The sequence below is a fragment of the Triticum aestivum genome, chromosome 4A (genome assembly GCF_018294505.1).
Source record: "Triticum aestivum cultivar Chinese Spring chromosome 4A, IWGSC CS RefSeq v2.1, whole genome shotgun sequence".
Lineage (NCBI taxonomy): Eukaryota > Viridiplantae > Streptophyta > Magnoliopsida > Poales > Poaceae > Triticum > Triticum aestivum.
In genome coordinates this window covers 553279840-553424018 of record NC_057803.1, presented here as the reverse complement: position 1 = coordinate 553424018, position 144179 = coordinate 553279840, and positions in this window count along the sequence as shown.

Genomic DNA, 144179 nt, shown 5'->3' with positions numbered 1-144179 from the left:
GGTAACTACGTATTTCCCTCAGACCTAATAGTGTTGGAATCTCAAGGATTGGATGTGATATTAGGCATGGATTGGTTGCCAAAGTAGGAAGGGAATATTGAATGTGCCAGTAAGTCAATTTTGCTTACCACCCCAGAAGGGAGAAGGATCAAGTATTTATTCCGACATGTGCCAAAGAGGACTCAAGTAAATTGTTTAACCGGAGTTGTGTACAGGAGGAAGTACCAGTAGTGAAGGATTTCCCCGAAGTATTTCCAGAAGAGTTGCCAGGCATGCCACCGGATAGAGATATTGAGTTTTTGATTGAGCTTTTGCCAGGCACAGGGCCAATATCAAAGAGACCATATAGGATGCCTGCAAAGCATTTGGTGGAAATTAAGAAGCAAATTAAGGAGTTACTGGATAAAGGATATATTCGCCCAAGTTCTTCACCTTGGGGATCGCCAGTACTTCTAGTAGAAAAGAAGGATGGATCATTAAGGATGGTTGTCGATTATCGAGGATTGAATGAAGTAACCATCAAGAACAAGTACCCAATACCGATGATCAATGATCTGTTTGATCGATTGCAAGGAGCTAAGGTATTTTACAAGATCGATCTGCGATCAGGATACCACCAGTTGAAGATTCGGTAACAGGATATATCCAAGACGGCTTTTACCACCAGGTATGGGCTGTACGAGTATACCGTTATGTCATTTGGTCTGACTAACGCACCTGCATATTTTATGAACATGATGAACAAAGTGTTTATGGAGTTCTTGGATAAGTTCGTCATAGTGTTCATTGATGATATCCTGGTTTACTCAAAGAATGAAGAGGAGCATAAGGAACATTTGCGTTTGGTTCTTGGAAGCTCAGAGAACATCAATTATATGCCAAGTTTAGCAAATGTGAGTTTGGGTTGAAGGAAGTTGGATTTCTAGGACACGTTATATCCGGAGAAGGTATAGCAGTAGATCCACTAAAGTTGATACTGTGACTAAGTGGGAAGCACGAACCACAGTTGGAGAGATCCGGAGTTTTCTTGGACTTGCAGGATACTATCGGAGGTTTATTGAGAATTTCTCAAAGATTGCGAAGCCTATGACGGAGTTGTTGAAGAAGGATACCAAGTTCATATGGACGGAGGAATGTGAGGCTAGTTTTCAGGAGTTGAAGAAACGTTTGGTTACCTCACTAGTGTTGATTTTGCCAGACCAGACCAAGGATTATGAGGTGTATTGCGACACTTCACGTCGAGGACTTGGAGCAGTGCTTATGCAAGAAGGGAGAGTTGTTTCATATGCCTCATGACATCTTAAGCCTCATGAGTTGAATTATGCCACACATGATTTGGAGTTAGCAGTCGTAGTGCATGCACTGAAGACTTGGAGACATTTTCTGATTAGAAACCATTGCGAAGTGTATATGGATCATAAGAGTTTGAAGTACATTTTCACACAGAAGGAGTTGAATCTCAGACAAAGGAGATGGTTGGAGCTCATCAAGGATTATGATATGAGATTGCATTATCACCCTGGAAAGGCTAACGTAGTAGCTGATGCGTTGAGCCGTAAGAGCCACGTCAACACCTTAATGACGGGAGATTTACCAAGGGAGTTAGCCGAAAATCTTCGAGAGCTATGTTTGGAAATAGTCCCGAAGGGCTATGTAGCAGCATTGGAGATTCAGTCTACGTTGATGGATAAAATCAGAGAAGCCCAAAAGACTGACAAGGAGATTGCTTCTATTAAGGAGAAAATTAGCAAAGGAAAAGCTAAGGGATTTCGTGAGGATGAGCACGATACCATATGGTTTGAAGATCGTGTTTATGTGCCAAATGATTCGGAGATCAGGAAGCTAATTCTGCAAGAGGCCCATGATTCACCATACTCGATTCACCTAGGAAATACCAAGATGTATTTGGATTTGAAGGATATTTTCTGGTGGACCAGAATGAAGAAGGATATTGCGGAGTATGTAGCAGTTTGTGATGTATGTCAGAGAGTGAAGGCAGAGCATTAGAAGCCAGCAGGATTGCTACAACCATTGTCGATACCCGAATGGAAGTGGGATAAGCTAGGCATGGATTTTATTACAGGATTGCCCAGAACACGTTCAGGCTATGACTTGATATGGGTTGTAGTCGATTGTTTGACAAAGGTAGCTCATTTCATTCCAGTGAAGACTACATATACCAGTCCAAAGTTGGCAAAGATATACATGACCAGAATCGTATGTCTGCATGGAGTTCCAAGGAGCATTGTATCAGATAGAGGAACCTAGTTTACCTCAAAGTTCTGGAATCAGTTGCATGAGACTTTGGGAACCAGACTAGAGTTTAGCACAGCTTTCCACCCGCAGACAGATGGACAGACTGAGAGAGTCAATCAGATTTTGGAGGATATGCTAAGAGCTTGTGCGCTAGATTATGGATCTAGTTGGGACGAGAATTTCCCGTATGCAGAGTTCTCTTACAACAACAACTATCAATCCAGTTTGAAGATGGCCCCTTTCGAAACCTTGTACGGAAGGAGGTGCAGGACCCCATTGTCCTGGGATGAAGTTGGAGATCGCCAGTTGTTTGGACTGGATCTAATAAAGGAGTCTGAATAGAAAGTGAAATTAATCCACGATAGGATGAAGGTAGCTCAATCCAGGCAGAAGAGTTATGCAGATTCTAAACACAAGGAGACAGTTTACGAAGTCGGAGACCGAGTTTATCTTCGAGTATCTCCACTTCAAGGAGTTAAGCGCTTTGGAGTTAAGGGAAAACTAGCGCCACGTTTTGTAGGCCCATACAAAGGTTTGGAGCGTATGGGAGAAGTAGCCTACAAGTTGGAATTACCCGAAGGACTGTCAGGAGCTCACGACGTGTTTCATGTATCCCAGTTGAAGAAGTGCCACGCAGAGATGGCTGACATACCGCTGAGAGACATGGTACCACTCGAAGCAATTCAGTTGGACAGTGATTTGACCTATGAGGAGAAACCAGTTAAGATTCTAGAGTATGCCAGTCGAGTCACCCGCAGCATGGTTATCAAGTTTTGCATGGTTCAGTGGAGCCACCATACGGAGGATGAAGCCACGTGGGAGCGAGAGAATGATTTGCTAAAGGACCACCGGCGAGGGCGAGATTCATCTTAAGGGGGGTAGGTTTGTAACATCCCAAATTTTCAATTTGGAATGTTATACACTAGATCATCATTGCATATCATATTTATTGCATTTTGGTTGATCCTAGAAATTTTCGCAACTCAAGGACCCTTGGAGAGAGTTGGGGATTTCGTTATTTTCATGTTTGAGTTGTCTCAAATTGTGAGAATAGGATCATTTGATTTTATTTATTTTATCTTCAATTATTTCTAATATAAAAAATATGAGAGAGGGAATAAAATGACTTTCCCAAAATAAAGAAATATTGAGGATTTAATAAAAAAATCAAACAAGATTTTATTTGGTTTTATTTGCTATTTTATTTGAATTTAGGAAAAATGCGCGTTTTTCAAAATTGCATTTAGGCCCCAAATAAATGTTCATCCTGTGCGGCTTGATTTTAGAAGCCGGGGAAAATTTATTTCAGGATTTTTGGAGTCCGTTTAGTAGTCTTTTTGTTTTTTTCTGAGCGTAACTATTTATATAAAAAAACGCAACCGACCTACGGGCCGTGTCCGACCCGGACACGAGGCCCGTCTAGCTTTATAAGCCGGGGGAAGGCCCAGCCGAAACCCCACCCCGAAACCCTAGCCGCCCCAAGTCCCCGCGCCGCCCCGCCGTGCCGCCACCCGCCGCCCCGCTGCCCCGCCGCTGCCGCCGTTCGCCGGAGCCACGCCGCCGCCACCGCCGCCGTTGCCTCGGTTTTCACGAAGAAAACCGATCAGTTTTTTAAAAAAAAAACTTAGATCTGTTTTTTTGTTAGATCGGTTTTTCCGATTTATTTAATTAGCGAGCGTTCGTCCGTTCGTTCGTTTTAACGAACGTTCGTCGTTTTTCTTTTCTCGGATTAAATCCGCAATTTTTCTGATCGCCATTTCTGATTCGATTTTCGTTTTAGTCTAACTTTTCGCTCGTTTATCGGAATGAGGCGATTCAAGTGCCTGGAGTTTTGTCTCGAAACCCTCTTTCCAATTAACCAACTCAAACAAGTTTTTGCCACTGTAAAAATTGCCTTAGATCCAGAATAGTAAATGAAGCCTGTTTCTTTTGCCATTTGTCTTTCGTTGCTTCGTTCGATTTGATTTTTTTTGCCAACCGGAGTTCTTAAGTTGAACCTTCTGGTTAGATCTCTTATTTGAGTTTTACCTGTGCATTAGTTGAGTACTTATTGTATGATTGTTTTTTGCGATAGAGTACCCGGAGTGCGCCGCTTGTTACTTCGAATCGCTAGGTTTCCCGGATCATCAGCAAGGCAAGTAATACTTTGATCATACCTCCTACTACCTAGTTTTATTGCATTAGATCAATCCTTACACATTGCATGATTAGGATCTAATTAAATTGTGGGTTTGGGAAGTAGTTGAGGTAGTACCTATTACCTGTTTATTATCAAACCTTTGGGAGTTACTTCTATGTTGCTTATTATGCCATGCTATGCTAGTAGACGTGGATTGGGTGAGTGTATCCATGACAGATATGAGATTATTAATTAATGGCTTATTTAAGGTGGGAACTTAAACACACATCTGGGTAGATTGAGGTACCTAGGTATTCCAGGATTGCCTGTTTTTCTTTATGGACCGCCACCCAGGCTCAAAGGGATCATGAGATTATTCATGCTAGAAACTTCCGTGTGCAGCCACAAGCTATTATTGGCTCTAGCATGGTTGACTAAGTCGTGCGAACTCTTACGGTGGTAGACTAGCAGATGTAGGGGATGTAGGTGGTACGGTCTACCCATCGTAAGGTGCTAGCGCTTCTGAAAGACTATGCCTCGGTCATCTGTTTCTCAAACACTGTGTAGTGCGGGAAACCAAATGGAGGCGATCCAGTCTTGTGGGGAAAAGTGCGCAAACCTCTACAGAGTGTATAAACTAATCATGGTTAGCCATGTCCCCGGTTATGGACATCTTGAGTATCTAGTACCTGGATTATCATGTGAATCTCAACATGTTACTATAAAATTTAATTTTGATGGGTTTGTTTAATGATGATGTTTAATTGGGATTGAGAATGCTGTCAACCATTCTCAATGTTTAACAACCACCATGATAGTTAAATGAATTTATTCCTTTGCAGTAGGGAAAAATTAGCTTTTCGCAAAAACTGTAACCATAGAGCTTTCCACCAGCCAAATATGCATGTAGAATAGCTGTTTCTTTCCATTACTCTCTATGTGTTACATTGCCAGCATATTCCATGTGCTGACCCGTTCTCGGGCTGCAACGTTAATGTTGCAGACTTTTCAGATGACGATTAAGGAGTTTTAGGTCGTGGTTCTATACTCAGTGATGCCGTTGGAGTTGATGGACTCACTTATCTTCCAAGCCTTCCGCTGTTATCGTTATTAGATGGCCTTAAGCCATATTTATTGTAATAAGTTCTCTTTTGGAGACACTCGATGTAATAAGTGTGTGATTGTTACTCTGTTATAAATCCTTCAAGTACTATGTGGTGTCAGCATTACTGATCCAGGGATGACACCGGAGCACAGAGATTGGACCGTTTGAGGTCTGGTCGCTACATAAAACCCTAGAATAGTGTCCCGACATGACGCAACGTGCGTATTGTGTCTGAATTCGTGCACACCTTGCCCGGGGGGCCACATTGGCCATGCCCACGTGCTCCCAAAAAGTTGGGGTCATCTCATGCATGCCTCCACATGAACCATGTACAAGCCGGACCGGGTCTGCCGGAGGGCAAGTTTGAAAGAGGTTTTCCTTGCCGCTCCCACCAAATGATCCCAAACTTTTTGCACACCCTACCATGACTATGGCATGCATGTGGGAGGAGAATTCATACACCACGGCCTCATTTTTGTTGAAATCCCATTAATATCCATGTGTATTACATGCAAGTGAGCATGTGTAAAATTTATTAGATGATTTGAAGGTCAAAACATTAACTTGTCATATATGCAAAAAAAAGTGTATTGAATGCAAGTGAGAATGTGTATAATTTAGTGTGTGATTTGAAAATCAAAACACATGGCAATATGCCAAAAAATGTGCCCACCTACCAGAGCAGGAGAATTCATACACCCCGGCCTGCATATGACTAGGAATCCAGCTGTTCATGGGCTAGGATGCAGTCCCGTGGTGCAGAATCTCTACTGCTAGTAGGCCCCACGGGGCAGAGGAGACGAGAGTTAGGCAATGTACTGCCTGCATATGATAGGAGCTTGGGAGGGGAGTCGCAGCCGGGTATATAAACTGGTGTGGTGCTCTCTCGCTTGGCGAGGTGGGACTAAACTCCCACCAGCCCATGGTTGTGCGCTGCGTTGTGCCCTGCGCGGCTCTGCCTTGGGCCGAATTCGGGCGGGCTGGCCCAGGGCAGCCTTACCCGTGCGCTGATTTGTTTTATATTTTCTTTGTTTTTCACTTCTTAACTCCAAAATTTCTTTTCTTATTTATATTTCTAATATTTAAAATCAAATCTATTTTTCTATATTATTTCTAACAGTGTATACTAAAATTAAAAAATATGCCAAATTCTGTTGTGTTTTATTCCATTTGTTCATTCTCTTTTTTATATTGATAATATTTATGAAATATAAACTAAAATGGTGTGTTTTATTTCAATTCTTCATTCTAATATTTCGTATCTTTATTATATTTGAAATATTTTTAGTTTGTAAAATAAAATGTTCTGTTTTATTTCACTTCTTCATTCTAATATTTTTTCTCTTCTTTATATTTGAAATATTTACAAAATGTAAGATAATATGTTACCTTCTATTTCACTTATTCATTCTAATAGATCTTACCTTTTTACATTTGAATTATTTTTTAAATGTAACATAATATGTTGTCCTTGCTAATTATAAATTTTATTTTCTGTTTGATACTTGAAATATTATTAAATCAAATCTAGTTGGGACAATCGCATGCATGCCTCCACATGCACCATGTACTAGAAGCAGGTTTATCTTCTCGGTCTCACCAATTGAGACCAAACTGTATGTACACCCTACAATGACCATGGCAAGCATGCATGGCGAGTATCGTTCATTTCCGACACTCGATGCATTCTCTAGGGTTTTTCTGGTGACAAAACCCTACAAGACTGCCCCCATGTGACGCAATGTGCGTTTTGTGTCCGAATTTTTGCACACCTTGCCTGGGGGACCACATTGGCCCTGCCCACATGGTCCCAAAAGTTGGGGTCATCTTATGCATGCCTCCACATGCACCATGTCCAAGGAGGACGGGTCTGCCGAAGGGCAGGTCTGAAAGTGGGTTTCCTTGACGGTCCCACCAAATGATCCAAAACTTTATGCATACCCTAGGATGACCATGGCATGCATGCATGACAAGTATCATTCATTTCCGACACTCGATGCATTTTCTAGGGTTTTTCCGGCAACAAAACCTACAACACTGCCCCCACGTGATGCAACGTGCGTTTTGTGTCCGAATTTGTGCACACCTTGCCCGGGGGACCACATTGGCGATGCCCACGTGGTCCCAAAAGTTGGGGTCATCTCATGCATGCTTCCACATACACCATGTACAAGCAGGACCATTCAGGTCTGCCGGAGGGCAGGTCTGAAAGAGGTTTTCCTTCCCGGTCCCACCAAATGATCCCAAACTTTATGCACACCCTAGGATGACCATGGCATGCATGCATGACAAGTATCGTTCATTTCCGACACTCGATGCATTTTCTAGGGTTTTTCCGGCAACAAAACCCTACAACACGGCCCCCATGTGACGCAACGTGCGTTTTGTGTCCGAATTTGTGCACACCTTGCCTGGGGGACCACATTGGCCATGCCCACATGGTCCCAAAAGTTGGGGTCATCTCATGCATGCCTCCACATGCACCGTGTACAAGCAGGACCATTCGGGTCTGTCGGAGGGCAGGTCTGAAAGTGGTTTTCCTTGCCAGTTCCACCAATTAGGAAGTCATAAATAGGACAACATTTAATCATACATATTTGAAATGAAATTGAAAACAATGAGAAGAAGTGATATGGAATTATGAAACATGAACAAAAAAAGAGGAATAAGAAGGAGAAAACATAAAATAATAGGAAAACCAAATTAAAAGGGGAAAGAGAAACAATACATTTGAATGTATAATATTGTAGAAATGATATAGATACTATAAATATTGCTGAACATATACAAGTACACAATAACTAATAGGTGTCACAAAGAGTTTTTTTGAGGGAAGAACCAATGATATTTATTTTGAGGGAAGAAACAATGTAGGTAGGTGGGCCGGCCCAGACCGCAAATAACTGTCGGATCCATATTGTGGGGGCCCACAACGTTGCGCTTTCCATACACATCGATCACACGCACGTCGATCATGGGAGTAGTTGCCGTTCTGTTACACAATTCTGGGATCGTGCTAATCCATATGTTCCTAATCTCTATGATTGAGGAGCACGTTCAGCCTCGCTTCAACGGAGGAAAATATAGATCGCGAGATTGGCCACAAGGAACTTACGACGACCTAGGAGTCGACCTCGTATATAATCTCCTCCTCCTCGCACATGTCGTCGACTAGATCACCTCCTGCTGGCGAGTCGTCGATAGCTCCGTCCGCCACATCCCACACTCCACAAAAACCCAAAGAAGATCAAGGTCGTCCGCATGTGCAGGCCGACCTTGACGATCTACGTCGACAATGCATCGTCGACTTCTTTCATCTTCGTCGATCGATCAAGTAAATTGTCCTCCTTACCTCGCGCCTTCATAGCAAGCTAGTTCCTCCGTCTCGTTGCTTTCATGGACTTAGGTTTACCACATATTCTCAACTAGTATCAACTCGACTAGATGCGTTCTAACCAGATGGCGTAGATGAAATAAATCTTTGGTTCTTTCATAGCATGGTAGAATAAGATGTTGTTTCTCAAGAAGCATGATGCAATAGATTTTTTGTCACATGATCCAATTATATTTTTGTCACACGATCCAATTATATTGTTGTGCACACAGAACATTAAAGAGTTATAAGCATTAGATGTTGATGAACCTCAAATAGGTACCATTGGTATAGACTCTAGTTATTTACAGCTGATCAATTTGTCACCCTGTTAATAAGACAACCAGACGAATTAGTAAGAGTTAACCATATTAAATTTATCGATTATATAATTTATCTCATACTCAAAGAACTTGATCAGATGCAAGTAAATTCAATTACCAATTGTAGTTATTTTTTAATTGCCTCATGTCAGCACACACTTGGCTGCATGTTGCAGTATACATGGTGCTAGTTTTATATTTGCATTAGTGTTAGCTACTGCCAGAAAGTTTTATATTTTTGCATGTCTATTGTTATTTTTGCATTAGTGTTCGCTAATGTCACAAAGTTATATATTTTTTTTCAACAGGATGGACGAGCTGAATGGAGAAATAGTATGCGCCGTTGAAAAATGGTGCAAGCTTGTTGCAGCTCTATCGAGCGGTCAACACGCTAGAGTGGCTGATACAACATTGCGCAACATGCTGCAGATACCATCTATTAAGATGCGTACCCTACTGATTAGGTATATGATTGAGAATTTTCAGGACAGCACGGCCAGATTCATTATACAAGAGCAGGTTGGGGAGCTGACTCTCGGTGCGGTCGATGTTGAGTGCATCTTTAACCTCGAGAACCAAGGACTGTCCGCTTTGGACATTCTGACTAAAGAAGGCGAGGACATCAAGGAGTGGGTGCTGCCACAATATCGTCATCGCTTGAATCGAGTGGGAGTTGATCTTCCAGATGAAAAAGTGATGTTTCTCCGGAGTCATTACCACCAAGCTGCTAGAGCTTCGTGATGAACTATAATATATCAGGGACATATATGATGATCCTTGAGATATTTGCGATGTTTGACACCGCAAAAGTAGAAATCAAGAAGGAGCATCAATTGTTGATGGTTGGTGAAACCACTAGTTTCAAGAAGGGCAAGGGCAAGAAGGGATACTTCATGAAACGGTAAATCAGCTGCTGTTCTAGTGAAGAAACCCAAGGTTGAACCCAAACCCGAGACTAAGTGCTTCTGTAATAAGGGGAACAATCACTGGAGCAGAATTACCCTAGATACTTGGTAGATGAGAAGGCTGGCAAGGTCGATAGAAGTATGTTGGATATACATTGTGTACTTTATTAGTACTCCTAGTAGTACCAGGGTATTAGATACCGGTTCGGTTACTAAGTGTTAGTAACTCGAAATAAAAGCTACGGAATAAACTGAGACTAGCTAAAGGTGAGATGACGATATGTGTTGGAAGTATTTCCAAGGATGATCAAATATCGTACGCTCCCTCCATCGAGATTGGTGTTTACGTTGAGCATAGACACGATTGGATTATGTCTATCGCAATACGGTTATTCATTTAAGGAGAATAATGGTTACTCTGTTTATTTGAATAATACCTTCAATGGTCTTACACCTAAAATGAATGGTTTATTGAATCTCGATCATAGTGATACACATGTTCATGCCAAAAGATAGTAATGATAGTGCCACCTACTTGTGGCACTGCCATGTAAGTCATATCGGTATAAAACGCATGAAGAAGCTCCATGTTGATGGATCTTTGGGCTCACTCGTTTTTGAAAAGTTTGAGACATGCGAACCATGTCTGTTGGTGAACATGCATGAAGAAACTCCATGCAAATGGACCGTTTGGACTCACTTGATTTTGAATCACTTGAGACATGCAAATCATACCACATGGGCAAGATGACTGAAAGCCTCGTTTTCAGTAAAATGGAACTAGAAAGCAACTTGTTGGAAGTAATACATTTTGATGTGTGTAGTCCAATGAGTGCTGAGGCATGTAGTGGATATCGTTATGTTCTTACTTCACAGATGATTTGAGTAGATGTTGAGTATATTTACTTGATGAATCACGAGTCTGAATTATTGAAAGGTTCAAGTAATTTCAGGGTGAAGTTGAAAGATCGTCGTGACAAGAGGATAAAATATCTATGATATGATCATAGAGATGAATATCTGAATTACGAGTTTGGCACAGAATTAAGACATTGTGGAAATTGTTTCACAACTAATAGAGCCTGGAACACCATAGTGTGATGGTGTGTCCGAACATCATAACTGCACCCTATTGGATATGATGCATGCTATGATGTCTCTTATCGAATTACCATGATAGTTCATGGGTTAGGCATTAGAGACAACCGCATTCACTTTAAATAGGGCACCACATAATTCAGATGAGATGACACCGTATGAACTATGGTTTAGAGAAACCTAAGCTGTCATTTCTTAAAAGTTTGGGGCTGCGATGCTTATGTGAAAAAAGTTTCAGGCTGATAAGCTCGAACCCAAAGCGGATAAATGCATCTTCATAGGACACCCAAAACAGTTGGGTATACCTCCTGTCTCAGATCCGAAAGCAATTGTTTCTAGAATCGGGTCCTTTCTCGAGGAAAAGTTTCTCTCGAAAGAATTGAGTGGGAGGATGGTGGAGACTTGATAAGGTTGTTGAACCGTCTCTTCAACTAGTGTGTGGCAGGGCACAGGAAGTTGTTCCTGTGGCACCTACACCAATTGAAGTGGAAGCTTATGATAGTGATCATGAATCTTCAGATCAAGTCACTACCAAACCTCGTGGGATGACAAGGATGCGTACTACTTCAGAGTGGTACGTAATCCTGTCTTGGAAGTCATGTTGCTAAACAACAATAAACCTACGAGCCATGGAGAAGCGATGGTGGGCCCGGATTCCGATAAATGGCTTGAGGCCATAAAATCTGAGAGAGGATCCATGTATGAAAACAAAGTGTAGACTTTGGCAGAATGGCTCGATGGTCGTAAGGCTATTGAGTACAGATGGATTTTAAAAGGAGGACGGACAATGATGGTAAGTATCACCATTAAGAAAGCTTGACTTGTCGTTAAGATGTTTTCCGACAAGTTCAAGGAGTTGACTACGATGAGACTTTCTCACTCGTAGCGATGCTAAGAGTCTGTTGGAATTATATTAGCAATTACTGCATTATTTATGAAATCTTGCAGATAGGATGTCAAAACATTGTTTCCTCGACGATTTTCTTGAGGAAAGGTTGTATGTGATACAACCGGAAGGTTTTGTCAATCCTGAAAGATGCTAATAAGTATGCAAAGCTCCAGCAATCCTTCTAAGGACTGGAGTAAGCATCTCGGAGTTGGAATGTATGCTTTGATGAGATGATCAAAGATTTTGGGTGTATAGAAAGTTTATGAGAAACTTGTATTTCCAAAGAAGTGAGTGGGAGCACTATAGAATTTCCGATGAGTATGTGTTGTTAACATGTTGTTGATCGGAAATGATGTAGAATTTCTAGAAAGCATGCAGAGTTATTTGAAAAGTGTTTTTCAATGGAAAGCCTGGATTAAGCTACTTGAATGTTGAGCATCAAGATCTATAAGGATAGATCAAAACGCTTAATGGTACTTTCAAATGAGCACATACCTTGACATGATCTTGAAGGTGTTCAAGATGGATCAGTCAAAGAAGGAGTTCTTGCCTGAGTTGTAAGGTATGAAGTTAAGACTTAAAGCTCGACCACGGTAGAAGAAAGAGAAAGGACGAATGTCGTCCCCTGTGCTTTTGTCATAGGCACTATACGGTATGCCATGCTGAGTACCGCACCTGATGTGTGCCTTGCCACATATCTGGCAAGAGGGTACAAAGGTAATCTAGGAGTAGATCACCAGATAGCAGTCTAAATTATCCTTAGAGGAATAAGGATATGTTTCTCGGTTATGGAGGTGATAAAGAGTTCGACGTAAAGAGTTACGTGGATGCAAGCTTAACACCTATCCAGATAGCTCTGAGTAGAGACACCGGATACGTATAATGGAGCAACAATTTAGAATAGCTCCAAGTGGAACAGTTATTTGAAATGGCTCCAAATATAGCGTAGTAGCTGCATCTACAAGATGGCATAGAGATTTGCGAAGTACATACGGATCTGAAAGATTCAGACCCGTTGACTATAACATCTCTCACAAGCATAACATGATCAAACCCAGAACTCACCGAGTGTTAATCACATGGTAATGTGAACTAGATTATTGACTCTAGTAAACTCTTTGGGTGTTAGTCACATGGGGATGTGACCTTGAGTGTTAATCACATATCGATGTGAACTGGATTATTAACTCTAGTGCAAGTGGGAGACTGTTGGAAATATGCCCTAGAGGCAATACTAAATTAGTTATTATTATATTTCCTTGTTCATGATAATCGTTTATTATCCATGCTAGAATTGTATTGATAGGAAACTCAGATACATGTGTGGATACATAGACAACACCATGTCCCTAGTAAGCCTCTAGTTGACTAGCTCGTTGATCAATAGATGGTTACGGTTTCCTGACCATGGACATTGGATGCCATTGATAACGGGATCACATCATTAGGAGAATGATGTGATGGACAAAGACCCAATCCTAAGCCTAGCACAAGATCATGTAGTTCGTATGCTAAAGCTTTTCTAATGTCAAGTATCATTTCCTTAGACCATGAGATTGTGCAACTCCCGGATACTGTAGGAGTGCTTTGGGTGTGCCAAACGTCACAACGTAACTGGGTGGCTATAAAGGTACACTACAGGTATCTCCGAAAGTGTTTGTTGGGTTGGCATGAATCGAGACTGGGATTTGTCACTCCGTGTAAATGGAGAGGTATCTCTGGGCCCACTCGGTAGGACATCATCATAATGTGCACAATGTGATCAAGGAGTTGATCACGGGATGATGTGTTACAAAACGAGTAAAGAGACTTGCTGGTAACGAGATTGAACAAGGTATCGGGATACCGACGATCGAATCTCGGGCAAGTATCATACCGCTAGACAAAGGGAATTGTATACGGGATTGATTAAGTCCTTGACATCGTGGTTCATCCGATGAGATAATCGTGGAACATGTGGGAGCCAACATGGGTATCCAGATCCCTCTGATGGTTATTGACCAGAGAGTCATCTCGGTCATGTCTACATGTCTCCCGAACCCGTAGGGTCTACACACTTAAGGTTCGGTGACGCTAGGGTTATAGAGATATTAGTATGCGGTAACCCGAAAGTTGTTCGGAGTCCCAGATGAGATCCCGGATGTCACGAGGAGTTCCGGAATGGTCCGGAGGTAAAGAATTATATATAGGAAGTGCTATTTCGGCTATCGGGACAAGTTTCGGGGTTACCGGTATTGTACCAGGACCACCGGAAGGGTCCCGGGGGTCCACCGGGTGGGGCCACCTGCCCCGGGGGCCACATGGGCTGTAGGGGGTGCGCCTTGGCCTACATGGGCCAAGGGCACCAGCCCCTAGAGGCCCATGCGCCAAAGGGACAAGAGGAGGGGAGAGTCCTAAAGGGGGAAGGCACCTCCGAGGTGCCTTGGGGAGGATGGACTCCTCCCCCCTTGGCCGCACCCTTCCTTGGAGGAAGGGGCAAGGCTGCGCCCTCCCCCTCTCCCTTGGACCTATATATAGTGGGGGGAAGGGAGGGCAACCATACCTAAGCCCTGGCGCCTCCCTCTCCCTCCCATGACACATCTCCCTCCTCCCGCAGCGCTTGGCGAAGCCCTGTTGGAATCCCGCTACTTCCACCACCACGCCGTCGTGCTGCTGGATCTCCATCAACCTCTCCTCCCCCCTTGCTGGATCAAGAAGGAGGAGACGTCACTGCTCCGTACGTGTGCCGAACGCGGAGGTGCCGTCCGTTCGGCGCTAGGATCATCGGTGATTTGGATCATGATGAGTACGACTCCATCAACCCCGTTCTCTTGAACGCTTCCGCGCGCGATCTACAAGGGTATGTAGATCCACTCCTCCCTCGTTGCTAGATGACTCCATAGATAGATCTTGGTGACACGTAGGAAATTTTTGAATTTATGCTACGTTCCCCAACAGGAGAGCCTTTCATTGACATGACACAGCCTGATGAAGTGGTTCCCAACCATAAAACCGTACCTGAGGTATTGTCTATATATATATTTCTATCTATAATTTTCTCCTTTAATTTATTTACGTGCTGAAATGTTCACACGATTTTGTTTTCCAAACAGAAAACCCCACCGAAGATGAATGGACACAAGGAAGCTTCACCTATTAAGCGTAATGATGAATGTGGCGCTACACCCGAAAACCCTTGGGTCGTTGGTACTTCTACTCAAGCACCTTCATCGGACATAGACATTTGTCCATCTTTTGTCAGCAAGTTCATGGCTAAGGCGAATGGGAGAAAGGGTGCAACAATCAATAAGGATGAGGAAGTTATGTTCGGTAAGCGCAAGCGGACCGTTCCTAGGAAATTTGAATCCCCCTACGCACTTGACAAGCCCAGCAGGCGTAGCAACCGTGGTCAGAAACCCTCCGGTACTACTACTGCTAGTAGAGGTATGGTAACTAACTTTCTTAGTTTGTTATATACTACGAATGCATATGATTACCATTGTTGACGTTCATATTATTTCATGCAGCTCTGTTTTCTGAAAATCATGAGCCGGAGGTTGTGGCAGATGAGTTGACGCCAAAAATAATTGATGCAGCTATTTCATTTGTCGAGTTAGTTGCTAGCACCGAGAAGAATAAGGGGAAGAAAGTTTACTACAGTGAAGAGCGTCGCATATCTCTGACTTCCGAAAGGATTCGACCGGTACTAACTCACAGATGGCCGTCGGATGATGTAAGTACTACTTGCATGTGCTGTTATTAAAAATTATCTATGTCTCAACTTTCAACATGTAATGCCCTGATATTCTATGAAGGTTATTGATGCTTATATGGGACATTTGGAGCTGCGCGTTGGTCATGATCGTTACCTCTGTCCAGCGTGGAGGTCCTAATTCCTTGTAGATCGTGCTATCACACAAGATGATCCATTGCCGTCGAGCTGCAACATGGATAGTGCTCTGTCCAAAGCTGGAGCAGTTAATAGAGTCACGAAAGAGTATACCGTGCGTGATAAGGTACGTTATGTTTGTAATTCTTCACTACATGACATTTCATCAAGTATTTCGTTTGATCCATAATGATTTTTTGCACTGTAGACGTATATCGCGTTGAATATTGACAATGCCCACTGGATGACCGTGGTCATGCACTTGATCAAGAAAGAATTTCAAGTACTCGATTCGCTCTATCCTCTGGAACTGACAGAAAAGACTGTGAAAGCACTGGTATTATAACCAACATTTGTACCATTGGTCTTACATGTTGTTTATTATTCGTCTTTAACACTATCCTCTTTATAGGAATGGCTATAGCAAACGATATGCACCAAGCAAATCTTATTACACCAGGGAAATATCCAGACGTAAGTAAGTGGCCTATCAAGGAGTATGACATGCCCCAACAAGAGGATGGGTGAGTTAATAGGACATCATGCACATTCAAACAACAACACACATGTTCGTATTTCCCACCGCTAATGTTTGCATATGTACCAGGAACTCTTGTGGCCTTTTTGTCATAGAATGTCTAGAACATTGGGACAGGGACCGAATGTCCCGCGATTTTACACAGGTATGCTGTTATTTATGTTTGTAGACTAGTTAGTATGGTCGTGTAGCAACTTCGGTTCATGTAACCTTTATGTCATTTTTTGCAGGCCACCGTTGACGCAAGGAGAAGACGTTTCGTCGCCGAGTTGATTATGTCACCTTCGAACACGAGGAGTGTGTGAAGAAAAAAATTCATGAAATTGCAAGGAAAAGGCGCGCCTGAAGAATTCTTGCGGCATGCAAGATTCAAGTTTTAGTGGTTTGGATTTAGTCCGGTAGAAGGTTTCGACGGCATGATTATCTTAGGGTTTCTATCATTTTTATGTAATAAACAGGGCATCTCGAATATTGTGACACATACATGTGTATGTGTCTGTCAGACAATTCGCTCGTACCGGACAATTCGGTCATACAATTCGCTTGGAGAAGACAATTTGGTCGTACTAATAAAGTTTTGGCTACACTTATCAATTGTTCTTGCTTAATATTTTTCTCATTCTCCAATTTTTATAATTATATTTTTCACATTAATAGTATTCGCATTCTATTTTTCTGTTCAACTGCTCTCGTATGTTTCATATTAAATTTTCACATTCTTCACTTTTTTAAAAACTCTACCAAGCTTAGCCTTCTGCCTTAGCTATCTGCATGTCATCATCTAGTATAATCTCCTAGTAATTCCCCCTCATCACATGATTATGAAAAGTAGTCATGTTAGCTAAGTAAATATATCAAGCCAAAACATAATATTACACAGATGAAAATTAGTCATGTCAGCTCGTTGGCTCTATCGCGTGTTATTAGGCATCATGTTTTTCTATTTTGTTTTACAAACCTGTCTTTTTTTTATTGTATGTATAATTAACTTTTTCTGTACTCACCATGATGCCAGGCATGGCCCATCTAACCATGTGAGGGGCCCCACAGGCGGCCTATCGTGGTGGCAGTGCTACACCAGCCCATTTTGCCAAGTTCACATCGATCTTTCGCCTTTTCTCGTTTCCATTTCCAAATCCCTAGCCCTCTCTCTCCATTTGCACCTCCAAATCTCGACGGCGAAAGCATGACAGCAAGCTGGGCGTCGGGCGGCAGCGGCAGCGGCGAGAAGAGCAGTGGCGACCGCAAGTTAGGTCGAACCCTGGGTCCTAGAAGCAGGTGGGCGGATTCAGTGGCACAGGAGGCAGCGGCGGCAGATCCAGTGGAACAGGGGACGGTGGTTTCGTGGGCAGCGGCGGGCCGGGAGAACCCATGGCTAGGGTTTATTCAGTGCTACACTTTGGTGGCAAAAATGTAAGTTCTTTGCTGTTGTTCTTTATATCCCAACATTATCGCCCACAATTCATGACTTGTGGCCATGACAAGCTCCATCTACGTGGTCATCAGGAAACTCCTGGTGGCCGTGTCTGCATAGATGCAGACAATTTTGGTAGCGCATTCGTGGGATGTGTGTTCGAGGTTAGTCTACTGACCATGATCTTCAAACTAGTATTGCTATTGCGGTCAAGCTGCATAAAAGTTCAGTGTTTAACACTTGTAGTGACAAGTTCAGTTATAAATTGACTTGAATTGCTCATGATTTATTTAGGATGATATCACTATGAAGCTGAAATTAAAAGGAATCAGAAAGAAAAGAGGGCTATGGTTAAGATGCACAAGGAAATATTGCTCTATAGGGATAGGATTTTAGGATTTGGAGGTCTTCTGTATCTTGGCCTGCTTGCCATTATGATTGTTGTCATAGTTAGCAAGTAGATTGTTCATAAAGTTATTGACATCATTGTAATTGACATGATGAAACACTGGTGAATTATTTGCTATTCAGTTTATGGGCAAACTGTAACAGAGATTGCAGCATAAATAACATGGGGCCATCATGATTGATAGACAATGCACTTTTGGCATGTTCTATATTTGGCAGACAATGCACTTTTGGCATGTTCTATATTTGGTAAGTGATGCACATGGGCACATCACCTAGCAACACTACTGATTTGTGCAGCAGCCCAGTTCATTGTGTTGTTGCAACATAGGAGCAACATCTAGTAGCACCTATGAAAGTGCAACTATCCCTAGGTGGTTTTGGTAATTCCTAACAACATATAGCTCATTGAGCTAATGCTATTTCAAGATTAATATCTCAGGAAATCTCAATGATTGACATGGCATGGATGAGAAAAGTGGACCCCTCAAAATGCTAAGGACAAAGGATTGGCTCAAGCTCAAAGCTCAAGACTCTACATTTTCTATTTTAGTGATCCAAGATCACATTGAGTCTATAGGAAAAGCCAATACTATCAAGGAGGGATGAGGTGTTGCTTAATGAGGCTCTTGCTCAAAATGCTTAGTGATATGCTCCAAAACCCTCAACTACTTTCTCACATCCACATATGACCTAAAACAAAAGTCAAACTCGGCCCCACCGATTCTTTGTATCCGGCTCCACCGAGTTTCAAATGTCATAGCCACTGTCAGAAACCCAAGGCAAATCGGTCTCACTGGTAGGGATCTCAGCTCACCGAGATGGGATTGTAATCTCTCTGTTTCCCTTCGTAACGTTTCGGTCCCACCGAGATGGGCGATCGGTCCCGCCGAGATTGCAATGTAAACTCTCTGTTTTCCCATCGTAACGTTTCGGTCTCACCGAAATGAGCGATCGGTCCCACCAAGTTTACCTGACCAACTCTCTGGTTAGCTTATTACCAAAATCGGTCTCACCGAGTTTGTGTAATCGGTCTCAATGAGATTACGTTATGCCCTAACCCTAACCATATCGGTCCTACCGAGTTGCATGTCGGTCCCACCGAAAACCCTAACGGTCACTAGCTTTGCTGAATCGGTCCGACCGAGTTTAACAATTCGGTCCCACCGAGATTGGAAAGTTGTGTGTAATGGTTAGATTTTGTGTGGAGGCTATATATACCCCTCCACCACCTCTTCATTCATAGAGAGAGCCATTAGAACAAACCTACACTTCCAAGTTACTTTTTTTGAGAAAGAACCGCCTACACTTGTGTTGAGGCCAAGATATTCCATTCCTACCATATGAATCTTGATCTCTAGCCTTCCCAAGTTGCTTTCCACTCAAATCCTCTTTCCACCAAATTCATATCCTGTGAGAGAGAGAGTTGAGTGTTGGGGAGACTATCATTTGAAGCACAAGAGCAAGGAGTTCATAATCAACACACCATTTGTTACTTCTTGGAGAGTGGTGTCTCCTAGATTGGCTAGGTGTCACTTGGGATCCTCCGACAAGATTGTGGAGTTGAACCAAGGAGTTTGTAAGGGCAAGGAGATCGCCTAATTCGTGAAGATCTACCGCTAGTGAGGCAAGTCCTTTGTGCGCGACGACCATGGTGGGATAGACAAGGTTGCTTCTTCGTGGACCCTTCGTGGGTGGAGCCCTCCATGGACTCGTGCAACCGTTACCCTTCGTGGGTTGGAGTCTCCATCAACGTGGATGTACGATAGCACCACCTATCGGAACCACGACAAAAACATCCGTGTCTCCTATTGTGTTTGAATCCTCCAAACCCTTCCCTTTACATTCTTGCAAGTTGCATGCTTTACTTTCCGCTGCTCATATACTCTTTGCATGCTTGCTTGAATTGTGTTAAGATTGCTCGACTTGTCCAAAGTTGCTAAAATCTGCCAAGAACTAAAATTGGGAAAAGGATAAGTTTTTATTTGGTCAAGTAGTCTAATCACCCCCTCTAGACATACTTTCGATCCTACAAGTGGTATTAGAGCTTTGGTTTCCATTTGCCTTGATTTTCATAGCTTTTGGAAGTCATAGCCTTGGTTTCACAACCTAGGAGAGTATGGCGTCTAGCGAGGGAAATTACCACCATAGAGGTCCTTACTTTGTTGGTACTAATTTTGCTAGTTGGAAGCATAAGATGAAAATGCATATTCTTGGACATAACCCCACGGTGAGCTATCAAGTCGCAAGTTTTGGCCGACTTCGTCACAGAATGGACGGAGGCCGAACTCCCTAAAGAGTACGACACATATTCAAACTGGGTCATGCACTTCGACGGCTCCAAAATGTTGGCTGGTCTAGGGGCTGGCGTCGTTTTGACGTCCCCCACAGGAGACACAGTTCAATACATACTCCAGATAATGTACACAGACTCCAACAACGCAGCCAAATATGAGGCCCTTTTACATGATCTCCGGATGGCACTATCCATGGGCATTCAACGCCTAGAGGTGCGCGGGGACTCGAACCTCGCAATATCCCAAATAAATGGAGACTTTGATGCCAAGGATCCAAAAATGGCAGCTTATCGCAACACTGTCCTAAAAATGTCAGCTCGGTTCGAAGGGCTCGAATTTCACCATATAGCCCGAGAAAATAATCAGGCGGCAGATGTCCTGGCACTAATTGGCGCAAAACGCAATGTAGTCCCCCCCAAACATCTTCCTAGAAAGGCTGTTCAAGCCATCCGTAGTATGGGAAGGGGAACCCGGCAATAACAGCCCGGACCCAACCGCACTGCCCGACACCAAACACTCTAACATAATTGGAGGCTCTGCCAATGAAATAACATCTTCAGCCCACGTAATAATGGCTGTCATCGCCCCGTGGACAGAACCATTCCTCGCCTACCTTACTAGTCAGGAACTCCCCGAGGACCAAAATGAGGCACGCTGCATAGTGCGGCGATCTAAAGCCTATAAAGTCCATGAGGGTGAGCTTTATAAGAAAAGCACTACCGGAGTCCTTCAAAGGTGCATCTTCGAAGAGGAAGGGCGGAACCTCCTGGCTGAAATTCATGCCGGACTCGGCGGGCATCACGCTGCAGCTCGGTCCCTTGTAAGCAAGGCCTTCCATACAGGCTTTTATTGGCCGACGGCCCGGGCAGATGCCCAGGACTTAGTCCAACGATGCGTCGGTTGCCAGCTTTTTGCAAACCAAAGCCATATGCCACCCACCGCCCTCCAAACTATCCCCATCACTTGGCCCTTCGCGGTCTGGGGGCTTGACATGGTTGGACCCCTTAAAGGCGGAACCCACAAGAAAAAATACTTACTGGTCATGGTGGATAAGCTCACCAAATGGATAGAAGCCAAGCCTGCTAAGACGGCCGAATCCGGACAGGTGATAGACTTTATATCCGGGGTTGTACACCGTTATGGCGTCCCCCACAGCATCATCACTGACAACGGTACGAACTTTACGGCCGACGAGGTAAAACTCTGGTGCAAAAACATGGGCATCAAGCTCGATTATGCTTCCGTCTATCACCCACAAACTAACAGCCAGGTCGAACGTGCAAACGGTCTTATCATGAGCGGCATCAAACCCAGATTAGTGTGGTCCCTTAAGGAATCTAATACGCACTGGGTAGAGGAGCTCGACTCCATACTCTGCGGGCTGCGGACCATGCTGAATCGCACCACCGGATACACACCATTCTTCATGGTGTACGGCGCAGAGGCGGTTTTGCCCTGCAACTTAATTCATGACTCACCTCGAGTGCGCATGTACGAAGAAAGAGAAGCCGAGCTCGATCGGCAGGGCAGTTTGGACGCCTTGGAGGAAGAGCGTGACGTGGCAAAAGCCCGTTCCGCATTCTATCAACAGCAGGCTCGAAGATACCAAAGCAGAGAAGTACGGGCCAAAAATTACAACGTTGGCGAATTAGTTCTACGCCTACCGGACAAGAAAAAGGACAAACTCAAGCCCAAGTGGGAAGGTCCCTTCATAATCGACCAAGTCCTGACTGGTGGAGCATACCGCCTGCGAGATGCATCGGATAACCGACTCGAGCCCAACCCATGGAACGTAGCCCGTCTACGAAGATTCTATGCCTAGCGCCGGACTCTGTGTTCGTCTCCTTCCTCTGTCCATTTTTTATATACTTTCTATCTTACATTTCTCTCCTTCTCCTCTCTCTCTCTCTCTTATAGCCTTTAAAGGCTCATAAAGTGACGCGCTATCCGCGCTCATTAAACCTGGGGGCTCCTTTAAACAGAAGCTTATTTATACGGGCTTCATGCCCAACACATGTGTCACACTTTCGCATGTACCTTTTATTCGCCATTATATGCATCAATATGACTTAAGTTTTGGCCAAGCTGGGTTGCCTGGCTCCTGTGCTTACCCCTACGTTCCCGATTGTTCGGCTAGGTGGTAAAGGGAGCACCTCTGCGATTGTTACTGCCGGATCAGCCGGATGTGTACCTCAGACTGGGTGAAGCCGAAAGCTAGTGTTCTTAAGGGAATATTCGGTCGGTGAACTAAACATGATTTTTATATTTTATCTATACGCCCCCAGATGTTTTTCCTGCACCTCTTTTCGCAGAATGGACATGCACTTTAGGGCATGCCTCCCAGGGAAAGGAACCCCTAACGGAACTATTCTCCCTGGAAGATGTTTCTTACTAACCATGTAATATAACATAACTAGTTGGGCACTTATCTGTTCAAGCACTAATGACCCCTACACCTGGTCTCCATGCATACCCCGGTTCTTATATAACCGCGAGGGTATTCGGACACACTCCGGACCGTCAGGTCCCGAGGTTGAAGCGGAAAGGTCAGCCATGACAAATGATCTACAATCCGGCTAGAAGGCATTACACATGTCAATTAAAATTACATAGTCAATCTGACTGATTGTATTCCTCTTCAATACCATCTAACAGGCTGTCTAGTTTACAGTCCTGTTGGGAATACTTTGCGGCCAATTCTACTTGGTCGTATACTAAGCTCACAGGGATCTCCTTCCCATCGGGCCCCATGGTTCCGACCTCGGCCATGTGGTTTGGGTCAGCCTTCGTGTACCGCGTCTTCACCATGGCCCAGGCCTCCCTGGCGCCTTGACGGCAGGCCGACATCTTCCACAATCGGAAGCGCCACCGCACTCCCTTCAGCTTCTCTACAAGCTCTCCAAGGCCTTCGGGCATGGAGACGGATGGCCACAAGGCCTGGGCGACGCCTTGCATCACCTGCTGAACTCGCTCGTGCAGTTGTGAGAGCTCGGGAAGAAGGTCACCCATAGACCCGGGCATTTCCTCTGCAGGACGACCTGTTAGCATACCTACAGACATTACTCTGTTAGTCGACTTCCTCGCTGAACTCTTTTTTTCAAAGTTCATTTAAGCACTTACTAAATATGTCGCGTCGAAGCTGCTGATTCTCCTTAACGGAGTCCAATAGCTAGCCACGAACATCCTTCAGTTCAACGCCCAGCTTGGTGTTGGCATCTTGGAGATTGTTCTTCTCCTGCCTCACCTTTGTCAGCACGCTCTCACCAGCCTTCAGCTGGCGTAGGAGTTGTTGCTCTTCCGGATCTAATCCGGCGCCATCTGTAGTTTCATTTGTTAGATTTGCACACACGCCGCACTTCGCAAAATACTTATCTTTCAAAGCATATATTACTAGAGGGGGTCTCCTTGGGCTCCCCTGCCGTGGCTAGTGCGGCCTCAAGTTGGGCTTTGCACTCTTCCAGCTCCTAGGACAGTAGGGTATTCTTTTCTGTAAGAACCTACATAACAAATGATCCTTAAATCAGTTATTCTAACTGTTTCAAGTCTCGGGGGCTACTGGTATATATATAATTACCAAAATTTTCTTACCCGTATGTCTTTTACATATTGCTCCGTGGCTCTGACTAGACCATTTTGAGCGGCTAGGAGGTACGCATCTCCCGAATTGAAGGCATCCAATGCCTCTTGGGAGAAACAAGCGTCGCAAAGAACTGTCCGGCGACGCCTGTGGTTCATAGCACTCTCCACCTCGGAATTGGTGGCAGACAGCCTGTCCGCATCCTCTGTCGGAGGAGCGTCCAGTGTGTGCCTTGTGTTCGCCTCCGCTTCCGGACCAGGCTTTGGAGCCTGGCTGGTGGAGGCGCGATTGGCAACCTCTCTGGATATAGTCCGGCGAGGTCCCTTCGTCTTGAAGAAAGCAAGAGCGTTAGTATGACTTAAAGGAATAACACCTGGGAATAAGATGGCGCGCTATACCTTTGCGTCGGCGTCTCAGTCCGGACCGCACTTCTTTTCAGCCCGCGGGGCCTTGCCGCCCCTCGTTGGCTAGTCGCCGCAGGCTCGGCCTCCCGTCTCAAGGACCTCCCCTGCAAAACACGGTTGTCATACGGCAATCGAAAACATGCGAGGATAGATCCCTTTTCAAAGTGCTAGGACTTCGGTCTCAGTTACCTGTGAGGCTGGGAGTAGCCCTGGGTAATCGGCCGTAATGGCCACCAAGGAGTTGTCCTTTCTCAATTGATGAAACACACCATCAATCAGCTCCACAGATAAGTCTGGATCCTCTTGAGAGGCCAGGTCGAGGGACCGTCCCGGATCCTCGGGTTGTGGAGGAGGGCTGTTTATTTCTTTAACAACCTGGCGCAGTTCCTGCGTTAAAGTCGTTAGACTGAATATTTAACGATGGGAATATAAAACGGATGGGCAAGTAAAAGTGTCCACTTACCCAACTTGGGGGATTGTACATAGAAAATCCACCCTGTGGGTTGACGCGGAGAAATTCCTCCTCTTCTCCCTTGTACAAAGCGGACAAGGTCTTTATTAGAGCGGCAGCCGAATCCGGCCCCTTGCGGCCGTGGCGGGTGGCGTCGTCCTCCCCGTTGAAGTCCCACATGGGGCGGCCTCTATACTCAAGCGTCTGCACCCCTCGCATGATGCATGCGGCCATGACCCTGATCATGGTCAGTCCGGAATGAGCTAACAATCTTATCCGGCCCATTAGGTAAAGAACGTCCCTGTCACTTTCCCTCTGAGGGCTCCATGTACGCCAGCTTAGGCGCTTCTTTAGGGAAGCACTGTCGAACTCAGGGAGGCCGATCCAGACAGGATCCGGCAGCGGGACATCCTCTATATAAAACCATTCCGAAGGCCAGTCCTCGGACACCTTCTTTGGGGTTCCGGATAGATATCCGGTCCCGGCGATGCGCCACACTTCGGCTCCGCCCACTTGATATATTGACCCCTTCTTATAACGGGGCACGAGGCAGAATAGCCTTTTCCACAGCGCGAAATGAGCCTCACAGCCCAAAAACAGCTCGCAAAGGGCTATGAAGCCCGCGATATGCAATATGGAGGCAGGCGTGAGGTTGTGCAGCTGGAGGCCATAGAGCTCCAGGAGCCCCCGGAGAAACGGATGAATTGGAAATCCAAGCCCTCTTATTAAGTAAGGGACAAGGCATACCCGCTCTCCTTTGGAGGGATTGGGGGCGCTCTCCGCTTGCTCTCCGCCATTATAGGTGGCAAGTCCGGCTCGAACCGGGACCATATAGGCCGGGGGAGAAATCCCTTGGTCTGGAGCGTCACTAGCTCGCTGTGCAGGATGGAGCACCTCTTCCAATCTCTAGGCTGAGGGTTGGAAGGCCGAGAGGAGGAGCTGCGGTGGCCGGCCATGATAGAATGGACCTCTGTCAGATACGCTCTGATGAATACTCGCGAAGAGGAGAAGGTGTGGTTTGGATCTAAATCCTCGTCCCCTTAAATAGGCGGCTCATTCACGCGGATAGGGGTGTAAATATAAAAAACACCCTGACTTTTCATATTCGTTGGACACGTGGAAGACGGCCATTATTGGGCGTAGAAGCCAAGGAGCACTACATTTACAAGAAACTGGACACTATTCAACAGGTACACGGAATTTGGAGGAGAACCCGCCTTGCAATGCCGAAGACAATTTGCGCGCCGGACTCGTCGAGCCTGGTTCGGGGGCTACTGAGGGAGTCCTGGATTAGGGGGTGTCCGGATAGCCGGACTATACCTTCGGCCGGACTCCTGGACTATGAAGATACAAGATTGAAGACTTCGTCTCGTGTCCGGAAGGGACTTTCCTTGGCGTGGAAGGCAAGCTTGGCGATACGGATATGTAGATCTCCTACCATTGTAATCGACTCTATGTAACCCTAGCTCTCTCCCGTGTCTATATAAACTGGACGGTTTTAGTCCGTAGCAACAACAATCATACCATAGGCTAGCTTCTAGGGTTTAGCCTCCTTGATCTCGTGGTAGATCTACTCTTGTACTACCCATATCATCATTATTAATCAAGCAGGACGTAGGGTTTTACCTCCATCAAGAGGGCCCAAACCTGGGTAAAACATCGTGTCCCCTGCCCCCTGTTACCATCCAGCCTAGACGCACAGTTCGGGACCCCCTACCCGAGATCCGCCGGTTTTGACACCGACACCCGCCGTATGGGCTATTGTGTGTATTGGCTTGCAAGGTGAATTCTTTGATGGGATAGAACCGAACCGAGAAGCTACCGCGGAAGAGTTGAAGATGCTGCAATACAATGCTCAAGCTTGTGATATCCTCTTCAATGGATTGTGCCCCGAAGAATTGAACAAAATCAGCCATCTTGAGAATGCAAAGGAAATTTGGGATACTTTGATTGATATGCATGAAGGTACCGACTCCGTCAAGGAATCCATGTTGGATGTGCTTCAAAGTCAGCTTGACAAGTTCAAAATGAAGGATGGTGAACGTGTCGCTGAAATGTACTATAGGCTTGCTCTTATCACAAATGAGATCGCCGGCTTAGGAAGTGAAGAGATGACTGACAAATTCATCATCAAGAAGATCCTAAGAGCTTTGGACGGAAAATATAATACCGTATGTACATTGATTCAAATGATGCCCAATTACAAAGATCTCAAGCCAACGGAAGTCACTGAAAGAATTGTTGCTCATGAGATGTCACTCACGGATAAGGAGGAGCTCCATAACAAGTCAAGTGGTGCTTACAAAGCCTCATGTAAAGCTCCCCCATCATCAAGTGAGAAACAAACCTTCGATGAAGAATTGAGCCTAATGGTGAAGAACTTCAACAAGTTCTACAAGACTAGAAGCAAAGAGAGAAGTTCCAAGTCAAGGTCCTACATTGACAAAAGATCTTCTAGTCGAGAGCGAAATTGCTACAATTGTGGAGGACCCGGACACTATTCCAATGAGTGTACGACACCCTACAAGAGAAGAGAAGATTCTCCAAAAAGAAGAAGTAGAAGAGAAGAATCACCATCAAGAGAGAGAAGGAGTAGAGATGATCATTATGAATGAAGAACATCCCAGAGAAGCAAAGATTCGGAAAGGAAGAACAAGTCATCAAGGAGCTACATAAAACGAATACATCAAGCTCATGTTGGTGAATGGGTATCCGGCTCCGACTCAGACAATCACTCCGAGAGAAGCTATCACTCCTACTCCGAATATACACAAGATGAAGGTGTTGCCAGTCTAGCACTTGTGTCAACCAACTCCTACGACATATTTGATTGACCAAATGAAGGACTTGGAAGATGATTCATGGCTAAAGGCCCAAAGGTATCACACCCCGAGTATGTTGATTTCAATAGTGATGAAGATGACTTGTTAGGTGATGATGATTTACTTGTTGACAACTCTAGTGATGAATACTATGATGAAACGTCAATTAACCATGCTAATCAAGATAAAACGAATGACAATGATAAGGAGAAGATTGAGTTTCTAACTAAACAACTAAACATTCTTAAGTTAGCTCATGAAACTATCTTATGAGATCATCGAGAACTTTTAAGGACTCATGAGAAATTACGTTTTGAAAAGCTCAACCTTGAACAAGAGCATGAGTTCTTAAAGGCAATCAATGATGATATTCGCAAGAAAAGTTCTTGTTACATTGCTAAGAGTTTACTCTTATCCACTTACATGCCTCAAGTCAAGTCTAGTAACAAGAACAAGAAAGATTCTTCCTCTAGTAGTGACAATATTCATGATCAATCCAATGTTGTTGCTTCTAGTAGTTCTCTTGATTCCACTAATGATTCTCTTAGCCAAGTTATACTTGAGCAAGAAAATACCTTATTGAAGGGAATTATAGAGAAACGTGTCTACAAGAGCCTTGCCAGGAGTAAGCAATTCGAGGAAATTGTATGCAAGCAAGGAAGGCACCGGAAGAACCAAGGTGTTGGTTTTGAACGAAAGTTCAATGCCAATGGAGTTGAGTGGTAAGAAGATCAATACCCCAAGACGAAGTTTATTCCTCAACAAGAGAAGTATGATCCTACTTCCTTCAAACGGACACAACCTCAAGATGATCTTCCACCACCAGACCACAAGCAAAAAGGCAATGATAAGCTTCAAGAGGAAATTGATGCATTTGAAGAAGCACCCAAGGCCTTGGTCAAGTGGGTTCCCAAAACTGCATCAAGTTCTACCTCATCAAGTATGACTACAACTCCAAGGATTCCCATCAAGATGATGTGGATCCCAAAGAAGAAGAACTAGAGAGTTCTTGAGGGTGACTCTGCCAACATACCTCACTCTTATCATCTTGGCAAAAACAAGTGCAATCAACTTCCACATCTTGCACTAGTTCAAGGAGTCACAAACCCTCTTGTTGGTAAGACAAGGGACAAGGTAACCCAATGCTTTCATAGACATCATCTTGTGTGTGCATCACTCTATGTCTTTAGATATCCTTGTTTGTTCCTTGTGGGACTAACCCATGTAGGTATTGAAAGTGCAACTCACTCCAAAGGATTGCTCCAAATGATCTACATCAACATTGAGCATCCACATCTTCAACACCTACATGAAGTCATCATCGACAAAAGCCAAGGTTAGTTCATCACTCTTAAGGGGGATCTCACATATATAGGGAGCTTTACTCTAAAATTGAGCTAAAGCAACTCTAATGGTGTGAACACAACAACGCTTTATGTAAAAATGGTAACCCCATTTGTGCTTAAACAATGAGTATGACCTATGATCAAATGTTCTCATTTGACTCCTAAGTCAATATACTCATATATAGATGACCTAGTAATCGCCAATTTCTTGATAGATGCTAGAATTGGTTGTGCATGCTTTGCCACCTATTTGATTTGCCATTTTATTGTGTGAGCATGTTGGTTGCATAATTTACTCATTCGAGGACATCCACTTGTTGCTTTGATAGTTTGGTTCCTTTTTCTTTTGCCAAGTGGATGGACAAGATTGCCTAAGAACCCTCTCTAGCTATCTATGATTTTCTCATCTCAAACTCTATTCATGCTACATCACAAAGTTTGATCAAGTCAGATTCGAACCACTTTGTGTGAGGAGCACTCGGAGTCCCCGATTCGTCATAGACTTAAACTTCCAAAACTTCTTTGTGCGTTTCGGTTTGATCGATTCATCCATTTCGGTCATACCGAGATCACTAAGTCGATCTAGGTTTTCAATCTTGGTGCTTCCGATTTGAACTTTTCGGTCACACTGAGTTTCACTAACTGCTTGCAGTTATGAATCTCGGTGCCACTGAGTTGTTCCACTCGGTCACACCGACAGTGTCCGGCTATGTATATCCGCGGCCCAAAATTTGGAAAATTTTCCGAATCCCTTCGCCCGCGCTTAGCCTGCTCTGCCTCCCTGGGTCTCCAGATCATCCTCCTCATCGCCAGCTGCCTCCCGCCGCTGGTCTCCGCCGCCGTTAAGGGAATCATCTCCGCCGTTGCCGCCGTAGCAGGTCCATCACAGCATTAGGGTATGGACTTGATCCTTGTGGTATTTCCCCTCCGATTCTTAGCACATTGTTTTGCCATGTATCTTGCCATGATTGAGATCACTCTATCCAGCGAAATCACTCTGTAGTTTAGTCATGGATTGAAAATTTAGGGTTGGGTTTCCGCCAAAATCATCTCGGACCGACCGAGTTGTTGAAATCGGCTCCACCGATTTGGCTAAGGCCATTGCACATGTGATTCTCGGTCTGACCGAGAATTGCAAATCAGTGTGACCTAGTTCAATACTTTGTGAAACCCTAGCAGTCTCGGTGCCACCGAACTGTGACTCGGTCTGACCGAGTTCACTAGTTTAGGTTCCAAAAGCTGCTTCGGTATCAGTGAGTTTTCAAATCGGTAGATCCAAAATGCTTTCTGTGGAAAACTAAAACTAAGTTTTTGACTCATTCTTTTGCAAAAACCTCTGTACTTTGTGATGCTTATCAAATCTACCTCATCTATAATCTATTCACATGGTATGCTATCATTGTTTGCATCATGTCAGATCAGAGTGACGGTCAGAAGAAGTCTGATGAGCAAGTGAACATGAGTGAGGGCACTAGTCCCTCTAGCAGCTTTGATGAGGGAAGCAGGTGTACACCCAGCAACTTGCGTAAGGCAGCCACTAGGACCAGAAAATAGAGAACCTCGTATTCTAAGGATGAGGACTATGTGGCTGTTGAGGAAGAGGCCACTTCAAAGAGGAAAGTCTTGAAAAAGGAATATGGCACAACTGCTGCCACTAATCCAGGAATGAAGCAAAAGGTTCCTGCCAAGAGAGCTCCCATGTCAAAAGCCAGAACATCCACTCAAGAGACTTTGGGATCTGCACCCAAAGAGCAGGTTGTGGCAGAAAAGAAAAAGGAAGCAATGGGTCAAGAAGACCACTGCTAGAGTGCTTGGCAGATCTTCTATAATGAAAGATTCTGAAGAAGAGGAAGAGGATGTAGCACCAGCACCCAAAGCTCAAAAGCTTATGGGAGATGCTATAAGGGCAGGGGATGTTCCATCTAAGCCTAAGACTGCTCCTAATACTGCTGCTCCAGCTCCAAAGACAAAACCCAAGAGGAGCACCAGGAACATCCCTGCTGAGGAGAAGAACAAGGCCCCAGTGCCTCAAGCTGCTGAAGAAGAAGATGATTCTGTCGTTTTAAGAAAGTTGAAGCCCAAAATTCCAAATCACAATGATGTTCACCCAGTTGCAAAGAATATGAAAATCGGGAAGGATTCAGGTTTAAGGCTATGGAGAGAGTATGATCCATATGCCACCAAGAGAAGGACTGCTGTGGACTACATGTTCCATACAAAGGAACAATAGGACTTCTATGAGACTATCTTACTTGACAAGAAGCCCATAGTGTGTGACATGAGATGGGTTGATTGGAAATTCATTGAGGAAAATGAGGATCACTTCCCTGGTGTATATGACAGCTTCAAGGCGTGTGGAGTCGATGAGTTTGTGGCTTAGAAGCTCACAAAGTGGAATGATGAGCTCATTATGCAGTTCTACTCCACGGCACATTTCTACCCAGATGGAAGGATTGTCTGGATGTCTGAAGGTACGAAGTATCAGTGAATGGTTGAAGAATGGGCAAAATTGATCAATGCTCCTAAGGAGAGTGAAGATGACTTGGATGTCTATGCCAAGAAGAAGAAGGATCACAACACCATGGCACATATGTACAAAGAGATCCCAGATGCTGCTCTTGAGACACACAAGTTTGGATCAGTACATTACCTTCTGTCAGGCTTGCCAACAATCAACTGGATCGCACACTCTCTTGCCAAAGTCAGGTGATCACAAGATGATCAGAGGCCATGCAATTAACTTGCTTCACATATTTGATGTGTCTCAAAAGTTCAAGGTCATGAGCCTAATTGTGGAAACCATTAAGAGAACAGCTGCAGATCAGAAGAGGAGTTGTGGGTATGCCCCACAGATCCAGGAGCTAATCAACTCCAAGATGGGCACTGGCACATATCTCCTGGACAAGGAACACATGCCCATCTACCCAGACTTTGAGGACAACACTGTGGTGATGGATGAAAATGAACCATCTTCTGTGCACGCACAAGCCAAGAGGGAGAAGGCAAGGATTGAAAAGGCTACGAAGATGCCAACCACTGATGAGGCATCTCAGTATCTTCTGAAGAGCAAGCAAGATCAGCTTGTCTACTTGATTGCCTCCACTCTGAGGATTGAGAAGGGATTAGCTACCCTGACTCAAAACCAGGAGAGCTTGGAGAGGATCATGGAGCAGAAGTTCTATGACTTAGATGTGAAGGTCACTGAGATCCAGTCCGTTGTTGAGAAACTTCAGGATGAAGTGCAGGAGAAGAAGGGCAAGCGTCGGTGTCAAAACCGGCGGATCTCGGGTAGGGGGTCCCGAACTGTGCGGCTAAGGCGGATGGTAACAGGAGGCAGGGGACACGATGTTTTACCCAGGTTCGGGCCCTCTTGATGGAGGTAAAACCCTACGTCCTGCTTGATTAATATTGATGATATGGGTAGTACAAGAGTTGATCTACCACGAGATCGGAGAGGCTAAACCCTAGAAGCTAGCCTATGGTATGATTGTATGTTATTGTGTCCTACAGACTAAAACCCTCCGGTTTATATAGACACCGGAGGGGGTTAGGGTTACACAAGGTCAGTTACAAAGGAGGGGATATCCATATCCGTACTGCCTAGCTTGCCTTCCACGCCAAGTAGAGTCCCATCCGGACACGAGACGAAGTCTTTAATCTTGTAACTTCATAGTCTAACAGTCCGGACAAAGTATATAGTCCGGCTGTCCGGAGACCCCCTAACCCAGGACTCCCTCAGTAGCCCCTGAACTAGGCTTCAATGTTGATGAGTCTGGCGCGCAGTATTGTCTTCGACATTGCAAGGCGGGTTCCTCCTTCGAATACACCACGGAAGAATTTGAATACAAGGATAGTGTCCGACCCTGCAAAATAAGTTCCACATACCACTGTAGAGAGAATAATATTTCCACAAATCTAATTTGCTGACTTGTTTTGGCGATACGACATTATGCCATGGCCCGGTGATTATTCGAACCGTTTCCTTTAAATGGCCGCGCACATAACGCGAGGCAGTTTTTGACACGTCTTGTCAAAGCAGAGATCGTGTCCCCCTTATTACGGGATTCTCATCAATACGGGCGTGGGTAACCCAACCGCGCCATCGATTACGGTGCTTGGGGGATAAGCGAGTTTTACCAGGCTAGTGGGGACATATAGTTTCGGCCGCCCTTATAAAGGGACAAGGTTTAACCTTTTTCTACCCACGCCTTCTTCCTCCTTGCTCATCCACTCTTGCGCACTCGAGCTCCAACGCCCAAGTCCACATTTCCCACCTCAACCTTCTCCAACCATGTCCGGAGTAGGAGGGAGGTGGATGGTCTCCTCCGTCACGGAGGGACACATCAAGAAGCTGAGGAGAGCCGGATACCTGTCCGACGACATCGCGCACCGGCTCCCAGATGAAGAGCAGCTCATCCCCACCCCTAGGCCCCACGAGAGGGTAGTGTTCCTTACCCATTTCCTCTGCGGACTAGGATTCCCTCTCCACCCATTTGTCTGGGGGCTAATGTTCTTCTACGGCCTGGATTTCCATGATCTGGCCCCGAAATTCATCCTCAACATCTCGGCGTTTATCGTCGTGTGCGAGGCCTTCATCCACATCAAGCCCCACTTCGGCTTATGGCTAAAGACCTTCAATGTCAAGCCGAAGGTAGTGAGTGGCCGCCAGGAGGAATGCGGAGGTGCCATGGTGGGCAAGATGCCCAACGTCACATGGCCCGAGGGCTCCTTCGTGGAGACCATAAAGGGGTGGCAATCGGGGTGGTTCTACATCACCGAGCTACGTGACCCTACAAAGGCAGCGGCCCCCGAGTTCCGATCTGTCATCCCCACGCAGCTCACCTCCTGGAAAGAGAAGGGCCTGTCCTGGGGTAGTTCGGGAGAGCTGACCAGACTCCAAACATGTATCCAAAACATGGTGAGCAAGAAGCTCAAACTCGTCAACGTAGTCCAGGTCATGCTCATCCGCCGGATCCTCCCGTGTCAACAACGGGCTTTCAACTTGTGGGAGTTCGACCCGGCCCAGCACCAAACTCTGAACAGGCTCTTCGACACAACACACGAGGATGCCTGGAAGGTGCTATTCAAGGGCGCCGAGGTTCCCCCTCCCACTACCGAGGAACACAGATTTTGCTGAATTGCCAAGCCAGTGCGGTAAGCTGTTTTATCTCTTATAGGATACTTGTTTTTTCATAATTAGACTCTATGCGGGATCTAAGCTCCCATACCTTTGACAGGACTGGCAGGAGATGGCCGGACAGATCGACTATCTGGCTCCTTTGCCCGAAGGCCCAGCAGATGCTCTCCTGACGAAGATGCTAACTCCGGCTCCTTACAAGGTGCTAGAGAAGACCAAGAAGGCCAAGGGATCCCGAAAGAGTTCCCGGCGCCAGGTGATATCGGACTCATCATCCGAGGACTCCTCGGCGCACTCCTCCCACGAAGACGAGGAGGAAGATAAAGACGCTCCCCCTCCAGTCGGGGGAGACAAGAAAAGGAAGGCCGCCCCAACTGGGGGGCCGAAGGGTCCAAGAAGGGAAGGACTCTCCTTCCGGATAGTTCCATCACCGCCTTCGAAGGCGAAGACGAGTGGCTGCCCAGGGCCAAGCCCCTGGGGAAGTCGTAAGTATTCAGATACCAGAGTAACTCATAGCATTCCTTTGTCGCACTGCTTCTCCTAACGCCGAATTATGACTATGCAGACCGCCACGAGCCCGTATCGATGTATCATCGGACGGCTCCCTAGGCTCGTCGGATATGGATAGCGATCCAGTTCCGACCGCCACCTCCCCTTTCCCTACGGACAACGCCGAGGTATTGTCTCAAGAGGCACCGGGTCGAGGGGAGACAGTCCCGGAGGCGCCTCAAGGCGACCTTCCGGACTCCGGGAATAGAGGGAGCAAGGCTCCCGAGGGCTCCGAGTTCGGCCCTCAGCCGAACACTGCGCCAGAACCTCCAATGGTTCCGAACTCCGGCAGGAAGCCTCCTTCCAAAAGGGGCAAGACGCCTGTGCCGGTGACCTCTGTCCAACCAGAGGCACCGGACAATCTGCTGGGAGCGCTTCGCAGCGCTTCCATCGACGAAGAGCACCGCACTATTATGAGTGCGGTGGTCCAGAAGGTTCAGTTTGCCAAGAGCGGATTGACTGAAGCCTGTGCCATCCTTCTAAGAGGCTTTGAGGTAAGTGTTTGAAATATAGGAAAAATATTACCGCATAGACAGTAGCCCCTGATGCTTTGTTCGGTGTTCAAAAAGAAAAGCTGAATAGAGGATCAAACAATATCGCAGGAGTCTAACACAAGTATGTCTATATGCGTATGCAGGCTTCGCTGCTGGCCGCTGCCGCACAGACTGCGGAGGTTGCCGCATTGAAGCAGGACCTTGAGGGGTCCAAGAAAGAGCTCGGCCTTGCCAAGAGGCAACTCGAGGAGAACAAGGGTAAGTAATACCCTGTCTATAGATATGTATATATAAAAGAAGACGCGATTGCAAAATGACAAGATCATCGTGAATTTTCCAGGGGCCACAATCGAGGTGGCGACCCTGAAGCAAGCTCTATCCGAGGCCGAAAACAAAGCGGCCAAGGAGTGCACCGAGCGGGAAAGGCATGAGGCACGAGTGGGCAAGGTGCAGCAACAGCTCCAAGCTCTTGTGACGAAGCACGAGGCATTGGAGCTTGACTTGAAGACGCGAGAGTCTGAGCTTGCCGCGGCTCTCGAGAGCGCAAAGAGTGCCAAGGCCGAAGCCCAAAAGGCCCTCCGGGAGATTGATTCGGTAAAGAAGATAGCGGCGGGTAAGGCATTCTATATGCAAAGCAAGCATGTGAAAGTAAATTACTTGTTACTTACCCGAATCCGGAGCTCTCCAGGAGCATTCGCAGATTTGCCCCGCAGCGTGTCGGATGCCGCAACGTTTTACCAGGCCGAGGAGGGAAGCTCATCAGAGAAGTTGTTCTGGGCCCAATATACTGGGACCGAACACCCGGTACCTATGAGCGACCAGCTAAAGCAGCTGGTCGAGCTACACAAGGTGGTTGAACAGGCCATGAAGGGCTTTATAGTCCAGCTGTGGCCTGGCGATGCCCTTCCGAACAGCTACTTCGGCCTGGTGAGGCGGCTTGTGGATGCCTGCCCACGGCTAGAAGTCGTCAAGCGGTCCATCTGCATCGAAGGTGCACGCCGGGCTTTCGCCCGTGTGAAGGTGCAATGGGCCAAGCTAGATGCTGTGAAGCTGATCAAGGAAGGGCCGCCGCAGGGCAAGGAGCATCGCCACCCCGAGATGTACTATGAGGGTGTCCTGAAGGGTGCCCGCCTCATAGCGTATGAGTGTGCAAAAGATGTAATATTTGAATGAACTTGCTCGTGTAATCCTATATTATGAAAACTTGTTCATATGCGCTATGCAACGCTTGTTTGAATTTAAAATATTACCTTCAGTTCGGCTGTTTATCAAATCTGAGAGATGGCTAGTCGTCGGCTTCTACCCCCATGCCACGAGTGATGGGGTGTTCAGGATAAACCTGAGCACTCTTGTTCCCATTTTTGGGTCCTTCGAGGGAGGTGCTCAGCACAACAAACAAGGCAATCGGACTATAATGCGTTATCACTCTCACTTAGCCATAGAATTCTATAATTTTAAATTTCCGCGAAGCCCTAGTATTCGGAAGGCCGAATCTGGGGTGCGATACACGCCTTAAGCCGGACATGGCCGACTCCTCGCTCTAAGCGGCATAAGTCTTTAAGGACTCGAAAACCTCTCGAACAGCGACCGGTCTCTCGCCTTATCATGACAGTCAGTTTTAGCTTTCTCTACTAAGGTGCTTAGCCCAGCTGAACCGGGGCACAATCGCAGTAGTTCTCCCAGTGCTACCATAGCCGATATAGCGGAACGTAAGGTACCAAAACATGGGAGCCGGGCAAACCCAACTATTGACCAAAGACATGATTCGGAGCTGATGCATATAATGCTATAAGTTCGGGGTGCCGCACTTGTGTAAGTGTTCGGACTTCTCTCACCATATTGTGGGGTACTTAAGCCCTTGGTGTATTGGCCGTACCAGAGTGTATGGGTGTTGGATGTCATGAATGAACATATATATATATAAAGAAGAGTGCAATAATAGTCTTAATGTTATGCATTGTTTATTCAAAAAGGTGTGTTAAAGCAAAACCATACATGTGGTGCAATAAGCAAAAAGTAGGACTATGTCCCCTCCAAGGGCAAGCTGAGGAATAATATTAAAGCAAGTATTTCACTCATTATCGTAATCCACCTGGGAGTTCCATGGTGTGATGTAGCTTTCTGCCTCCTTGGTTGTTGCATCATGTGTTCGACAATCATGCTGCCGGACAGGGTTTCCAGAGATTAATGTCCTGAAAGAGAGAAAAATAACAAAGAGGGAAGCCCCTAGTGCGGTTTAAGCCACGTCTTGGGGCGTGTCGTAGTCGTGCCCCCTCCCTACCTGTGCCCATGGTAGTTTTAGTGCGTAATTATGTACGCGTGGTACGAGTTTCGCCGTTTGGCTTGGGCCGAGGTGGGGGCCGCATTGCTATGCAAGCTCGGAACATGCTAGGCGGTCCTGTTGCCGATTACTCCGGGCGCGCTTGAAGGTGTTCAAGTCCTTAGACGCCGAACTAGTGGATTGCCTTGAGAGGCTACTTTGCGCTTCCACTATGAGGGTCGCAATGTGCTCCTCTGTTTGGAGAGAGTGCTCTGTGTTTCCATTAAATGTAATGACCCCCTGAGGTCCTGGCATCTTGAGCTTGAGGTATGCATAATGCGGTACCGCATTGAATCTCGCAAATGCGGTTCGCCCGAGCAGTGCATGATAACCACTATAGAACGGGACTATATCGAAGATTAACTCTTCGCTTCAGAAGTTATCCGGGGATCCGAAGACCACTTCGAGTGTGACTAAGCCTGTGTAATGGGCCTCTACACCTGGTATGATGCCTTTAAAGGTCGTTTTTGTGGGTTTGATCCTTGAGGGGTCTATACCCATTTTGCACACCGTGTCCTGGTAAAGCAGGTTCAGGCTGCTGCCGCCATCCATAAGGACTCGAGTGAGGTGAAATCCGTCAATAATTGGGTCTAAGACCAGTGCGGCGAATCCGCCATGACAGATACTAGTGGGGTGGTCCCTGCGATCGAAGGTGATCGGACAGGAGGACCATGGGTTGAACTTTGGGGCGACTGGCTCCAACGCATATACGTCCCTGAGCGCACGCTTTCGCTCCCTCTTGGAGATGTTGGTTGCGTATATCATGTTCACCGTCCGCACTTGTGGGGGGAACCTCTTCGGTCCTCCGGTATTCGGCTGCCGGGGCTCCTCCTCGTCATCGCTATGTGGCCCCTTATCTTTGTTTTCGGCAATTAACTTGCCGGACTGCTTGAACACCCAACAATCCCTGTTGGTGTGGTTGGCTGGCTTGTCGGAGGTGCTGTGTATTTGATACGAGCGATCGAGTATACGGTCCAAACTGGACGGGCCCGGAGTGCTTATTTTGAATGGCTTTTTCCGCTGACCAGGTTTAGAGCCATTGAATCCGGCATTGACTGCCGTATCCTCGGTATTGCCGCTGTTAATGCGGCGCTTATGTTTGTTGCGACATGACCTGCTATTGCCGTCCTTGGTAACCAAAGTACCATGGTTCTTTGATATGTTATTACTGCGAGCCAGCCAGCTATCTTCTCCCACTCAAAAGCGGGTCATGAGTGTCGTGAGGGCTGCCATAGATTTCGGCTTTTCCTAACCAAGGTGCCGGGCTAGCCACTCGTCGTGGATGTTGTGCTTGAAAGCTGCTAGAGCCTCTGCATCCGGACAGTCGACAATTTGATTTTTCTTTGTTAGGAACCGTGTCCAAAATTGCCTGGCCGATTCCTCTGGCTGCTCAATTATGTGGCTCAAGTCATCGGCATCTGGTGGTCGCACATAAGTGCCCTGAAAGTTGTCGGGGAATGCGGCTTCCAGATCCTCCCAACAACCAATGGACTATGCTGGCAAGCTATTGAGCCAATGCCGAGCTGGTCCTTTGAGTTTGAGTGGGAGATATTTAATGGCGTGTAGATCATCACCGCGTGCAATGTGGATATGCAGGAGGAAATCCTCGATCCATACTGCAAGATCTGTTGTGCCGTCGTATGATTCTATATTTATGGGTTTGAAACTCTCTGGGATTTGATGAGCCATTACTTCATCTGTGAAGCATAAGGGGTGTGCGGCGCCTCTGTACTAGGCTATATCACGACGTAGCTCCAATGAGTCTTGCCCGCTGTGTTCGGCCCGACCGGATTTACTTTTGTTGTATCCGGCATGACGATTATCGTCTTGCGTAGTGGCACGCCCTCGTGATCCATAGATTGATCGTGCATGTTTTGCTTTGTCCTCCAATACATCTCGCAGGTCTGGTGTATTTCCCCATGCCTTTTTATTTGAATGGTGTCGGGGTGCAGGCTGAGCTTTTGGCTGGAATGCCTCTCTGTCGCGACCACGGGGTGGCCGATCAGCCACATCATACGCTTCTTCCTCCACTCGGGGTAGCAACCTGCATTTTGGGTAACTCTTGGAGGGGCGTTCGAGTTTAAATCCTCGGCCGCCAGGACTTCCGTCCATCTGTCAGCTAGCAGATCTTGATCAGATTGAAGCTGCTGCTGCTTTTTCTTAAGGCTATTTGCCGTGGCTATAAGCCGGTGCTTGAAGCGCTCTTGTTCGACGTGATCCTCTGGCATGAAGAATTCGTCATCGTTGAGGCTTGCCTCGTCTTCGGAGGGAGGTATGTAATTATTATCCTCTTCCTCTCTATCTGCCGCTCTCTCATGAGGGCTGGCTTCTCCATCCTCCTGTGCTGGATCTTGCTAGAGGCGGTTGTCTTCGGCACTGTCCGGGGTGTTGTTATCTCCTGTGCCGGAATCACTGTTTTTGCTTTGGCGGGACTTAGAGCGGCGCCGCTGACGCTGGCGCTTAGGTTGCTTCCTGGAGGGGTCATCCTCCGCTGTCTCGTCGCCATTGCCTTCTTTGGGTGTGTCCACCATGTATATATCATATGATGAGGTTGTTGTCCAGTGCCCTATGCACAGTGGTTCCTCTTCGTCTCCCGCATCGTCATCCATACCGTCGATGTCTTCGGAGTCAAAGTCGAGCATGTCGGTTAAGTCGTCGACAGTGGCTACTAAGTGGATGGTGGGTGGGCAGCTAATTTCTTTGTCATCTGCATGCCAATCCTGCCGGACATAGTTCGGCCAGGATCCTCCTGACAAGGAGAGAGACCTTAATGAGTTAAGTATGTCACCAAGGGGCGAGCGCTGAAAAATATCCGCGGAGGTGAACTCAATGATCGACACCCAATCAGATTCGCTAGGAACGGGTGCAGGCGGTTCGGAGTCCGTGGCCGGAGAAGGATCCGGCAGTTTGACAACACGGCTCTCATGAAGGGTAAGGTCGATATCCGGCTCGATCGCCGCTGAGGATATGACCTCCATGACGGGGTCTATCCACCCGTCTATGGATGGCGCAACTGGCTCCGAATTGAGGCTCGAAGCGGCTGCCGGTGTGATCTCCTGAATGCGGTCCGAGGGTAGAGCTAAATCGTACTCATCGTGACCGCGTGGCGCACAAGGCAGGGGCTCAAATCCGTCGAAGATCAAGTCTCCACGGATATCGGCCGTGTAATTTAAGTTTCCAAAACTGACCTGATGGCCAGGGGCGTAGCTTTCGATCTGCTCCAGATGGCCAAGCGAGTTGGCCCGCAGTGCGAAGCCGCCGAACACAAAGATCTGTCCAGGGAGAAAAGTCTCACCCTGGACTGCATCGCTATCGATGGTAGAAGGAGCCATCAAGCCTAACGGCGATGACACAGAGGAACTCTCAACGAAAGCACCAATGTCGGTGTCAAAACCGGCGGATCTCGGGTAGGGGGTCCCGAACTGTGCGTCTAAGGCGGATGATAACAGGAGGCAGGGGACACGATGTTTTACCCAGGTTCGGGCCCTCTTGATGGAGGTAAAACCCTACGTCCTGCTTGATTAATATTGATGATATGGGTAGTACAAGAGTTGATCTACCACGAGATCGGAGAGGCTAAACCCTAGAAGCTAGCCTATGGTATGACTGTATGTTATTGTGTCCTACGGACTAAAACCCTCCGGTTTATATAGACACCGGAGGGGGCTAGGGTTATACAAGGTCGGTTACAAAGGAGGATATATCCATATCCGTACTGCCTAGCTTGCCGTCCACGCCAAGTAGAGTCCCATCCGGACATGAGACGAAGTCTTCAATCTTGTATCTTCATAGTCTAACAGTCCCAACAAAGGATATAGTCCGGCTGTCCGGAGACCCCTAACCCAGGACTCCCTCAGCAAGTCTACCACTTATGCTTTTGCTAGAGTGCCCAGAGGACAGAGATCTGCTGCAGTGCCTGTTACAGACACCAGAGCTACTTCATCTGCACCAGCTACAGCTTCAGTGCCACCAGCTCCAGCACCCACTCCACCAGCTCCATCTACATCAACTGATGCCTTCGTCCTTGGAGTTTTATCTACACGACCACCTGAAGACCAAGCCTAAAAGTCGATCTAGCACTATGCATTTTTATGAACTTTTTGGTAACTTGTTGCCAAAGGGGGAGAAAAATGTATAGATCATAGGCTTCAAGAGAGATTGTTGCTTTTTATTCTCTCTTTTTGTTTGGTGGTTAAACTTTGTTTATTTTCTCTTTTGCGATAATTTATGCTTTTGTGTGATACTTGGATGATCATGTGTTTGATCATATGCTACCTTAATGCTTGTGGGATGACATTATCGTTTTATATCCCCATATATGATCATTCACTTTGCTTGGTGATGAGTGCATGTATTTCATTATTATCATTTTGAGCGCTCCACCAAGATGTATGTGACGTGGAAGAGTAACCCATGATCCTAACTCATTGTGCATTTGCAGTCCAAAGCAAATCTTAAACTATGCACAAATTTAGGGGGAGCTCTTGCTTTTCACATACTTCTCAAAGCGACAATGTTTTTCAGTCTTATTATCATTTGTCGAAGCTTTGATCTATATGTTGTCATCAATTACCAAAAAGGGGGAGATTGAAAGTGCAACTATCACTAGGTGGTTTTGGTAATTCCTAACAACATATAGCTCATTGAGCTAATGCTATTTCAAGATTAATATCTCAGGAAAGCTCAATTATTGGCATGGCATGGATGAGAAAAGTGGACCCCTCAAAATGCTAAGGACAAAGGATTGGCTCAAGCTCAAAGCTCAAGACTCTACATTTTCTATTTTAGTGATCCAAGATCACATTGAGTCTATAGGAAAATCCAATACTATCAAGGAGGGATGAGGTGTTGCTTAATGAGGCTCTTGCTCAAAATTCTTAGTGATATGCTCCAAAGCCCTCAACTACTTTCTCACATCCACATATGACCTAAACCAAAAGTCAAACTCGGCCCCACCAATTCTTTTTATCCGGCGCCACTGAGTTTCAAATGTCATAGCCACTGTCACAAACCCAAGGCAAATTGGTCTCAATGATAGGGATCTCGGTCTCACCGAGATGGGATTGTAATCTCTTTGTTTCCCTTTGTAATGTTTCGGTCCCACCGAGACGAGCGATTGGTCCCACCGAGATTGCAATGTAAACTCTCTGTTTTCCCTTCGTAACGTTTCATTCTCACCTAAATGAGCGATCGGTCCCACCGAGTTTACCTGACCAATGATGTCTACTACACAACCTTCTTCTTGTAGACGTTGTTGGGCCTCCAAGTGTAGAGGTTTGTAGGACAATAGCAAATTTCCCTCAAGTGGATGACCTAAGGTTTATCAATCCGTAGGAGGTGTAGGATAAAGATGGTCTCTCTCAAGCAACCCTGCAACCAAATAACAAAGAGTCTCTTGTGTCCCCAACACACCCAATGCAATGGTAAATTGTATAGGTGCACTAGTTCGGTGAAGAGATGGTGAAACAAGTGGTATATGGATAGTAGAAAATAGTTTTTGTAATCTGAAATTATAAAAACAGCAAGGTAACGAATGATAAAAGTGAGCGTAAACGGTATTGCAATGCGTTGAAAAAAGGCCTAGGGTTCATACTTTCACTAGTGTAAGTTCCCTCAACAATACTAACATAATTGCATCATAAATCTATCCCTCAACATGCAACAAAGAGTCACTCTAAAGTCACTAATAGCGGAGAACAAACGAAGAGATTATGGTAGGGTATGAAACCACCTCAAAGTTATTCTTACCAATCAATCCGTTGGGCTATTCCTATAAGTGTCACAAACAACCCTAGAGTTCGTACTAGAATAAAACCTTAAGACACAAATAAACCAAAACCCTAATGTCACCTAGATACTCCAATGTCACCTCAAGTATCCGTGGGCATGATTATACGATATGCATCACACAATCTCAAATTCATCTATTCAACCAACACATAGAACCTCAAAGAGTGCCCCCAAGTTCTACCGGAGAATCATGACGAAAACGTGTGCCAACCCCTATGCATAGGTTCATGGGCGGAACCCGCAAGTTGATCACCAAAACATACATCAAGTGAATCACGTGATATCCCATTGTCACCACAGATATCCACGGCAAGACATACATCAAGTGATCTGAAATCTTTAAAGACTCAATCCGATAAGATTACTTCAACTCAATTCATTACAAGAGAGAAGAGGGGGAGGAGAAACATAGGATCCAACTATAATAGCAAATCTCGCGATACATCAAGATCGTGCCAAATCAAGAACACGAGAGAGAGAGAGAGAGAGATCAAACACATAGCTACTGGTACATACCCTCAGCCCCGAGGGAGAACTACTCCCTCCTCATCATGGAGAGCACCGGGATGACAAAGATGCCCACCGGAGAGGGATTGCCCCCTCCGGCAGGGTGCCGCAACGGGTCTAGATTGGTTTTTGGTGGCTACGAAGGCTTCTGGGGGCGGAACTCCCGACCTATTGTGTGTTCTGGAAGTTTTAGGTTACGTAGGTATATATGGGTGCAGGAGGTACGTCGGTGGACCGAAGGGGGGGACCACGAGGCAGGGGAGCGCGCCCTAGGGGGGTGGGCACGCCCCCTACCCTCGTGAGCTCCTCCATCTTCTGACGTAGGGTCCAAGTCTATCCGGTAGGTTTCCTTCCAAAAATAACTTCTCTAGTTGATTTCATTCCGTTTCAACTCCGTTCAATATTCCTTTTCCTCGAAACACTAAAATAGGCATAAAACAGCAAATCTGGGCTGGGCCTCCGGTTAATAGGTTAGTCCCAAAAATAATATAAAAGTGGAAAATAAAGCCCAATATTGCCCGAAACAGTTGATAATATAGCATGGAGCAATCAAAAATTATAGATACGTTGGAGACGTATCAACCAACTCTCTGGTTAGCTTATTACCAAAATTGGTCTCACCAAGTTTGTGTAATCGGTCTCATCGAGATTACGTTATGCCCTAACCCTAACCATATCGGTCCTACCGAGTTGCATGTCGGTCCCACCGAAAACCCTAACGGTCACTAGCTTTGCTGAATCGGTCCGACCGAGTTTAACAATTCGGTCCCACCGAGATTGGCAAGTTGTGTGTAACAGTTATATTTTGTGTGGAGGCTATATATACCCCTCCACCACCTCTTCATTCGTAGAGAGAGCCATTAGAACAAACCTACACTTCCAAGTTACTTTTTATGAGAAAGAACCACCTACACTTGTGTTGAGGCCAAGATATTCCATTCCTATCATATGAATATTGATCTCTAGCCTTCCCAAGTTGCTTTCCACTCAAATCATCTTTCCACCAAATTCATATCCTGTGAGAGAGAGCTGAGTGTTGGGGAGACTATCATTTGAAGCACAAGAGCAAGGAGTTCATCATCAACACACCATTTGTTACTTCATGGAGAGTGGTGTCTCCTAGATTGGCTAGGTGTCACTTGGGAGCCTCCGACAAGATTGTGGAGTTGAACCAAGGAGTTTGTAAGGACTAGATTGGTTGTTCTTTCCATGGGAGAAGTGCTTAGCTTTGGGTTCAATCTTGCGGTGTCCTTTCCCGGTGACAGAAGGGGCAGCAAGGCACGTATTGTATTGTATTGTATTGTTGCCATCGAGGATAACAAGATGTTTTTTTATCATATTGCATGAAACTATCCCTCTACATCATGTCATCTTGCTTAAGGCGTTACTCCGTTTTTAACTTAATACTCTAGATGCATGCTGGATAGCGGTCGATGAGTGGAGTAATAGTAGTAGATGCAGAATCGTTTCGGTCTACTTGTCTCAGACGTGATGCCTATATACATGATCATACCTAGATATTCTCATAACTATGCTCAATTCTGTAAATAGCTCAACAGTAATTTGTTCACCCACCATAGAATACTTATGCTCTTGAGAGAAGCCACTAGTGAAACCTATGGCCCCCGGGTCTCTTTCTCATCATATCAATCTCCATCACTTTATTATTTCTTTGCTTTTACTTTGCTTTTACTTTATTTTACTTTGCATCTCTATACCAAAAGTATTATTTATCATCTCTATCAGATCTCACTTTCGTAAGTGACCGTGAAGGGATTGACAACCCCTAAGCGCATTGGTTGTGTTGAGCTATTGTTTTTGTGTAGGTAGGAGGGACTCGAGCGTAGCCTCCTACTGATTGATACCTTGGTTCTCAAAAACTAAGGGAAATACTTACGCTACTTTGCTGCATCATCCCTTCCTCTTCGGGGAAATCTAACGTAGTGCTCAAGAGGTAGCAAGAAGAATTTCTGGTGCCGTTGCCGGGGAGTCTGTGGAAAAGTCAACATACCAAGTACCCATCACAATCCCTATCTCCCGCATTACATTATTTTCCATTTGCCTCTCGTTTTCCTCTCCCCCACTTCACCCTTGCCGTTTTATTCGCCCTCTCTCTCTCTATCCTCCCTCTCTTTCTCTGTTTGTCTTTTTGCCCGTTTGCTTTTTGTTTGCTCGTGTGTTAGTTTGCTTGTTTGTCGCGATGCCTCAAGATAATACTAAATTGTGTGACTTCACCAATACCAAAAATAATGATTTCCTTAGCACTCCGATTGCTCCTCTTACCAATGCTGAATCTTGTGAAATTAATATTTCTTTGTTGAATCTTGTCATTAAAGATCCGTTCTCCGGCCTTCCTAGTGAAGATGCCGCTACTCATCTTAATAGCTTCGTTGATTTGTGTGACATGCAAAACAAGAAAGATGTCGATAATGATATTGTTAAATTGAATCTATTTCCTTTTTCGCTTAGAGATAGTGCTAAAGCTTGGTTTTTGTCTTTGCCTAAGAATAGTATTGATTCATGGAACAAGTGCAAAGATGCTTTTATCTCTAAGTATTTTCCTCCCGCTAAGATCATCTCTCTTAGAAACGATATTATGAATTTTAAACAACTTGATCATGAACATGTTGCACAAGCTTGAGAGAGAATGAAATTATTGATACGTAATTGCCCTACTCATGGTTTGAATTTGTGGATGATTATACAATTTTTTTATGCCGGATTGAATTTTGCTTCTAGAAATCTTTTAGATTCGGCCGCGGGAGGCACTTTTATGGAAATAACTTTAGGAGAAGCTACTAAACTTCTAGATAATATTATGGTTAATTATTATCAATGACATACTGAAAGATCTACTAAAAAGGCGCATGCGATAGAAGAAATTAATGTTTTGAGTGGAAAGATGGATGAACTTATGAAATTATTTGCTAATAAGAGTGTTTCTTCTGATCCTAATGATGTGCCCTTGTCTACTTTAATTGAGAATAATAATGAATCTATGGATGTGAATTTTGTTGGTAGGAACAATTTTGGTAACAACGCGTATAGAGGAAATTTCAATCCTAGGCCTTATCTTAGTAATCCCTCTAATAATTATGGTAATTCCTACAACAATTCTTATGGAAATTATAATAAGATTCCCTCTGATTTTTAACCTAATATTAAAGAATTTATTTCTTCGCAAAAGAATTTTAATGCTATGATTGAAGAAAAATTGCTTAAGATTGATGATTTGGCTAGGAGCATTGATAGAATTTCTCTTGATGTTGATTCTTTGAAACTTAGATATATTCCACCTAAGCATGATATCAATGAGTCTCTCAAAGCCATGGCAATTTCCATTGACAAGTGCAAAGAAAGAACCGCTAGGATGCGTGCTATGAAAGATGCCTTTATTAAAGCATGTTCTTCCAATTCCTATGAAAATAAAGATGAAAATCTAAAAGTTATTGATGTGTCCCCTATTAAATCTTTGTTTTGCAATATGAATCTTGATAATGATGGGACTGAATATGATCCACCTTTACCTAGAAGGCGTTCTAAGAATTCGGAATTTGTTGATCTTGATGCTAAATTTGATAAAAGTGGGATTGAAGAAATTAAAACCGTAGATGTTGTTAAACCCACTATTATGGATTTCAAGGAATTTTACTATGAAAATTGCTCTTTGATTGGTTGTATTTCCTTGTTGCAATCCGTGCTAAAATCTCCTCACGCTTATAGTCAAAATAAAGTGTTTACTAAACATATCGTTGATGCCTAGATGCAATCTTATGAAGAAAAACTTGAATTGGAAGTTTCTATCCCTAGAAAACTTTATGATGAGTGGGAACCAACTATTAAAATTAAAATTAAAAATTATGAGTTTTATGCTTTGTGTGCTTTGGGTGCTAGTGTCTCTACTATTCCCAAAACTTTGTGTGATTTACTAGATTTCTGTGATTTTGATGATTGCTCTCTAAACTTGCATCTTGCGGATTCCACTATTAAGAAACCTATGGGAAGAATTAATGATGTTATTATTTTTGCAAATAGGAATTATGTGCCCGTAGATTTTATCGTTCTTGATATAGATTGCAATCCTTCTTGTCCTATTATTCTTGGTAGACCTTTCCTTAGAACGGTTGGTGCAATTATTGATATGAAGGAACAGAATATTACATTCCAGTTTCCATTAAAAAAGGGCATGAAACACTTTCCTATAAAGGAAATAAAATTACCATATGAATCTATCATGAGAGCCACTTATGGATTGCCTACCAAAGATGGCAATACCTAGATCTATTCTTGCTTGTTATGCCTAGCTAGGGGCGTTAAATGATAGCGCTTGTTGGGAGGCAACCCAATTTTATTTTTATTCCTTGCTTTTTTCTCCTGTTTAGTAATAAATAAATTATTTAGCCTCTGTTTTTGGTTGTGTTTTTTGTGTTTAATTAGTGTTTGTGACAAGTAGAACCGTTGGGAAGACTTGGGGAAAGTCTTGTTGAACTTGCTGTAAAAACAGAAACTTTAACGCTCACGACAACTGCTGTCATTTTTATTTGGAAACTGATTTTTAGTTAATTCTTTTTGAATATGATTAATAGATAAATTCCTCACGTCCAGCAATATATTTTAGAATTTTTGTGGTTCCAGATCTTGCGCTAGCTACAGATTACTACAGACTGTTCTGTTTTTGACAGATTCTGTTTTTCGTGTGTTGTTTGCTTATTTTGATGAATCTATGGCCAGTAAAATAGTTTATAATCCATAGAGAAGTTGGAATACAGTAGTTATAACACCCATATAAATAAATAATGAGTTCATTACAGTACCTTGAAGTGGTCTTTTGTTTTCTTTCGCTAACGGAGCTCACGAGATTTTCTACTTTAAGTTTTGTGTTGTGAAGTTTTCAAGTTTTGGGTAAAGATTTGATGGATTATGGATCAAGAAGTGGAAAGAGCCTAAGCTTGGGTATGCCCATGGCACCCCCAAGATAATATAAGGACACCTAAAAGCCAAAGCCTGGGGATGCCCCGGAAGGCATCCCCTCTTTCGTCTACTTCTAACGGTAACTTTACTTGGAGCTATATTTTTATTCACCACATGATATATGTTTTGCTTGGAGCGTCTTTCATGATTTGAGTCTTTGCCTGTTAGTCTACAAAAATCATCCTTGCTGTACACACCTTTTGAGAGAGCCATACATGATTTGGAATTTGAAAGAATACTCTATGTGCTTCACTTATGTCTTTTGAGCTTTATAGTTTTGCTCTAGTGCTTCACTTATATCTTTTAGAGCACGGTGGTGGATTTGTTTTATAGATACAATTGATCTCTCATGCTTCACTTACATTATTTTGAGAGTCATAATAGCATGGTAATTTGCTTAAAATCCTAATATGCTTGGTATGATTAATAATAAAATTTTCTTATGAGTGTGTTGAATACTAAGAAAAGTTTGATGCTTGATGATTGTTTTGAGATATGGAGGTAATAATATCAAAGTCATGCTAGTTGAGTAGTTGTGAAATTGAGAAATACTTGTGTTGAGGTTTGCAAGTCTCGTAGCATGCACGTACAGTAAACGTTATGCAACAAATTTGAAACATGATGTGTTATTTGATTGTCTTCCTTATGAGTGGCGGTCGGGGACGAGCGATGGTCTTTTCCTACCAATCTATCCCCCTAGGAGCATGCGCGTAGTGCCAAGGTTTTTGATGACTTGTAGATTTTTGCAATAAGTATGTGAGTTCTTTATGACTAATGTTGAGTCCATGGATTATATGCACTCTCACCCTTCCATCCTTGCTAGCCTCTTCGGTACCGTGCATTGCCCTTCCTCACATTGGGAGTTGGCGCAAACTTCGCCGGTGCATCCAAACCCCGTGATATGATACGCTCTTTCACACATAAACCTCCTTACATCTTCCTCAAAACAGCCACCATACCAACCTATTATGGCATTTCCATAGCCATTCCGAGATATATTGCCATGCAACTTTCCATCATTCCGTTCGTCATGACACATTCATCATTGTCATATTGCTTAGCATGATCATGTAGTTGACATAGTATTTGTGGCAAAGCCACCGTTCATAATTCTCTCATACATGTCACTCTTGGTTCATTGCATATCCCGGTACACCGCCGGAGGCATTCATATAGAGTCATCTTTGTTCTAGTATCGAGTTGTAATCATTGAGTTGTAAATAAATAGAAGTGTGATGATCATCATTATTAGAACATTGTCCCAAGTGAGGAATAAAAAAAGGAGAAATGACATAAAAAAGAGAAGGCCCAAAAAAAAGAAAGGCCATAAAAAAGGCCCAAAAATGGGAGAAAAAGAGAGAAGGGACAATGTTACTATCCTTTTACCACACTTGTCCTTCAAAGTAGCACCATGATCTTCATAGTAGAGAGTCTCTCATGTTATCACTTTCATATACTAGTGGGAATTTTTCATTATAGAACTTGGCTTGTATATTATAACAATGGGCCTCCTCAAGTGCCCTAGGTCTTCGTGAGCAAGCAAGTTGGATGCACACCCACTAGTTTCTTTTGTTGAGCTTTCATACATTTATAGCTCTAGTGCATCCGTTCCATGGCAATCCCTACTCCTCGCATTAACATCAATCGGTGGGCATCTCCATAGCCCATTGATTAGCCTTGTTGATGTGAGACTTTATCCTTTTTTGTCTTCTCCACATAACCCTCCTCCATTATATTCTATTCCACCCATAGTGCTATGTCCATGGCTCGCGCTCATATATTGCGTGAAAGTTTATAGGTTTGAGATTACTAAAGTATGAAACAATTTCTTGGCTTGTCATCGGGGTTTTGCATGATGATAGCATTCTTCTGTGACGAAAATGAAACATGACTAAACCATATGATTTTGTAGGGATGAACTTTCTTTGGCCATGTTATTTTGAGAAGACATAATTGCTTAGTTAGTATGCTTGAAGTATTATCTTTTTTATGTCAATATGAACTATCTTAGGAGATCATCGAGAACTTTTAAGGACTCATGAGAAATTACGTTTTGAAAAGCTCAACCTTGAGCAAGAGCATGAGTTCTTGAAGTCAATCAATGATGATCTTCGCAAGAAAAGTTCTTCTTACATTGCCAAGCGTTTACTCTTATCCACTTACATGCCTCAAGTCAAGTCTAGTAACAAGAAGAAGAAAGATTCTTCCTCTAGTAGTAACAATAATCATGCTAACTCCAATGTTGTTGCTTCTAGTAGTTCTATTGATTCCACTAATGATTCTCTTAGCCAAGTTACACTTGAGCAAGCTAATAGCTTATTGAAGGGAATTATAGAGAAAGGTGTTTACAAGAGCCTTGCCGGGAGTAAGCAATTCGAGGAAATTGTACGCAAGCAAGGAAGGCACCGGAGGAATCAATGTATTGGTTTTGAATGAAAGTTCAATGCCAATGGAGTTGAGTGGGAAAAAGATCAATACCCCAAGACTAAGTTTGTTCCTCAACAAGAGATGTATGATCCTACTTCTTCCAAAGGGACACAAGTTCAAGATGATCTTCGACCACAAGACCACAAGCAAAAAGGCAAGGACAAGCTTCAAGAGGAAATTGATGCATTTGAAGAAGCTCATAAGGCCTTGGTCAAGTGGGTTCCCAAGACTACATCAAGTTCCACTTCATCAAGTACAGATACAACTCCGAGGATTCCCATCAAGATGGTGCGGATCCCGAAGAAGAAGAACTAGAGAGTTCTTGAGGGTGACTCCGCCAACATACCTCACTCTTATCATTTTGGTAAGAACAAGTGCAATCAACTTCCACATCTTGCACTAGTTCAAGGAGTCACAAACCCTCTTGTTGGTAAGACAAGGGACAAGGTAACCTAATGCTCTCATAGACATCACCTTGTGTGTGCATCACTCTATGTCTATAGATATCCTTGTTTGTTCCTTGTGGGACTAACCCGCGTAGGTATTGAAAGTGCAACTCACTCCAAAGGATAGCTCCGAATGATCTACATCAACTTAGAGCATCCACATCTTCAACACCTACATGAAGTCATCATCGACAAAACCCAAGGTTAGTTCATCCCTCTTAGGGGGGATCTGTAACGCCCACAATGCGGCTATATCTCCCACGTGTCGAAGCACGACTTAGAGGCATAACCGCATTGTAAGCAATGTCGCAAGTGAGGAAATCTTCACACAACCCATGTAATACAATAAAGGGAAAAGATACATAGTTGGCTTACAATCGCCACTTCACACAATACATGAATAAAGCATTACATCATCCAGATACAATCAAGGTCCGACTACGGAACCAAAATAAAAGAAGACTACCCCAAATGCTACAGATCCCCGATCGCCCCAACTGGGCTCCACTACTGATCAACTGGAACAAAACAACACAACGAACAAAGTCTTCATCGAGCTCCTCCTTGAGCTCGATTGCGTCACCTGTACGGTATCGTCGGCACCTCCAAGCTGGTTTTTGGAAGTATCTGTGAGTCATGAGGACTCAGCAATCTCACACCCGCGAGATCAAGACTATTTAAGCTTATGGGAAGGGTAAAAGTATGAGGTGGAGCTGCAGCAGGCGACTAGCATATTTGGTGGCTAACATACGCAAATGAGAGCCAGAAGAGAAGGCAAAAGCACGGTCGAACAACTATGATCAAGAAGTGATCCTAGAACAACCTACGTCAAGCATTACTCCAACACCGTGTTCACTTTCTGGACTCTGCTGAGAAGAGACCATCACAGTTACACACGCGGTTGATGCATTTTAAATAAGTTAAGTTTCAGGTTTTCTACAACCGAACATTAACAAATTCCCATCTGCCCATAACCGCGGGCACGACTTTCGAAAGTTCAAATCCCTGCAGGGGTGTCCCAACTTAGCCCATCACAAGCTCTCACGGTCAACGAAGGATATTCCTTCTCCCAGGAAGACCCGATCAGACTCGGAATCCCGGTTACAAGACATTTCGACAATGGTAAAACAAGACCAGCAAAGCCACCCGGATGTGCCGACAAATCCCGATAGGAGCTGCACATATCTCGTTCTCAGGGCACACCGGATTGTCCAAACTTCCGGTAGGCCAGCCCAGAGTTGTCCCTGGTGGCCACCGGCTGCTGACAAGTTGGACCAACACTCAGAGGAGCACTGGCCCGGGGGTTTAAATAAAGATGACCCTTGAGCCAGCCGACCCAAGGGAAAGAAAAGACTAGGTGGCAAATGGTAAAACCAATGTTGGGCCTTGTTGGAGGAGTTTTATTCAAGGCGAACTATCAAGGGGTTCCCATTATAACCTAACCGTGTAAGGAACGCAAAATCAAGGAACATAACACCGGTATGACGAAAACTTGGGCGGCAAGAGTGGAACAAAACACCAGGCATAAGGCCGAGCCTTCCACCCTTCACCAAGTATATAGATGCATTAAATAAATAAGAGATATTGTGATATCCTAACAAAATATCCATGTTCCAACATGGAACAAACTCCAATCTTCACCTGCAACTAGCAACGCTATAAGAGGGGCTGAGTAAAGCGGTAACATAGCCAAACAACGGTTTGCTAGGACAAGGTGGTTAGAGGCTTGGCTTAACAATATGGGAGGCATGATAAGCATGTGGTAGGTATCATAGCATAGGCATAGCAAAAGAGCAAGCAAACTAGCAAGCAAAGATAGAAGTGATTTCGAGGGTATGGTCATCTTGCCTGAGATCCCGCAAGAAATAAGAACGAGTCCATGAAGAAGACCAACGGACGGAGTCGAACGAATCCTCACAAACACGACGTTAACGGAACTAACCCGAAGAAGCAACACCGGAAAGAAGCAAACAACATAGTAAACAACCATCACATAAGCATGGCATAATGCGCAAACAAGTATGATGCATGCCCGGTTTAAATATGCATGGCATGGCAAGGTGCAACAAACAACACTACAAATTAAGTGGAGCTCAATATGAAACGAGTTGCATATTGACGGAACACCACATCAATTATTTAGTTCACTCCCGGTTATGTACCCAACCAAATTAAATGTTCTTAACATGTCAAGGGATGAAGCAAATGAAAACTACCTATCTAGGCAAGTTTAAATGTGGCCGGAACAACAAGCAACAAGTCCGGAAAATCCTCAGGTGCATATTTATGGATTTGGTACTGTTCTGCCATAAACCAAAATTTATAGTTGTTAAACATGCAAGATGAGTGCACCATGTTAAACTAGGCATTTTTCTACCCCATTTACATATAAAGTTTATTAAAAACCGAGCTACGGTTATTAAGTTATGAATCAAAGCATTTTAGCATGGCATATGGAAAAAAATTACACAAACAACATTTTAAACATGGATGAAAGTTGGATATTGTGAAACTAGATGAAATTCTAGTCAAGTTGCATATATAAATTATTTAGATCCGAGGCACGGTTGTGAAGTTATTAAATGCATGAAGTTTAGGGGCCATACTGCAAAACTGGCACTCTTTGGAAAATAGCTAAATTCATCCCGAGGGAAAAAATACTACATGGGCCGAATCCTGTTGGCCCAACAGGAAGAGGGAATCTGGAGGGCGGCTCACATCAGCCTTGAGGCCGAATCCGGCTGGCGCTGCGGAGCTGGGCCGGGGCGAACTGGGCCTTGGCGCTGGAGGCCCATGGCAAAGACGAGGCAGGGGAGCACTGGCGCGGTCGTCATCCTCCCCACGATGCGAGACGAGCCGGCGGCGTGGTTCAACACGGGATGAAGCGGAGGCCGGAGATCAGAGCGGGAGGCGGATCCGGGGCGGGGGACGCCAGATCCGGCGAATCCGGACGACGCCGGAAGGGCGGTAGCGAGGAACTCCGAGCGGCGGCGCTGTCTATGACCAGAGAGAGAGAGAGCAAGCTATAAGGGAAGGAGGAATAGAAACGGAGGAAGGGAGGAGCTGGCGGCCGGGAACGCGACCTGGGCGATGTCGCGGAGCAGGGGTCGCCGGCGATGCGGTGGACTCCGGTGGCCGGCGGGTCTTGCGGGAGCATCGAGCGGCGGGCTCCCTCCCGATCCAGATCGGATCGAGGAGGTGCAGCGGGAGCGAGCAGGCGCTGACTAGGGATCGGGCGGGCTTCCCAGGGCCCGATCTGGGTCCTGGCGAGCCCGCGGGCTTTGCAGCGGCGCGGGGTGACCAGGGACGACGTGGAGGCGGGGGATTGGGCCCTGGGCGGCGGCGCTGGTGGCGGCTCGCCCGCCGGGGCAGCGCCAAAGTGGCGGCGGCGGGTTCAGGTGGCACGGAAAACGAGGTGGAGGTGGGAGGAGGCTGGCGGCACGTTGAATACGAGGAGGGATTGTGTGCTGCCAAAAATGGAAGGGGCTGTCCTTATATAGGCAGGGATGGCTAGGGCTTGGGTTTAGGGGGTTTTGGGAGTGTTTTGGAGCCTCCGATCGTGATCTGACAGTCCGGAACGGAGGGGGGTTTAGGTGGGCTGCAGATGGGTTGTGAAAAGAGGTTGGGCTGAGATGAGAGGAGAGGAGTGCAGCCCGGCAACTGTTTCCGGAGACCAAAAACGACCGACGTTTTGACCGACTAAAATGTCACTATAGTTATCCATTGGGGCAGCAAATGAACTTCGAATGCGATGAAACTTGGCAGGCGGCCTACCTACAACATAACAACACCGCATGCCAACTTTCAACCCATTCCGAGAACATTTTCCGGCTACTTATAAAATAATATTTCGGACGTGTCTCGGGCGCGTGCAAGTGTGTCTGGGCTCAGAACGGACAATGGAAGGAACTGGGAGACCCGGACGAATGCAAGTTTCGAAAACATGATGATGCAATGCACATGATGACATGGCAAGATGCAACATGCAAGCAAAAGACAAGGCAACGACGGTGAACAACTGGGAGACACCTGGCGCATCGGTCTCGGGGCGTCACAGGATCTCACATCTAGGGGGAGCTTTACTCTAACAATTGAGTTAAAGCAACTCAAATGGTGTGAACACAACAACGCTTTATGTAAAAGTGGTAACCCCACTTGTGCTTAAACGATGAGTATGACCTATGATCAAATGTTCTCATTTGACTCCTAAGTCAATATACTCATATATAGATGACCTAGTCATCGCCAATTGCTTGATAGATGCTAGAATTGTTTGTGCATGCTTTGCCACATATTTCATTTGTCATTTTATTGTGTGAGCATGTTGGTTCCATAATTTACTCATTCGAGGACATCCACTTGTTGTTTTGATTGATTGGTTTCCTTTTCTTTTGGCCAAGTGGATGGACAAGAATGCCTAAGAAGCTTCTCTAGCTATCTATGCTTTTCTTGTCTCAAACTCTATTCATGCTGCATCCCAAAGTTTGATCAAGTCAGATTCGAACCACTCTGTGTGAGGAGCACTCGGAGTCCCCGATTCTTCATAGACTTAAAATTCCAAAACTTCTTTGTGAGTTTCGTCTGACCGATTCACCCATTTCGGTCATACCGAGATCACTAAGTCGATCTAGGTTTTCAATCTCGGTGCAACCGATTCAAAGTTTTCGGTCACACCGAGTTTCAGTAACTGCTTGCAGTTATGAATCTCGGTGCCACCGAGTTATTCCACTCGGTCACACCGACAGGGTCGGACTATATATATCCACGGGTCAAACTTTGGAAAACTTTTCGAACCTCCTTGCCCGCGCATAGCCCGCTCTGCCTCCCTGGGTCTCCGGATCGTCCTCCTCGTCGCCAGCCGCCTCCTGTCGCTAGTCTCCGCCGCCGTCAACGGGAATCATCCCCGCTGTTGCCGCCGTTGCAAGTTCCTTGCCGAACTAGGGTATGAACTTGAACTTTGTGTTGTTCTATCTCCGATACCCCAGCACATTGCTTGGCCATGTATCTTGCCATGATTGAAACCATTCTATCCATCGAAAATACTCCGTAGTTTAGTCGTGAATTGAAAATTTAGGGTTAGGTTTCCGCCGAAACCATCTCGGACCGACCGAGTTGATGAAATCGGTTCCACCAATTTGGCTCAGGCCATTGCACATGTGATTCTCGGTCTGACCGAGAATTGCAAATCGGTGTGACCGAGTTTAGCACTTTGTGAAACCCTAGCAGTCTTGGTGCCACCGAACTATGACTCGGTCTGACCAAGTTCACTAGTTTAGGTTCCAAAAGCTACTTCGGTATTACCGATTTTGCAAATCGGTAGATCCGAAATGCTTTCTGTGAAAACTAAAACTAAGTTTTTAATTCATTCTTTTGCAAAAATCTCTGTACTTTGTGATGCTCATCCACTCTACCTCATCTATAATCTATTCACAGGGTCAACTGTCAGAGATTGCATTATATCTGATCAAAGTGACAGTCAGAACAAGTCAGAGGAGTAGGTTCACTTAAGTGAGGGCACTAGTCCCTCTAGCAGCTCAGATGATGGTAGCAGGAGCACACCAAGCAATCTGCCAAAGGCTGCCACCAGGGCCAGAAAGAAGAAAACTTCTGAATCTGAGGATGAAGACTATGTGGCAGTTGAGGATGAGGCCATTTCCAAAAAGAAAGTGGTTAAGAAGGAATATAGCACTGCTGCTGCCACTAAGCCTGGTATGAAGACCAGAGTACCTGCAAAGATAATTCCCATATGTCTAAAGCCAGAACATCTACTCAAGTACCTTTGGAATCTGAACCAAAAGAGGGTGTTGCAGAAGGGAATAAGAGGAAAGAGAGGGTCAAGAAGACCACTGCCAGAGTGCTTGGGAGATCCTCAATCATGAGAGTCTCTGAAGAGGAAGATGAAGAAGATGCTGCACCAGCACCCAAAGCTCAAAAGCTTATGGGAGATGCTATAAGGGCAGGGACTGTTCCATCTAAGCCTAAGACTGCTCCTAAGACTGCTGCTCCAGCTCCAAACCCAAAACCAAAGAGGAGCACCAGGAACATCCCTGCTGAGGAGAAAAACAAGGCCCCAGTGCCTGAAGCTGCAATGGAAGAAGAAGATGATGAGTCACATGTCTTGAGGAAGTTGAAGCCAAAAATTCCAGATCATAATGATGCTCATCCAGTAGCTGAGAACATGAAGATAAGGAAGGATTCATGATTGAGGCTATGGAGGGAGTCAGATACATATGCCACCAGGAGAAGGACTGCTATGGACTACAGGTTCTATACAAAGGAACAACAGGACTTCTATGAGACAGTGTTGCTTGACAAGAAGCACATAGTGTGTGACATGAGATGGGTTGATTGGAAATTCATTGAGGAAAACGAGGATCACTTCCCTGGTGTATATGACAGCTTCAAGGCTTGTGGAGTTGATGAGTTTGTGGCTCAGAAGCTCACAAAATGGAATGATGAGCTCATCATGTAGTTCTACTCCACAACTCACTTCTACCCAGATGGAAGGATTGTCTGGATGTCTGAAGGCACTAGGTACCAGTCAACGGTTGCTGATTGGGCAAAATTGATCAATGCTCTTGAAGAGAGTGAAGATGACTTGGATGTCTATGCCAAGAAGAAGAAGGATCACAATACCATGGCCCACATGTACAAAGAGATCCCATATGCTGCTCTTGAGACACACAAGTTTGGATCTGTACATTACCTTCTGTCAGGCTTGCCAACTATCAATTGGATCCTCAGGCACACTCTCTTGCCAAAGTCAGGTGATCACAAGATGACCAGAGGTCACTCCATCAACTTGCTGCACATTTTTGATGTTCCACAAAAGTTCAAGGTCATGAGTCTTAAAGTTGAAACTATAAAGAGGACAACTGCAGATCAGAAGAGGAGTTGTGGATATGCCCCACAGATTCAGGAGCTGATTAACTCCAAGATGGCCACTAGCACATATCTGCTGGACAAGGAGCACCTGCCCATCTACCCAGACTTTGAGGACAACACCTTGGTGATGCATGAAAATGAACCATCTTCTGTCCACGCACAAGCCAAGAAGGAGAAGGCAAAGGCTGAAAAGGCTGCAAGGATGCCAACTACTGAAGAGGCATCTCAGTATCTTCTGAAGAGCAAGCAAGATCAGCTTGGCTACTTGATTGCATCCACTCTAAGGATTGAGAAAGGGCTGGCCACCCTGACTCAAAACCAGGAGAGCTTGGAAAGGATCGTGGAGCAGAAGTTCTATGACTTGGATGTGAAGGTAACTGAGATCCAGTCTGTTGTGGAGCAACTTCAAGATGATACGCAGGAGAGGAAGGGCAAGACAACCACTGATGCATTTGCCAGAGTGCCTATAGCTCAGAGGTCTGCTGCAGTGCCTGTTCCAGACACCAGAGCCACTTCATCTGCACCAGCTACAACTTCAGTGCCACCAGCTCCAGCACCTACTCCATCTACATCGACTGAACCCTTCGTTCTTGGAGTTATCCGGACACCACCACCTGAAGACCAAGCTTGAGAGATGATTTAGTGCTATGCATTTTCTAGGAACTTTTTGGTAACTTGTTGCCAAAGGGGGATAAAAATGTATAGATCATAGGCTTCGAGAGAGAGTGTTGCTTTTTATTCTCTCTTGCTTTGGTGGTTGAACTTTATTTGCTTGATTGAGATACTTTCTGTCTGTGTGATACTTGGATGATCATGTGTGTTTGATCATATGCTACATTAATGCTTGTTGGATGACATTATCATTTTATCCCTATATGATCATTCACTTTGCTTGGTGATGAGTGCATGTATTTAATTATTATCATTTTGAGCGCTCCACCAAGATGTATGTGACATGGAAGAGTAACCCATGAGAATAATTCTTTGTGCATTTGCAGTCCAAAGCAAATCATAAACTATGCACACATTTAGGGGGGGCTCTTGCTTTTCACATACTTCTCAAAGCGACAATGTTTTTCACTCTTATTATCATTCGTCGAAGCTTTGATCTATATGTTGTCATCAATTACCAAAAAGGGGGAGATTGAAAGTGCAACTATCCCTAGGTGGTTTTGGTAATTCCTAACAACATATAGCTCATTGAGCTAATGCTATTCCAAGATTAATATTTCAGGAAAAGCTTAATGAATGGCATGGCATGGATGAGGAAAGTGGACCCCTCAAAATACTAAGGACAAAGAGTTTGGCTCAACCTCAAAGCTCAAGACTCTACATTTTATATTTTAGTGATCCAAGATCACATTGAGTCTATAGGAAAAGCCAATACTATCAAGGAGGGATGAGGTGTTGCTTGATGAGGTTGTTCCTTCATAGTGCTTAGTGATATGCTCAAGAACCCTCAACTACCTTCCCACATCCACATATGACCTAAACCAAAAGTCAAACTCGGCCCCACCGATTCTTTCTATCCGGCGCCACTGAGTTCAGATGTCATAGTCACTGCCACAAACCCTAGGCAAATCGGTCTCACCGATAGGGATCTCGGTCACACTAAGATGGGGTTGTAATCTCTCTGTTTCCCTTTGTAACGTTTCGGTCCTACCGAGATGAGTGATCGGTCCCACCGAGATTGCAATGTAAACTCTTTGTTTCCCTTTTGTAACATTTCGGTTCCATCGATATGAGCGATCGGCCCCACCGAGTTTACCTGACCAACTCTCTGGTTAACTTATTACCAAAGTCGGTCCCACCGAGTTTGTGTAATTGGTCACAGCGAAATTACGCTATGCCCTAACCCTAACCATATCGGTCCTACCGAGTTGCATCTCAGTCCCACCGAAAATCCTAACAGTCACTAGGTTTGCTAAATCGGTCCGACCGAGTTTCTTAATTCGGTCTCACCAAGACTGGTAAAATGTGTGTAACGGATAGTTTTTGTGTGGAGGCTATATATACCCCTCCACCCACTCTTCATTCGTGGAGAGAGCCATCAGAACATACCTACACTTCCAATACACATTTTCTGAGAGAGAACCACCTACTCATGTGTTGAGGCCAAGATATTCCATTCTCACCATATGAATCTTGATCTCTAGCCTTCCCCAAGTTGCTTTCCACTCAAATCTTCTTTCCACCAAATCCATATCCTGTGAGAGAGAGTTGAGTGTTGGGGAGACTATCATTTGAAGCACAAGAGCAAGGAGTTCATCATCAAAACACTATTTGTTACTTCTTGGAGAGTGGTGTCTCCTAGATTGGCTAGGTGTCACTTGGGAGCCTCCGACAAGATTGTGGAGTTGAACCAAGGAGTTTGTAAGGGCAAGGAGATCGCCTACTTTGTGAAGATCTACCGCTAGTGAGGCAAGTCCTTCGTGGGCGATGGCCATGATGGGATAGACAAGGTTGCTTCTTCATGGACCCTTTGTGGGTGGAGCCCTCCGTGGACTCGCGCAACCGTTACCCTCCATGGGTTGAAGTCTCCATCAACGTGGATGTACAATAGCACCACCTATCGGAACCACGACAAAAACATCAGTGTCTCCAATTGCGTTTGAATTCTCCAAACCCTTCCCTTTACATTCTTGCAAGTTGCATGCTTTACTTTCCGCTGCTCATAGACTCTTTGCATGCTTGCTTGAATTGTGTAAAAGATTGCTTGACTTATCCAAAGTTGCTAAAATCTGCCAAGAACTAAAAGTGGGAAAAGGCTAGATTTTTATTTGGTCAAGTAGTCTAATCACCCCCCTCTAGACATACTTTCGATCCTACACAAAGCAAAGCGCGCGTCACTCTCTAGTTACTATGAAGCTTTACTGGAAAAAATAAAGTCCAATAATTGAACTTCAAAAGTGTAGTACTCCTACTAATTCTTCAGACTTCATGAACTTGATCAGAGCTACCAAAGGACGCAAGTCGGCATCAGTATTGATTGCACGAACTTTAAATTCTCGACTCAGCATTGTTGGTGTTAGATCAACCTATAGTGGATGCCTTGAAGAACACCTCGGTACCTGCTACCTCTTGAGCTTGCGTTGGTTTTTCTCTTGAAGAGGAAAGCGTGATGCAACAAAGTAGAGTAAATATTTCCCTCAGTTTGAGATCCAAGGTATCAATCCAGTAGGAGACAACAAACAAGTCACCGAGTACCTGCACAAACAATCAACAACTTGCGCCCAACGCGCTGAAGGGGTTGTCAATCCCTTCACGGTTACTTGCAAAAGTGAGATCTGATGCAGATAGATAAACGGTAAAGTAAATATTTTTGGTTTATAAATCGGAAAGTAAATGATTGCAAAGGAAGTAAATCAGAAACTAAAATTGTAGATCGAAAACTTACATGATGGAAAATTGACCCGGGGGCCATAGCTTTCACTAGAGGCTTCTCTCAAGATAGAAAATATTACGGTGGGTGAACAAATTACCTCCGAACAATTGATAGAAAAGTGCAAAGGTATGACGATATCTAAGGCAATGATCATGAATATAGGCATCACGTCTGTGTCAAGTAGACCGAGTCCTGCCTGCATCTACTACTATTAATCCACACATCGACCGCTATCCAGCATGCATCTAGAGTATTAAGTTCATAAAGAACGGGGTAACGCTTTAAGCAAGATAACATGATGTAGAGGAATTAACTCAAGCAATATGATGAAACCCCATCTTTTTATCCTCGATGGCAACAATACAATACGTGCCTTGCTTCCCCTACTGTCATTGGGAAAAGACGCCGCAAGATCGAACCCAAAGCTAAGCGCTTCTCCCATTGCAAGAAAAACCGATCTAGTTGGCCAAACCAAATGGATAGTTCAAAGAGACTTGCAAAGATATAAAATCATGCATATAAGAATTTAGAGAAGATTCAAATAATATTCATAGATAAGTTGCTCATAAATCCACAATTCATCGGATCTCGGAAAACACACCGCAAAAAAGTATTACATCGAATAGATCTCCAAGAACATCGAGGAGATCATGGTATCAAAAATCAAAGAGAGAGAACAAGCCATCTAGCTACTAGTTATGGACCTGTAGGTCTGTGGTAAACTATTCACGCTTCATCGGAAGGGCAATGGTGTTGATGTAGAAGCCCTCCGTGATCGAATCCCCATCCGGCAGGATGCCAGAAAAGGCCCCTAGCCGGGATCTCACGGGTACAAAAGGTTGCGATGGTGGAAAAGTGTTTTTGTGGCTCCCTGTGTTGGTTTTGGGATATATGAAAATATATAGGCGAAGAAACTAGGTCGATGGAGTCATGAGGGGCCCACAAGGGTGGGGGCGCGCCCTCCGTCCTTGTGGCCGCCTCGTGGCTTCTCTAACTTGCACTCCAAGTCCTCTAGATGTCTTTTGGTCCAAGAAAAATCATCGTAAAAGTTTTATTCCATTTGGACTCCGTTTGGTATTCCTTTTCTGCAAAACTCTAAAACAAGGAAGAAAAAATAAACTGGCGCCGGGCTGTAGGTTAATAGGTTAGTCCCAAAAATAATATAAAATAGAATATTAATGCATATGAAACATCCAAAACATATGATATAATTGCATGTAACAACAAAAAATTATAGATATGTTGGAGACATATCAAGCATCCCCAATCTTAATTCCCGCTCGTCCTCGAGTAGGTAAATGATAAAAACAGAATTTTGGATGTGGAATTCTACCTAACATATTTATCCATATAATTTCTTTTATTGTGACATGAATGTTCAGATCCTTATGATTCAAAACAAACGTTTAATATTTACATAAAAACAGTAATACTTCAAGCATACTAACAAGGCAATTATGTCTTCTCAAAATAACATGGCCAAAGAAAGCTTATCCCTACAATATCATATAGTCTGACTATATTCCATCTTCATCACACAAAATATTTAAATCATGCGCAACCCCGATGACAAGCCAAGCAATTGTTTCATACTTTTGATGTTCTCAAACTTCTTCAACTTTCACGCAATACATGAGCGTGAGCCATGGACATAGCACTATAGGTGGAATAGACAATGGTTGTGGAGAAGACAAAAAGAAGGAGATAGTCTCACATCAACTAGGCGTATGAATGGTCTATGGAGATGCCCATTAATAGATATCAATGTGAGTGAGTAGGGATTGCCATGCAACAAATGCACTAGAGCTTTAAGTTTATGAAAGCTCAAAAAGAAACTAAGTGGGTGTGCATCCAACTTGCTTGCTCACGAAGACCTAGGGCAATTTTAGGAAGCCCATCATTGGAATATACAAGCCAAGTTCTATAATGAAAAATTCCCACTAGTATATGAAAGTGACAACATAGGAGACTCTCTATCATGAAGATCATGGTGCTACTTTGAAGCACAAGTGTGGTAAAATGATAGTAGCATTGCCCCTTGTCTCTTTTCTCTCATTATTTTATTTTGGCCTTGTCTCATTTTTTGGCCTCTTTTTTTCATCCGGAGTCTCATCCCGACTTGTGGGGGAATCATAGTCTCCATCATCCTTTCCTCACATGGGACAATGCTCTAATAATGAAGATCATCACAATTTTATTTACTTACAACTTGATAGTTAGAACAAAATATGACTCTATATGAATGCCTCCGCGGTGTACCGGGATGTGTAATGAATCAAGAGTGACATGTATGAAAGAATTATTAACGGTAGCTTTGCCATGAATACGATGTCAACTACATGATCATGCAAAGCAATATGAAAATGATGGAGCGTGTCATAGTAAACGGAACGGTGGAAAGTTGCATGGAAATATATCTCGGAATGGCTATGGAAATGCCATAATAGGTTGGTATGGTGGCTGTTTTGAGGACGGTATTGTTGGGGAACGTAGTAATTCAAAAAAAATCCTACAATCATGCAAGATCTATCTAGGAGAAGCATAGCAACGAGAGGGGAGAGTGTGTCCATGTACCCTCGTAGACCGAAAGCGGAAGCATTATGTTAACGCGGTTAATGTAGTCGAATGTCTTCATGATCCAACTGATCCAAGTACCGAACGTACGGCACCTCCGTGTTCAGCACACATTCAGCACGATGACGTCCCTCGAGCTCTTGATCCACTGGAGGGTCGAGGGAGAGTTCCGTCAGCACGACGGCGTGGTGACGGTGTTGGTGATGTGATTTGAGCAGGGCTTCGCCTAAGAACTATGACAATATGACCGAGGTGGTAAACTCTGGAGGGGGGCACCACACACAGCTAAGAGAAATCTTGGTGTGTTTTTGGGGTGCCCCCGCCCCCATATATAAAGGGGGGAGGAGGTGGTGGCCAGCCCAAGGGGGCGCGCCAAGGGGGAGTCCTACTTGGACTCCTAGTCCAAGTAGGATTCGGCCCCCCTCCTTCCAATCAACAAAAAGGGGAAAGGGTAAAGGAGGGAGAGGGAGAAGGAAAGGGGGGCCGCACCCTGATAACCCACAAGTATAGGGAATCGCAACAGTTTTCGTGGGTAGAGTATTCAACCCAAATTTATTGATTCGACACAAGGGGAGCCAAAGAATATTCTCAAGTATTAACAATTGAGTTATCAATTCAACCGCACCTGAAAGACTTAATATCTGCAGCAAAGTATTTAGTAGCAAAGTAATATGGAAGTAACGGTAATGGTGGTAAAAGTAACAGTATTGGTTTTGTAGTGATTGTAACAGAGGCATGATAACCCACAAGTATAGGGGATCGCAACAGTTTTTGAGGGTAGAGTATTCAACCCAAATTTATTGATTCGACACAAGGGGAGCCAAAGAATATTCTCAAGTATTAGAAGCTGAGTTTTCAATTCAACCACACCTGGAAACTTAATATCTGCAGCAAGGTATTTAGTAGCAAAGTAATATGATAGTAGTGGTAACAGTAGTAAAAGGTAACGGTAGCAAAAGTAGTATTTTTGGTGTTTTGTAGTGATTGTAACAATATCAATGGAAAATTAAATAAGCGAAGAACAATATAGGAAAAGCTCATAGGCAATGGATCAGTGATAGAGAATTATGCGGGATGCGGTTCATCATGTAACAGTCATAACCTAGGGTGACACAGAACTAGTTCCAGTTCATCAATGTAATGTAGGCATGTATTCCGAATATAGTCATACGTGCTTATGGAAAGAAATTGCACGGCATCATTTTTCCTACCCTCCCGTGGCAGCGGGGTCCTATTGGAAACTAAGGGATATTAAGTCCTCCTTTTAATAGAGTACCAGACCAAAGCATTAACACATAGTGAATACATGAACTTCTCAAACTACGGTCATCACCGGGAGTGGTCCCGATTATTGTCACTTCGGGGTTGCCGTATCATAACACATAGTAGGTGACTATTGACTTGCAAGATAGGATCAAGAACTCTCATATATTCATGACAACATAATAGGTTAAGATTTGAAATCATGGCACTCAGCCCGTAGTGACAAGCATTAAGCATAGCAAAGTCATAGCAACATCAATCTTAGAACATAGTGGATACTAGGGATCAAACCCTAACAAAACTAACTCGATTACATGATAAATCTCATCCAACCCATCACCGTCCAGCAAGCCTACAATGGAATTACTCACGCACGGCGGTGAGTATCATGAAATTGGTGATGGAGGAAGGTTGATGATGACGATGGCGACGGATTCCCCTCTCCGGAGCCCCGAACAGACTCCAGATCAGCCCTCCCGAGAGAGTTTCGGGCTTGGCGGCGGCTACGTATCGTAAAACGCGATGAATCCTTCTCTCTGATTTTTTTTCTCCCCGAAAGTGAATATATGGAGTCAGGGTTGAGGTCGGTGGAGCATCAGGGGGCCCATGAGGCAGGGGGCGCGCCTCCACCCTCATGGACCAGTGGAGGCCCCCTGACGTGGATCTTTCTTCCAGTATTTTTTATATATTACAAAATAATTCTCTGTTGATTTTCAGGTCATTCCGAGAACTTTTATTTCTGCACAAAAATAACACCATGGCAATTCTCCTGAAAACAACGTCAGTCCGGGTTAGTTCCATTCAAATCATGCAAGTTAGACTCCAAAACAAGGGCAAAAGTGTTTGGAAAAGTAGATACGACGGAGACGTATCAACTCCCCCAAGCTTAAACCTTTGCTTGTCCTCAAACAATTTAGTTGATATACTGAAAGTGATAAAGAAAAACTTTTACAAACTCTGTTTGCTATTGTTCTTGTAAATATGTAGAGCCAGCATTCAAGTTTTCAGCAAAGATTATGAACTAACCATATTCACAATAACATTTAGGTCTCATGTTTACTCATATCAATGGCATAATCAACTAGCGAGCAATAATAATAAATCTCGGATGACAACACTTTCTCAAAACAATCATGATATGATATAACAAGATGGTATCTCGCTAGCCCTTTCTGAGACCACAAAACATAAATGAAGAGCACCTTTAAAGATCAAGGACTGACTAGACATTGTAATTCATGGTAAAAGAGATCCATTTAGGTCATACTCAATGTAAACTAACAATAATGAATGCAAACAATAGCAGTGCTCTCCTGCTGGTGCTTTTTAATAAGAGGGTGATGACACAACATAAAAGTAAATAGATAGGCCCTTCGCAGAGGGAAGCAGGGATTTGTAGAGGTGCCAGAGCTCGGTTTTGAAACAGAGATGAATAATATTTTGAGCGGCATACTTTCTTTGTCAACATAACAACCAAGAGATGGCGATATCTTCCATGCTACACACATTATAGGCGGTTCCCAAACAGAATGGTAAATTTTATACTCCCCTCCACCAACAAGCATCAATCCATAGCTTGCTCGAAACAACAAGTGCCTCCAACTAACAATAGTCCAGGGGGAGTTTTGTTTGCAATTATTTTGATTTGATTTGCATAAAGCATGGGAGTGGGCATCCCGGTGACCAGCCATTTCCTCGTGAGTGAGGAGCGGAGTCCACTCCTCTCGAGAATAACCCGCCTAACATGGAAGATACGGACAGCCCTAGTTGATACATGAGCTATTCGAGCATACAAAACATAATGTTTATTTGAAGGTTTAGAGTTTGGCACATACAAATTTACTTGGAACGGCAGGTAGATACCGTGTATAGGTAGGTATGGTGTACTCATATGGAATAACTTTGGGGTTTATGGAATTGGATGCACAAGCAGTATTCCCGCTTAGTACAAGTGAAGGATAGAAAAAGACTGGGAAGCGACAAGCTAGAGAGCGACAACAGTCATGAACATGCATTAAAATTAATCAACACCGAATGCAATCATGAGTAGGATATAATGCACCATGAACATAAATATCGTAGAGGCTATGTTGATTTTGTTTCAACTACATGCGTGAGCATGTGCCAAGTCAAGCCACTCGAATCATTCAAAAGAGGATACCACCCTATCATACCACATCACAACCATTTTAATAGCATGTTGGCACGCAAGGTAAACCATTATAAGCTCCTAGCTAATTAAGCACGACATAAGCAACTATAATCTCTAATTGTCATTGCAAACATGTTTATTCATAATAGGCCGAATCAGGAATGATGAACTAATCATATTTACAAAAACAAGAGAGGTCGAGTTCATACCAGCTTTTCTCATCTCAATAAGTTCATCATATAATCATCATTATTGCCTTTCACTTGCACGACCGAATAGTGTGGATAATAATAATAGTGCACGTGCATTGGACTAAGCTGGAATCTGCAAGCATTCAATTCAAGAGAGAAGACAAGGTAATATGGGCTCTTTGTTAGATCAACAATAATGCATATGAGAGCCACTCAATCATTTTAATCATGGTCTTCTCCTCTCGACCCCCAAAGAAAAAGAAAAGAAATAAAACTATTTACACGGGAGAGCTCCCAACAAGCAAAAGAAGAACGAGAAATCTTTTTGGATTTTCTTTTTAATTATTACTACTACAACATGAAAAGTAAACTAACTAAAAGTTGCAACTATTTTTTGTTTTTATTAAGGTTTATTAAACACACAAGAAGAAAGCATAAAAAGGAAAATAAACTAGCATGGATGATACATAGAAAAAGTATGGGCACCGACAACTAGCATGAGTGTGTGAACATGAATGTAATGTCGATGGGAAATATGTACTCCCCCAAGCTTAGGCTTTTGGCCTAAGTTGGTCTATGGCCACGGCTGGCCTGGAGGATATCCAAAGTTGTAGCTGGGGTCGTACTGAGATGTAGCGGCAATTGCCTGATGAGCTGCAGGTTGGAGGCGAGCTGTCTCCGCCCTCCTCTCATACTCGGTCGCCTCCTCACTGGTTATAACATATCTCCCTTTTGCCTGAAAGTCAAAGAAAGTAGGAGCAGGGAGAGCGACGTGATAGGTGCATCGTCTGTCAAAGATTAGTCGGTACTGGAGAAACTGATCGTTCCTCTCAACAAACTGATGACGAACCATAGCCTCATAATCTAAATAGACATGAGGCAACTCAATATCATACCCATGTATGGGTATATCAAGAAAATTAGCTAGACGGGTTGCATAAATTCCACCAAAGAAATCTCCATTAAATCTATATTATGCAACCTACGTGCAACAATGGCTCCCAAATTATATTGTTTATCTCCTAATACAGCACTCCTGAGAACACTGAGGTCAAGGACACACATGTGACATGCTTCATCCTTACCATTTATGCACCTACCTATGAAGAGAGCAAAATAATGTATAGCAGGAAAATGAATGCTCCCTATTGTAGCTTGTGTTATATCTCTAGATTCCCCCATAGTTATACTAGCAAGAAAATCTCTAAACTCATATTTGTGAGGCTCACTAGGGCTGCCCCATTGTGGAAGTTTGCAAGCAGTATTAAAATCCTCTAAGTCCATAGTATAAGAATTTTCATAAAGATCAAATAGGACAGTTTCAGAATTGCACGATGATGAAATTGAATCCTCCTTGCAAAGGAATCAGTGAAATAGTGGTATTGGCGGAACTTATCTGCCTTGAAGCTCTCAAGTTCGGCATTACGCACATACGTGTTAAATTCTACCTTGATTCTTGCTCGATCCATAAAGTCCTCTGACGGCCATTCACAAGCCCGCACCTGAGCTTCCCTCAGTGGTTCATCATCGGCATTGCGTATTGCGAGCCTGGGTCCTTGCTTCCTTGAAGGACCACCATGGTACATTTTCCCAAACATATTTATTCCTCTGAAAAATTTCTGAAAATTTTAGTAACTTCAAAATAAAAGTGAACCAAACTCAACAAAATTGATAGCAACTACTCCCACCAGTGCCTAGAGGATATGTCATGCATTAAAACTACTTTTGACCATATAAATTTGACATGCAAGCTCAAGAACAGGGTCACCTAAGCAGCAAAATTATGCACTGAATAAAGCACTAGAACAAAAACTAATTGAACCATTGGAGGAGTCACATACCAAGGAGCAATCCCCCAAAGCAGTTTTGTGAATGGAGCTTTGAGCAAGCAGATCAAAAATGGCAGCAAGATGAGCTTGGACTCGGGTTTGAGCTAGCTAGTGATGTTTCTGGGAGGAAGAAGGAATGTGTGGTGCTGGGCCCACGAGGGGAGCCACCATGGGCCCATGAGGCAGGGGTGCTGGGGAACGTAGTAATTTCAAAAAAAATCCTACGCACATGCAAGATCATGGTGATGCATAGCAATGAGAGGGGAGAGTGTTGTCCACGTACCCTTGTAGACCAAAAGCGGAAGCGTTAGCACAACGCGGTTGATGTAGTCGTACGTCTTCACGATCCGACCGATCAAGCACCGAACGCACGGCACCTCCGAGTTCTTGCACACGTTCAACTCGATGACGTCCCTCGAACTTTGATCCAGCCAAGCTTTGAGGGAGAGTTCCGTCAGCACGACGGCGTGGTGACGATGATGATGTTCTACCGATGCAGGGCTTCGCCTAAGCACCACTACGATATGACCAAGGTGGATTATGGTGGAGGGGGCACCGCACACGGCTAAGAGATCCAAAGGATCAATTGTTGTGTCTATGGGGTGCCCCCTGGCCACGTATATAAAGGAGTGAAGGAGGGGAGGGGCAGACCCTCTCTATGGCGCGCCCTAGGGGAGTCCTACTCCCACCGAGAGTAGGATTCCCCCTTTCCTTGTAGAACCAGGAGCCCTTCCAAGTAGTAGGAGTAGGAGAGAAGGAATGGGAAAAGAGAAGAGAAGGAAGGAGGGGGCGCAGCCCTTCCCCCTAGTCCAATTCGGACTAGGCCTTGGGGGGCGGCCTGCCTCTCTCTCTTTCCCCTAAAGCCCAATAAGGCCCATACAGTCCCCGGCGAATTCCCGTAACTCCTCGGTACTCCGATAAATACCTAAATCACTCGAAACCTTTCCGATGTCCGAATATAGTCGTCCAATATATTGATATTTACGTCTCGACCATTTCGAGACTCCTCGTCATGTCCCCGATCTCATCCAGGACTCCGAACTACCTTCAGTACATCAAAACACATAAACTCATAATATAACCGTCATCGAACTTTAAGCGTGCGGACCCTACGGGTTCGAGAACTATTTAGACATGACCGAGACACGTCTCAGGTCAATAACCAATAGCGGAACCTGGATGCTCATATTGGCTCCTACATATTCTACGAAGATCTTTATCGGTCAAACCGCACAACAAGATACGTTGTTCCCTTTGTCATCGATATGTTACTTGCCCGAGATTCGATCGTCGGTATCTCAATACCTAGTTCAATCTCGTTACCGGCAAGTCTCTTTACTCATTCCATAATACATCATCCCGCAACTAACTCATTAGTCACAATGCTTGTAAGGCTTATAGTGATGTGCATTACCGAGTGGGCCCAGAGATACCTCTCCGACAATCAGAGCGACAAATCCTAATCTCGAAATACGCCAACCCAACAAGTACCTTCGGAGACACCTGTAGAGCACCTTTATAATCACCCAGTTACGTTGTGACATTTGGTGGCACACAAAGTGTTCCTCCGGTAAACGGTAGTTGCATAATCTCATAGTCATAGGAACATGTATAAGTCATGAAGAAAGAAATAGCAACAAACTAAATGATCAAGTGCTAAGCTAACGGAATGGGTCAAGTCAATCAGATCATTCTCCTAATGATGTGATCCCGTTAACCAAATGATAACTCAAGTCTATGGTTAGGAAACATAACCATCTTTGATCAACGAGCTAGTCAAGTAGAGGCATACTAGTGACACTCTGTTTGTCTATGTATTCACACATGTATTATGTTTCCGGTTAATACCATTCTAGCATGAATAATAAACATTTATCATGATATAAGGAAATAAATAATAACTTTATTATTGTCTCTAGGGCATATTTCCTTCAGTCTCCCACTTGTAGTAGAGTCAATAATCTAGTTCACATCGCCATGTGATTTAATACCAATAGTTAACATCACCATGTGGTTAACACCCATAGTTCACATCGACATGTGACCAACACCCAAAGGGTTTACTACAGTCAATAATCTAGTTCACATTGCTATGTGATTAACACCCAAAGAGTACTAAGGTGTGATCATATTTTGCTTGTGAGAGAAGTTTAGTCAATGGGTCTGCCACATTCAGATCCGTAAGTATTTTGCAAATTTTTATGTCAACAATGCTCTGCACGGAGCTACTATAGCTAATTGCTCCCAGTCTCAATATGTATCCAGATTGAGATTTAGAGTCATCTGTATCAGTGTCAAAATTTGCATCGATGTAACCCTTTACGACGAACCTTTTTTTTGCCACCTCCATAATCGAGAAACATATCCTTATTCCGCTAAGGATAATTTTGACCACGGAGGGAGTCCTGGATTAGGGGGTCTCCGGACAGCCGGACTATATCCTTTGGCCGGACGGTTGGACTATGAAGATACAAGATTGAAAACTTCATCCCGTGTCCAGATGGGACTTTCCTTGGCGTGGAAGGCAAGCTTGGCAATACGGATATGTAGATCTCCTCCCTAGTAACCGACTCTATGTAACCCTAGCCCCCTCCAGTGTCTATATAAACCGAAGGGTTTAGTCCATAGGACAACATACAATCATACCACAGGCTAGCTTCTAGGGTTTAGCCTCTACGATCTCGTGGTAGATTAACTCTTGTAATACTCATATCATCAATATCAATCAAGCAGGACGTAGGTTATTACCTCCATCAAGAGGGCCCGAACCTGGGTAAACATTGTGTCCCCTGCCTCCTGTTACCATCCGCCTTAGACGCACAGTTCGGGACCCCCTTCCCGAGATCTGCCGGTTTTGACACCGACATTGGTGCTTTCATTGAGAGTTCCACTGTGCCGTCACCATAAGGCTCGATGGCCCCTTCGATCATCGGTAATGATGCGGTCCAGGGTGAGGTTTTCCTCCCCAGACAGATCTTCGTATTTGGCGGCTTCGCACTGCGGGCTAATTCGCTTGGCCATCTGGAGCAAATCGAGAGCTACGCCCCTGGCCATTAGCTCAGGTTCAGAAACTTAAACTACACTGCCGACATCCGCGGAGACTTGATCTTCGACGGATTCGAACCCATGTCAGGTGCGCCGCACAATCACGACGAGCATGACGTAACTCTGCCATCGGACTGTGTTTGAGAGATCGCATCTGCAACTACTCCGGCCTTTAATCCAGAGCAAATTATGCCATCCGACGACGGAGGGATGGACCCCGCCATGAAGGCCACACTCTCAGTGGCGATGGAGCCGGATACTGACTTCACCCCTTACGAGAGCCGTGTTGCCGAACCACTGGATTCGTCTTTGGCCACAGACTCCGAGCCGCCTGCATCCGTGCCTGTCGAATCCGATTGGGCACCGATCATGGAGTTCACCTACACGGATATCTTTCAGCACTCGCCTTTCGGTGATGTGCTAAATTCATTAAAGTCTCTCTCCCTGTCAGGAGAACCTTGGCCGAACTATGTCCGGCTAAAATGGGATGCGGACGACAAAGAAATCGCTGCTCACCCACCACCCACTTAGTAGCCACTGTCGATGATTTAACCGACATGCTAGACTTCGACTCTGAAGACATGGACAGTATGGACGACGATGCAGGAGACGAACAGGAACCATCGCCCACAGGGTGCTGGACCGCCACTTCAAAGAAAACAATGACGAGAAACTAGAGCAGACAGCGGAGGATGAACCCTCCAAGAAGCAAACAAAGCGTCGGCGTAGGCGCCGCTCCAAATCCCGCCTCGGCAAAAACAGCGATAACAGCGCAAGAGAAAATAACACTCCAGTCGACTCCAGAGGAAACGACGACCACATTGCCCCGGCGGCAGAGCACGATGAAGCTGCAAACGGTGAACACAGTACGGATCCGATGTCCGAACACGGCGACGCCAAGGATAAACCTCATCAAACCCCCTCCGGGAAGGAAAACAATCCGGACGAAGATGCACACATCATCCCAGAAACAAACTTGGAGCAAGAGAACCTCCGCGGAAGGCTTATTTCCACAGCGAGGAGTCTGAAGAAGCAGAAGCAAAGGCTTAAGGCCGAACAAAATATGCTCAACAACAGGTGGAACAAAGTGCTCGACAACGAAGAAAAGTATGGTGGAGGTTACCACACAAAGAGCTATGCAAAGCGTAAGTTGTTATCCGAATTCAATGATGAGGCCTTAGAGCCCATACAGTCGAAAAATAAAACGGCCAACCGGCCGGATCAACCACCTTGTGACCGCGATAGAGTGGCTAACAAGGTCGCACATAAGTCAACACACGATCTACATGAGTACTTGCGCCAAAAATCCAGTATGACCAGATCCATCTATGGATCTAGGAAGCGCGCTCCGGCACAAAATCAAAATCGAATACTACAACCGTCCGAACGCCATGATACATCCAAATACAGGGTGCTGCACACCCCCTATGTTTCACCGATGAGGTGCTGGATCAAGAATTCCTAGAAGGATTCAAACCAGTGAACATAGAGGCGTATGACGGGACCACAGACCCTGGGGTCTGGATTGAGGACTTTATCCTCCATATCCATATGGCTCGTGGAGACGATCTCCATGCCATCAAGTACTTGCCCCTCAAGCTTAAAGGACCAGCTCGGCATTGGCTGAAAAGCTTCCCAGAAAATTAAATTGGAAGTTGGGAGGAGCTCGGGGATGCTTTTCGGGCTAATTTTCAAGGGACCTATGTCCGACCTCCGGATGCAGACGATTTAAGTCATATAATTCAACAGCCCGGAGAGTCAGCCCGAAAGCTTTGGAACAGGTTTCTCACTAAGAAGAACCAAATCGTCGACTGTCCGAACGCCGAAGCCTTAGCAGCTTTCAAGCACAGCATCCGAGACGAATGGCTTGCTAGACACCTCGGCCAAGAAAAACCGAGAACAATGGCAGCCCTGACAAGCCTCATGACCCACTTTTGCGCGGGCGAATATAGTTGGTTAGCCCGCAGTAGCACCAGCGACCCAAGCACATCCGAAGTCAGGGATGGCAATGGAAAACCACAACGCAGTAAAAACAAGCGTCGAAATAAAGAAGTTAGCCCAAATAATACGACGGTCAATGCCGGATTTAGGGGCTCTCGGCCAGGTCAGCGGAAAAAGCCTTTCAAAGGTAGCAGAGATGGACCGTCTGGCCTAAACAGGATTCTTAACAAACTATGTAAGATTCATGGCACCCCCGATTAACCTGCAAATCACACCCACAGAGAATGTTGTTTCTTCAAGCAGGCCGGTAAGCTATACGCCGAACAAAATGGGGGGGAGACACCAAGCGAAGACAAGGATGAACCTCGCCAGCAAAGCACTGGAGGACAGAAAAAATTCCCACCAGAGGTTAAAATAGTAAACACGATCCATGTGACGAAGAGGAGAAGCAAATATGCACTCCAAGACATACGCGCCATAGAGCCCGTCACCCCTAGGTTCAACCCCTGGTTGGCCTGCCCGATCACTTTTGATCGCGGGGATCACACGACAACATCCGACATGAAGGATTGGCTGCCTTGGTGTTAGACCCAATAATAAACGGATACCATCTCACATGAGTCCTTATGGACGGCGGCAGTGGTCTAAATCTGATATATCAGGACACAGTCCACAAAATGGGGATAGACCCGACAAAAATAAGCCATAGTAATACTACCTTCAAGGGAGTAATACCAGGCCCAGAGGCCCGCTGTACGGGCTCTCTATTACTAGAGGTTGTATTCGGTTCTCCCGACAACTTCCGAAGTGAAAAGTTAACTTTCTACATCGCTCCATTCCGAAGTGGCTATCATGCACTACTCGGAAGAGCGGCTTTCGCTCGTTTTAATGCAATACCACATTACGCTTCCCTCAAGCTTAGGATGCCCGGTCCACGTGGCACCATCACAGTTAATGGAAATATTGAGCGTTCTCTACACGCGGAAGAATGCGTGGCGGCTTTAACAGCCGAGCACTAGACGACCTCACCAACTAGAAAAAATGATAGGCCGTCAAGACCACAGATATGGTTAGACGAGTCTGGTGCATCACTACATATACATGAGATTGGTTTGATGGTCAAACCCTCATAGACGGTACCAAGGGCTTCCCGCGTGTAATCAGGGCTAGTTCGGCTCAACTTGACTTATCTTGAATATTAATGGTTTATTAATAATAACCTATTTTCTGGCACGACAACTTTCACCTAAGTTCTTCTCTTTTACAGATGACAATCGTACTACACCCGTCCAGGATACGGCACAACGGAGACACAGGCGCAGACATGCAGCAGGGACCCGCTCAAAGGTTTCTTCTTAGATTAAGACCCTGCATAAACCTTTTTTACTATCTCTTGTTGTTCACATCCTCCGGATACTCAATACAACCGAGATGGTTGCTGACGTTATTGGCATGTGGCCACGTTAGGACACTGCACGTACCTGAACACTCGGGGTTTATTATAAAGGGCATTGTTCAGCCCGGCATATATTATAAAGACCGAATACCTTAGGGAGTGTTCGGCGTCGCGGGTTTGGCCTTATATGCATCAGCTCCAAATCATATCTTTGGTCAAATGTTGGGTTTGACCGGCTCCCGTGTTTTGCTACCTTACGTTCTGCTTTATCGGCTAAGGTGGCATCGGGAGAACTACTGCGATTGTGCCCTGGTTCATCCGGACGAGCACCTCAGTAGAGAAAGCCGAAAACTGACTGTCATGATAAAGCGCGAGACTGGTCAACCACTCGATGACTTAGCGGAATCTTCGAGATTCCTCCGCATTAACGGAGGGACGTTTCCCGGTCAAGTACGTACGTGCCCCGTATTCAGACGAGCGCGGAAGTACCAGGGGCTATATAGTAGTCCCACCGTCAAACTCCTATGGCTAAGTGAAAGTGCTAAAGCAATATAGTCCGATTGCCTCGTTCGCTGCGCTACCACCTCCTTCATGGACCAAGACATTGGATCAAGTGTGAATACGCGTTTCTTGCGAACACCCCCGCATTATATGCGTGGGAGCTGAAGCCGACAACTGCAATCTTTCAGGTTATATACATATATACATAAACGGCCGCACAGGAGGCATCATAATACTTTCAGGCAAAAGTATAAACAGAGCCTTTATAAATCAAACAAAACATTGTTTTTACAATGGGAATACATGTCGCTAGAACATAATATTCTTTGAGTACTGCGCCTCTATCAAACGAGCGCCTTCAAGGCCCTCTTCAAAGTAGTGCTTGGCGGCTACTCGGCCCACGGCCGAACCCTGTGTTGCGACAGTGGTGGCCTCCATCTCTGCCCAGTATGTCTTGACACAGGCAAGTGCCATCCGCGCACCCTCTATGCACGCCGACCTCTTCATAGCGTCGATATGCGGCACAGCACCAAGGAATTGGTGCACTAAACTAAAGTAGATATTCGGCCTTGGCCCTTCCGGCCACAGATGATCCACAACAGACCTCATGGCAAGTCCGGACAACCTATGGAGCTCGGCCCACTCGGCCATTCTCTCATTCAATAACAACGGACGCACTGGAGCATGGAACTGTGACCAGAACAGCTTCTCCACTTCAAGATCTTTTTGATCCTTGAAGAACTCGGCCGCATCAGCAACACTTGCTGCCAAATCCACATATGCGTTTGCAGAACTCCATAGTTGATCAAGAGGAGCATACTTCGGATCTCTGAACTTAGTCCACAACAAAAAAGGCTTCCCAGCCGTGATATCTGCAGCTTGACGCAGCTCCTCCTTCATTGCTCTGATTTTGGAGCGGGCTTCCTTGGCTGCTACCATGGCCTTCTCTAGGTCCGTCGCCTTCGCTCGGTTTTCTTTTTCAAGAAGCTGGTAACGGTCGGCGGCATCTTTCAACTCAACGGCCATCTTGTCTATTCTTTCCTTGCTCTGGCAATGTGCGGCCTGTTTGGCCCTCAGCTCTTCAACCGCCTTTAGAGCGGCCGCATCGCTATTCCTTGCTTGTTCCTTGGCTCAGGCAAGTTCCGCCCAAAGGGTCTCCACGGTGGCAGCTCCATCTGCAGTCACAACATATTAAAGATACTAGCATCATGCTCCTCTTACTATGTGTTTATCATCGGAGAACTCACTTAGCCTGTGCCTCGTCAAGCCGCTTGTTGACAAGCACGATGTCGGCATCTGCCGCATCAAGCTACCGCTTTAGCTCGGCAAACTCATCAGTCCGGCTTGCCACCGGACCTTCAGCCACCTGCACATAAAGGCGGTCTGGTTATTACCTAGGAATATCATCCTCCGTTTGCCGCCATCTTCGACAGCAACCAGAGTCTCAGGGGCTACTATCTGCATAGGGCACACCTAACGTGTGTGGTACTATAAAAAACATACACTATTTCACGTACCTCAAAGCCTTTCAGCAGACTCATAAAAGCTTCATGCAACCCGCTTTCGGCGGATGAAATCCTTTCAATTACCGTACCCATTAGCGTACGATGCGCTTCTGAGATGGCCGCTTGCTCCAGAAGATCCTTCAGAGCGTCCGACCACACACTGTACGGTTCCAGACTCTTTCTATTGCTCTCTTTAGGAGCCAAATACTGGGGACTTCGGGTGTCCAAAGGATTACCCTCTGGCCTTGGCGGGTCAGGAGAAACCCTCCGCGACGACACTTCAGGGTCGCCCGCCTCATGAGGCAGGGTGTCCGGGGGAGGTGTTTCGCTCTCCATCATCTCCAGAAGAAGATCCCCCGAAGATGAACTCTGTCGAGAAGGGCTACGATCCGAACTGCAAGACATATGCTTCGGTTATTATCTTCAAAAGTAATGTAAGATATTTTAACTATTAAGTACTTTTTGTTTACTTATAGCTCGGTAGAGGGCTGATACCCTTGCGGACAATGTGCGGCAAGAGTACCCTTCAAGGCAGGACCCTCTGGCGGAGATTTCTTCCCCCATTTGGAAACCTTTGTTTCTGGGTCTTCCGAGGTGGACCTCTTCCTTCCTTGGGGAGAGGGAATTTCAGATTCTTCTCCCTGGCTATCCTCCTTCGCGAAGGTGCTAACTCCCCCGGTTTGGACGAATAGTGAGTGAGGCCCTAATGTCTACTACACAACCTTCTTCTTGTAGATGTTATTGGGCCTCCAAGTGCAGAGGTTTGTACACTACTAGGAAAATGCTTACCAGTAGCGCTGGTTTTTGAGCTACCAGTAGCGCGGGCACCAGCGCTACTGCTAGGGCGCTACAGCTATTATTTAGCAGTAGCGCATTTCTAAACAAGTGTTGTAGCTAAAATACTTAGTAGTAGCGCCCTATTTTCTCCCCGCACTACAACTAGGTAAATAGAAATAAAAAATAAAAAAGAGTCAGAGGTAATATTCATTGAAATCAAGACAAGTCCAGTGCAAATAAACTAAGTTCACAGAACGATCTCACAAGCATTAACGACAAATACCACATTTAATATAACCACACAATCTCACAAACTCATATATAGTAGTCAACAATGCATAGATAGATCATAGTTGATAAGTCTACTAGGTAGTCATACTAGCATATATATGGTTCAGCATCCACACGCATGCATGGATAGATCTCAAAAGCATATGTAGTTCTAGATGATATCGATGATGACCATCATCCTCAAGCCTGGGCGGTGCGTGTTCCTGATAGTAATTAGGATTGCCTGTCCAACATGAAGATTCTTGCCGACGAGGAAGCTCTTCCACCCAACCGAGCTGAAGTGTGTGCGACCGTCCGTGTCCACGCCATACGCACAAGTGTTGATGGAGCCCCTCACGGTAAGGCGTATTCCAGCAGAGCCTTCTTCATCAGGCTTGACACCAAAACTCTCAGATAGGCTCTTTGGCAATTTCTGAATTAGAAAAACATATCAATTACTAAGTAGCCTCACACATTCTACACTATCAAAAGACAGTACTACATTTCTACACTAAGTATAACAATAAAGCATATATATCATTGGATTCACTAAGCATATAAGATTCACTAAGCATATATATCATCGGATTCACTAACCATATAGATCATCGGATTTACTGAGTATATAAGATTCACTAAGCATATATATCATCGGACTCTACACTAAGTATAACAATAAAGCATATATATCATTGGATTCACTAAGCATATAAGATTCACTAAGCATATATATCATCAGACTCTACACTAAGTATAACAATAAAGCATATATATCATTGGATTCACTAAGCATATAAGATTCACTAAGCATATATATCATCAGATTCACTAAGCATATAGATCATCGGACTTACTGAGTATATAAGATTCACTAAGCATATATATCATCAGACTCTACACTAAGTATAACAATAAAGCATATATATCATTGGATTCACTAAGCATATAAGACTCACTAAGCATATATATCATCGGATTCACTAAGCATATAGATCATCGGATTTACTGAGTATATAAGATTCACTAAGCATATATATCATCGGACTCTACACTAAGTATAACAATAAAGCATATCAACAAATTACTACAGTAAATGCAACATACCATGATATGCCGATCAACCATGGTACTTGTCAGGCGGGTCACGAATGGCACCCCGACGAAGTCAACACGTGGCGGAATGATGTCCCATAGGTTGCACACCTCCTCCTCGCTCAACCTCATTCTTTGAGAAACGATGGCTTCACCAAGTGGGTCATCATCATCCTGATCATCCTCATCATCTTCATCATCTTCTGCTTTGTTGACATAAATCACGGCCAACTTGGGTCTTTCTGCTCTAAAGGATAAGCTGATCAACTCACCACCGGTGATACGCATGTGGGCAATGAAACGGACCCATCCATCTCCTCCCACCTACATCATATTTCGTCCTTTCTCGACCTCCATAGTGTAGGGGCCCCCAGGAGCCTCAAAGGTAACAGAGTCTCCGGTCAGCTTATTGAATTCTGACCTCACATTGCATGGGACGATCTGTGTGCAAAAAGCAAAATGATATATACATGATGCATTAATGCCAATAACACTAAAAACAAAATAGTGGTTACTAGTTTCATATAATTTATTACCGCCGCATGAACAAAACTCGACTGGTAGTAGATGCCGAACAGCGTGCCAGCTGCAAGGCTGCTGGCACACCTTGACTTGCACCATCGGCATGGTGGTGGTGGCGTCATTTCCCTAAAATTGGCTAGAATTTGACAGATTTTGAATAATATACAAAGGAAAATAGGAAACATCAGGTTCACACCATAGAGAATACACAACAGGTTCACATGGCAAACAAAATAATAACTAAATTGTAGTTAAGTTCAGACAGTCATAACCTAATAGAGATCATTTAACCCAAACAGAGCCTAATAATAAGATAAATGGCATATTGCCATTATTGCGCAAGCACACAAGCAAAAGTAGTTCAAAAAGAGCCAAATTCTGGCCAAGTTTTTGCCCATGGAGCCCAGAGCCAGTGTGAATTCAAATTTCATATAACATTTGTACATGAACATGTACATCTAAACTTTTCTTTTTTCTTTTTTTTACATTTGCAAAACCATTTTGAGCGTGTAAGAGCAAATGCTCCATGGAACCGAATTGGATATCTGGTCGCTACCTATAAAAGGGGCAATGCAAGTGTGCATGCTCACTCAACTAACAACCCAAGTAACTACAATTAATTAAGAATCAAAGTACCAACCCCTAAATCATGAAAGGCCAGCACACTACAAGTGCTCACTTGACTTAATAGCCCATAAAAGCATATACGAACAACACTTCAAGTGTGCATACCAAATCCTAAGATCTAGTAACATATAACACGATATGTGATACTAATTAACAGTAGAATCTAGAGATGCATATGTGATACTAATCCAATTAATCCATATGTGATACTAATTAACAGTAGGATAGTGGGTCAGCAAGGGGAGTGGGGAGGCGGCCAACAACAGAGGGGGCGGCGAGAGGGGGGAGGAGCGCCACGTAGGGGCGGCGAGAGGGGGGAGGAGCGTTGCTTAGGGGAGGACGAGCATTACCTGCGGCGTCGGTGGCGCGCGTGGTGGCTAGGGTGCTGCTGCGGCAGCGTCGTCGGCTGAGGTGAGGCGGCCAGGGAGGAACCCTAACCACGGCGGCGGCGGCGGGCGGAGGGAGAGGATCGATGTGAGAGTGAGAGGGGTGAGGGGGCCGGTTTTATTTTTGCTTTTTTGTGTAGTAGTACCGCTGCGTATGGGCCGGCACTGCTGCTAAGCCCACTAGCTGTAGCGCCCGTTCAAAGCAAACGCTACAGCTAAGTGTGCTACCGTGTTTGCCCTACAGCCCACGTAACAGCAGCGCGTCCCAAGCTAACAAACGCTACTGTTATTAAGTAGCAATAGCGCGTTCTTTACCAGGCGCCACTGGTAAATACCAGTAGCGCGGGGTATATAACCCACGCTACTGCTAAATGTCTACCTATAAGCATTTTCCTAGTAGTGGTAGGACAGTAGCAAATTTCCCTCAAGTGGATGACCTAAGGTTTATCAATCCGTAGGAGGCGTAGGATGAAGATGGTCTCTCTCAAGCAACCCTGCAACCAAATAACAAAGAGTCTCTTGTGTCCCCAACACACCCAATACAATGGTAAATTGTATAGGTGCACTAGTTCAGCGAAGAGATGGTGATACAAGTGGTATATGGATGGTAGATAATAGTTTTTGTAATCTGAAAATATAAAAACAGCAAGGTAACGAATGATAAAAGTGAGCGTAAACGGTATTGCAATGCGTTGAAACAAGGCCTAGGGTTCATACTTTCACTAGTGCAAGTTCTCTCAACAATAATAACATACTTGGATCACATAACTATCCCTCAACATGCAACAAAGAGTCACTCCAAAGTCACTAATAGCGGAGAACAAACGAAGAGATTATGGTAGGGTACGAAACCACCTCAAAGTTATTCTTAACAATCAATCCATTGGGCTATTCCTATAAGTGTCACAAACAGCCCTAGAGTTCGTACTAGAATAACACCTTAAGACACAAATCAACCAAATCCCTAATGTCACCTAGATACTCCAATGTCACCTCAAGTATCTGTGGGTATGATTATACGATTTGCATCACACAATCTCAGATTCATCCATTCAACCAACACATAGAACCTCAAAGAGTGCCCCAAAGTTTCTACCGGAGAATCACGACGAAAACATGTGCCAACCCCTATGCATAGGTTCATGGGCGGAACCCGCAAGTTGATCACCAAAACATACATCAAGCGAGTCACGTGGTATCCCATTGTCACCACAGATACGCACGGCAAGACATACATCAAGTGTTCTCAAATCTTTAAAGACTCAATCCGATAAGATAACTTCAAAGGGGAAACTCAATCCATTACAAGAGAGTAGAGGGGGGAGAAAACATCATAAGATCCAACTATAATAGCAAAGCTCGCGATACATCAAGATCGTACCACCTCAAGAACACAAGAGAGAGAGAGATCAAACACATAGCTACTGGTACATACCCTCAGCCCCGAGGGAGAACTACTCCTTCCTTGTCATGGAGAGAACCGGGATGATGAAGATGGCCACCGGAGAGGGATCCCCCCCCCCCCCGACAGGCTGCCGGAACGGGTCTAGATTGGCTTTCGGTGGCTACGAAGGCTTCTAGCGGCGGAACTCCCGATCTATTGTGCTCCCTGGTCATTTTAGGGTATATGGAGATATATAGGAGGAAGAAGTATGTCAGGGGAGTCATAAGGGGCCCACGAGGGTGGAGGGCACGCCCCCTGCCTCCTGGCATCCTCGTTGCTTCCCTTACGTGGACTCCAAGTCTCCCGGGTTGCTTTCCTTCCAAAAATAAATTTCGTGAAGTTTCAGGTCAATTGGACTCCGTTTGATTTTTTCCTTTTCTGCGATACTCTAAAACAAGGAAAAAAACATAAACTGGCACTGGGCTCTAGGTTAATAGGTTAGTCCCAAAAATAAAATAAAATAGCATATAAATGCATATAAAACATCCAAGGTTGATAATATAATAGCATGGAACAATCAAAAATTATAGATATATTGGAGACGTATCAGCATCCCCAAGCTTAATTCCTGCTCGTCCTCGAGTGGGTAAATGATAAAAACAGAATTTTAATGTGGAATGCTACCTAACATATTCATCATGTATTTCTCTTTATTGTAGAAAGAATATTCAGATCCATAAGATTCAAGACAAAAGTCTAATATTGACATGAAAATAATAATACTTCAAGCATACTAACTAAGCAATCATGTCTTCTCAAAATATATGGCCAAAGAAAGTTCATCCCTACAAAATCATATAGTTTGGTCATGCTCCATTTTTGTCACCCAAGAATGCTCTCATCATGCACAACCCTGATGACAAGCCAAGCAATTGTTTCATACTTTAGTAATCTCAAACCTATAAACTTTCACGCAACACATGAGCGCGAGCCATGGAGATAGCACTATGGGTGGAATAGAATATGATGATGGGGGTTATGTGGAGAAGACAAAAAGGAGAAAGTCTCACATCAACGAGGCTGTCAGTGTCAAAACCGGCGGATCACGGGTAGGGGGTCCCGAACTGTGCGTCTAGGCCGGATGGTAACAGGAGGCAGGGGACACGATGTTTTACCCAGGTTCGGGCCCTCTTGATGGAGGTAAAACCATATGTCCTGCTAGATTAATATTGATGATATGGGTAGTACAAGAGTAGATCTACCACGAGATTAGAGAGGCTAAACCCTAGAAGCTAGCCTATGGTATGATTGTATGTTGTGATTGTTGTCCTACGGACTAAAAACCCTTCGGTTTATATAGACACTGGAGAGGGTTAGGGTTACACAAGGTCGGTTACAAAGGAAAAGATATCCATACACGTATTGCCTAGCTTGCCTTCCACGCCAAGTAGAGTCCCATCCGGACACGAGACGAAGTCTTCAATCTTGTATCTTCATAGTCTAACAGTCCGGCCAATGGAGATTGTCCGGCTGTCCGGAGACCCCCTAATCCAGGACTCCCTCAGTAGCCCCTGAACCAGGCTTCAATGACGATGAGTCCGGCGCGCAGTATTGTCTTCGGCATTGCAAGGCAGGTTCCTTCTCCGAATACATCAGAAGAATTTGATACGAGGATAGTGTCCGACCCTGCAAAATAAGTTCCACATTCCACCGTAGAGGGAATAATATTTTCGCAGATCTAATTTGCTGGCTTGTTTTGGCAGCATGACGTTATGTCATGGCCTGGTGATTATTCAAACCATTTCTTTTAACCAGCCCTGCACATAACGCGAGGTAGTTTTTTCGACACGTCTTGTCAAAGCAAAGATCATGCCCCCTTATTATGGGATTCTCATCAATACAGGCGTGCGTAACCCAACCGCGCCATCAATTGCGGCGCTTGGGGGATAAGCGAGTTTAACCAGGCAAGTGGGGATGCTTAGTTTCGTCCGCCCATATAAAGGGATAAGGATTCACCTTTCTATCCACGCCTTCTTCCTCCTTTGCTCATCCGTTTCCAGACACTCGAGCTCTAGTGCCCAAGTCCACACTTCCACCTCAACCTTCTCCAACCATGTCCGGAGCGGGAGATAAGTGGATGGTCTCCTCCGTCACGGAGGGAGACATCAACAAACTGAGGAGAGCCGGATACCTGCCCGACAACATCGCGCATCGGCTCCCAGATGAGGGGCAGCTCATCCCCACCCCCAGGCCCCATGAGAGGGTAGTATTCCTCACCCGTTTGCTTCGCGGACCGGGATTCCCTCTCCATCCATTTGTCCGGGGGCTCATGTTCTATTACGGCCTAGATTTCCATGATATGGCCCCGAACTTCGTCCTCAACATCTCGGCGTTTATCGTCGTGTGCGAGGCCTTCCTCCGCATCAAGCCCCACTTCGGCTTATGGATGAAGACCTTCAATGTCAAGCCGAAGGTGGTGGGCGGCCGCCAGGCGGAGTGCGGAGGCGCCATGGTGGGCAAGATGCCCAACATAACATGGCTCGAGGGCTCCTTTGTGGAAACCATAAAGGGGTGGCAATCGGGGTGGTTCTATATCACCGAGCCGCGTGACCCTGCATGGGTAGCCGTCCCCGAATTTCCCATCTGGCATCCCCACGCGGCTCACCTCCTGGAAAGAGAAGGGCCTGTCCTGGGGTAGTTCGAAAGAGCTGACCGGACTCCAAACATGTATTCAAAACATGGTGGACAAGAAGCTCAAGCTTGTCAACATAGTCCAAGTTATGTTCATCCGCCGGATACTCCCGTGCCAACAATGGGAGTTCAACTTGTGGGAGTTCAATCCGGCACATCACCAAACTCTGAACAGGCTCTTCGACACGACTCATGAAGACGCCTAGAGGGTGCTGTTCAAAAGTGCCGAGGTCCCCCCCCCCTATTACTGAGGATCGCGGATTCAGCGTGAAGCGCCAAGCCAGTGCGGTAAGCTCCTTTACCTTTCACAGGATACTTATTTTTTCTATAGATTGATTCTATGCGGGATCTAAACTCCCGTACCTTTGACAGGACTAGCAGAAGATGTCCGGTCAGATCGACTGTCCGGCTCCTTTGCCCGAAGGCCCCGCAGACGCTCTTTTGGCGAAGATGCTGGCTCCGGCCCCTTATAAGATGCCGGAGAAGACCAAGAAGGCCTAGGGAACCCGAAAGAGTTCCTGACACCAGGCGTCGTCGGACTCACCGTCCGATGACTCTGCGGTGCACTCTTTCCCCGAAGACGAGGAAGAAGAAGAAGAAGATGCTCCCCCACCGACTGGGGGAGACAAGAAAAGGAAGGCCGCCCCAACTGGGGAGGCCGGAGGGTCCAAGAAGGGAAGGACTCTCCTTCCGGACAGTTCCACCGCCGCCGACGAAGGCGAAGACGAGTGGTTTCCCAGGGTCAAGCCCCCGGGGAGATCGTAAGTATTCGGATACCAGAGTAACTCATAGGATTCATTTGTCGCACTGCTTTCCCTAATCGCCGAACATAATTATGCAGGCCGCCCCGAGCCAATATCGAGGTATCATCGAGTGGCTCCCTGGGCTCGTCGGACATGGATAGCGATCCAGCCCCGATCGCCACCTCCCCTCATCCTGCCAACGACGCCGAGGTGTTGTCTCAAGAGGCACTGGGTCGAGGGGAGACAGTCCCGGAGGCGCCTCAAGGCGACCTTACGGACTCCGGGAGCCGAGGGGACGGGGACCCCGAGAGCTCTGAGTTCGGCCCTCAGCCGAACACCGCGTCGGACCCTCCAGCGGTTCCGGGCTCGGGCAGGCGGCCTGCTTCTAAGAGGGGCAAGACGCCTGTGCTGGTGACCTCTGTCCATCCAGAGGCACCGGACAATCTGCTGGAAGCGCTTCGCAGCGCTTCCATCGACGAGGAGCACCGCACTATCATGAGTGTGGTGATCCAGAAGGTTCAGTCCGCCAAGAGCGGATTGACTGAAGCCTGTTCCAGCCTTCTAACAGGCTTCAAGGTAAGTGTTTTAAAATGTGGTAGAAATATTATCGCATAGACAGTAGCCCCTGATGCTCTGTTCGGTGTTCACAAAGAAAAGCTGAACAGAGGATCAAATAATATCGCAGGAGTCTAATATAAGTATGTCAATATGCGTATGCAGGCTTTGCTGCTGGCGTCCGCCGCACTGACTGCGGAGGTCGCCGTACTGAAGCAGGACCTCGAGGGGTCCAGGAAAGAGCTCGGCCTTGCCAAGAGGCAGCTCGAGGAGAATAGGGGTAAGTAATACCCTGACTATAGAAATGTATATATAAAAAGGACGCGATTGCAAAATGACAGGATCATTGTATGTTTGCCAAGGGCCACGACCGAGGTGACGACCCTGAAGCAAGCGCTAACCAAGGCCGAAGATACAACGGCCAAGGAGCGCACCGAGCGAGAGAAGCACGAGGCTCGGGTGGGCGAGGTGCAGCAAGAGCTCCAGGCTCTTGTGACAAAGCACGAGGCGTTGGAGCTTGACTCGAAGACGCGAGAGTTTGAGCTTGCCGCGACCCTTGAGAGCACAAAGAGTGCCAAGGCCGAAGCCCAAAAGGCCCTCCAAGAGATCGACATGATGAGGAAGATAGCGGCGGGTAAGGCTTTCTATATGCAAAGCAAGCATGTAAAAGTAAATTACTGATTACTTACCCGAATTCGGAGCTCTCCAGGAGCATTCGCAGATCTGCCCCGCAGTATGTCCGATGCCGCACAATTTTACCAAGCCGAGGACGGAAGCTCGACGGAGAAGCTGTTCTGGTCTCAGTATGCTGAGGCCGAACATCCGGTGCCAATGAGCGACCAGCTATAGCAGATGGTCGAGCTACATAAGGCGGCCGATCAGGCCATGAAGAGCTTTATAGTCCGGCTGTGGCCTGGCGACGCTCTTCCGAACAGCTTCTTCAGCCTGGTGAGGCGGCTTGTGGATGCCTGCCCGCAGCTGGAGGTCGTCAAGCGATCTGTCTGCATTGAAGGTGCACGCCGGGCTTTCGCCCGTGTGAAATTGCAGTGGGTCAAGCTAGACACCATGAAGCTGATCAAGGAGGGGCTGCCGGAGGGCAAGGAGCACCGCCACCCCGAGATGTACTACGAGGGTGTTCTGCCGGGTGCCCGTCTTATCGCGGATGAGTGTTCAAAAGATGTAATATTTGAGTAAACTCGCTCATTTTATCCTGTATTTATGAAAACATGTTTCACATGCGCTATGCAACGCTTGTTTGAATTTAAAATATTACCTTCTGTTTGGTTTATCCAATCTGAGAGATGGCTAGTCTTCGGCTTCTGCCCCCATGTCACGAGTGTTGGGGTGTTCGGGATAAACCTGAGCACTCTTGTTCCCATATTTGGGTCCTTCGAGGGAGGTGCTCAGCACAACAAACAAGGCAACCGGACTAATAATGCTTTATCACTCTCACTTAGCCATAGAATTCTATAATTTTAAATTTCGGTGAAGCCCCTGGTATTTGGAAGGCCGAATTCAGGGCACGATACACGCCTGTAAACCGGACAGGGCCGGCCCCTCGCCCTAAGCGGCATAAGTCTTTTGGGACTTGAAAAACCTCGCCGAACAACGACCAGTCTCTCGCCTTGTCATGACAGTCAGTTTTAGCTTTCTCTACTGAGGTGCTAAGCCCGGCAGAACCGGGGCACAATCACAGTAGTTCTCCTAGCGCTACCTTAGCCGATAGAGCGGAACGAAAGGTACCAAAACATTGGAGCCAGGCAAACCCAACATTTGACCAAAGACATGATTCGGAGCTTATGCATATAATGCTATAAGTTCGGGGTGCCGCACTTGTGAAAATGTTCGAACTTTTCACACCGCATTGTGGGGTACGTAAGCCCCTGGTGTGTTGGCCGTACTAGAGTGTACGGTTGCAAGGCGTCATTAATGAACACATAGATATATATATATATATAACAAAAATGCAATAATAGTTGTAATGTCATGCATTGTTTATTAAAAAATTGCGTTAAAGCAGAGTGATATAGATAGTGCGATGAGCAAAGAGTAGGACTAAGTCCCTTCCAAGGGCAAGCTGAGGAATGATATTAAATTGAATATTTCACTCGTTACTATAATCAACCTAGGAATTCCATGGTATGACATAGCTGTCTGCCTCCTTGGTTGCTGCATCATGTGTTCGACAATAGTGCTGCCGGACAGGGTTTACAGAGATTAAGGTCCTAAAAGAAAAAAATAACCAAACGGGAAGCCCCTAGTGCGGTTTAGGCCGTGTTTTGGGGTGTGCCGCAGTTGTGCCCCCTCCCCACCTGTGCCCATGGTATTTTTAATGCGTAATTATGTACGCGCGGCAGGAATATCACTGTTGGGCTGGGATTGGGGTGGCCGCCGTATTGCAACGCGAGCTCAGATCGCGCCAGGCGGTCTATTTGCCGATTGCCACGAGCGCGCTTGAAGGTGTCCGGGCTTTGAAACGCCGAACTGGTTGATTGCCTTGAGAGGCTGCTTTGTGCTTCTGCTACGAGGGCTACGGTGTGCTCCTCTGTTTGGAGAGAGCGCTCTGTGTTTCCATTGATTGTAATAACTCCGCGAGGTCCTGGCATCTTGAGCTTGAGGTATGCATAATGCGGTACCGCATTGAATCTAGCAAATGCGGTTCGCCCGAGCAGCGGGTGATAACCACTGCGGAACGGGACTATATCGAACATTAACTCTTCGCTTCGGAAGTTTTCGGCAATTAACTTGCCGGCCTGCTTGAACACCCAACAATCCCTGTTGGTGTGATTGGTTGGCTTGTCTGGGGTGCCGTGTATTTGACACGAGCGATCGAGTATACGGTCCAAGATGGACGGACCCGGCATACTTTGTTTGAATGGCTTTTTCCGCTGACCGGGTTTAGAGCCTTTGAATCCGGCATTGACTGTCGTATCCTCAGTATTTTCGCTGTTAATGTGTCGCTTATGCTTGTTGCGACGTGACTTGCTATTGCCGTCCTTGGTATCTGAGGTACCATGGTTCTTTGATATGTTATTACTGCGAGCCAGCCAGCTATCTTCTCCCGCACAAAAGCGGGTCTTGAGTGTCATGAGAGCTGCCATAGATTTTGGCTTTTCCTGACCAAGGTGCCGGGTTAGCCACTCGTCTCGGATGTTGTGCTTGAAAGCCGCTAAGGCCTCCACATCCGTACAGTCGACGATTTGATTTTTCTTTGGAAGGAACCGAGTCCAGAATTGCCTGGCCGACTCTTCTGGCTGCTGAATTATGTGGCTCAAATCATCGGCGTCTGGTGGTCGCACATTAGTGCCCTGAAAGTTGTCGAGGAATGCGGATTCCAGATCTTCCCAACAGCTAATGGAGTCTTCTGGCAAGCTGTTAAGCCAATGCCGCGCTGGTCCTTTGAGCTTTAGTGGGAGGTATTTGATGGCGTGTAAGTCATCGCCGCGGGCCATGTGGATATGGAGGAGGAAATCCTCAATCCATACCGCGGGATCTGTTGTGCCGTCGTATGATTCAATATTTACAGGTTTGAAACCTTCTGGGAATTGATGTTCCATTACTTCGTCTGTGAAGCATAAGGGGTGTGCGGCGCCTCTGTATTGGGCTATATCGCGACGCAGCTCGAATGGGTCTTGCCCGCTGTGTTCGGCCCGGCCGGATTTGCTTCTGTATCAGGCGTGACGTTTGTCGTCTCGCAGAGTGGTGCGCCCTCGTGATCCATAGATCGATCTTGAATGCTTTGCCTTGTCTTCCAATATGTCTTGCAGGTCTGGCGTATCTCCCCATGCCTTTTTATTTGAATGGTGTTGGGGTGGAGGCTGAGCTTTTGGCTGGAATGCCTCTCTATCGTGGCCACGAGGTGGCCGATCAGCCGTATCATACGCTTCTTCCTCCAGTTGGGGTAGTAACCTGCTCCTTGGGTAACTCTTGGAGGGGCGCTCGAGTTTATATTCCTCGGCCGCGAGGACTTCAGTCCATTTGTCAGCTAGCAGATCTTGATCAGCTTGAAGCTACTCCTGTTTTTCTTTAGGCTATTTGCCGTGGCCATAAGCCGGTGCTTGAGCACTCTTGTTCGACGGGATCCTCTGGGACGGCGAATTCATCGTCGCCGAGGCTTGCCTCGACTTCGGAGGGGGGCATGTGATCATCCTCCTCCTCTCCGTCTGCCGCTCTCTCAAGAGAGCCGGCTCCTTCATCCTCCTGCTCTAAATCTTGCTGTAGGGGATTGTTGTTGTCTTTGGCACTATCCGGAGTGTTATTATCTCCTGTGCCGGTATCACCACTTTTGCTTTGGCGGGACTTAGAGCGGCGCCGCTGACGTTGGGGCTTGGGTTGCTTCTTGGAGGGGTCATCCTCCGCATATCTCGTCGCCATTACCTTTGTTGGGTGTATCCACCATGTATATGTCATATGACGAGGTGGCTTTCCAGTGCCATATTGGTGCTGGTTCATGTTCATCTCCTACATCATCATCCATACCGTCGATGTCTTCAGAGTCGAAGTCGAGCATGTCGGTTAAATCATCGACAGTGGCTATGAAGTGGGTGGTGGGTGGGCGTCAAATTTCTTCGTCGTCCACATCCCAATCTTGTTGGCCATAATCCGGCCAGGGCTCTCCTAACAAAGAGAGAGACCTTAGTGAATTCAGAATGTCAACGAAGGGCGAGTGTTGAAAGATATCCGCGGCGGTGAATTCCATGATCGGCGCCCAATCGGATTCGATTGGCAGGGGTGCAGATGGTTCGGAGTCCGGTAAAGTGTCCGGCACCTTGGAGTCACGGGCTGCGCAGAGGGTTAGGCAAGTTTTCAGCTCGATCACCATTGAGACTGTAGCCCCTGAGGCGGTGTCTAACCACCCGTCCTCGATTGGCGCAGTTGGCTCCGAACTAAGGGTCGGAGATGAAGCGGGTGCGGCCTCTGGGGTACTATTCGGCGGCAGAGCTAGGTCATACCCATCGCGACTGTGCGGCGCGCCCAGCTGTGGCTCGAATCCGTCGAAGATCAAGTCTCCACGGATGTCGGCCGCGTAATTCAAATTTCCAAATCTGACCTGATGGCCAGGGGCGTAGCTTTCAAACTGCTCCAGATGGCCAAGCGAATGAGCCCGCAGTGCAAAGCCGCCGAATACGAAGATCTGTCCGGGGAGAAAAGTCTCACCCTGGACCGCATCGCTATCGATGATAGTAGGAGCCATCAAGCCTAACGGCGACGACACCGAGGAACTCTCAATGAAAGCACCAATGTCGGTGTCAAAACCGGCGGATCTCGGGTAGGGGGTCCCGAACTATGCGTCTAGGCTGGATGGTAACATGAGGCAGGGGACACGATCTTTTACCCAGGTCCGAGCCCTCTTGATGGAGGTAAAACCCTACGTCCTGCTTGATTAATATTGATGATATGGGTAGTACAAGAGTAGATCTACCACGAGATCAGAGAGGCTAAACCCTAGAAGCTAGCCTATGGTATGATTGTATGTTGTGATTGTTGTCCTACGGACTAAAAATCCTTCGGTTTATATAGACACCGCAGAGGGTTAGGGTTACACAAGGTCGGTTACAAAGGAAAAGATATCCATACATGTATTGCCTAGCTTGCCTTCCACGCCAACACTAGTAGAAAAAGGGCCTTCAGTCCCGGTTCATAAGGGCCTTTAGTCCCGGTTCTGGAACCGGGACTAAAGGGTCGGTACTAATGCCTATCCCTTTAGTCCCGGTTCAATCCAGAACCGGGGCTAAAGGGCGCGGCCACGTGGATCTCCACCTTTAGTCCCGGTTGGTAACACCAACAGGGACTAAAGGAAATTTTATGAAATTTTTTTGAAATTTTTTTTTGAATTTTTTTTTTGATTTTCAAATTTCTGAATTATTTTAACCTCTAGTCTGTAATCACCACCCCTCATCACTTCTCAATTTTTCCTCTAATCACTCCTCATCATTCCAAATCATCTAACTTCCTGAACGGTCACCCATCCTCCCACTCCCCAGCCTGAGCACGCTTAACTTCCGGGTTCTATTCTCCCTCGCTCCAAGTCTGCACTTGTTGTTTTCCTAACAATACTAAGATCTCAATCCTATTAACCTTCAGGAATTTTGCTTGAGCATGAAGTGACACATTTCATAGTTTTATTTTGAAACTATTGTTTTAAAAAACAATAATTATTTAGTAACACTAATATTTCTTGAATAATTAGTTTGACCATTGTTTAACCACAGTTTGACCATAGTTTGACCAGATTTGACCAAAATTGAAATAACAGAAATAATTATTTAGTAACACTAATGTTCTAGAATAATTAGTTTGACCATTGTTTGACCACAATTTGCCCACTGTTTGAATTTTTTTTGATTTTTCACTCTAGATCTTAAAAGCCCCGTAACTTTTTTCTATTAGATTTTTGAGGATTTTGAAAATGCTTAATGGGGTTCCCCCCGTTAAATTCGGATGTAACTTTTCGAGTAGATGATTTTTCATATAAAAAACTTTTTCATCCGAGTTTGTATGCAAAAGTTATGCCCATTTTTACAAATTTCAGAGAGATTTTGCAAATAAAGTCAAAATTCACATTTGTAAATTTTCCCAACAACTGGACCACATATCACATGGGAAACTTATTTTCTTTTATTTTTTTGACATTTCCTTCATTTTCTTTTATTTTTTTAAAACGGAAAAGGCGATCCACCAGGGGGATAGAGTTTGAAAATGGGACCTTTAGTAACGGTTCGTGGCACGAACCGGGACTAAAGGTCTCAACCCCATTAGTCCAGGTTCGTGCCTCAAACCGGGACTAAATGTCTAATCTTTAGTCCCGGTTTGAGGCATGAACCGGGACCAATGGTTGTGGGCCAGGAGCGAGGCCCATTGGTCCCCGTTCATCCCACCAACCGGGACCAAAAGGTCCAGATGAACCGGGACCAATGGCCCACGTGGCCCGGCCGGCCCCCTGGGCTCACGAACCGGGACCAATGCCCCCATTGGTCCCAGTTCTGGACTGAACCGGGACTAATGGGCTGACCCGGCCCGGACCAAAGCCCTGTTTTCTACTAGTGCAAGTAGAGTCCCATCCGGACACGAGACGAAGTCTTCAATCTTGTATCTTCATAGTCTAACAGTCCGGCCAATGGAGGCTAGATTGGCTTTTGGTGGCTACGGAGGCTTCTAGCGGTGGAACTCCTAACCTATTGTGCTCCCCGATAGTTTTAGGCTATATGGAGATATATAGGAGGAAGAAGTACGTCAGGGAAGCCACGAGGGGCCCACGAGGGTGGAGGGCGCGCCCAGGAGGGGTGGGCGCGCCCCCTACCTCGTGGCCTCCTCGAAGTTTCCTTGACGTAGACTCCAAGTCTTCTGGGCTTCTTCTGCTCCAAAATTAAGTTCCGTGAAGTTTCAAGTCAATTGGACTCCGTTTGGTTTTCCTTTTCTGCGATATTCTAAAACAGGGAAAAAACAGAAACTGGCACTGGGCTCTGGGTTAATAGGTTAGTCCCAAAAATGATATAAAAGTGTATAAAAGCACAAGTGTGGCAAAGGATAGTAGCATTGTCCCTTCTCTCTTTTTCTCTCATTTTCATTTTTTTCATTTTTTTGGCCTTCTCTTTTTTATGGCCTTTCTCTTTTTTTATTCCTCACTTGGGACAATGCTCTAGAAAATGATGATCATCACACTTCTATTTATTTATAACTCAATGATTACAACTCGATACTTGAACAAAGATGACTCTATATGAATGCCTCCGGCGGTGTACCGGGATATGCAATGAATCAAGAGTGACATGTATGAAAGAATTATGAACGGTGCCTTTGCCACAAATACTATGTCAACTACATGATCATGCTTAGCAATATGATAATGATGAATGTGTCATGATAAACGGAATGGTGGAAATTTGCATGGCAATATATCTCGGAATGGCTATGGAAATGCCATAATAGGTAGGTATGGTGGCTATTTTGAGGAAGATATAAGGAGGTTTATGTGTGAAAGAGCGTATCATATCACGGGGTTTGGATGCACCAGCGAAGTTTGCACCAACTCTCAATGTGAGAAAGGGCAATGCACGGTACCGAAGAGGCTAGCAAGGATGGAAGGGTGAGAGTGCGTATAATCCATGGACCCAACATTAGTCATAAAGAACTCACATACTTATTGCAAAAATCTACAAGTCATCAGAAACCTTGACACTACGCGCATGCTCCTAGGGGGATAGATTGGTAGGAAAAGACCATCGCTAGTCCCCAAGCGCCACTCATAAGGAAGACAATCAAATAACACCTCATGTTTCAAATTTGTTACACAACGTTTACCATACGTGCATGCTATGGGACTTGCAAACTTCAACACAAGCATTTCTCAAATTCACAACTACTCAACTAGCCCGACTTTGATATTATTACCTCCATATCTCAAAACAATCATCAAGCATCAAACTTCTCTTAGTATTCAATACTCTATATGAAAGTTTTTACTATTCTTGGATGCCTAGCATATTAGGATTATTTAAGCAAATTACCATGCTATTTAAAACTCTCAAAATGATATAAGTGAAGCATGAGAGTTCATCTATTTCTATAATACCACCACCGTGCTCTAAAAGATATAAGTGAAGCACTAGAGCAAATGACAAACTACTCCGAAAGATATAAGTGAAGATCAATGATCAGTCGAATAATTATGCAACTATGTGAAGACTCTCTAACATTTAATGATTTCAGATCTTGATATTCTATTCAAACAGCAAGCAAAGCAAAATAAAATGACATTCTAAGAATGGCAAACATCATGTGAAGAAGCAAAAACTTAGGATCAACCGAAACTAACCGATAGTTGTTGAAGAAGAAAGGTGGGATGCCAACCGGGGCATCCCCAAGCTTAGATGCTTGAGACTTCTTGAAATATTATCCTGGGATGCCTTGGGCATCCCCAAGCTTGAGCTTTTGTGTCTCCTTAATTCTTCTCATATCACGGTCTCCCTAAATCTCAAAAGCTTCATCCACACAAAACTCAACAAGGACTCGTGAGATAAGTTAGTATAAACCATTGCTAAAACCTTATCATACTCTACTGTAGCAAATCACTAAAATTATTATTCAACATTGCATACTAAATGCCTCTGCATATTTAATAGTCCTATCCTCAAATAGAATCATTAAAGAAGCAAACATATGCAAACAATGCAAACATAACAGCAATCTGCATAAACAAGACAGTCTGTAAAGAATGCAGCAACATCTATACTTTCCAGCTGCAAAAATTATGAAAGAAAATTGCCACTGTAGTAAATTTATCAGAGCTTAATATGCAAAAGGTTTAAACATTTTATCACATTCTGACTTTTCTAGGGAATTATTGCAAGAGCGGTAAACTTTCTGTTTTCAAACAGCAACATGTGGACTTCTAAAATAGGCATAGTAAAGGCTATCAATGCCACTTTTATTGAAATAAAATATGCAAAACATTGTTCTAAATAACAGCAAGGAAATATTTACAAAATAAATTGACGCTCCAAGCAAAACACATATCATGTGGTGAATAAAAATATAGCTCCAAGTAAAGTTACCGATGAACGAAGACGAAAGAGGGGATGCCTTCCGGGGCATCCCCAAGCTTAGGCTCTTGGTTGTCCTTGAATAGTACCTTGGGGTGATTTTTCATTCGGATGTAACTTTTCGAGTAGATGATTTTTCATATAAAAAACTTTTTCATCCGAGTTAGTATGCAAAAGTTATGCCCATTTTTACAAATTTCAGAGAGATTTTGCAAATAAAGTCAAAATTCACATTTGTAAATTTTCCCAACAACTGGACCACATATCACATGGGAAACTTATTTTCTTTTATTTTTTTGACATTTCCTTCATTTTCTTTTATTTTTTTAAAACGGAAAAGGCGATCCACCAGGGGGGTAGAGTTTGAAAATGGGACCTTTAGTAACGGTTCGTGGCACGAACCGGGACTAAAGGTCTCAACCCCATTAGTCCAGGTTCGTGCCTCAAACCGGGACTAAATGTCTAATCTTTAGTCCCGGTTTGAGGCATGAACCGGGACCAATGGTTGTGGGCCAGGAGCGAGGCCCATTGGTCCCCGTTCATCCCACCAACCGGGACCAAAAGGTCCAGATGAACCGGGACCAATGGCCCACGTGGCCCGGCCGGCCCCCTGGGCTCACGAACCGGGACCATTGCCCCCATTGGTCCCAGTTCTGGACTGACCCGGCCCGGACCAAAGCCCTATTTTCTACTAGTGCAAGTAGAGTCCCATCCGGACACGAGACGAAGTCTTCAATCTTGTATCTTCATAGTCTAACAGTCCGGCCAATGGAGGCTAGATTGGCTTTTGGTGGCTACGGAGGCTTCTAGCGGTGGAACTCCTGACCTATTGTGCTCCCCGATAGTTTTAGGCTATATGGAGATATATAGGAGGAAGAAGTACGTCAGGGAAGCCACGAGGGGCCCACGAGGGTGGAGGGCGCGCCCATGAGGGGTGGGCGCGCCCCCTACCTCGTGGCCTCCTCGAAGTTTCCTTGACGTAGACTCCAAGTCTTCTGGGCTTCTTTTGCTCCAAAATTAAGTTCCGTGAAGTTTCAAGTCAATTGGACTCCGTTTGGTTTTCCTTTTCTGCGATATTCTAAAACATGGAAAAAACAGAAACTGGCACTGGGCTCTGGGTTAATAGGTTAGTCCCAAAAATGATATAAAAGTGTATAAAAGCACAAGTGTGGCAAAGGATAGTAGCATTGTCCCTTCTCTCTTTTTCTCTCATTTTCATTTTTTTCATTTTTTTGGCCTTCTCTTTTTTATGGCCTTTCTCTTTTTTTATTCCTCACTTGGGACAATGCTCTAGAAAATGATGATCATCACACTTCTATTTATTTATAACTCAATGATTACAACTCGATACTTGAACAAAGATGACTCTATATGAATGCCTCCGGCGGTGTACCGGGATATGCAATGAATCAAGAGTGACATGTATGAAAGAATTATGAACGGTGCCTTTGCCACAAATACTATGTCAACTACATGATCATGCTTAGCAATATGATAATGATGAATCTGTCATGATAAACGGAATGGTGGAAATTTGCATGGCAATATATCTCGGAATGGCTATGGAAATGCCATAATAGGTAGGTATGGTGGCTGTTTTGAGGAAGATATAAGGAGGTTTATGTGTGAAAGAGCGTATCATATCACGGGGTTTGGATGCACCAGCGAAGTTTGCACCAACTCTCAATGTGAGAAAGGGCAATGCACGGTACCGAAGAGGCTAGCAAGGATGGAAGGGTGAGAGTGCGTATAATCCATGGACCCAACATTAGTCATAAAGAACTCACATACTTATTGCAAAAATCTACATGTCATCAGAAACCTCGGCACTACGCGCATGCTCCTAGGGGGATAGATTGGTAGGAAAAGACCATCGCTAGTCCCCGACCGCCACTCATAAGGAAGACAATCAAATAACACCTCATGTTTCAAATTTGTTACACAACGTTTCCAATACGTGCATGCTATGGGACTTGCAAACTTCAACACAAGCATTTCTCAAATTCACAACTACTCAACTAGCACGACTTTGATATTATTACCTCCATATCTCAAAACAATCATCAAGCATCAAACTTGTCTTAGTATTCAATACTCTATATGAAAGTTTTTACTATTCTTGGATGCCTAGCGTATTAGGATTATTTAAGCAAATTACCATGCTATTTAAAACTCTCAAAATGATATAAGTGAAGCATTAGAGTTCATCTATTTCTATAATACCACCACCGTGCTCTAAAAGATATAAGTGAAGCACTAGAGCAAATGACAAACTACTCCGGAAGATATAAGTGAAGATCAATGAGTTGTCGAATAATTATGCAACTATGTGTAGACTCTCTAACATTTAATAATTTCAGATCTTGGTATTCTATTCAAACAGCAAGCAAAGCAAAATAAAATGACATTCTAAGAATGGCAAACATCATGTGAAGAAGCAAAAACTTAGGATCAACCGAAACTAACCGATAGTTGTTGAAGAAGAAAGGTGGGATGCCAACCGGGGCATCCCCAAGCTTAGATGCTTGAGACTTCTTGAAATATTATCCTGGGATGCCTTGGGCATCCCCAAGCTTGAGCTTTTGTGTCTCCTTAATTCTTCTCATATCACGGTCTCCCTAAATCTCAAAAGCTTCATCCACACAAAACTCAACAAGGACTCATGAGATAAGTTAGTATAAACCATTGCTAAAACCTTATCATACTCTACTGTAGCAAATCACTAAAATTATTATTCAACATTGCATACTAAATGCCTCTGCATATTTAATAGTCCTATCCTCAAATAGAATCATTAAAGAAGCAAACATATGCAAACAATGCAAACATAACAGCAATCTGCGTAAACAAGACAGTCTGTAAAGAATGCAGCAACATCCATACTTCCCTAGCTCCAAAAATTATGAAAGAAAATTGCCACTGTAGTAAATTTATCAGAGCTTAATATGCAAAAGGTTTAAACATTTTCTCACATTCTGACTTTTCTAGGGAATTATTGCAAGAGCGGTAAACTTTCTGTTTTCAAACAGCAACATGTGGACTTCTAAAATAGGCATAGTAAAGGCTATCAATGCCACTTTTATTGAAATAAAAGATGCAAAACATTGTTCTAAATAACAGCAAGCAAATATTTACAAAATAAATTGACGCTCCAAGCAAAACACATATCATGTGGTGAATAAAAATATAGCTCCAAGTAAAGTTACCGATGAACAAAGACGAAAGAGGGGATGCCTTCCGGGGCATCCCCAAGCTTAGGCTCTTGGTTGTCCTTGAATAGTACCTTGGGGTGATTTTTCATTCGGATGTAACTTTTCGAGTAGATTATTTTTCATATAAAAAACTTTTTCATCTGAGTTAGTATGAAAAAGTTATGCCCATTTTTACAAATTTCAGAGAGATTTTGCAAATAAAGTCAAAATTCACATTTGTAAATTTTCCCAACAACTAGACCACATATCACATGGGAAACTTATTTTCTTTTATTTTTTTGACATTTCCATCATTTTCTTTTATTTTTTTAAACTGAAAAGGCGATCTACAAGGGGGGGGGGTAGAGTTTGAAAATGGGACCTTTAGTACCGGTTCGTGGCACGAACCGGGACTAAAGGTCTCAACCCCATTAGTCCCGGTTTGTGCCTCAAACCGGGACTAAAGGTCTAATCTTTAGTCCCGGTTCGAGGCACGAACCGGGCCCAATGGTTGTGGGCCAGGAGCGAGGCCCATTGGTCCCGGTTCATCCCACCAACCGGGACCAATGGCCCACGTGGCCTGGCCGGCCCCCTGGGCTCACGAACCGGGACCAATGCCCCCATTGGTCCCGGTTCTGGACTGAGCCGGGACTAATGGGCTGACCTGGCCTGGACCAAAGCCCTGTTTTCTACTAGTGCAAGTAGAGTCCCATCCGGACACGAGACGAAGTCTTCAATCTTGTATCTTCATAGTCTAACAGTCTGGCCAATGGAGGCTAGATTGGCTTTCGGTGGCTACGGAGGCTTCTAGCGGCGGAACTCCCGACCTATTGTGCTCCCCGGTAGTTTTAGGCTATATGGAGATATATAGGAGGAAGAAGTACGTCAGGGAAGCCACGAGGGGCCCACGAGGGTGGAGGGCGCGCCCAGGAGGGGTGGGCGCGCCCCTACCTCCTGGCCTCCTCGAAGCTTCCTTGACATAGACTCCAAGTCTTCTGGGCTTCTTCTGCTCCAAAAATAAGTTCCGTGAAGTTTTAGGTCAATTGGACTCCATTTGGTTTTCCTTTTCTGTGATATTCTAAAACAAGGAAAAAACAGAAACTGGCACTGGGCTCTGGGTTAATAGGTTAGTCCCAAAAATGATATAAAAGTGTATAAAAGCACAAGTGTGGCAAAGGATAGTAGCATTGTCCCTTCTCTCTTTTTCTCTCATTTTCATTTTTTTCATTTTTTTGGCCTTCTCTTTTTTATGGCCTTTCTCTTTTTTTATTCCTCACTTGGGACAATGCTCTAGAAAATGATGATCATCACACTTCGATTTATTTACAACTCAATGATTACAACTCGATACTTGAACAAAGATGACTCTATATGAATGCCTCCGGCGGTGTACCGGGATATGCAATGAATCAAGAGTGACATGTATGAAAGAATTATGAACGATGCCTTTTCCACAAATACTATGTCAACTACATGATCATGCTAAGCAATATGATAATGATGAATGTGTCATGATAAACGGAATGGTGGAAAGTTGCATGGCAATATATCTCGGAATGGCTATGGAAATGACATAATAGGTAGGTATGGTGGCTGTTTTGAGGAAGATATAAGGAGGTTTATGTGTGAAAGAGCGTATTATATCACGGGGTTTGGATGCATCGGCGAAGTTTGCACCAACTCTCAATGTGAGAAAGGGGAATGCACAGTACCGAAGAGGCTAGCAAGGATGGAAGGGTGAGAGTGCGTATAATCCATGGACCCAACATTAGTCATAAACAACTCACATACTTATTGCAAAAATCTACAAGTCATCAGAAACCTCGGCACTACGTGCATGCTCCTAGGGGGATAGATTGGTAGGAAAAGACCATCGCTAGTCCCCGACCGCCACTCATATGGAAGACAATCAAATAACACCTCATGTTTCAAATTTGTTACACAACGTTTACCATACGTGCATGCTATGGGACTTGCAAACTTCAACACAAGCATTTCTCAAATTCACAACTACTCAACTAGCCCGACTTTGATATTATTACCTCCATATCTCAAAACAATCATCAAGCATCAAACTTCTCTTAGTATTCAATACTCTATATGAAAGTTTTTACTATTCTTGGATGCCTAGCATATTAGGATTATTTAAGCAAATTACCATGCTATTTAAATCTCTCAAAATGATATAAGTGAAGCATGAGAGTTCATCTATTTCTATAATACCACCATCGTGCTCTAAAAGATATAAGTGAAGCACTAGAGCAAATGACAAACTACTCCGAAAGATATAAGTGAAGATCAATGAGTAGTCGAATAATTATGCAACTTTGTGAAGACTCTAACATTTAATAATTTCAGATCTTGGTATTCTATTCAAACAACAAGCAAAGCAAAATAAAATGACATTCTAAGAATGGCAAACATCATGTGAAGAAGCAAAAACTTAGGATCAACCGAAACTAACCAATAGTTGTTGAAGAAGAAAGGTGGGATGCCAACCGGGGCATCCCCAAGCTTAGATGCTTGAGACTTCTTGAAATATTATCCTGGGATTCCTTGGGCATCCCCAAGCTTGAGATTTTGTGTCTCCTTAATTATTCTTGTATCACGGTCTCCCTAAATCTCAAAAGCTTCATCCACACAAAACTCAACAAGGACTCATGAGATAAGTTAGTATAAACCATTGCTAAAAACTTATCATACTCTACTGTAGCAAATCACTAAAATTATTATTCAACATTGCATACTAAATGCCTCTGCATATTTAATAGTCCTATCCTCAAATAGAATCATTAAAGAAGCAAACATATGCAAACAATGCAAACATAACAGCAATCTTCCTAAACAAGACAGTCTGTAAAGAATGCAGCAACATCCATACTTCCCTAGCTCCAAAAATTATGAAATAAAATTGCCACTGTAGTAAATTTATCAGAGCTTAATATGCAAAAGGTTTAAACATTTTATCAAATTCTGACTTTTCTAGGGAATTATTGCAAGAGCGGTAAACTTTCTGTTTTCAAACAGCAACACGTGGACTTCTAAAATAGGCATAGTAAAGGCTGTCAATGCCACTTTTATTGAAATAAAAGATGCAAAACATTGTTCTAAATAGCAGCAACCAAATATTTACAAAATAAATTGACGCTCCAAGCAAAACACATATCATGTGGTGAATAAAAATATAGCTCCAAGTAAAGTTACCGATGAACGAAGACGAAAGAGGGGATGCCTTCCGGGGCATCCCCAAGCTTAGGCTCTTGGTTGTCCTTGAATAGTACCTTGGGGTGATTTTTCATTCGGATGTAACTTTTCGAGTAGATGACTTTTCATATAAAAAAACTTTTTCATCCGAGTTAGTATGCAAAAGTTATGCCCATTTTTACAAATTTCAGAGAGATTTTGCAAATAAAGTCAAAATTCACATTTGTAAATTTTCCCAACAACTAGACCACATATCACATGGGAAACTTATTTTCTTTTATTTTTTGACATTTCCATCATTTTCTTTTAGTTTTTTTAAAACTGAAAAGGCGATCCACCAGGGGGGTAGAGTTTGAAAATGGGACCTTTAGTACCGCTTCGTGGCACGAACCGGGACTAAAGGTCTCAACCCCATTAGTCCCGGTTCGTGCCTCAAACCGGGACTAAAGGTCTAATCTTTAGTCCCGGTTTGAGGCACGAACCGGGACCAATGGTTGTGGGCCAGGAGCGAGGCCCATTGGTCCCGGTTCATCCCACCAACCGGGACCAAAAGGTCCAGATGAACCGGGACCAATGGCCCACGTGGCCCGGCCGGCCCCCTGGGCTCACGAACCGGGACCAATGCCCCCATTGGTCCCGGTTCTGGCCTGAACCGGGACTAATGGGCTGACCCGGCCTGGACCAAAGCCCTGTTTTCTACTAGTGCTAGTAGAGTCCCATCCGGACACGAGACGAAGTCTTCAATCTTGTATCTTCATAGTCTAATAGTCCGGCCAATGGAGGCTAGATTGGCTTTCGGTGGCTACGGAGGCTTCTAGCGGCGGAACTCCCGACCTATTGTGCTCCCCGATAGTTTTAGGCTATATGGAGATATATAGGAGGAAGAAGTACGTCAGGGAAGCCACGAGGGGCCCACGAGGGTGGAGGGCGCGCCTAAGAGGGGTGGGCGCGCCCCCTACCTCGTGGCCTCCTCGATGCTTCCTTGACGTAGACTCCAAGTCTTCTGGGCTTCTTCTGCTCCAAAAATAAGTTCCGTGAAGTTTCAGGTCAATTGGACTCCGTTTGGTTTTCCTTTTCTGCGATATTCTAAAACAAGGAAAAAACAGAAACTGGCACTGGGCTCTGGGTTAATAGGCTAGTCCCAAAAATGATATAAAAGTGTATAATAAAGCCCATAAACATCCAAAACAATATATAATATAGCATGGAGCAATCAAAAATTATATATACGTAGGAGACGTATTAGCACCCCGAAGCTTAATTCCTGCTCGTCCTCGAGTAGGTAAATGATAAAAATGAAATTTTTGATGCAGAGTGCTACTTGGCATAATTTCGATGTAATTCTTCTTAATTGTGGTATGAATATTCAGATCCGAAAGATTCAAGACAAAAGTTCATATTGACATAAAAATAATAATACTTCAAGCATACTAACTAAGCAATTATGTCCTCTCAAAATAACATGGCCAAAGAAAGTTCATCCCTACAAAATCATATAGTTAAGTCATGCTCCATTTTCGTCAAAGAAGAATGCTCTCATCATGCACAACCCCGATGAGAAGCCAAGCAATTGTTTCATACTTTAGTAATCTCAAACCTATAAACTTTCACGCAATATATGAGCGCGAGCCATGGATATAGCACTATGGGTGGAATAGAATATAATGATGGGGGTTATGTGGAGAAGACAAAAAGGAGAAAGTCTCACACCAACAAGGCTAATAAATGGGCTATGGAGATGCCCATCAATTGATGTCGATGCAAGGAGTAGGGATTGCCATGCAACGGATGCACTAGAGCTATAAATGTATGAAAGCTCAACAAAAGAAACTAAGTGGGTGTGCATCCAACTTGCTTGCTCACGAAGACCTAGGGCACTTGAGGAGGCCCATTGTTGGAATATACAAGCCAAGTTCTATAATGAAAATTTCCCACTAGTATATGAAAGTGACAAAACAAGAGACTCTCTATCATGAAGATCATGGTGCTACTTTGAAGCCCAAGTGTGGCAAAGGATAGTAGCATTGTCCCTTCTCTCTTTTTCTCTCTTTTTCATTTTTTTTCATTTTTTGTCCTTCTCTTTTTTATGGCCTTTCTCATTTTTTATTCCTCACTTGGGACAATGCTCTAGAAAATGATGATCCTCACACTTCTATTTATTTACAACTCAATGATTACAACTCGATACTTGAACAAAGATGACTCTATATGAATGCCTCCGGCGGTGTACCGGGATATGAAATGAATCAAGAGTGACATGTATGAAAGAATTACGAACGGTGCCTTTGCCACAAATACTATGTCCACTACATGATCATGCTAAGCAATATGATAATGATGAATGTGTCATGATAAACGGAATGGTGGAAAGTTGCATGGCAATATATCTCGGAATGGCTATGGAAATGCCATAATAGGTAGGTATGGTGGCTGTTTTGAGGAAGATATAAGGAGGTTTATGTGTGAAAGAGTGTATCATATCACGGGGTTTGGATGCACCGGCGAAGTTTGCACCAACTCTCAATGTGAGAAAGGGCAATGCACGGTACCGAAGAGGCTAGCAAGGATGGAAGGGTGAGAGTGCGTATAATGCATGGACCCAACATTAGTCATAAACAACTCACATACTTATTGCAAAAATCTACAAGTCATCAGAAACCTCGGCACTACGCGCATGCTACTAGGGGGATAGATTGGTAGGAAAAGACCATCGCTAGTCCCCGACCGCCACTCATAAGGAAGACAATCAAATAACACCTCATGTTTCAAATTTGTTACACAACGTTTACCATACATGCATGCTATGGGACTTGCAAACTTCAAGACAAGAATTTCTCAAATTCACAACTACTCAACTAGCACGACTTTGATATTATTACCTCCATATCTCAAAACAATCATCAAGCATCAAACTTCTCTTAGTATTCAATACTCTATATGAAAGTTTTTACTATTCTTGGATGCCTAGCATATTAGGATTATTTAAGCAAATTACCATGCTATTTAAAACTCTCAAAATGATATAAGTGAAGCATGAGAGTTCATCTATTTCTATAATACCACCACCGTGCTCTAAAAGATATAAGTGAAGCACTAGCGCAAATGACAAACTACTCCGAAAGATATAAGTGAAGATCAATGAGTAGTCGAATAATTATGCAACTATGTGAAGACTCTCTAACATTTAATAATTTCAGATCTTGGTATTCTATTCAAACAGTAAGCAAAGAAAAATAAAATGACATTCTAAGAATGGCAAACATCATGTGAAGAAGCAAAAACTTAGGATCAACCGAAACTAACCGATAGTTGTTGAAGAAGAAAGGTGGGATGCCAACCGGGGCATCCCCAAGCTTAGATGCTTGAGACTTCTTGAAATATTATCCTGGGATGCCTTGGGCATCCCCAAGCTTGAGCTTTTGTGTCTCCTTAATTCTTCTCATATCACGGTCTACCTAAATCTCAAAAGCTTAATCCACACAAAACTCAACAAGGACTCGTGAGATAAGTTAGTATAAACCATTGCTAAAACCTTATCATACTCTACTGTAGAAAATCACTAAAATTATTATTCAACATTGTATACTAAATGCCTCTGCATATTTAATAGTCCTATCCTCAAATAGAATCATTAAAGAAGCAAACATATGCAAACAATGCAAACATAACAGCAATCTGCCTAAACAAGACAGTCTGGAAAGAATGCAACAACATCCATACTTCCCTAGCTCCAAAAATTATGAAAGAAAATTGCCACTGTAGTAAATTTAGGAGAGCTTAATATGCAAAAGGTTTAAACATTTTACCACATTCTTACTTTTCTAGGGAATTATTGCAAGAGCGGTAAACTTTCTGTTTTCAAACAGCAACATGTTGACTTCTAAAATAGGCATAGTAAAGGCTATCAATGCCACTTTTATTTAAATAAAAGATGCAAAACATTGTTCTAAATAACAGCAAGCAAATATTTACAAAATAAATTGACGCTCCAAGCAAAACACATATCTTGTGGTGAATCAAAATATAGCTCCAAGTAAAGTTACCGATGAATGAAGACGAAAGAGGGGATGCCTTCCGGGGCATCCTCAAGCTTAGGCTCTTGGTTGTCCTTGAATAGTACCTTGGGGTGATTTTTCATTCGGATGTAACTTTTCGAGTAGATGATTTTTCATATAAAAAACTTTTTCATCCGAGTTAGTATGCAAAAGTTATGCCCATTTTTACAAATTTCAGAGAGATTTTGCAAATAAAGTCAAAATTCACATTTGTAAATTTTCGCAACAACTAGACCACATATCACATGGGAAACTTATTTTCTTTTATTTTTTTGACATTTCCATCATTTTCTTTTATTTTTTTTAAACTGAAAAGGCGATCCACAAGGGGGGGGGTAGAGTTTGAAAATGGGACCTTTAGTACCGGTTCGTGGCACGAACCAGGACTAAAGGTCTCAACCCCATTAGTCCCGGTTCGTGCCTCAAACCGGGACTAAAGGTCTAATCTTTAGTCCCGGTTTGAGGCACGAACCGGGCCCAATTGTTGTGGGCTAGGAGCGAGGCCCATTGGTCCCGGTTCATCCCACCAACCGGGACCAAAAGGTCCAGATGAACCGGGACCAATGGCCCACGTGGCCCGGCCGGCCCCCTGGGCTCACGAACCGGGACCAATGCCCCCATTGGTCCCGGTTCTGGCCTGAACCGGGACTAATGGGTTGACCCGGCCTGGACCAAAGCCCTGTTTTCTACTAGTGCAAGTAGACTCCCATCCGGATACGATACAAAGTCTTCAATCTTGTATCTTCATAGTCTAACAGTCCGGCCAATGGAGGCTAGATTGGCTTTCGGTGGCTACGGAGGCTTCTAGCGGCAGAACTCCCGACCTATTGTGCTCCCCGATAGTTTTAGGCTATATGGAGATATATAGGAGGAAGAAGTACGTCAGGGAAGCCACGAGGTTGGAGGGCGCGCCCAGGAGGGGTGGGCATGCCCCCTACCTCAGGGCCTCCTCGAAGCTTCCTTGACGTAGACTCCAAGTCTTCTGGGCTTCTTCTGCTCCAAAAATAAGTTTCGTGAAGTTTCAGGTCAATTGGACTCCGTTTGGTTTTCCTTTTCTGCGATATTCTAAAACAACGAAAAAAATAGAAACTTACACTGAGCTCTGGGTTAATAGGTTAGTCCCAAAAATGATATAAAAGTGTATAATAAAGCCCATAAACATCGAAAACAGTAGATAATATAGCATGGAGCAATCAAAAATTATAGATACGTTGTAGACGTATTAGCATCCCCAAGCTTAATTCCTGCTCGTCCTCGAGTAGGTAAATGATAAAAACGGAATTTTTGATGCAGAGTGCTACTTGGCATAATTTCAATGTAATTCTTCTTAATTGTGGTATGAATATTCAGATCCGAAAGATTCAAGACAAAAGTTCATATTGACATAAAAATAATAACACTTCAAGCATACTAACTAAGCAATTATGTCCTCTCAAAATAACATGGCCAAAGAAAGTTCATCCCTACAAAATGATATAGTTAAGTCATGCTCCATTTTCGTCACAGAAGAATGCTCTCATCATGCACAACCCCGATGACAAGCCAAGCAATTGTTTCATACTTTAGTAATCTCAAACCTATAAACTTTCATGCAATACATGAGCGCGAGCCATGGATATAGCACTATGGGTGGAATAGAATATGATGATGGGGGTTATGTGGAGAATACAAAAAGGAGAAAGTATCACACCAACGAGGCTAATCAATGGGGTATGGAGATGCCCATCAATTGATGTCGATGCAAGGAGTAGGGATTGCCATGGAACGGATGCACTAGAGCTATAAATGTATGAAAGCTCAACAAAAGAAACTAAGTGGGTGTGCTTCCAACTTGCTTGCTCACGACGACCTAGGGCACTTGAGGAGGCCCATTGTTGGAATATACAAGCCAAGTTCTATAATGAAAATTTCCCAGTAGTATATGAAAGTGACAAAACAAGAGACTCTCTATCATGAAGATCATGGTGCTACTTTGAAGCACAAGTGTGGCAAAGGATAGTAGCATTCTCCCTTCTCTCTTTTCTCTCATTTTCATTTTTTCATTTTTTTGGCCTTCTCTTTTTTATGGCCTTTCTCATTTTTTATTCCTCACTTGGGACAATGCTCTAGAAAATGATGATCATCACACTTCTATTTATTTACAACTCAATGATTACAACTCGATACTTGAACAAAGATGACTCTATATGAATGCCTCCGGCGGTGTATCGGGATATGCAATGAATCAAGAGTGACATGTATGAAAGAATTATGAATGGTGCCTTTGCGACAAATACTATGTTAACTACATGATCATGCTAAGCAATATGATAAAGATGAATGTGTCATGATAAACGGAATGGTGGAAAGTTGCATGGCAATATATCTCGGAATGGCTATGGAAATGCCATAATAGGTAGGTATGGTGGCTGTTTTGAGGAAGATATAAGGAGGTTTATGTGTGAAAGAGCGTATCATATCACGGGGTTTAGATGCACCGGCGAAGTTTGCACCAACTCTCAATGTGAGAAAGGGCAATGCATGGTACTGAAGAGGCTAGCAAGGATGGAAGGGTGAGAGTGCGTATAATCCATGGACCCAACATTAGTCATAGAGAACTCACATACTTATTGCAAAAATCTACAAGTCACCAGAAACCTCGGCACTACGTGCATGCTCCTAGGGGGATAGATTGGTAGGAAAAGACCATCGCTAGTCCCTGACCGCCACTCATAAGGAATACAATCAAATAACACCTCATGTTTCAAATTTGTTACACATCGTTTACCATACGTGCATGCTATGGGACTTGCAAACTTCGACCCAAGCATTTTTCAAATTCACAACTACTCAACTAGCATGACTTTGATATTATTACCTCCATATCTCAAAACAATCATCAAGCATCAAACTTCTCTTAGTAATCAATACTCTATATGAAAGTTTTTACTATTCTTGGATGCCTAGCATATTAGGATTATTTAAGCAAATTACCATGCTATTTAAAACTCTCAAAATGATATAAGTGAAGCATGAGAGTTCATCTATTTCTATAATACCACCACCGTGCTCTAAAAGATATAAGTGAAGCACTAGAGCAAATGACAAACTACTCCGAAAGATATAAGTGAAGATCAATGAGTAGTCGAATAATTATGCAACTATGTGAAGACTCTCTAACATTTAATAATTTCAGATCTTGGTATTCTATTCAAACAGCAAGCAAAGCAAAATAAAATGACATTCTAAGAATGGCAAACATCATGTGAAGAAGCAAAAACTTAGGATCAACCGAAACTAACCGATAGTTGTTGAAGAAGAAAGGTGGGATGCCAACCGGGGCATCCCCAAGCTTAGATGCTTGGGACTTCTTGAAATATTATCCTGGGATGCCTTGGGCATCCCCAAGCTTGAGCTTTTGTGTCTCCTTAATTCTTCTCATATCACGGTCTCCCTAAATCTCAAAAGCTTCATCCACACAAAACTCAACAATGACTCGTGAGATAAGTTAGTATAAACCATTGCTAAAACCTTATCATACTCTACCGTAGCAAATCACTAAAATTATTATTCAACATTGCATACTAAATGCCTCTGCATATTTAATAGTCCTATCCTCAAATAGAATCATTAAAGAAGCAAACATATGCAAACAATGCAAACATAACAGCAATCTTCCTAAACAAGACAGTCTGTAAAGAATGCAGCAACATCCATACTTCCCTAGCTCCAAAAATTATGAAAGAAAATTGCCACTGTAGTAAATTTATCATAGCTTAATATCCAAAAGGTTTAAACATTTTATCACAATCTTACTTTACTAGGGAATTATTGCAAGAGCGGTAAACTTTCTGTTTTCAAACAGCAACATGTGGACTTCTAAAATACGCATAGTAAAGGCTATCAATACCACTTTTATTGAAATAAAAGATGCAAAACATTGTTCTAAATAACATCAAGCAAATATTTCCAAAATAAATTGACGCTCCAAGCAAAACACATATCATGTGGTGAATAAAAATATAGCTCCAAGTAAAGTTATCGATGAACGAAGACGAAAGAGGGGAAGCCTTCCGGGGCATCCCCAAGCTTAGGCTCTTGGTTGTCCTTGAATAGTACCTTGGGGTGATTTTTCATTCGGATGTAACTTTTCGAGTAGATGATTTTTCATATAAAAAACTTTTTCATCCGAGTTAGTATGCAAAAGTTATGCCCATTTTACAAATTTTAGAGAGATTTTGCAAATAAAGTCAAAATTCACATTTGTAAATTTTCCCAAAAACTAGACCACATATCACATGGGAAACTTATTTTCTTTTATTTTTTTGACATTTCCATCATTTTCTTTTATTTTTTTAAAACTGAAAAGGCGATCCACCGGGGGTGTAGAGTTTGAAAATGGGACCTTTAGTACCGGTTCATGGCACGAACCGGGACTAAAGGTCTCAACCCCGTTAGTCTCGGTTCGTGCCTCAAACCGGGACTAAAGGTCTAATCTTTAGTCCCGGTTTGAGGCATGAACCGGGACCAATGGTTGTGGGCCAGGAGCGAGGCCCATTGGTCCCGGTTCATCCCACCAACCGGGACCAAAATGACCAGATGAACCAGGACCAATGGCCCACGTGGCCCGGCCGGCCCCCTGGGCTCACGAACCGGGACCAATGCCCCCATTGGTCCTGGTTCTGTACTGAACCGGGACTAATGGGCTGACCCGGCCTAGACCAAAGCCCTGTTTTCTACTAGTGCAAGTAGAGTCCCATCCGGACACGAGACGAAGTCTTCAATCTTGTATCTTCATAGTCTAAGAGTCCGGCCAATGGAGGCTAGATTGGCTTTCGGTGGCTACGGAGGCTTCTAGCAGCGGAACTCCCGACCTATTGTGCTCCCCGATAGTTTTAGGCTATATGGAGATATATAGGAGGAAGAAGTACGTCAGGGAAGCCACGAGGGGCCCATGAGGGTGGAGGGCGCGCCCAGGAGGGGTGGGTGCGCCCCCTACCTCGTGGCCTCCTCGAAGCTTCCTTGACGTAGACTCCAAGTCTTCTGGGCTTCTTCTGCTCCAAAAATAAGTTCCGTGAAGTTTCAGGTCAATTGGACTCTGTTTGGTTTTCCTTTTCTACAATATTCTAAAACAAGGAAAAAACAGAAACTGGTACTGGGCTTTGGGTTAATAGGTTAGTCCCAAAAATAATATAAAAGTGTATAATAAAGCCCATAAACATCGAAAATAGTAGATAATATAGCATGGAGCCATCAAAAATTATAGATACGTTGGAGACGTATTAGCATCCCCAAGCTTAATTCCTGCTCGTCCTCGAGTAGGTAAATGATAAAAACAGAATTTTTGATGCAGAGTGCAACTTGGCATAATTTCGATGTAATTCTTCTTAATTGTGGTATGAATATTCAGATCTGAAAGATTCAAGACAAAAGTTCATATTGACATAAAAATAATAATACTTCAAGCATACTAACTAAGCAATTATGTCCTCTCAAAATAACATGGCCAAAGAAAGTTCATCCCTACAAAATCATATAGTTAAGTCATGCTCCATTTTCGTCACAGAAGAATGCTCTCATCATGCACAACCCCGATGACAAGCCAAGCAATTGTTTCATACTTTATTATCTCAAACCTATAAACTTTCACGCAATACATGAGCGCGAGCCATGGACATAGCACTATGGGTGGAATAGAATATGATGATGGGGGTTATGTGGAGAAGACAAAAAGGAGAAAGTTTCACACCAACGAGGCTAATCAATGGGGTATGGAGATGCCCATCAATTGATGTCGATGCAAGGAGTAGGGATTGCCATGGAACGGATGCACTAGAGCTATAAATGTATGAAAGCTCAACAAAAGAAACTAAGTGGGTGTGCATCCAACTTGCTTGCTCACGACGACCTAGGGCACTTGAGGAGGCCCATTGTTGGAATATACAAGCCAAGTTCTATAATGAAAATTTCCCACTAGTATATGAAAGTGACAAAACAAGAGACTCTCTATCATGAAGATCATGGTGCTACTTTGAAGCACAAGTGTGGAAAAGCATAGTAGCATTCCCCCTTCTCTCTTTTCTCTCATTTTCATTTTTTTCATTTTTTTGGCCTTCTCTTTTTTATGGCCTTTCTCATTTTTTATTCCTCACTTGGGACAATGATCTAGAAAATGATGATCATCACACTTCTATTTATTTACAACTCAATGATTACAACTCGATACTTGAACAAAGATGACTCTATATGAATGCCTCCGGCAGTATACCAGGATATGCAATGAATCAAGAGTGACATGTATGAAAGAATTATGAACGGTGCCTTTGCCACAAATACTATGTCCACTACATGATCATGCTAAGCAATATGATAATGATGAATGTGTCATGATAAACGGAATGGTGGAAAGTTGCATGGCAATATATCTTGGAATGGCTATGGAAATGCCATAATAGGTAGGTATGGTGGCTGTTTTGAGGAAGATATAAGGAGGTTTATGTGTGAAAGAGCGTATCATATCACGGGGTTTGGATGCACCGGCGAAGTTTGCACCAACTCTCAATGTGAGAAAGGGCAATGCACGGTACCGAAGAGGAGAGCAAGGATGGAAGGGTGAGAGTGCGTATAATCCATGGACCCAACATTAGTCATAAAGAACTCACATACTTATTGCAAAAATCTACAAGTCATCAGAAACCTCGGCACTACGCGCATGCTCCTAGGGGGATAGATTGGTAGGAAAAGACCATCGCTAGTCCCCGACCGCCACTCATAAGGAAGACAATCAAATAACACCTCATGTTTCAAATTTGTTACACAACGTTTACGATACATGCATGCTATGGGACTTGCAAACTTCAAGACAAGCATTTCTCAAATTCACAACTACTCAACTAGCACGACTTTGATATTATTACCTCCATATCTCAAAACAATCATCAAGCATCAAACTTCTCTTAGTATTCAATACTCTATATGAAAGTTTTTACTATTCTTGGATGCCTAGCATATTAGGATTATTTAAGCAAATTACCATGCTATTTAAAACTCTCAAAATGATATAAGTGAAGCATGAGAGTTCATCTATTTCTATAATACCACCACCGTGCTCTAAAAGATATAAGTGAAGCACTAGCGCAAATGACAAACTACTCCGAAAGATATAAGTGAAGATCAAATGAACCATAAGACATGAAAGCATTTCAAATGAACTCTGAAAAGTTGAAAGTTGGGATGGTATCATAATTTCACCCACATAGCATGTGCATGTACAAAACGGACAATGGTAGCATGTTCGTGTGTTACAAAGTTGCGGGAGAAAGTCTTCACTTTTTCTTCGCTTGTGTCATTTGCTTATTGTGTCGTAACCATGGATAATCTTCATTGTTTATCAGGATGCTTGGGTCAGCCTTGACATTGAAGGGAGGAATTTCATGAAACTTTTCATAATCTTCAGACATGTCTATCTTGCCGTCCACTCCTAGGATGTCCCTTTTTCCTGAAAGAACTATGTGGAGCTTTGGCTCATCGTATGATGTATTCACTTCCTTATCTTTTCTTTTTCTCGGTTTGGTAGACATGTCCTTCACATAGATAACCTGTGCCACATCATTGGCTAGGACGAACGGTTCGTCAGTGTACCCAAGATTTTTCAGATCCACTGTTGTCATTTCGTACTGTGGGTCTACCTGTACCCGGCCGCCTAACAGATTGACCCATTTGCACTTAAACAAAGGGACCTTAAAATCAGGTCCGTAGTCAAGTTCCCATATGTCCACTATGTAACCATAATATGTATCCTTTCTGCTCTCGGTTGCTGCATCAAAGCGGACACCGCTGTTTTGGTTGGTGCTCTTTTGATCTTGGGCGATCATGTAAAATGTATTCCCATTTATCTCGTATCCTTTGTAAGTCAATACAGTCAAAGATGGTCCCCTGGACAACAAGTACAACTGATCACAAACAGTGTTGTCACCTGTGAGACGTGTTTCCAACCAACTACTGAAAGTCCTGATGTGTTCACATGTAATCTAGTCGTCGCACTGCTCGGGTGTTTGGAGCGCAGACTGTTCTTGTGTTCATCGACATACGGGGTCACCAAGGTAGAGTTCTATAGAACTGTGTAGTGTGCTTGAGACCAAGAATATCCGTCCCTGCATATTATTGAGTCTCTTCCAAGAGTGCCTTTTCCAGTCAGTCTCCCCTCATACCGCGATTTAGGGAGACCTATCTTGTTAAGGCCAGGAATGAAGTCAACACAAAACCCGATAACATCCTGTGTTTGATGGCCCATGGAGATGCTTCCTTCTGGCCTAGTGCGATTACGGACATATTTCTTTAGGACTCCCATGAACCTCTCAAAGGGGAACATATTGTGTAGAAATACGGGCCCTAGGATGACAATCTCGTCGACTAGATGAACTAGGAAGTGCGTCATGATATTGAAGAAGGATGGTGGGAACACCAGCTCGAAACTGACAAGACATTGCGCCACATCACTCCTTAGCCTTGGTACGATTTCTGGATCGATCACCTTCTGAGAGATTGCATTGAGGAATGCACATAGCTTCACAATGGCTAATCGGACGTTTTTCGGTAGAAGCCCCCTCAATGCAACCGGAAGTAGTTGCGTCATAATCACGTGGCAGTCATGAGACTTTAGGTTCTGAAACTTTTTCTCTGGCATATTTATTATTCCCTTTATATTCGACGAGAAGCCAGTCGTGACCTTCATACTGAGCAGGCATTCAAAGAAGATTTCTTTCTCTTCTTTCGTAAGAGCGTAGCTGGCAGGACCGTTATACTGCTTCGGAGGCATGCCGTCTTTTTCATGCAAATGTTGCAGGTCCTCCCGTGCCTTAGGTGTATCTTTTGTCTTCCCATACACGCCCAAGAAGCCTAGCAGGTTCACGCAAAGGTTCTTCGTCACGTGCATCATGTCGATTGAGGAGCGGACCTCTAGGTCTTTCCAATAGGATAGGTCCCAAAATATAGATTTCTTCTTCAACATGGGTGCGTGTCCCTCAGTGTCATTCGGAACAGCTAGTCCACCGGGACCCTTTCCAAAGATTATGTAGTGTAAATCATTGACCATAGCAAGCACGTGATCACCGGTGTGCATGGCGGGCTTCTTCCGGTGATCTGCCTCGCCTTTTAAATGCTTGCCTTTCTTTTGACATTGATGGTTGGTCGGAAGAAATTCCTCCTGTCTGTGCTCATCCCACGTACGTACACCGTTTTCGTTCCACAACTGTAAAAGTTCTTCAACTAAGGGCCGTAGGTACACATCAATTTCGTTACCGGGTTGCTTAGGGCCTTGGATGAGAACTGGCATCATAATGAACTTCCTCTTCATGCACATCCAAGGAGGAAGGTTATACATACATAGAGTCACGGGCCAGGTGCTGTGATTGCTGCTCTGCTCCACGAAAGGATTAATGCCATCCGCGCCTAAAGCAAACCATACATTCCTTTGGTCCTTTGCAAACTCATCCCAGTACTTTCTCTCGATTTTTCTCCACTGCGACCCGTCAGCGGGTGCTCTCAACTTCCCATCTTTGTTTTGGTTCTCACTGTGCCATCGCATCAGCTTGGCATGCTCTTCGTTTTTGAACAGATGTTTCAACTGTGGTATTATAGGAGCATACCACATCACCTTCACAGGAACCCTCTTCCTGGGGGGCTCGCCGTCAACATCACCAGGGTCATCTCATCTGATCTTATGCCGAAATGCACCGCATATCGGGCATGCGTTCAGATCCTTGTATGCACCTGGGTAGAGGATGCAGTCATTAGGGCATGCATGTATCTTCTCCACCTCCAATCCTAGAGGGCATACGACATTCTTTGCTGCGTATGTACTGTCAGGCAATTCGTTATCCTTTGGAAGCTTCTTCTTCAATATTTTCAGTAGCTTCTCAAATCCTTTGTCAGCCACAACATTCTCTGCCTTCCACTGCAGCAATTCCAGTACGGTATCGAGCTTTGTGTTGCCATCTTCACAATTGGGGTATAACCCTTTTTTGTGATCCTCTAACATGCGATCGAACTTCAGCTTCTCCTTTTGACTAATGCATTGTGTCCTTGCATCGACAATGACCCGGCGGAGATCATCATCATCGGGCACATCGTCTGGTTCCTCTTGATCTTCAGCAGCTTCACCTGTTGCAGCATCATTGGGCACATCGTCTGGTTCCTCTTGATCTTCACTAGCTCCCCCCGTTGCAGCATCACCGTATTCAGGGGGCACATAGTTGTCATCCTAGTCTTCTTCTTCGCCGTCTTCCATCATAACCCCTATTTCTCCGTGCCTCGTCCAAACATTATAGTGTGGCATGAAACCCTTGTAAAGCAGGTGGGAGTGAAGGATTTTCTGTTTAGAGTAAGACCTCGTATTCCCACATTCAGTGCATGGACAACACATAAAACCATTCTTCTTGTTTGCCTCACCCGCATCGAGAAACTCATGGACAACTCGCAGGTGTGTCTGTCACCGTACATCCATTGCCGGTTCATCTGCGTGCATTATATATAATTAAGTGTCCAAATTAATAGAAGTTCATCATCACATTAAAACCAAAGTGCATACATAGTTCTCATCTAACAACATATAGCTCTCCAGAGCATCTAATTAATTAAACCATACATTGAAACTATGTAAACCATTTCAATGCAAAAACAAATGCGATCATAATCGCAACCAAGGTAACAATTGATCCAACGGCATAATGATACCAAGCCTCGGTATGAATGGCATATTTTCTAATCTTTCTAATCTTCAAGTACATTGCATCCATCTTGATCTTGTGATCATCAACGACATCCGCAACATGCAACTCCAATATCATCTTCGCCTCCTCATTTTTTTATTTTTTCCTTCAACAAATTGTTTTCTTCTTCAACTAAATTTAACCTCTCGACAATAGGGTCGGTTGGCATTTCCGATTCACATACATCCTAGATAAATAAAATCTATGTCACGTTGGTCGGCATAATTTTCATAAACAATAAATGAACCAATAGTTATAAAGATAATATACATACCACATCCGAATCATAGATAGGACGAGGGCCGACGGGGGCGGATACCAAAACCATCGCACTATATAAGATGCAATAATAAATGTAAGAAAATGATACAAGTATCTATCTAAACATACAAGTAAGAATATTTTTCCTTTCAGAAAGAAGATAAGAACAAGAGGCTCACCACGGTGGTGTCGGTGATGAGATCGGCGCGGGTGATCGGCGGTGGTGAAGACGGGGACGGGGCGTGACGGACCGCTAAATCTAGACAAATCTCGAGGAAAATGGAGCTTGGAGGTCGAGCTTCGAGAGGAGAAAGCTTAAGTAGTGTGGCTCGGGCATTCCATCGAACACCTCATGTGCATAGGAGGTGAGCTAGAGCACCACAAAGCCCTCTCCCCCTCGGCTAGAGAAAAACAAAGCACTGGGGTGCTCTGCTCGCGAGTGAGGGGTATATATAGGCACCTCGTTGGTCCCGGTTGGTGACATGAGCCGGGACTAAAGGGGAGCCTTTGGTCCCTGTTCAAGCCACCAACCGGGACCAATGGTGGTGGGCCAGGAGCGAGGCCCATTGGTCCCGGTTCATCCCACCAACCGGGACCAAAAGGTCCATATGAACCGGGACCAATGGACCACGTGGCCCGGCCGGCCCCCTGGGCTCACGAACATTGGTCCCGGTTCTGGACTGAACCGGGACTAATGGGCTGACCCGGCCTGGACCAAAGCCCTGTTTTCTACTAGTGTTACATAACTAAAGCATTTCTAGACTCGACTTCGGCAAGTTTGGCTTGGTAATCCTACATGCAGTCAGGCTCTGATACCAACGCTATTAGGACCTCGATTCCAAGTCACATCGATCTAGATGGTAACACCTCATATCACTTTGTGGCCTCATGCACGGTATTCCCAAGGGTGTCGCCTTACCATGGCCCGGGACCGTTTGCACCTTTTGGCTCACGTATATGATAGTGTCGCTAGCATCCATATGATAGAGAACCTGGGCCGACATGGCTAGTCGTTAACCCAAAGCGGCACTAACCTATGGGGACAGGCATACATGAATCACATCGAGCATGTCGGTCAGCAGCGTGTGAATCCGGGCTGTAGCACTGGGCTAACAGGACTCCGGATGTCACCGCGTGACATTTCCCCGAAGGGACAGACACATGAACGAAGTGAAACACATGCCGGCCAGTCAAGTGTCCTGAGCTGTAGTGCTGGGCTAGCAGGACTCTGGTGAACCGGGCTGTAGCGGACTACTATGGCTCATGGAAGCACTAGACTACATTTCCCCATAAGAGAGGCTGCCAAGGATAAACAACTAGATTGTCGGATCCCACACATACCAAGCATTTCAATCGTACACACAATATGCTCGATATGTGTAAATACAACATGGCATCACAACATAAATCTACAACTCAAGTATTTATTCATTAGGCTCCGAGGAGCGAGATACTACAAACATGGGTCTCATGACCCAACAATCATAGCATACAATGCAAAGCACGTGCGGAAGCTTAACATGTCTGAGTACAGACATCTACAAATGAAAAGGCTAAGAAGCCTGACTATCTACCAAATCCTGCCGAGGGCACAAGATCGTAGCTGAGGTATCAAGCTAAACGTCGAAGTCCACGCGGAACTACTAGCGAGACTGAAATCTCTCTGCAAAACATAAATTAAGCAAACGTGAGTACAAAGGTACTCAGCAATACTTACATCAGAACTAGCTACATATGCATCGGTATCAACAAGGGGGGTGGTGGAGTTTGACTGCAGCAAGCCAGCTTTGATTCAGTGGCTAACCTGAACTACGACTGCAAGCAACTCTTTTGAGGTGGCGCACACGAGTCCACATATTCACCATTCAATACACCACTATGGATCCGCTCCCGTCTCCCTACGAGAAGGCCATCCATAGCACTCACATTTATCTTGCGAGTTTTAGAGTATCCACTTTCACTTGTCTATGAACTGTTATAGGCAACCCAAAAGTCCCTTTACCACGGACACGGCTATTCGAATAGATCATTTATAACCCTGCAGGGGTGTACTTCGTCACACATATTTCCACCACTTAGCGTCTGCACGCGACATGTGCTCAGCAGACTTCAAGCGAAAGCCAACGTGGGTGTAGACCACGACCTGACTAACCACACAAGTCTCTAGTCCAGGTTTATCGCCTATTCGGGTTCCATCCGCAAGGAAATCCGGCTGGGGTGTCCTCAATGGCCCCAAACGATGTGTACAGGGTCCCGAGACGCCAAACGGGCGCCCGGCATACCCGGCCACAGTGTATCTACCACATCATAGCCCACCCCTAGGGTCAGCGCTACGCACGGCCGCCAACACATAACCTACAAACACCAGAAACTAGTTGTAACTCCTGGACAGAGGACGAGAGGGGTCAATAAGTCGAGCGGGGTCATATTTCAGGGCCCAATGTGTGGTAGTAGCTGTTTCATGGATCACAAACACAGAACTCAGTTCCTGAGGACGGTTTCAGTGAGACAATTCACCATGTACTCCTACATGGCGTCTCACTGCTACCTTTACCAAACCGTGTTCACACACTTAGCTCACACACTCCAGAACATGTTTACACACCTCCGATTCATCCCCGATGAACCAGACCTGACACAACTCTATGCAAAAGCAGGCATGACAAACAAGCATGAATGAGTAGGCACATCAGGGATCAAACAACTCCTACTCATGCTAGTGGGTTTTCATCTATTTACTGTGGCAATGACAGGTCATGCAGAGGATAAGGGGTTCAACTACTACAACAAGTAACAAATGAATCGTTGTTGTCCTAATGCAGTAAAAGAGAGCAGGAGCGAGAGAGTGGGCTTGTATCGGAATGAACAAGGGGGTTGTGCTTGCCTAGCACTTCTGAAGACAATAAAGTTCTTCATCGGTGTCATCGATCACGTCGTCGGAAACATCATCGTCTGAGAGGGGGCGGTTACCGGCAAACAGGGAAGGACACAATCAATGCCATGCAACAATATGATGCATGAATGTGACATGGCAATATGCTGTTGATTGGCCTAATGCAACTAGCAACAAGTTAAATGGAGTTGGTTTGAACACTAGGTTCAAATTCAAACTCCATATGTGCTTTATTAAATGCCATTTATTTGTTTTGTCCAAAATAGGGGACAAACATTGTTCAAACATGCATGAAAATGCCATAAACAGATTCCTTGAATTTTTCTGATAATTTTTCATATATAAATTATTTCATTCTGAGTTATAGATTATTTTCTATGATTTTTAGAAGTTTTAGGCATTTTCTGAAATAAATCATTTAGGTTTATTTAAAATCCAGAAAAGGTTTTACTGCGTCAACATGACGTAAGAGTGATGTCATCAGGTCAACTGTGGCTGGCCAGGTCAAACCTAACCAGTGGGACACACTATCAGTAGTTAGTTAACTAACTAAAGTTAGTTTGTGTTAAACTAATACTAATCCTAGTTTAGTTAGTGGCCTGGGGCCCACATGTCGGTGAGACAGGGGAAAGTCAAACCCCAGTCAAGCTGGGTCAAACCCACCGGACCAGGTCAACGGCTCGTCGCCGGCGACGACAGAGACGACAGAGGGCTTCGGGAATCGCCCACAGGTGACCAAATCGACCGCGTTTTGGTCCTACGCGTAGCTGGGGCTCGCGCGCATCTAGTGGGGCAAGTGGGGGAAGCTGGGGTGGAGCGAGCTCGCCGGAATCGAGCTCGTGGCGGCGGCCGGAGTACGGGTGCACTCGGGAGCGGGGCTACGGTGCCCGTGGGGTGGTGTGCTTGGCTCCTACGGCACCTACGCGATGCTGTGAGCATGTGGGTGTGCTCGGATGGAGGTTGCGGCGACTGTGGCCACGGTGGCGAGAGGCTCGGCGGCGGCGTGGTTCGGTCTCCGGCGAAAAGCATGGCTAGAGGTAGGGTTGGAGAGGGAAAACAAGGGGGAAACGACGGAGGCTCACAAAGGGGTCAAACGGAGTCGAAGTCAGGGCCGGGGATGCACGGACGGTGGCGAATCAAAGACAAGGTCGCCGGCGGCCGAATTTTGAAGAAGAGCTCGAAGGCGACGCTGCAGGGCTTCCGGCGGGGCGTGGTTCAGTGAGGGGGTCGAGGACGACATTGCGGAACTCGTGGGCACAACAGAGGGGCGAGGTGGTAGCTGTGGCCGTGGTGGTTCTCGTCGGCGGCGGCGGCCGCGTTCGGTGGTGCGAGGGAGAGAGCTAGAGGAGGGAGAGGAGCACGGGAGAGAGTGAGAGAGGTCGGGCAGATTGGGACGACGCCGGGGCGTTCACCCACGCGTCCAGAGGCTCGGCGGCAAGCAGGAGGAGGCGTGGCTCCTCGCGCGCGCGTGCGCTGTCCCGCCTCTGCCTACTGGCAGAGATTAGGGATGACTGGCACCAGGCCAGGTGGGCTGGGCCAGCACAGGTGAGGCCCAGGTGGCGCCAGGTTTGTTTCCTTCTCTTTCTCTTTTATTTAGTTTCTGTTTTCTATTTTTCTATAATTGTTTTGACTTAATTAAAATGCTAAGGCATTTTCAAAAACCCTGAAAATAATTGTGGGATCTGTATGGAATATTTCCAACAGCCCTCAATTAAGTTCAGAATTATTTGGACATTTAAGATATTATATAGCATTTAATTGTCCAAATTCAAATACGTATGAATTAACTCCAAAATCCAAAAATGTCCTATAAATGTGTGCATCATTTTTTGAAGAAGTTTTCACCCATTCCAAAATTGATGAACTTTTCTAAAAGCCATTTTGGGTAGATGGAAAAGATTTAATTTGACCCTAGTTGTATTTCACTTGCTGCTAGGGTTTATCAGTCCCCATTTCAAAATTAGTAGATGTTGAAAATGATGCATGGATGCAATGCCACTAATTACAAGAAGATTTCTAGGGCTGTGACATTTTCTTGAACAAGTAAATAAGGGAAAAGCAAAAACGAGAAAAACTATTTACACGGGAAAGCTCCCAACAAGCAAAATAAGAACAAGGAAATCTTTTTGGGTTTTCTATTTAATACTACAGCTAAGCACACTGTAGCTAAAACTAGCTGTAGCTAAAACTATTTAATACAACAAGAAAAATAAGAACAAGGAATTTTTTTTGGGGTTTTTTCTAAAGTTTTTCAAACACACAAGAAGAAAGCAAGAAAATAATTCTAAGCATGGATGATACAATGAAAAAGTGTGGACATCGAGAAGTTGAATAAGTGGACATGAATGTATAGTTGGTGGGAACATGTAATCCCCCAAGCTTAGGCTTTTGGCCTAACTTGGTAATCGATCAATAGCCTGGAGGGTAGTAGTCGACATGGTAGCTCACGGAGGCTCTTGGTGCGGATGTCTCGGCCTGCCATGCTGCTACCACTCCTGCGTTATGAGCTCAGGCCTCGCTCTCAAGAACAAAATATCTCCCCTTGTTGTGATAATCAAGAGCAGGCGCAGGCAAATATGTGTCCACAACAGATTTTTGGTTAAACAATAGATTATAAGTGAAGTTATCAACCCTTTCCTTGAGAATCTTATGTTCTTTTAAAGTGTCAAAATCTAAATATCGCGTGGGTAGGATAGGATCAAAGGGCAAAGGTGAAACACCCAGCCCTTGTGCTAAATGTGTGGCATATATTCCACCATAGAACCATCCAATGTTAGCGTTGTGCTGAAGTCTACGTGCAACAATAGCTCCAAGGTTATAGTCCCTTTCACCCGTGTAGCGACCTGACCCGAATGGATCACGTCTACTGTGCTACGGTGTCATCCCTGGATCAGTAATGCTGACACCACACAGTACATCGAGGCTTTACAGCAGAGTTGCAATCACACACTTATTACTCGATGGCTCAAAAAGAACTTATTACAATAAATATGGCTTATGGCCATATTATAAAGATAACAGCAGAAGACTTGGAAGATAAATGGGTCCATCAACTCCAGCGGCATCACTGAGTATAGAACCACGACCTAAAAGCACCTTATTCGTCGTCTGAAAAGTCTGCAACATGAAAAGTTGCAGCCCGAAAACGGGTCAGCACATGGAATATGCTGGCAATGTAACACATAGAGAGAGGTAATGAGTATTGGCTATACTACATGCATATTTGGCTGGTGGAAAAGCTCTATGGTTATAGTTTTTGCATAAAGCCAGTTTTTCCCTACTGCAAAGGAATAAATTTAATTAACTATCATGGTGGTTGTTAAACATTGAGAATGGTTGACAGCATCCTCAATCCCAATTAAAAGTACTCATTTAAAACCCAACAATATTAATTAGAAGTAACATGTTGAGATTCAACAGGATAATCCAAGTACTAGATACTCAAGACGTCCATAACCGGGGACACAGCTAATCATGATTAGTTTGTACACTCTGCAGAGGTTTGTGCACTTTTCCCCACAAGACTCGATCGCCTCCGCTTGGTTTCTCGCACTACATGGTGTTTAAGAAACGGATGACCGAGACATAGTCTTTCAGAAGCGCTAGCACCTTACGATGGGTGGACCGGTACACCTACATCCCCTACATCTGCTAGTCCACCACTATAAGAGTTCACACGACTTAGTCAACTATGCCAGAGCCCATAATGGCTTGTGGCTGCACACGTAAGTTACTAGTATGAATTATCTTATGATCCCTTTGAGCCTGGGTGGCGGTCCGAAGAAATACAGGCAAGTCCTGCTAGAAAACAGGTGCCTCAATCCACCCAGATGTGTATTTAAGTTGCCACCTTAGATAAACCATTAATAACAATCTCACATCTGTCATGGGTATTCACTCACCCAATCCACGTCTACTAGCATAGCATGGCATAATAAGCAAACGTAGAAGTAACTCCCAAAGGTTTCATAAGTAATACAGGTAATAGGTACTACCTCATCTACTTCCCATCCCACAATTTAATTAGATCCTAATCATGCAATGTTTGAGGATAGATCTAATGCACAAAAACTGGGTAGTAGAAAACGGTATGATCAAGTGTTACTTGCCTTGCTGACGATCCGCGAAACCTAGAGACTCGAAGTAACAAGTGGCGCACTCCGGGTGATCTATTGAAGACAAACAACAAGCATACAATAAGTACTCATCTAATGCACAGGTAAATCTCGAATAAAAGATCTAACCAGAAAGTTCAACTTAAGAACCCTGGTTGCAAAAAGAAAGAAAGAACCGAACAAAGAAACAAACGGCGAAAGAAAACAACTCGGTTCTAGCAAGTTGAAACTAGGTCAGATTTTACCGGGGCAAAAACTTGTTTAAGTTGATTAGACGGAACGGCAGTTTCGAGATGAAACTCCAGGTGCTTGAATCACCTGATTCCGATAAACGAGCGAGAAGATAGACTAGAAAGAAAATCAGATCTGAGATCGCGATCGCGGAATAAATCCGACGAAAAGAAAAAGAAGAACGGTTAAATGAACGGATGTTCGTTAACCTAGAAGAATCCGATGATCACGTTCGTTAGGACGAACGGTCCGGCGAACGGTCCAAAGGCAACTAAATCGGAAAAGAAAACGAATCCGATCTAGGGTTTCGGAGAAGAAAACCGAAACGAAAAACCGATCTAGAAAACGAATTAGAAGAGAAGAAAAGAATCGGAACGATTAGAAGAAAACGACCGATGAAAAGAAGAGATGCGGCGCGGGGCTACCTCCGGCGAGGTCTCCGGCGAAGGGCTCCGGCGGCGGCGGCAAGGCGCGGCGGCGGCGGCGGTGACGCGGGGCGCGGGCGGCGGCTTAGGGCGGCGCGCGGGTGAGGGGTGGCGCGGCGTGGGGTGTGGTGGAGCTCTAGGCTTGGGTTTGATGATTTAGAGGGGGTGCTTGGGTATTTATATTGGGGAGGGGGGGGGGGTTTACTTGGAGGAGGGATCAAGGAATTGGAATAGGAGTAGGAAAGATCTAGAAAAAGAAACGAAATAAACGGGAGTAGGACAAAAGTCCTACTAGGACTTCCAAAAGACAACGGCGGCGGCTCCCTGGAGCCTGGGCGCTCGCGCGATGGCCTCCTGGCCTTGGCCGGCGGCGGCTTGGGCCTTTGGCCCAAGGCGCTGAGGATTTTTTTTTATTTTTTTAACAAATTTCGCGCGCAGAAAAATACAGGAAAAAAAACTAAACGAACTCCAAAATTAATAAAGTAAATTTTCCCCGACTCCTAAAAATGAGTCGAACAAAATGAACTTTACTCGGGGCCTAAAATGCAATTTTTGAAAACACGCATTTTTCCCTAAGGCAATAAACTCCGAGAAAAATCCAAAATTTGATTTATTTATTAAATCTTCATTTTTCCTAAATTTTGGGAAAGTCATATTATTCCCTCTCTTATTTTTGATATTGGAAAAATATTTGAAGATTAAATAAATAAATCCAATGATCCTCTTTTCATAGTTTTGAGAGAACTCAAATACAAAAATTTCGAAATCTCCAACTCTCTCCGAGGGTCCTTGAGTTGCGTGAAATTTCTGGGATCAACAAAATGCAAGAAAATATGATATGCATGATGATCTAATGTATAACATTCCAAATTGAAAATTTGGGATGTTACAACCCATGAGAGCGGTGCGAATGAGGCTCAAGTCTGGAGCACAAAGTGTACTATAGTCTTGCTTGCCTACTATACATTTCCCATTGAATAATGCAAAGTACTGAATTGCAGGAAAATGAATGCTCTTTATTCTATCTTGTGTCACTCCCCTCCTTTCACCGTAACAAAGACTAGTCAAGAAAGATTCGAATTCAGCCTTTGGCGGCTCGTCAAACGAACCCCAAAATGGAAGTTTGCAGTGGTATGAAAAATTCTCTAGTGAGATGGTAAATGGTTTATCATAACGCATAAAATACACCCTATACTCACGAGGGGAAAATGTAAACCCTTTGACAAATGATTCAGTGAGAAGTTCACGTTGTTCACACTTATCTATAAGGTAGGGACTGAGTCCGACATTGTGAACATATTGCTCAAATTCCTCCTTAATGCCCACATGCACCCTATATTCATCACAAGGCCATAAGCATGTTTTGGTGGCGGCATATCGCGTGGAACTTTCACTTGGTTCAACATAAGACTGGCGAGCAGAACTGTCACTAGAAGATGCCCCCAAGGATCGTCTCCTTGAAGTACTCCTTCCAAATAGGTTCATCATGTCCATGTACAATTTTCTGAAAATAAAATTTTTTAGGTGACAAAAAATTGTCAACGAAACTTTATAAGATTGATAGCAACTACTCATAGGGATACATAGGGGCCAAAGCAAGCATTCAAACTACTTAGAACACTAAGAATTCAACATGCAAGCACAGCTACGATAGCACCAAGAGTAGCTAATTATTCAAAGTATAAACCACTAAAACAAAAACTAATTGGACAAACGGTGGAGTCACATACCAAGCAACAATCCCCCAAAACAGTTTCGAAAATGGAGTTTCGAGCAAAGAGATCGAAATCCGCGGGTTTGAGCTCTAGAACACGGGAGAGAGAGCAATGGAGATTTTTTCTAGAGGTAGGTGATGATGTGGTATGAAGAGGTAAGTGAGGGGGCCCACATGGGGACGACAACCTACCAGGGCGCGCCCAGGTGGGTTGTGCCCACCTAGTGCACCTCCCTCTGATGTTTATTGCACCAAAAATTCTCAAATATTCAGAAAAAATCGTGTAATATTTTCAGGGCATTCTGAGAAATTTTATTTTTTGGGCCATTTTTTATTGCACAGGAAATTCAGAAAATAGACAAAACATGACATTTTATTTTATTTAACTAATAAAAAAACAAAAGGTAGGGACAGAAGGTAGTGCTTACTAAATTCATCAACTTCATAACATTCAAAAATGATCCATTAATAAGGTTGATCAAGTATTATTAACAACCACTTTTGATTAGCATGAAACTGAAGAACTTTCGTAAATCACTAAGTTACCTCAACCCCAAGAATAAGCATTTCATATTTCTTTTTGACAGTAGGTAGAGGTATTTGAAAATTTCCAATAGTGATTGTCGGAGATTTTTCAATAACATTAATACCAATCACTTGGAATTGTTTCTTCAGAAAGTGCACCGTATGCTCATTGCCATTAATATGAAAAGTGACCTTGCTTTTATTGCAATCAATAACAGCCCCTGCAGTGTTCAAGCAGGGTCTACCAAGGATAATCGACATTATGTCGTCCTCGGGCATCTCAAGTATAACAAAGTCAGTCAAAATAGTAACATTAGCAACAACAACGGGCACATCCTCACAAATGCCGATAGGTATGGCAATTGATTTGTCACCATTTGCAAAGATATTTTAGTAGGAGTGAGTTTATTCAAGTCAAGTCTTTTATATAAAGAGAAAGGCATAACACTAACACCGGCTCCTAAATCACACAAAGCAGTTTTCACATAATTCTTTTTGAGAGACCAAGGTATAGTTGGAATTCCCAAATCTCCAAGTTTTTTAGGTACTCCATCTTTAAAAGTATAATTAGCAAACATAGTGGAGATTTGAGCTTTCGGTACTTTTCTCTTATTTGTGATGATGTCTTTCATATACTTTGCATAAGGAGGCATTTTCAAGATATCAGTCAAGCGAGTACGCAAAAAGACTGGCCTCAGCATCTCAGCAAAGTGTTCAAATTCTTCAGCATCATTCTTTTTAGTTGACTTGGCTGGAAAAGGAATAGGTTTTTGAACCCATGGTTCTCTTACTTTACCGTGCTTTCTAGAAACAAAGTCTCTTTTGTCATATGTTTTATTCTTAGCTTGTGGGTTATCAAGATCAATATGTGGTTCTATCGCAACATCATTGTCTGGTTCTTTTTCATTGTTTGGTTGAGAGTCTTCATGAAACCCATCATTATCTTTTTCATTATCATTGCATGAGTGTTCATTGCCAGATTGAGTTTCAGCATCAGAGATAGAAATGTCATTATCATTATCAGGAGGCTTCTCTATTTCAGGTTCACCAGGAGCATGCAAAGTCCTATCATTCTTCCTTTTATTTTTCTTTCTAGAAGAACTAGGTGCACTTGTGTTAGCTCTTTGTGAATGTTGTTCAATTCTTTTAGGGTGTCCCTCGGGATAAAGTGGTTCTTGAATCATTTTACCTCCTCTGGTTGCAACTCTAACAACAAAGTCATGCATATTATGATTCATTTCATCAAGTAATTCTCTTTGAGATTTAGCAACTTGTTCTAATTGAGTTTGAACCATAGAAGCATGTTTTCCAACACCTCTAACATCATTTGAGATTCTAAATAACAAGTTGCTCAAGCGAGCAATCATATCAGAATTATATTTCAATTGTTTAATAATATTTGCATTGAAGTGATCTTGTTTTCTAACGTAGTTTTCAAACTCATAAAGGCATTGACTAGGATGCATATTGTGAGGATTGTCATTATCATTAAACTTCATAAGAAAATTTACCTCTACCACCTTAGGTAGAGGTGGTGTATTAAGCCCATGTATTTCTTCAATAGGAGGTAAAATTTTAACATCCTCAGCTTTAATACCTTTTTCCTTCATAGATTCCTTTGCCTCTTGCATATCTTCAGGACTGAGATATAATATACCCCTCTTCTTAGGAGTGGGTTTAGTCGGTGGTTCAGGAATAGTCCAATCATCATAATTTTTCAATATGTTATTCAATAGTTCCTCAGCTTGTCCAACAGTTCGTTCCCTGAAAACACAACCCGCACAACTATCTAGGAAGTCCCTAGAAGCATCGGTTAGTCCATTATAGAAGATATCAAGTATTTCATTTTTCTTAAGAGGGCGATTAGGCAAAGAATTAAGTAACTGGCAAAGCCTCCCCCAATCTTGTGGGAGACTCTCTTCTTTAGTTCGCAGAAAGTTAAATATTTCCTGTAAGGCAGCTTGTTTCTTTTGAGTAGGAAAATATTTTTCAGAGAAGTAATAAATCATATCCTGGAGCAAGAGTATTGTACCAAGCTTTAGGATCACCCTTTAATGAGAAAGGAAATAATTTGAGAATAAAGTAATAACGAGTTTTCTCATCATGAGTAAAAAGGGTGGCTGTCGGTGTCAAAACCGGCGGATCTCGGGTAGGGGGTCCCGAACTGTGCGTCTAGGCCGGATGGTAACAGGAGGCAAGGGACACGAAGTTTTACCCAGGTTCGGGCCCTCTTGATGGAGGTAAAACCCTACGTCCTGCTTGATTAATATTGATGGTATGGGTAGTACAAGAGTAGATTTACCACGAGATCGGAGAGGCTAAACCCTAGAAGCTAGCCTATGGTATGATTGTTATTCTGTATGTTGTCCTACGGACTAAAGCCCTCCGGTTTATATAGACGCCGGAGAGGGTTAGGGTTACACAAAGCCGTTTACAATGGTAGGATATCTATATATCCGTATCGCCAAGCTTGCCTTCCACGCCAAGGAAAGTCCCTTCCGGACACGGGACGAAGTCTTCAATCTTGTATCTTCATAGTCCAGGAGTCCGGCTGAAGGTATAGTCCGGCCATCCGGACACCCCCTCATCCAGGACTCCCTCAATAGCCCCCGAACCAGGCTTCAATGACGATGAGTCCAGCGCGCAGATTGTCTTTGGCATTGCAAGGCAGGTTCTCCAAATTCCGTGTACCTGTTGAATAAAGTCCGATTTCTTGTAAATGTTGCACTCCTTGGCTTCTACGCCCAATAATGGCCGTCTCCCACGTGTCAATCGAATATGAAAAATCTGAGTGTTTTTATGTCCACACCCCTAGCCGCGTAAATGAGCTGCCCTTATAAGGGGACGAGGATTTAGATCCAAACCGCACCTTCTCCCCTTCACGAGTGTTCATCAGAGCGCATCCGACAAAGGTCCATACCACCATGGCCAGCCGTTGCAACTCCTCCTTTCGCCCTTCCAGCCCTCAGCCTGGATATTGGGAGAGATGCTACATCCCGCATATCGAGCTAGTGACGCTCCAGACCAAGGGATTTCTCCCCCCAGCCTATATGGTCCCGGTTCAAGCCGCTCTTGCCCTCTATAATGGCGGAGAGCAAGCGGAGAGTGCCCCTACTCCCTCCAAAGGAGAGCGGGTATGCCTCGTCCTTATTTAATAAGAGGGCTCGGATTTCAAATCCATCCGTTTCTCCGGGGGCTCCTGGAGTTCTATGGCCTCCAACTACACAATCTTACGCCTGCCTCCGTATTGCATATCGCGGGCTTCATAGCCCTATGCGAGCGGTTTTTGGGTGTTGAGGCTCATTTCAGGCTGTGGAAAGAGCTATTCTGCCTTGTGCCCCATTCTCAGAAGGGGTCGGTATATCAAGTGGGCGGAGCCGAAGTGTGGCGCATCGCCGGGACCGGATATCTATCTGGAACCCCAAAGAAGGCGTCCGAGGACTGGCCTTCAGAATGGTTTTACATAGAGGACGTCCCGCTGCCAGATCCTATCCAGATCGGCCTCCCTGAGTTCGACAGTGCTCCACTAAAGAAGCGCCTAAGTTGGTGTCCATGGAGCCCTCAGAGGGAAAGTGACAAGGGCGTCCGTTACCTGATGGGTCGAATAAGATTGTTAGCTCATTCTGGACTGACCATGATCGGAGTCATGGCCGCATGCTTCATGCGAGGGGTGCAGCCGCTACAGTACAGAGGCCACCCCATGTGGGATTTCAACGGGGAGGACGACGCCACCCGCTACGGCCGTAAGGGACCGGATTCGGCTGCGGCCCTAACAAAGACCTTGTCCGCTTTGTACAAGGGAGAAGAGGAGGAATTTCTCCGCGTCAACCCTCAGGGTGGATTTTCCATGTACAATCCCCCAAGCTGGGTAAGTGGTTTACTTGCCCATCCGTTTTATATTCCCATTGTTAAATATTCAGTCTAACGACTTTAACGCAGGAACTGCGCCGGGCTGTTAAAGAAATAAACAGCCCTCCTCCACAACCCGAGGACCCAGGACGGTCCCTCGACCCGGCCTCTCAAGAGGATCCGGACTTATCTGTGGAGCTGATTGATGGAGTGTTCCATCAATTGAGCAAGGACAACGCCTTGGTGGCCATTACGGCTGATTACCCAGGGCTAATCTCGGCCTCCCAAGTAACTGAGATCGAAGTCCCAGTACCCTGAATTGGGGTCCTCCCTCTCGTGTTTTCAGTTTCCTTATTACAATCGAGCTTTGCAGGGGAGGTTTTTGAGACGGGAGGCCGAACCTGCGGCGATAAGCCAACGAGGGGCCGCAGAGCCCCGTGGGCAGAAAAGAGGTGCAGTCCGGACCGAGGCGTCAGCGCAAAGGTATGGCGCACCCCCTTATCCCAGGTGTTATACCTTGAAGGCATATTAACACTCGTGCTTTCTTCGGGACAAAGAGACCTCGCCGGACTATATCCGCTGAGACTGCCAATCGCGTCTCCACCAGCCAGGCACCAAAGCCTGGTCCAGAGGCGGAGGCGAACACAAGGCGCGCACCGGACGCTCCTCTGATGGAGGATGTGGACAGGTTGTCTGCCACCAACTCTGAGGTGGAGAGTGCCATGAACCACAGGCGTCGCCGGACAATTCTTCATGATGCTTGTTTCTCCCGAGAGGCATTAGATGCCTTCAATTCGGGAGATGCGTACCTCCGTACCGCTCAAAATGGTCTAGCCAGAGCCACGAAGCAATATGTAAAAGACATACGGGTAAGAAAATTTTGGTAATTATATATATACCAGTAGCCCCCGAGACTTGAAACAGTTAGAATAACTGATTTAAGGATCATTTGTTATGCAGGTTCTTACAGAAAAGAATTCCCTACTGTCCCAGGAGCTGGAAGAGTGCAAAGCCCAACTTGAGGCTGCACTAGCCGCGGCAGGGGAGCCCAAGGAGACCCCCTCTGGTAATATACACTTTGAAAGATAAGTATTTTTGCGAAGCACGGCATGGGTGCGAATCTGACAAATGAAATTGCAGATGGCGCCGGATTGAGTCCGGAAAGGCAACAACTCCTACGCCAGCTAAAGGCTGGTGAGAAGGTGCTGACAAAGGTGAGGCGGGAGAAGAACGATCTCCAAGATGCCAACACCAAGCTGGCCATCGACCTGAAAGATTTTCATGCCCAGCTGTCACACTCCGTTAAGGAGAATTAGCGGCTTCGGCGCGACATATTTAGTAAGTGCTTGAACGAACCTTTGAAAAAAAGTTCGGCGGGGAAGTCGACTAACAGAGTAATTCCTGTAGGTGTGCTAACAGGTCGTCCTGCAGAGGAGATGCCCGGTTCTACGGGTGACCTTCTTCCCGAGCTCTCGCGACTGCTCGAGCGAGTTCGGCAGGCGATGCAAGGCGTCGCCTAGGCCTTGTGGCCATCCATCTCCATGCCCGAAGGTCTTGGAGAGCTTGTGGAGAAGCTAAAGGGAGCACGGCGGCGCTTCTGATTGTGGAAGATATCGGCCTGCCGTCAAGGCGCTAGGGAGGCCTGGGCCATGGTGAAGACACGGTACACAAAGGCTGACCCCAACCACATGGCCGAGGTCGGTCCTATGGGGCCTGATGGGAAGGAGATCCCTGTAAGCTTAGTATACGGCCAAGTAGAATTGGCCGCAAAGTATTCCCAGTAGGACTGTAAATTAGACAGCCTGTTAGATGGTATTGAAGGGGAATACAATCAGTCAGAATGACTATGTAATTTAATTGACATTTATAATGCCTTCTAGCCGGATTGTAGATCGTTTGTCATGGCCGACCTTTTCGCTTCAGCCTCGGGACCTGATGGTCCGGAGTGTGTCCGAATTCCCATGCACTTATATAAGAACCAAGGAATGCATGGAGACCAGGCGTAGGGGTCATTAATGCGTGAACAGACAAGTGCCCGACTAGTTATGTTATATTACATGGTTAGTAAGAAACATCTTCCAGGGAGAATAGTTCCGTTAGGGGTTCCTTTCCCTAGGAGGCATGCCCTAAAGTGCATGCCCATTCAGCGAAAAAGACGCAGGAAAAAGCATCTGGGGGCACATAAATAAATAAGTGAAAAGATCATCTTTTAGGTCACTGAGGGAGTCCTGGATTAGGGGGTGTTCGGGTAGCCGGACTATACCTTCAGCCGGACTCCTGGACTATAAAGATACAAGATTGAAGACTTCGTCCCGTGTCCGGATGGGACTTTCCTTGGCGTGGAAGGCAAGCTTGGCGATGCAGATATTCAAGATCTCCTACCATTGTAACCGACTCTATGTAACCCTAACCCTATCCGGTGTCTATATAAACCGAAGGGTTGTAGTCCGTAGGCAATCAACTCCGTATACAACAATCATACCATAGGCTAGCTTCTAGGGTTTAGCCTCCTTGATCTCGTGGTAGATCTACTCTTGTACTACCCATATCATCAATATTAATCAAGCAGGACGTAGGGTTTTACCTCCACTGAGAGGGCCCGAACCTGGGTAAAACATCGTGTTCCCTGCCTCCTGTTACCATCCAGCCTAGACGCACAGTTCGGGACCCCCTACCCGAGATCCGCTGGTTTTGACACCGACATTGGTGCTTTCATTGAGAGTTCCTCTGTGTCGTCATCTTTAGGCCCGATGGCTCCTTTGATCATCAACAACGATGCGGTCCAGGGTGAGAGTTTTCTCCCCGGACAGATCTTCGTCTTCGGCGGCTTCGCTCTACGGGCCAATTCGCTCGGCCACCTGGAGCAGAACGAAAGCTATGCCCCTGGCCATCAAGTCAGGTTTGGTAGCTTAAACTACACGGCTGACATCCGCGGAGACTTGATCTTCAAAGTGTTCGAGCCACGGCCAAGCGCGCTGCACTATCTCGAGGGGCATGATCTAGCTATGCCCCCGGACAGTGTCCTGGAGGCCGCACACGCATCGGTTCCGACCCCTAACTCAGAGCCTATTGCGTCAATCGAGGATGAGCGGTTGGACATCACCTCGGGGGCTGTGATCCCAAAAGCGATCGAGCCGAACGCTAGCCCCGCACTCTGCATGATCCGTGACTCCGAGGATCCAGACTCCTTTCCGAACTTCGAACCCCCCGCGCCCCTGCCGATCGAATCCGATTGGGCACCGATAATGGAGTTCACCATCGCAGACATCTTCCAGCACTCTCCTTTTTGGCGATATCCTGAACTCTCTCAAGTCTCTCTCCTTATCAGGAGAGCCCTGGCCGAACTACGGTCAGCGAGGATGGGATACGGACGATGAAGAAATTCAAAGCCCACCCACCACCCACTTGGTAGCCACTGTCGACAATTTAAACAACGTGCTCAACTTCGACTCCGGAGACATCGACAACATGGATGACGATGCAGGAGATACCAACGAACCAACGCCCATAGGGCATTGGACAGCCACCTCATCTCACGATGTGTACATGGTGGATACCCCTGAAGGAAGCGACAACGAGGAAAAAGGGGATGGGACGGAAGATCGACCCCCTGAAAAGCAATCAAAGCGTCAGCGTAAACGCCGAACCAAGCCCCGCCTCGACAAAAACCCAGCCATCGAGCAGGACGAGCCGGTAGACGACGAGCAGGCCTTAGAGCAACTGTCCGAACAGGGCAACACGGATAGAGAAACCGAACATCCCTCCTCCGGCGAAAACGGCATTCCGGATGACCTCACGCCGGATAAACCTATGGAGCAGAAGAATCTCCACGAGAGGCTCGTTGCAACTGCACGCAGCCTAAAAAAGCAGAAGCGGAAGCTAAAAACAGCGGAAGATGCACTCCGGATTAGATGGAGCAAAGTAATCAATACCGCAGATAAATACGGCGACAGTCGCTGCACTAAAAGGTATCCAAAAAGAAAGCTACTGCCTGAATTCGACGAAGAGGCCCTAGAGCCCTCGCATTCAAAAAATGAGAAAGCCACACGGTCGGATAGATGACCCCATAAAGCGGCAAGCAGCGCCGCACCTAAATCGGCATGCGACCCACTTAAGGATTTGCATCATGGCCCAGTCAGGTCCATTTATGGGCCAAGAAAGCAAGCTCTTGTAAGCAACGCTATGAAGCCATCATCAGAATCCGGCACACCCAAATACAGGGGCGCCGCACACCCCCTATGTTTCACCGATGAGGTCCTGGACTATGAATTTCCAGAGGGATTCAAACCCATAAACATAGAGGCATATGATGGAACAACAGACCCTGGAGTTTGGATCGAGGATTATATTCTCCACATACACATGGCTAGAGGAGATGATCTCCACGCCATAAAATATTTACCCCTTAAGCTTAAAGGGCCAGCCCGGCATTGGCTTAAAAGCCTTCCCGAAAACACAATTGGAAGCTGGGACGAGCTCGAGGATGCTTTCCGAGCAAACTTTCAAGGGACCTACGTCCGCCCTCTGGATGTAGACGATCTTAGTCACATAACTCAACAACCCGGAGAATCAGCTCGACAGTTCTGGAATAGATTCCTCACTAAAAAGAATCAGATAATCGACTGTCCGGACGCCGAAGCCTTAGCAGCTTTCAGGCATAACGTACGAGACAAATGGCTTGCCAGACACCTCGGCCAAGAAAAGCCAAGAACAATGGCCGCACTAACAAGCCTCATGACCCGCTTTTGTGCAGGGGAGGATAGCTGGTTGGCAAGGTGCAACCCCAACGACCCAAGTACATCCGAAACTAGGGATGGAAACGGAAAACCGCAACGCAACAAGGACCGTCGCTGGACTAAGGACAAAAGTCCGAAGAGCACGGCAGTCAATGTCGGATTCAAAGGCTCACGACAAAATCAGGCAAAATCGCCCCCCCCAGGATAACAGGGACGATCCATCCAACCTAAATAAAATCCTGGACAGGATATGTCAGATACACAGTACTCCCGGGAAGCCTGCTAACCATACCCACAGAGACTGTTGGGTTTTCAAACAATCCGGCAGACTCAATGTCGAACACAAGGGGCTCGACACACCAAGCGAAGACGAGGACGAACCCCAAAAGCAGAGCACCAGGAAACAAAAGAACTTCCCACAAGAAGCAAAAACAGTGAACTCACTTCACATAACAAAACGTGCGGCGCCCGTAAAGGTACGCACCACACGACCCATCCCCAAAGGGTCCTTCCACTGGTTGTCAAAACCGATCATCTTCGATCAGCTAGATTATTCTAGAAATATCAAGAATGTAGGGTGGAAAGCCTTGATACTCGATCCAATAATTGGCGGACTCCAGTTTTCAAATGTCCTTATGGATGGCGGCAGTGGACTAAACCTGATCTATCAGGATACAATCCAACACATGGGGATAAACCCAGCAAGAATCCGCTGCAGCAAAACCTCCTTTCAAGGGGTAATACCTGGTCCGGACACCCATTGTATGGGTTTTATCTGGCTCGAAGTCATATTCGGCTCTGCCGATAACTTCCGCCGCGAAAAGATGACCTTCCATATCGTCCCGTTCTCAAGTCGCTATCAAGCACTACTGGGACGCGAAGCTTTCGCTCGCTTTAACGCAATACCGCATTATGCATCTCTTACGCTTAAGATGCCCGATCCACGAGGCATCATCTCTTTGAAGGGGAAGCACTAAAGTGCGCCTCCCCAAGCGGAGGACTGTGCGGCCGCTTTGACAGCCCCACAGCAAAATGGCCTCACCGGCCAAAAAACTTTGAAATAGGTCATTCAAGACCATGAACGCGGATAGACGAGTTCGGTGCAAAATCATCATTGATGCAGGCCTAGTGGCCATATACCCCCGCACTAGGGGCTCCACACATATACAATAAGAGACAATAAAGCTCAATCTTATATATTTTACTTTATACTTTGTTTATTTTAAACTTTTTCGGCACGACGCGTTTTCAACTCAGTTCCTCTCTTTTACAGATGAACGTCGTGCGGCGCCCGTCCAGGATACGGCACAACGGAGACACAGGCGCAGACGTGCAGTAGGGACCCGTCCTAAAGGATTCTTTTTAGATTAAGACCATGCATAAACCTTTTTTACTGTCTCTTGTTGCTACACATCCCCTGGTTTTTTCTGATATAACCAAGGAGGAGGCTGGCGTCTTGGCATGTGGCCACGTCACAATTTTTGCACGTACCTGGACACTAGGGGCTTTTTTAATAAAGAGTGTTGTTTGGCCCGCACTCATAAAGACCGAACACCTTAGGGAGTGTTCGGCATCGCGAGTTTTGGCATTATATGCATCAGCTCCGAATCATGTCTTTGGTCAAATGTTGGGTGGCCCGGCTCCTGAGTTCGGCTACCTTACGTTCCGCTCTATCGGCTAAGGTAGCACCAAGAGAACTACTGCGATTGTGCCCCGGTTCGGCCGGGCGAGCACCTCACTAGAGAAAGTCGAAAACTGACTGTCATGATGTAGCGTGAGACTGGTCAGCCACTCGATGACCTATCGGAATCTATCGGATTCCTCCGCTTTAACGAAGGGTCATTTCCCGGTCAGGCACATACGCGCCCCGAACTCGGACGAGCGCAGTTGCCACCAAGGGGCTACCTAAATAGTCTCACTGTCAAACTCCTATGGCTATGTGAAAGTGTTAAAGCATTATAATCCGGTTGCCTGGCCCGCTGCGCTATCACCTCCTTTGTAGGACCAAGACGTTGGGTTAAGTGTGAAAATGCGTCTTCTGCAAGCACCCCCACACTATGTGCGTGGGGGCTGAAGCCAACGACTGCCATCTTTCAGATTTTGTATATATATATATATATATATATATATATATATATCTTAAAATAGCCGCACATGAGGTGTTCCCAATACTTGGAGGAACAAGTATAAAAAAAGCCACTACAGTTTATCAAAATATTACTTTATAATTACATATGCTATCATAACATAGCATCTTTCGGGCACTGCGTCTCTATTACACGAGCGCCTTCAAGAACTTCCTAAAAATAGTGCTCGGAGGGCACTCGGCTTTTGTCCGAATCTCGGGACGCAACAACGGTGGTCTCCATCTCTTCCCAGTATGTCTTAACACGGGCAAGAGCCATCCTAGCACCCTCTATGCATGCTGACCTCTTCATTGCATTTATATGTGGCACCGCGTCAAGGAATTGCTGCACTAAGCTGAAATAACTCTTCGGCTCCGATCTCCCCAGCCACAGGTGACCCATGACGTACTTCATGGCAAGTCCAGACAACCTATTCAGTTTGGCCCATTGAGCCAAACGATCATCCACTGCTAGTGGACGCTCTGGATTGTGAAACTGCGACCAGAAAAGCTTTTCCACTTTGCGATCTTTCTGATCTCAAAAGTATTCGGTTGCATCAGCAGCACTCGCTGCCAAGTGCAGATAGGTATCCTCCACACTCCACATCCGGTCCAACGGAGCAAACTTCGGATCGCAAAATTTCCTTCGCAGCATAAAGGGCTTTCCAGCCGCAATCTGTTCGGCCTGACGCAGCTCCTCCTTCGCAGCTCTCATCGTAGAGCGCATCCTTGGCATTGGCAACGGCCTTCTCTAAGTTCGTCTGTTTCGCCTGGTCTTCTTTTTCAAGAAGTCTGCAACGGTCTGTAGCGCTTTTAACTTTTCGGCCATCTCTTCCTTGCTTTAGCAATGAGCAGCCTGTTCGGCTCTCAGCTCTTCAAGGGCTTTCCTGGTGGCCGCATCACTTTTGCTGGCTTGTTCTTTAGCTCAGGCAAGTTCTGCCCTAAGACTCTCCACGGCGGCCGCACCATCTGCGTCAAGCACACACACATCATAAGACACAGGCATAAAATTGTTCTTACCTGATGCCGCCCGAGGAATTACATACCTTGAGCCTCATCAAGCCGCTTATTGGCAAGCATGATGTCGGCATCTGCCATGTCCAGTTGCCGCTTTAGTTCGGCAAAATCGTCAGTTCGGCTCGATTCCGGACACCCTGCCACCTACATTCAAAGGCGACATCTTAGACCTGGGATTATGATCCTCCGCGTGCCGTCATTTCTTGACGACGCGCAGAGTCTCAGGGGCTACTATCTACATAGGGCGCATCTTATTCATGCGCAACTGACAAAAGTATACATTATCTAATGTACCTCGAAACCCGTCAGTAAACTTTTGACGGCCTCATACAATCTGCTCTCTACGAATGAAATCCTTTCAATCACCGTGCCCATCAATGCGCGGTGCTCCTCTGAGATAGAAGCTCGCCCCAGCAGAATCTTTAGCTCCTCCAGCCGAGCACCAGACGGTGCCGGGCTCGTCCCATGACCTCTTTCGAAGGCCGGACGTGGAGAACCTCGGGGGGCCGCATAGCTACCTTCCGCCCCTGCCGGATTCGGAGAAACCCTCCGCGACGACACCTCAGGGTCGCCCGCCTTGCTAGGCAGCACGGCAGGGGGAGGCGTCCCGCTCTCCATCATCTCCGAAAGAAGATCCCCCGAAGACGAGCTCTGCTGAGAAGGGCTGAGGTCCGAGCTACAAGGTAAAGGTTTGGTTAATCTTCTTAGATATAAATCAAGGATTTCCCTCATCCCTCAAAAGGAAAATCTTTCTCCACTTACGGCTCGCTGGAGGGCTGATCCCCTTGAGGGCGTAGTCCGGCCGAGGAACACCCTGGTGTCGGACCCTCTGACGAGGATTTTCTCCCCCGCTTCAAGGCCATGGTTTCCGGGTCGTCAGAGGCGGCTCTCTTCTTCCCCTTAAGAGAGGAATTGTCGGTTCCTCCCTTCGGAGCAGCCTCCTTTGAGGAGGCCATAGCTTCCTTGTCCTCCCCCTCCAAAGGCATTATCTCCAGCATCCTGACCAGCACGGGATCCGGCCTGGTTTCAGGAAGGGGAGCCGGACACCTGATCAGCTTTGCCTTCGCTATCCACTCCTGTTTAAAAGGACGGCTCTTTTAGGGGCAAGTTTATGACAATTATACGGATAGAAGGTCCGGGCACAAGGTTGAGTATCCGGGCGATTGTAGCTTAGGCCTGCATCCTCGGTTAAATCCGGACATATCTCTTGTGATCCGAAGAACAGTCTATACATCTCCACGGGCGTTGCACCCATAAAGTTCTGGAGAGCTCGCGGTCCCTCTGGATTAAACTCCCACAGGCGAAGGGGGAGACGTTTGCCGGGCAATATTCGGTGAATCAGCATGACCTGCGTCACCTTGACCAAGCTGAGGTCTCCTTCCAAGAGATCCTTAATTCGGCCCTGTAACAAGGGCACGTCTTTGGGAAAACCCCAATCTAACCCTCTGTTAACCCATGACGCTAGCCATGGTGGGGGACCCGAGCGAAAGGTAGGAAGCGCCACCCACTTGGTGCTTCAGGGAGCGGTGATATAAAACCACTCTCGTTGCCACAAGCCTAGCTCCTCTTGAAAAGAGCCCTCGGGCCATGGAGCATCAGTATTTTTTCTTATAACAGCGCCTCCGCACTCCGCGTGCCGTCCCTTGATCACCTTCGGCTCCACTTTGAAAGTCTTGAGCCATAATCCGAAGTGAGGGGTAACACGGAGGAATGCTTCACATACAACGATAAACGAGGAGATATGGAGGATGGACTCCGGAGCTAAGTCGTGGAGTTCCAGGCCGTAATAAAACAACAGTTCCCTCACAAAGGGATCCATCGGGAAGCCTAACCCTCGAAGGAAGTGAGACATGAACACTACGCTCTGACCGGGCTGGGGACTGGGGATAGCCTGCCTTTGAGCAGGCAACCTGTGCGAAATTTCGGCGGCCAAGAACTTAGCCTCTCTCAACTTTAGCACGTCCTCCTTCGTGACGGAGGAGGGCATCCATCGGCCTTGAAGGTCGGAACCGAACATTGTCAAAGGTCTGAGGCGCCCGGAATCAGGAGCCTAGGGTGTTGGAACTGGAGGCGACGGGCGAACTTGTTTTGGGATTGGAGAAAAGGAGTAAGGCCCTGGTCTCTTTATAAGAGGTTGAATACTAGGAGCCCTCCCCATAACAGTTTGGGACTCACCTTTAATCGAGAAAACATGCTAACGGGCATGATTGGGTTACCCACGTCCGTATTGATGAGAATCCCGTAAGAGGGGTGCACACGATCTCTGCTTCGACAAGACGTGCCAAGGAAACTGCCTCGCAAAACACACTGAGGTGGAAAAGTGAAAACGATTCGAGTAAAGGATTTGGCTATAGTGTGATGACGCACTGCGGAATACGTCAGCAGATTCGATTTGTGTTAATATCATTCTCTCTATGGCCATATGTGGAAGCTTATTTTGCAGAGCCGGACACTACTCTTGGTGTTTACAATCTTCTATGAAGGACTTGGAGGAGGAACCCGCGTTGCAATGCCGAAGACAATTTGCGCGTCGGACTAGTCGTCATTGAAGCCTGGTTCAGGGGCTACTGAGGGAGTCCTGGATTAGGGGGTGTTCGGGTAGCCGGACTATACCTTCAGCCGGACTCTTGGACTATAAAGATACAAGATTGAAGACTTCGTCCCGTGTCCGAATGGGACTTTCCTTGGCGTGGAAGGCAAGCTTGGCGATGCGGATGTTCAAGATCTCCTACCATTGTAACCAACTCTATGTAACCCTAACCCTATCCGGTGTCTATATAAACCGGAGGGTTGTAGTCCGTAGGCAATCAACTCCATATACAACAATCATACCATAGGCTAGCTTCTAGGGTTTAGCCTCCTTGATCTCGTGGTAGATCTACTCTTGTACTACCCATATCATCAATATTAATCAAGCAGGACGTAGGGTTTTACCTCCACCGAGAGGGCCCGAACCTGGGTAAAACATCATGTTCCCTGCCTCCTGTTACCATCCGGCCTAGACGCACAGTTCGGGACCCCCTACCCGAGATCCGCCGGTTTTGACACCGACAGTCACCGACCGAATATTCCCTTAAGAATGCTAGCTTTCGGATTCACCCAGTCTGAGGTACACATCCGGGTGATCCGGCAGTAACAATCCCAGAGGTGCTCCCTTTACGTCCTAGCCGAATAATCGGGAACGTAGGGGTAAGCACAGGAGCCAGGCAACCCAGCTTGGCCAAAACTTAAGTCATATCGATGCATATAATGGTGAGATAAAAGGTACATGCGGAAGTATAACACATGTGTTGGGCATGAAGCCCGTTTAAATAAGCTTCTGTTAAAAGAAGCCCCCAGGTTTAATGAGTGCGAATAGCACGTCATTTGATGAGCCTTTAAAGGCTATAGGGGAAAGGAAGGGGAGAAGGAGAGAAATGTAAGACAGACAGTATATAAAAATGGACAGAGGAAGGAGACGAACACAGAGTCCGGCGCTAGGCATAGAATCTTCGGAGACGGGCTGTGTTCCATGGGTTCGGCTCGAGTCGGTTATCCGATGCATCTCGCAGGCCGTACGCTCCACCAGTCGGGACTTGGTCAATTATGAAGGGACCTTCCCACTTGGGCTTGAGTTTGTCCTTTTTCTTGTCTGGCAGGCGTAGAACTAATTCGCCAACATTGTAATTTTTGTCCCGTACTTCTCTGCTTTGGTATCTTCGAGCCTGCTATTGATAGAATGCGGAACGGGCTTTTGCCACGTCACGCTCCTTCTCCAATGTGTCCAAACTGTCCTGCCGATCGAGCTCGGCTTCTCTTTCTTCATAGGTGCGCACTCGAGGTGAGTCATGAATTATGTCGCAAGGCAAAACTACCTCTGCGCCGTACACCATAAAGAATGGTGTGTATCCAGTGGTGCGATTCGGCGTGGTCCGCAGCCCCCAGAGTACGGAGTCGAGCTCCTCTACCCAGTGCGTGTTAGATTCCTTGAGGGACCGCACTAATCTAGGTTTGATGCCGC